Below are 142,030 nucleotides of genomic sequence, written 5' to 3'. Positions count from 1 at the left end.
CTGGGAATTAAGTTCATCCACTTGAAATTGTTTTACAATAATCAAAACATTCAAAACCTCAAGGCTCAGGATCCCATAGATCAGAGCCTACCTTTTTGATAAACTCTAAGTAAAGTCTTAGAGATTAGAAGCAAGATAGTTTGTGACATGTGTGCTTCCCAAAAACTAGAATAGATTTTTACCGAATAGTGGTATATCTGATGGTATATGTTTCTTAAAGGTCCAAATGTAATAAAAAAATGAAAGAAAAGGTCTCAGTGTTTTTAATGCAGTAAGTATCTGTATGCAAGACAAGCATACAATTTTGTTTCCGTAATGCAATGACAATATGGAATGGCCACTCAGCCATTATAAATTTGTATACTCAGGGCCCTTGTCTCACCCAGCTATGTGTCTATAAACTGCTATAAATCATAAGTTAATTTGTAGGAGACACTTGTGAAAATCAGTTTTCTTACATTATAGTCATGTCACATGGAGGTTGGTCTTTGACTCCAAAAGTAAAGGGAACATGTTTCTGCATTAACATATGAGGAATATGAAGAAATCTATGACATGGTATGGCCAAGAACTTCAGCTATCTCATCCCAGACAAATTGGACAGCCTCTTTGATACATTCCCTAGCAGTCAAAATGGGACAGAGACATTGTTTAATATGGGTGGAAAACAGCACAGACCAAGAAACCAGGTTATTTACTGTTGTATCAAAGGCGCTAAGAGCATAGAAGTGGTTCCTGGAGATGGCACTGGGAAAACAAGTCTGTCCAGACCAAGCCTGCCTTGACAACACTGGCAATTGGCTGAGGAGTGTCATAAGTTGGATGAGATTTGACGGCTCTTAACCTCAAGGGGGGGGAAATTAAAGTCAAATCCCCCTTTGTCAGAGTGATGTAAGTAGACTCCAATGTTTGAGATGTTTCTTAGCTTAGAGAATGTAGGATATGGTAGAAGTCTTTGATTTTTTTTTCCCCTGTATCCCCCAGGCATTGGGCAAGTAGCGTAAACTCTTAAGCCTGTTTCAACTATAAAATAGATCAAACTACTTTCTATCTCAGCACCCTTACTGCTCCAAATAGCCTTGATTTTTAGTGCTTTTATTTTGAGTATGAGTGCATAAAGTTTGAGAGCTTAAATTTTATAAATTTGTAACTACAAATGGGAGAGGGGAATTCTCCATAGTTCCCCATTTTTTTTCCATGGGAATTTTTAATTCTGTAACTTTTCCCATCTGTCAACAAGCCTGTCTTTGTAAATGGCTCTCCTCCAGTACATGATAATTGTGTATTCTTATAAAGCAGAGATTTTCAGAGAAGTAAATAGGACAGATTTCACTTTAACGTGGTAAGGTAAATGCCCCGTGAAAACGACATAATACTTTGGCTATATTTGAAAAGGGAATCTGAGGTCATGTGTATCTATTGTAATTTAACTAGGTCCCTCCACATTTTTGGTTTTGATCCTATACATTTGGATACTAGTTTTGGATTTTAGACAGTTGGTACTGACAGTGTGAAACTTCTATTGCCTGTAGTTAAATTGAAGCTTTGGTTTCTCATGTGAACAGGCAATGAAGCTGGGATTATACTTTGTTAAGTCCTCATTTCAGTAATAGGTGCCCTCCACCCCCAAGCACTACCACACACAGTCTCCCCACCTGGTTTCAGCTAGTGTATGAGTTTTATCTTGTTGTTTTTCACCTCTGGGCAAACCTTGCTGGAACAACAACAATTGACTTTTTAATGATTTGCACATTAGAGGGCTTAACATCTTTGCCAATGAAAAATCCACTGTGCAATAACAAGCTAAAAGGAACTCAGAGCCTTTTTAGAGGAAATCATGCTGAATTATAATTTCACTTAACTGTGACAATGTTTCTTTGATCAGTATGGTAAGGAAAATACTGAGTTTAGTAGAAAACAATGTCTAAATATATTACCGTGTTTCCCCGAAAATAAGACAGGGCCTTATATTTATTTTTCCTCAAGAAGACACCCTAGGGCTTATTTTCAGGGGATGTGTTATTTTCCCCTCAAAGCCTCAGCTTGCAGCATGCACAGGATGGCCAGGACCTGACAGGGGAAGCCGACCTTGTTGGTGGGGCTGCCCGTACCTTTCCAGTCACCTCTGGGATAGCAGCTGTCACAATGGGGCAGATAAGAAGGGCTGCTCAACTTCTTTACCTCTTCTCAATGAAATGCATGGGTTGTGCAGATACGCTGCGTAGCCACGCCCAGCACTAGGTCTTATTTTCGGGGTAGGCTTATGTTGCGTAAATGCTTAGAAATCCTGCTAGGGTTTATTTTATGGGTAGGTCTTATTTTTGGGGAAACACAGTAGTAATCATAAAATTGTTTACAAATGTCTTACTATTAGGTTGAACCACACGCAATTACCAATATAGGCTTTTAGCTACAAAATGATGATTTCACCTGGTTCAACCTAACAATTCTGCATTTTATACTCCAAGAATAAGCTCTTAATGGCAGCTTTCTGAGTGTGAAATAGTGGAAATTTCAATTTACCAGACTAACCTATATTTCTCTCGTAGTTTTACTACATATTGTTAAAACCTTGATTGACCCTGGGAGGCCGAGGCGGGCAGATTGCTTGAGGTCAGGAGTTCAAAACCAGCCTGAGCAAGTACAAGACCCCGTCTCTACTATAAATAGAAAGAAATTAATTGGCCAACTAATATATATAGAAAAAATCAGCCAGGCATGGTGGTGCATGCCTGTAGTCCCAGCTATTTGGGAGGCTGAGCCAGTAGGATCGCTTGAGCCCAGGAGTTTGAGGTTGCTGTGAGCTAGGCTGACGCCACAGCACTCACTCTAGCCTAGGTAACAAAGCGAGACTCTGTCTTAAAAAAAAAAAACCTTGATTAAAAGGCAAATCTCACACTATCAAGTATTTAACAGCCTGATTTTTAAAATATCTTGTAGTAAGCATGTAGTTAAACAAACTGACTTAATGTTTATGTGTTTTCTCATTGAGCAAGTTTCTTATAATTCTTTTGCATATATTCAGGAATAAAAAGTGTTATTTGGGGAAATTCCTGAATAACTGCTTTTCACATAAAACTGAGACAGTAACTGCAGATAACGGTTCCCCTTGGGGAGCTGTTTGAAAGTCTGGAAAGGCTGCCTTAGACCCCTTGACAGGGGAAAGCAAGGACCTTAGGTCGGCCATCTCCGATACCCGTCCAGCACTTGTCCCCAGGTACCCTAGGGTCATCTTGGCTCTGCTTAAATAAATACCTCTAGTCTTGGGGAGCCCATCATCTCTTAAGATAGCTCATTCCTTCTTTAATTAACAAAACATATTTCCTCTCATTGAGCTAAAATCCATCTTCCTAAAATTTCAGCCCCCTACTTACACACCTTGAAGTCAAGGAGAACACATGTAATCCTCTTCTAAGCAAAAGATGTTCAAATATTTCAAGTCATATGTCCCTTGAGATCCTTTCCTGAGACAATTTCTATTCTCATCAACACTGTCTCTCTTCCAATGTCTCTCTCCTGGTGAAATGGGGATAAAGGACTATCCCTTTTAGGTCTCACTCTGTCACCCAAGCTGAAGTGCCAGTGGCATCATCATAGCTCACTGTAGCCTCCAACTCCTGGGCTCAAGCGAGCCTCCTGCCTCAGCCTCCCTAGTAGCTGGACTACAGGCTCATACCACCATGCCTGGCTGATTTTATTTTAATTTTTTTTGTAGAGACGGGGTCTCACTATGTTGCTTGGTCTGGCCTCAAACTCCTGGCTTCAAGCAGTCCTCCTGCCTCAGCCTCCCAAAGCATTAGGATTACAGGCGTGAGCCACTACCCCTAACCAACTATCCCTTTTCTACTTCTGAGGTCTAGACCACTAAAAAGCACTGTTTTCTCTGATACGGTAAAATCATGGTTCCCCCCAGTGTATTATACTTAATCAAGGCACAACATCTCTAGACCTTGGAAACCATCTGCCTACAATAAGGGACGTATTCTACAATGATCTCAAGGTCCTGTATAGCATGAACTTTGTAATTATACTATAGATTCAAACTCTATGAAATGAGTGTTGATGACTCTCAAATGCAGGAAAATGGGGAGCAAGCAGGTTCAATTTACTCATAAGTACTTCTCAAAGTCAGTCATTTGCATACCACCATCACAATTTTTACCAATTCTGGGTAAAAATACCACTTGTGCTATTATTACTTAGCAGCTTTCTTTGAATCAATTTCTTCCACTTGAATAATGTATTTTAAAAGGAAACTTTGTATCAGCAAAAAAAGTAAAACCATTATCATTTGTCATAAAAAACAACCTTAAATACAAATATTTTAGTAGTTATATCTAGACTTAAATACAGACTATTTTAAAGAATATTATTTGAAAGGTCTGCATACCACTCAAAATCATCCCAAGCATCTCACATAGTGGGCTGGCTAACACTCTTTGGAGGAGATAACATTAATGGGAAGGTATATTTCCCGCTTCTTGCAATTGCAGGAATCTTGTCTTCATAGAAACTACCCATGGGTCAACAGCAGCTTATAACTCAAAGGAAAAGGAGTGAATGTTAATTCCATGGTCATATAATAATAAAAGCCAACATTTGCTGAGAATTCACTATATGCCCAAGTACTTTATGTGCTTTTTATTTTCTGATTCTTGGAGTTAAAATCAGAGTATATCCCTTTACCAATGAAATTTATTATTTATGATCTTGTGCCTGAGTTGGTCAATCAATTCTTAGAAACAATTTTTCCTGGAGAAAGAAAAAATAGCCTCAGCCTTTAGCACAAGGTACTAAATGACATGGAGATTGAACAACTGTCGTAGGGATTTCATCACTGTGGATCAGTAATCTAAAAGATTCAAGACAAAAGAATCCACTTGGACATCAATGTTCTTACAATAGGAAATGTACATGTCAAAAAGATTCCTTTTTTGTATCCTCACCTCCTTCCCTACAGAGCTCTGCATAGCACCAAAATGAAAAAATACATACCCACACCCACAGACTTAAATGACTGGTGAATTTTGCACTAATACAAGATATTATGTTACATAGAAAAAACTACCCCCACATCTGATATATGGGGTATTACACGTGTTTTAGCCCTGTTGTGACTTCCTGTCAATCTGTGAGCAGTAGAGAACTTTTTTAAAGATATCCCTGGTTGAGGGATATCAGAAATTTCCAAAAGTACCAACATCAGGTGGATGTTAGCCAGATTTACTCTCTGACCTTGACCAACCTCTTCCTGTGTGTGTACTTTGGACAGCTCTTCTTCCTCTTCCTCCTCGAAAAACACACATATCCTGGGACATTAGTTAAAATACCTCCTTGAAGCCATCAAATGTCAGTTGCAGTCTAGACAGGTGGTTCTCAAATTGAACACCGGCAGTTCTCCAGGGAAGCTGTCCGGGCCCTGCCCAGGCCTGCTGTATTAGAGGCAACCAAGATGGAGCCTAGCAATCTAGCACCCCAAAGTTTTGAGAACCACCAATTTGGTTTAATCCCCTCATATTACAAAAGGGTTAACTGGGGCCCAGAGAAAAGAAGGGAATGACTCGCCCAAGACTTGACTGTCTCAGAGCCAGGACTAAAATTGTTCTTTACAGCTGCTGCTGGGGAGAGCAGATGCTCAGGATATTAAAAGGACATGTTCAAGCCTGCTTGGGCTGAACTTTGCCTAGAATTTGACATCCTTCAGCATGTGGCACCTTTCAACATTATACTTTTCGACAACATATTATGAATAACATCCCTGTTTTAAAGATGGAGAAACCAAGGTTCAGAAAGTTTAAAAACTTGTCCAAGTTCATATGATTAATTTATGGGGGAGACAAAATTCCCTCCCAGGTCTCTCTGACTCCAGTCCTACGGGTGATAGATACCCCACCTATGAGATAAAAACTCAAACTGACAGCCAAGTGGCCTCTCCCTCTTCTGCAACTCATTAAAAGCACTAACACTTTTCTCATAACCATTCCAGTTCTTATGATGATTTTTTTAAGAGTGAAGAGCTTAGAAGCAAGTGACTTATCTTTCTAGAACAGTAATAAAGGCTGATATCCTAACAATCATTTTCCAGATATTTGTGCATAGGGAAACATTCACACTGATGACATTCCAAGTTGTAAATAGCAGCTCTTTGTGTTTAAATCATTTTGTGGGTGTTTTCAGCCAGGCACTCCTTACAAAACAGTCCTCACAGCATACCTAATGAACTGCAATTATTGCTGGAAGTATGTGGTTTAACAACAAAAGGTGAGCAAGTGGAAGAATTGGTGACAGATCCAACTGTGATGCTATCTGTTCTAAACACTTTGCAACAGAATAGAACACATGAGTAGCAATACACGTTATGCACCAAAGCAGGGGGCTGATGCCTGGGAAGCCCCAGGAAACCTGTGCTTATCAGAAGAGATGCTGACTTGCTGTTGGCTTCAGCCAGGCTGATGCCCAAAGTAGAACCTGTGTGGGTCTCCTTTCTTTTTAGAATTGTAGCATGAGTATTTTTTCAGTAACAGCACCCACTTTGAAAGTAATTTTATGTTTTCCCACTCAATTTCTCAAATGAAGTAGATAGATCTATGAATTAGGGTAAAGTGGGTAGCTGATAGATACTTGAAAAAAATGGATGGGCTTAAGGACACGCTACCCCCAAATATGACACCTTGCAATATTGAATACTTTAAGCTGCAGGAATTTGAGAAATGGCAAGTACAGAAAGGACTTTCTAATCTTCCCTTGAAGCAGGTCATGAGAACCTCATGTGACAGGTGCCCTGCCTATACTCACAGGGAAAAATAGCATCCTTATCCGAGGAAGAGGAACACTGAACAGACAGGCCTTGCTGAATAGTACTCATAACTTGTGCCCCTTTTGTCCTATCATATTTTTCCATGACTTTCCACTCTTCACCAAATCTAGCATCAAATGCTCAGGTTTCTAGACCTTCAATTTCTTATGAAGAAATTGTGTGTCATGTAAAACTTATACTAAACAAATTTATATGCCTTTCCCTTGCTAATCTTTCTTTTCTTACAGAGATTCCACCAAGAATCTAGAAGGGTAAAATAAAAAGATTTCCTCCCCTACAAAAGCAAACCAATTTTTTCTGCTCCAGCCTAAGTCATTCTAGGTCAGTGCAACTGGCGTGTCCTGCTGTCAGGGTAGTTAGAGCCAGAACCCATTTGGACGCTTGATAGCCTGAAACAAACCACAACTTATTTATACACCATTTGCTTTCTGCGGACCAAGAAACAAAAAGGCGTGTCTGACACGGTCACTCCCTCTTCCCCAACAAGCATCAGCTCTTTGACACGAACATTCCCTGTAGGAAGATGAAGGAGGTTGGCTGTTTTCCAGCCATCTCTGGCTGGGAGCAAAATCCCAAGTCCCATGGTGTCTGTGTGATGTGATGTGAGCTCCCACCTGGGAGAGCAGACAAATGCGGATCCGTGTGGGCACCTGCCTCCTAGCTTGGCCTCCATCGCCCTCTACAGGAGCTTGTTAAGAACTGGATGCAGAAAACCAGGACAAAACCTTTGTCCCCCGTTTACCTGGGACTGAGGGGGACATTCGGTGTGAAAACTGGGAAAGTCCCGGGCAAACTGGGACAAGTTGGTTACCCTAATAAATAAAGGTGGGCCTAAAGCTAAGGGGTCTGATGGGGACCCTGTGCTATTAAGCTCTCATCAATTTATAGCTGAAGTGGGTGTTGGAAAGGCGACCTGAATCAAAGCCCCCAAGGCCACTGGAGCAGCACAATGCTCGGATTCTGCGGCCCAGGCTGGGGACAGAGCCTGGTGACTTACACGTTTCCTCGTGAGCTGTGATTCATTCTTTTGATTTTCATTCACTCAACAAGCAACTACTGAGCACCATTTAGAACGCTCCTTGGCACCAGTGATACAAGATCCAGTATGACATGGTCCCTGCCTTCCATCTGTACAAATGGCCACAGCCCAGTGGATAAGTGACCCAAACATGCCCAGGAAAGGCCCTTACCCTACTGAAAGGTGGGGAGCTTCTTCTGGTGGGCTCCTGAGCACAGCAGAACCATTGGGTGGGGGAGGTCAGGCCCAGGGCCAGGGCGAGGGGCAGGATGTGAAGACAGTCTGGGTTCATTCTAACACTGCTCCGAGGCTAGACTACCTCTCTGCCTGGCACCCAGGGACTGACAGAGCCCAGAAGAGACAGGAGAATGCCTTGGTTTGAAGCAAGAAGGGAGAAGCAATCATATTTCCAGCCACAGAGAGTTGGCTAAGTAAATGAGGATACTAAAGGTTTGTTGTGCTTCAATGATGATGAGAACGCTTACATGGCAACATGGGGCCACACGTTCGCTACCAGACTAAGTTTTCTCCAAAAGCAAATGTGTATTGGGATCAAGCACTTAAATATGTATCCACATGAAGACTGGACAGGAACATAGAAACTGGATCCAGTGCATTCAGTGGTAAGATTACAGGTGATCTTTCATTCTTCTCTTTTTTGACCTGGGTTTAATACAATTAAATTGTTTTATAATAAACAAGGATAAACATCTTTCATGTTATAAAGTTCACATGGACAAAATTCTAATGAAAAATACAGTTAAAAAAACTACTGCCAAAAATTAGACCTCTTACAAAAGGAAAAAAGAATAGTCCTGGATTAACATGTTTGAAGTTATTCAGGAAGAGAAGGGGGGAAAAAGCATGCACAGGGAAATTAATTCTCCTTTCGACTCATGGGGCTTAATTATTTTGTCCATCTTCCCATCCGACTGGTGCCAGAAGTGGCGTCGGAACACCCAAGCCAGAAGTGAATCCGCCACCCAAAAAAATGCCGGATTAGCCAAGTCGCTTCCAGGCAGGCTGGGAAAGGTAATCAGAGGCTGGTGTCCTTCCAAGAGATAATCTTAGAAGAATTACAAATGCAGGCTGCCATTAAAATGCAGAGATAGAGACTGATTCTGCACCTGGCTGGGCCAAGCAGCAGCTTCTCACAGGATGACTAAGGAGGGAGAGAGGCTGCCGGGACAGGTTCTCAGCTGCAGAGGAACCAGCTCTTGGGATCAGAGGCGGGTCTGGGGCCACCTCACAGCCCCTCAAATCACAGGCTCCACTGACCCCCGCCCCATGGTACTTCAGAAAAGGCTTGAGAGTGGGTAAGTGTTAAAAACAACAAGGTGCTTCCTGTTCATCCAGTTTCCAAACTCTAGGGATGTCAGCGAAATCACAACACAACACATTAAGATCCCCACCCAGGTCCTATCCCAACACCCAGGGCCTCTCCCCAGGGAAGGCTGGGCCTAGATCTAGGAGAAGGAAGTAGGTATTAACTTGTAGGAAATTTGAATAGTTGTTGCGTCAACTCTACACATGAGCTCTATCCATTTGGAAACATGGTCCTGGGGTCTAGGGTGGCCGCCCTTGGAAGTTGCCCTATCCCTTTGCTCTTTGTCATGCACCCCACTTTATAGAAAGACAGAAGGAGCTGGAATATACCTGTGTAGAACCTTTCTGGCCTCACCCTGAGAAACGACCCCTCCCAAGTCTATAGGCTGGGTAGATTTCTATAATGCCAAAGCCCCCTTTACAAAGATTTCTGCCCCCTTCCTCCTGCCCAGACCAGAAAACTTGTCTGTCATCCCCAGGTGCCCTGGCTAGGTGCCCCCTGAGCCCACAACCTTTACCCTGATGAGATTTCTGCTCTCCCAGGCCCCCAGGGCAAATCTGCTATGGTTGCTCCTTCCCTGCTCTCTCCACCCTCTTCCTGGAAGACACACAGCCTCTTCTCCAGAAAAGAAGACGGTAAACAGAGGCCATTCTCAGTGATCCATTGGTGGATCTTTTTCTCGTGTTGATTCAGGGCTTACTGATGGTGTAATAGGGAGCCAGCTATGGGGCAAGCTCACAGAGGAGGGAGACCTGCGTCCAGTCCCAAAGAGTTGGAATCTTGGAGACAGAAGAAAGAAATGCACTAAAAACCTCCAGCAGTTGTCATATGCATGGTCCTGTGAGCCAGGGGACCTCAGAGGAGGGCGACTCATGCTCCTAAGAGAGTAGACCAGGGACAGCTTTGTGGAAGTGCAAGGGCAGTGGCACTGGAGAGAGGGCATGGAGAGGAGGCTCTGGGTGGAAAATCCAGAGCAGAGACAGGAAGGAGAGGACAGAAACCAGAAAGGTGGGAGGGCTGGCAGGGAGGCCTCATCAGGCTCTGGTTCCCGGCCCAGACTGAATCTCAGGCCCGGCTCGCTCCTCCTGTCTGGGAGGCATGAGAACAAGTCTAGGGGTCTTGGCGTGTGTGAGGGGAAGGGTGCCCTCCCTGCCAGGATGCCAAATCACCATCCAATCTCTGTCAAACAAAGTGCAGAACACCCTTTCCCTCCTCTCAACCCTGGTCCCCAGTTGCTCCTCCAGCCCCAAGTCCCAAGACCCCTACCAAAGCCCACAGGAGGCAGGAGAGGGCCACCACAATGTCCCCTCCCCAGCAAGTCCCCTATCTGCCTTCCACATTCTCAGATCAACTAAGCCACACTACAGTCTTTCCCAAAGGGCGATGGAAACGGTGACGCGAATTCCTGGGACCATCCCAGTCAAACATGCTGGCCCCTGGCCTCTCGGACCTGCACTTGCCTAGCTGTGCCCTGCTGCTTTCCACGCAGACTGTGTGGGCTTCGGAACAGGGAGCGCTGGGCTGGGAGCCTCCACCCAGTCCCTACTGGGACTGGGCACCAGGGCTCCGACCTGCACCCGTGAGGCTGCCTTGGTCTGTCTGGTACTCCTTCCCCTCCCCTGACCCCTCCATTCAGCCCCCGTATTGAGTTTGTGTCCCTGTCTGCACCAGGGACGGCCCCAAGGCTCCCTCTCATTGGCCTCTGGATTCTCCCCACCTTCCCTCCCAACTGTCACATATCCTGAGTTGTCAATAGAGTCATCAAAGCCACAAGAAAAGTTGGAGCCATGCCTCCTGGACTCTAGGGAAGACATCCCTGCCTTGGCAGAAGGGATCACAATTGGGAGCTCTCAAAAGCCTTGGGCTTTGGGGTGCCAGGATCTCCAGCAGCCAGGACGGTCTTAGGAGATCAGCAGATGGTGACTCAGCACTGGGGAGTCCAGCTCCCCGCCGTCCATGGCTGAAGGGCTCCACCCAGAGGATGGTCAGCTCCATCCCTGGTCACACAGCCCTCTCCACCAGGGACGGATGAGCCTCTGCCCGGCCTTCCTAAAGAAACTCCGAGAACCCCAATGTCTCTCCAGAATGACTCTAGAAAATTCCTCCTCCTCCCAGAATAGCCAGTCCCCAGCCCAGGAATGCCCCCTGTCTGCAAGTGAGAGTGAAATCGTGGCAGCTCAGAATTCTGCCTCCCACCTGGGGGAGCTCTGAGAACCAAATGAGGCAACCGTGGTTGGGAATGAGCTACCAAAAAGTACACAGTGCTATTCAAACCCTAGGGGGTTTTTGGTTGTTGTCTACAAGGCTGAGAGGTGCTAAAAGAAAATTCTCCCCTCTTGTTTTCACTTCCTCTTCTCTCTCTTAACCCTGGGAAGGGGAAAATCCTCCAAAGATTAGCAGCTGATGTACAAAAGGACCAAAACAACATTCTTCTAGTTGCATTTTAACAGTGTCTTCTGGCAGCCACCACGTGACTAGGTTCTGATGTTCCCGGCTCAAGGCCAGAAAGAATCACTGAAGCAGAAGGAATTATATGGTTGGTTAGAAGAGACCTCAGAGGGCATCTAGGCCAATGGGCAGCCATATTGCGCTGTCCAAGGGCTGCCAGCCTGGGTGTGGCTGCCTCCAAGGCCAGGTGAGCGCTACCTGCTCAGGCAGCCCTGCTGAAGGTATCGCCCCCTGTGTTCTGCTAAACCAGGCGGGCTCCCATCAGCTGGTCCACAGTGGGGACTGTGGTGGTACTTCAGTGCGACAGAGAGCCCAGGAATGTCCCAGTCTTACGCAGCCTTGTCATGCTCCCCCTCCCACACCAGGCTCCCCAGGAGCCACAGCAGGGAACTAGAGGGAGCAGGTGGGTCAGCAAGTCCCTCTGCCGCCCCCTGCCGCACCAACACCAAGGATGTCGCCAAGCTCATAGGCTTCCTGGTATTGATGATAAATGTTTGTGCTGCACATTTACTACAGTGCCAGGCCTTGGGGCGAGTGATGCTGAAAGTGACTATTAATATAGGATGCATTCAGAGGGGCCTGGGAAGTGGGGGAATGATAAGTGATGAGGTGTGGCTGAGAGTTGGCCCCAGCCCGCATTAAATGACACCAGGCCATGACACACGCTGACGCTCTGCCTGGATGCCCTCCACCCCACCCCCGCCTGAGGAATGCCTACCCTGCCATCAAGATGCAACCTTCTGTGAAGCCTTTCCCAGCAACTACCTGTCTAGACAGAGAGAGATCTCTCCCTGTCTGTGGTTTAAATAGTCTGTGTCTTCTACCAAAGGATGTGGTCCCAACCTGAGTCACCGTGAAATCTATCCCCGGAGCCTGGCCCACTGTGGGTATTGAAGAAATATTCATTGACTTACATCTTCGTGCCCCCAGTGACTAATATTACAGTTCATTGAAGAATAGGGGCTGGACAAATGTTCCACGAATGAATGAATGAACGGATAGCAAGTCGTCACAGGGCCAGCATATGGCTAGACCTAAGGACTGGCACCCCATTGCCCACCACTTAAGTTCCCCACACGGCTTCACAAGCACTGCATTGGAAGGACTAGCTCAACTCAACACTTGAGAATCACTCAGTCAACAAACATAGTTACTGGGCTCCTGTGATGTGCCTGACACATCAGCGAACAAAATGCAAAGCCCTCTGCTCTCAGGGAGTTTACATCCAGTGGAGAAAGAGGCAGACTGCATCTTTCATGTCGCTTACAAATGCATTCTCTCCCTTTACATCTTTTCCCTTCCCACGCCAGGCCCCAGCTCTAGCATTTTGGGTGCTAGTGATGCCCCGCTTCCTTCCAAGAGAACCTGCGTTCTTCAGCAGGGATAAGATAAGAGTCACAAAAGGTAACTGGAAGAGGGAAATGGGGTCACTGCACTCATAAGTGACAGATTCAGAAAAGATGGGACTTTTGCTTCCTGGTCCTCAAATCTCATTCTGCATCAACTGACAGCATCTTCCGCCTTTGGGTGGAATTGGCCCTCCTAATTTAATTAAAGTGAATTAAATAGAATCAGCTTTCATAATTGGATGACACAGAAATGTCCTGACATTCACCCTCGCCCAGAGCACTTGCCAGCACTGGGCTTTTGGCCTGTCATTATCCCCGGTTTCTTCCTCTGGTGCGTCACTTGCTTCTCCGGCTACCTGGTTTCTGAAAGAAGCGTGTTAGCCCTCGCATCTGTTTCTTGCAAGCATTTGGAGAGGGGGCTGCCAGCCTCCAGGATGACTGTCTGCTGGGACGTGGGCGCTGTTCTTAGGCAGCATTTCCCACTTTCCTGGGTGGCGTGACTATCTCACTAGGCACCGGAGGCGGGTGCTGAAAGGCTGTAAAAAACTCACTCGCACAGAGTGAGGGGGCGTGCAGCAGCCTCAGAGACTTGGCCTGTGTGGTTCGCCTACAGAACGAGGCGCACGGAGCAGTCTCAATAAAGACTCATTAATTTGAAAAAAAGCTACAAAATCCATGAGGACTGTCCAAGTAATCATGTAGTGAATTGTTGCAAAGTGATAGATCCTTTTTTATAGCGAATGATCTTAATCGGGTTTTCATGATGTGGGTTTGTTAAAGGTTTGAAGTGAATGGCATCCTTCCTGGATTAACTTTTCCTGCATCCTCGCTAAAGTGGAGGGGCCGAGGGCTCCTGAAAGTAGCAATCACTCACATCACCCTTTTCATACCCACAGCACAAGGCATGAGTGTCAGTATAATCCCTCATCGGAAGAAAGCCTTCTAATTCTGCAATCACGGGGAATTCAAAAGATGGTGTTGTCAAACAGAAAAGGGCTATACAGTCTGCATTTCACAGTTAATAAGTAATATCCTCTTCATTCCTTTTCTGTTCCTGCCAATGAAGTGAGCTTGGGAGGCCTGCTATTTTCCTTATAATGCCGGCTGATGAAATCGCCTCCCAAATGCAAGCCATCGTCATTAACACGAGTCTCATGTCTCGGAAGAAGTGGGGAGGACGGCCTCTCCCCTCTGCAGCTGGGAAGGGAGGAGGTGCCATCGACATCCAAAAGCCGGTTCCAAGAATCAGACTGGATAAAGTGTTAGGTTGAAAACGTTCACAAAAAATGTAAATCTTGCTCTTCTGGGCAATGTGTGGACTAGTGTGAATATTCATCCCGGTTTCCAGGCAGTCCTGGTTAGAATAAATCTGTCCCTCCATTCACTTGTTCAACAGAAGGGTCTGGTAAGACTCCTGAGACTTTAGAAATAGTTGCCATGTCCTAAAATAAGACCCCGCTAGGATGGCTGTAATTCTGACCGGTCTTCTCACTTGAGAATGGGTTGTCTTGGAAATAGAATGGTAGCTGACATCTCTGCACTCCTAAACTATTTTGTGAGCTTCCTCTATTAGATCACAAGACAGTCTTTGGCACATTCCTCTTCTTCCACTTGCACAACGGAGCAAATCAAACCCAAGACTCCACTGGCTTCATAAACACAATTTGAAAGGCTCAGTTAGTGAAATTAACAGAGCTAACATTTTCTTTTTCCTATTGAATCACCTGTTGGATCATTCAAAACCCACGGTGGGCATTCTGGATTTGGGCTCTATCCCTACCCTGTCTGCCTCTTCCCTCCCCTGAAAACCCTCCTGGTCCAATTTGAACTTCCCCTTTTGGATCCTGCAAAGTCTTCAGTGTGAAACAAGATGAATCATTACCACGAAGTCCCTGTCTCTTTGTTTTGTTTTACCAACAATTTCTCCTCATCTGGGATGAAGGGTGGGGAAGGAAAGAGGGGACTGAAGGGGTGGGAAAAGCAACAGTCACTCTTCACTACAAGTCACTAATAAAGAAGCAACATCTTAATGAAAACGATGAAGTGTTCATCAAGTTCAGTCTTACGCTATAGAGTCAAATTTCGAATTTCAGTTGCCCTGTGAGATTCTAATTAGTCAGACATAAATGAGGGAGTTGGCTCATTCTGGGGACCCCTCAGGACTTCTCAGAAGCAGCAGCACTCTCACGTCCAGTCTGTCTTCCTACCCTACCCCCAAATTACACACGCATACAAGTGTAATCTACCTGGTTCTGAGAACTGTTTTGATTCGTTCCAGTTTGCTGAAGTGTAAACAACTACTGTGTCCTTGGAGTTCATATCGTTCCCTCCTCTAAGGTCACTATTTCTCCACCTCAGTCTTGGCTAAGCAAAACCCCACCAGCCGTTGGTTAGATAATTCAACACACCCTTACAATGGACCACTGTGCAGCCATTAAAAGTGATATTATGGAAGAATGTTTAATAGGTCATGATATATTTGTTACATGAAAATAGCAGGTTATAAAACAGATGCTATAAAGTATAAACCCATTTTTTTTTTTTTTTATTTATTTTTTTTTGAGACAGAGTCTCGCTTTGTTGTCCAGGCTAGAGTGAGTGCCGTGGCGTCAGCCTAGCTCACAGCAACCTCAAACTCCTGGGCTCGAGCGATCCTTCTGCCTCAGCCTCCCGAGTAGCTGGGACTACAGGCATGAGCCACCATGCCCGGCTAATTTTTTTATATATATATCAGTTGGCCAATTAATTTCTTTCTATTTATAGTAGAGACGGGGTCTCGCTCTTGCTCAGGCTGGTTTTGAACTCCTGACCTTGAGCAATCCACCCGCCTCGGCCTCCCAAGAGCTAGGATTACAGGCGTGAGCCACCGCGCCCGGCCTAAACCCATTTTTAAGGTATGTATTTTTTTAAAAGTTGCACAGATATGGTCATCTCTAAGTGGTTTTTATTTTCCTTTTTATGCTTTTTGACATTTCACCACATTTTACAATGAGTCCTTTCATAATTGAACAAATGTAAAAAGAGAACATCCTACCTGCAACCAGCTAAATTATGTCCCCTAAACACCCACAAATTCATATGCTGAAGTCCTAACCCCCAGAACCTCAAAATTTGACTGTATTTGAAGATAGGGCCTTTAAGGTGGAAAGGAAACCAGTCAGAGCCCACAGGTATGACATATTTTCACCTTAATACAGTCACTTAGGTGGGCCCTAATCCAATATGATGGTGTCCCTATAAGAAGAAGAGACTGGGACCCAGACAACACAGACTGCAAGAGGGACAGCGAGAAGGCAGCTGTCTGCACATCAAGAAGAGAGGCCTCAGAAGACACAGAGACACTGCCAGCACCTTGACCTTGGACTTCTAGCCTCCAGAGCTGTGAGAAAATAAATTTCTGTTGTGTAAGCCACTCAGTCTGTGGTATTTTGTCCTGGCAGCTCTAGGGAACTAAGACACTACGCATCTTTCAAACACCAGCTCCGATGCCAGTGCTGCTGTGAAATTTCCTCTCATTCTCAAACTTCCCCTCCTTCCAGCCTTGGGTTTCTGCCACTTCTGTTATTTGGCCTTGTTTAGAATACTTTTGCTCACCCTCTGCCCCCTGCTAAGCTTCTTAAGGACGAGGCCCGTGTCTCATTTCTCTCATTCTATTCCACCACCGCTTGCCCAGACCTCCAGGAGGACATAAAAAGGCCCCATTGATAGCGCCACTTCCCCAGGTTGCCAGTAGGGGTCAGACGACCTAGGTCTTTCCTCGCGCTGGAGCAGGGGTGTGTGTGTGTGTGTGTGTGTGTGTGTGTGTTTGTGTACTGGGGGCAAGTGTGGTTGTCCCAGGAGGGCACCACCTCTTACCAGCTGTTTGACTTTAGCGGCAGTCACACTTCACACCCAAACCTTAAGAGTTTACAAAGCATTTTTATAGATATTCTCTCCTTTGGTTGTCATAACAATCTGCCAGGGTTACATATTATTTCCTTCAGCTCACAGGTGAGGTACCCACCCTCAGAGAAGGTGGGAAAGAAAACATTTAGTCATAAAAACACATAATGATAATAGCTAGAAGGTGCCGAGTGCCTGGCACCACGGTAAACACTTTGTGTGCCTTGTCCCCATTAATCCTCACCATGACCCTGTGAAGGATGAATTATTACTACGCCCATTTTACAGATGAAGAAATTGAGGCTCCAAGGCGTTGCCTGAGATCACAAGGCTAGAAAAGGGTGGAGCTGGGACTTAAACTCAGGTTTGTATATCCACAGCCCACACTCAGAACCAACATGCCACGCTGTCCCCTCCCAACCTTGATAAGTGTATAAAAGCAGCTAAGCCAGGGGAGCAGACGGGTAATGCTTCCAAATTCAGAGGCTGAGTTGGCCTGGAAAAGCTTCTCACATAAGGCGAGATTTGAGCTGAGCCTTTTGGACACGGTTGAGTGGCGAGGATGAAGTGGGGCTGGCCTGCCTCACATATTGCCGTTTACAGTGAAAAGTCTCACAAGTTTAACCACCCAGTTCAACACCCCACCCCTCTCAGGAGCCCCCACTATGTGCCAGCCACTGGTCTGAAGGATGCAGGGATAAAGAGAGGATTAAGAGGAGATCCCTGCCCCTCAGGGGCTGTCTCCTAGGGAAGGCAGACTGGTGCATGATAATAATGACCTATGAAGACATGTATCAGTTGCATTGCCGTCAATCGAAGGTTCTGTCCAGGGCTTGGAGGGGAAAGCCCTGGTCCCAGTTCTGCCACTAATCGTCTATGAGACTTTAGGCAAATCACAGCCCATTAGTGGCCTCAACATACACACCTGGAAATGGAGTCACTGAATATGTACTGCAGAATGACATCTGTGGGCCAACTTTAATAATTTGCACCCAAATTCCATTCTCCAAAAAACTCTAACCCTAACAATTAAAATAAAGAAAAGTGGCCAGATGCAGTGGCTCCCATCTGTAATCCTAGCACTTTGGGAAGCTGAGGTGGGAGGCCAGGCTTCAGGCCAGGAGTTCAAGACCAGCCTGGGGAACATAGTGAAACTATCTCTACAAAAAAAAAAAAAAAAAATTAAAAATTATCCAGGCATTGGTGGCATGCATGCACCTGTAGTCCCAGCTACTCGGGAGGCTGAGGCAGGAATTGCTTAAGGCCAGGAGTTCAAGGCTGCAGTGAGCTATGATTGGGTCACTGCACTCCAGCCTGGGTGATAGAAAGAGCCTCTGTCTCTAAAAACAAACAAACAAACAAAAGCAGCCTATGTATTGAAGAAGAGGACAGAAATAACACCAATTGCCAACTTACAACCTAAACCATCCGTGGCCCCAGGGGAGAAGACCCAGCTAGGCCATGGGATGCCCCCCTGGGCTGGATGATGTGCTCAGAGGAGATGGTATAAACAGATTAGCCACACACCCCCCTGAGAGAGGCGGAGAAGGAGGGCTGGGTCAAAAGCAATGGTGTAGCTGTGACACAAACAGTAGCACGCCTCCAAATCCAGAACCAGAACCATGTGGGCCTCTCCTAGCTTGGCTCCTCCTCCTAAACCCTCTCCCACTGAAACAGACCCCTCTGAAGTGGGAGCTAACCTCTCATTGGCTCATTTCTTGTAGGACGCAAAAGGCAAGAGGGAATCTTAAGGAATTAGCTCAACAATGTTTTCTTAAGTACACAAGTTGAACAAATGGGAATGTTTCCCTGACTGGGTCCAATTGACTAACACAGAGTCACTTTGTATTGAAGTGACTTATTGTATTGTATTGAACACATTTAGCATCTTGGCACATATTTGGTTTCATTTCTTTGGGTTTTTTTGTTTGTTTCTGAGACAGGATATTGTTCTGTTGCCCAGACTAGAGTGCCGTGGTATCATCACACATAGCTCACTGCAACCTCAAACTCCCAGGCTCAAGCGATCCTCCTGCCTCAGTCTCCCAAGTAGCTAGGACTACAGGTGTGCACTACCCTCAGCTAATTTTTTAATTTTTTTGTAGGGAAGGGGTCTCACTATGTTGCTTAGGCTGGTCTAAATTCCTGGCCTCATGTGATCCTCCCATCTTGGCCTCCCAAAGAGCAAGGACTACAGTCATGAGCCACTGCACCTGGCCTCTTTGTATTTTTTTTTTTTTAATGATGGAAGAAAAACTAAAGAGGAAAATTCTCCCATGTGGATTGAACCCTTCACTTTTTTCATCCCTGCCTCCAAGATATTCAAATACAAATATTTAGACATTCAAACACAATTTTAAGAAATTTCTGCTACAATAAGTTGGTCCTTTCTCTGGAAAGCAAGGAAGAGAGGGGTCTCCTCCTTCCATGGGTCCCCCATTCTACAATTCTGGGGCTGCCTAACCTTTACGGGGCCTTTCCTGATTGCTCTCAAAGTTGGCATTCTACAACTCACCCAGCATATCAAGGGGCTGGGGCTCTGTAAGAAAACCTCACCTTCCTGAGCTGCTACAAAACCCAAGAAGATGTGGTGAAAGAGACAGATTTCCCAGTAACTGCACCCACAGGGTTCCGGGGCCTCTGCAAGCCTGTGCCAGGCGAATCTCTTGGTCAGTGCAATAAGAAAACACACCCAAGTCACTGTCATTCACTCATCTGACATTAGGATGCATCTATCTACCCAGCACTGTTTAGTGCTGCACTGGAATACAAAAATGAAAGGACAAAGTCCCTATGTCCAGGAACTCAAGTTCTAGAGGGGGCACAAGGAGGTCTTCATTCCTTCTTTCTCACCTTTCATCCCAATCCCAACCCTGTAACCATAATATCAGGAGGTGAGACAAGCTGGGTTGAGTCACCTTGGGAAAACCCACTGGATTGGGCTGCTGGCTATCATTTTAACTCAGAACCCAGTGGAGTCTGAGAAGTTCAGAATTTGCAGCAATCTTGGGAGCCTGAGACAACCTTCTGTGCAGCACTATCTGGGGTTTTCCTCCTAGTAAGGTACAAACCTACAAAAAGCTTGACATTCCACCTGCTCCCCTGCAGAATAGAAAATGATACAAGTAGAGAAGGATACAGGCAGCACAGACTTGTGCTGGGGCAGGCAGCCAAGTGAGAAAAAGTGGGAACCCAGGCCCCAAGTTCTGTGCAAGGGCCCTGGGCCTGGGGCCTGGGCCTGAGGAAACTGGGAGTGAGGAAACTGTTAGCACCTGTCCCTTCCTGGTTGGGGAGGTATGGAAGGTAAGTGGAGGGGGTGCTTAAGTAGACTAAACTCATGCAAACCCATCCCACCCCCAACAACAAATTAGTGCTAAAAGGCCAGGTTCAACATGTCTGGTCAGACTTGTAGCCCAAATACCAACCATGCCCAAAGCGGACTTCTAGTCAGCACAGAGACCTGAGTTCAAGTCCCACCCGGCACTGTGCCTTGCTTGCTGTGCTCCTTTGGAAAAATCTCTGATTCTCTTTAAGCTTCCTCATGTGTGAACTGGGTGACATTACTGATATTTACCCATAGGGTTGTTGCTGCGAGGATAAAGTGAGATATCAGATGTAAAGCACTTAAACAGTGGTTAACTGCTACCATCGATTCCATAGAGTCCTTCCAAGCCTCTCAGTGAAAAATGGCTTCTGCCTCACCTTGAACCCATGTCACAGCTTCAGCTTTATCTTTCATTTTCCATCCTCAAAGGGAAGGTCCCTGTTTGATTCATATCCACAACCCCTAGTCAGAATTCAAATGATGGGAGAGAATTTAAACAATTCTTGTGAGAAAGGGAGGAAAAAGAAAGACCTAAGAAACAACCATGTTATTGGCAGAAATACACGACAACGGCCAGCTACCAAAACAAAAACAAAAACAGATCGAGTTGGTGGAGCTTGGATCCAACTTGCTAGTTGGGAGTGAAGGGGACATTAACACAGACTTGCACTGCTCATGGTGCGGTCCATCATCCGGGAGCTTGTCAGAAATGTAGTCTCCAGACCTACTGAATTAGAATCTGAATTTTACAAGATCGCAGGTGATTCCTGTGCACGCGCACTTTGAGAAGCTCTCGATAGACTACCAGTTCTCAAGCATGGCTGCACATTGGCATCATCTAAAGGACTTTCTAAAATCCTGATGTCCAGGCTCTATCCCAGGACAACTAGTGTTGTGTTCATTTGTGTAGTTCACCAGGTGAGTCCATGTGCAGCCAGGGCTGAGGGCCATCCATCTAGACCAGGCGTCTTTAAACTACAGCCTGTGGGCCACATTCGGGTGTTTTTGCCCATTTGTTTTCTTACTTCAAAATAAGATATGCAGTGCAGTGTGCATAGGAATTTGTTCATAGTATTTTTTAAACTATAGTCCCGCCCTCCAATGGTCTGAGAGACAGTGAACTGGCCCCCTGTTTAAAAAGTTTGAGTACTCATAATCTAGACCAACCCTACGATTTGCAGGTCGAGAAACTAAGGTCGAAAGGTCATATAGCAAGTGAGTGATAGAGCTCAGCACGTGAGCCCAAGTCCTCCAACTCCAGGGCTCTCTTCACTGTGCTTCATCGCCGGACAGCAGTTTGGAAAATGGAGTGAGGTGAGGGGAGCACCAGCCATCCCCGTCTGGCTTGGCTTCCTCATGGTTGGGGACTCAGCTCAGGTCCTGAAGGAGCCGGTGCGGGTGACTGTGCACCTTGGAATTCCCAGATGGACTATGTCTACGGGACCCCCTCACCCCAAGCGGTAGGTGCCAGAAGCTGGGGCCAGGTGGGACTCTGCCTCCTGACCAGTGGCCAGTCTCTGGGCTGGAAGAGCCCCACACTGTCACCCAGCGAGCCTGGCCCTGCCATTCCCACACCCCCCTGTCCTCCCAGAGACACCGAGCACTCAGGGACTGTCCCACCACAATTCTCCGAACTCAGGTGAGGTTTCTGAGCCCCCGCGGGCTCAGCTCCCCGCTCCTCCCAGAACTGCCGGGACAGGCTCACTCTCAAGTCAGCAACCGCGACCAAGGTCTCGAAACCCTGAGGGCTAGAGGCTCCCTCATGACTTGTTTTTGCTCTCTTGTCAGGGTTTTGAGGGGGGGGGTGTTTCAAAACTCTGATTGTCTGTGCTTTGTGACATTTTCTGGTGTGTTTTTGAAGTGGCTTTTTGTTATTCTGTCTCCACTCATCTCTCTCAGTAGCCGTGGAAAACAGCCTGTTCTGCTCTTCTCCGAGCGCCCAGATTCCATGTAAACAGTTCACCTGGCAGCCTGACCAGGCTGAACGGTTTGGCTCTCTCGAGCCCCTGACAATAAACATGCCACTTAAAGCTTCTCCATGCTCCATAAGGAGGATGGGGTAGATGCAAGAAAGCAGAAGGAACTTTCTAGTCACACAATTATTCTATTGATTGCCCAGTGAGGTCTGTTCTGCAGCCCTAGAGCAGGCAAAAGTAGGAGGCTTCTCCTTCCCTGAGCCTCAGGCCTGCTAGAAGGATGGTACCCACCTGCCAAGAGCCTTTCTGGTCTCCTCTCCTGAAAATTGAGGGCTAGACTTCCACCTGCAGTGTCCAATACAGCAGCCACTGACCACATGTGACTAATGAGTGCTTAAAAGGTGGCACTCATTTTACTTATTTTTCATTTTATTTAATTTTACTTAATTTAACTAGCCACAGGTGGCTAGTAGCTTCTCTGTTAGTGCAGCTCCAAAGCAGTGGTTCTTAGATGTGGCTGCACATCGGAATCACCTATGGACCTTTCAATGACCTTGACCCCTGGAGCCACCCCTGGTGATTTCTGATTCATCACCATTGAGTGTGGACTGAGCAGCAGTTCCCACAGCTCTGGCCCAAAGAACTTCCAACAGCTCTTCCCACTCTGACAGCATACATTTTCATTTGGTTTCGACAGTTTTCAGAATTTAAAGACCAAGGAGTTTACTTAGAGAATCAATTCAAGACACTTAAAAATGTTTTTCCATTTCTAAATGGAACATATATTCATTGTAGAAAATTGAGGAAATTCAGATTAAAAAGAAGAAAATTAAAATCTTCCCACCCAGAAGTAAAGGGTTAAAACATTCAGGTGTGTATCCTTCCCAGCATTTTCCCATCTTCAAATGGAGATCACACTATGCTTCTATTTTGTAATTGGTTTTTGTCACTTTGCTTATTTGACTAACAAATATAGCATCAATCGTAATGGCTTATATGGTATTCTGTCATATATATAAACCACAATTTATCCAAATCCACATTAATACTGGCCTTATTTTTGCTATACTTTAAAAAAAACTTTACTACGCATATAATAATTACAATATCTTTATGAAAAGCCATTCATTAACCCCTTAGAAAAAGAGAAGAGAAAAGAATTAGATCAAAAGGTATACAAAATTCTAAGACTTGTCCTAAATGTTTACCAAATTACTCTCCAGAAAAATCAGTTCACATTTCTTTCAACAAAACATGAGAGTACCTGCTGGCAGTGGGGATTGACAAGTTTCAATTTAACAAGATTTGAGAAAAAAAATTTTTTAACCACCAACAGGCACCTCGTTTTTCCAAAGGTCAGCACACCTTTTTTATTTTTTTCTAGGTCTTACTATTGTTTCCCAGGCTGGTCTTGAACTCCTGACCTCAAGCGATCCTCCCACTTCAGCCTCCTAAAATGCTGTGATTATAAGCATGAGCCAGAGCACCAGCCAATATGCTTTTTTTAAAATGAGCTATTTCATATTTTCTCTTCTATCCTTAGACTTTCAACACCTCCTCCCACATCGACATTCTCACCTTCTTCTTTCACTGAGGAAAGAAAATCAATCAAAAAAGAACATCTCAAGCTCCACCATCACTTCTACTCACCTTCCTGTATACACTCTCTGCCTTTCGTTCCCTCCTCTTACTGTGAACTATTTATCCTTAAGGCCAATCCCTGGACTTGTGCCCTAGATCCCATCCCCTCTGGCTTACGCAAAAACATCATCCAGCAACATCCCTTCTTTCTTCTGCATTATCAATGTTTCCCTCTTTATTAGATCATTCCAGCAGCATTTACCAAGCTGATACTTCTCTCATAATTAAAAATACCTCTTTTGACCCAATTCCTCTCTTTGGTGTTGCCCCATATCTCCTGTCAAAAAAAAAAAAAATAATGAGGACTTGGCTTTAAGTCAGGGAGAACAACATAGATGCTACTAAATAGAGGTATAGAAGTACCAGAGCCACCCTGGGAACAGAGAAGTAGAGCCCATGATTCTTAATGGCACTGCTGGGAAGTCTGAGGGGTGGCATTTGAGCTGTTTCTAGCAGGGTAGTACAGACATGGTTGAGAGGCAGGAGGTGGTGGTATTTGGCAAACACCAAAAAGTGTTGGAGGCGCAGGGGATGGGAAGGGTTTCGCATCCACCCTCCAGTGGCTCCTGCATTTATCACCCCCCTACAGGTGAGAAGCTTCTCCTTGTTGGTCCACCCAACAGCCTCATTTTACAGCTTGAAGCTCTTCCTCTGGTTATTTGTATTAGGAACAGGAGGCAACTCAGTTACATTCTCCATAGTCGCTTCCAGAGACTCTAGACAAAGGTAAATACAAGCATGGGATGGTATGTTGTTATTGATGAGTTCAATCCCTTTGGGATTCTTTGTTCCTTTTATAAAAACAACATTGACTCATAATGTCATTATGTCCATTAAAAAGCAAAAAAAGAGGCCAGGTGGCTCACACCTGTATTTCCCAGCACTTTGGGAGGATCACTTGAGCTCAGGAGTTCCTGACCAATCTAGGTAACATAGCAACACCCTGCCTCTACAAAAAATTAAAAACTCAGCTAGGCACGGTGGTGCGCACCTATAGTTCCAGCTACTTGGGAGGCTGAGGCAAAAGGATCCCCTGAGCCCAGGAGTTCAGGGCTGCAATGAGCTATGAGGATGCCACTGTACTCTAGCCCAGGCGACAAGGCAAGATTCTGTCTCCAAAAACAAAAAGAAGTTGCAGAACTCAAGACCACAGGGCAAAGGTCAGGGTGACCTGGATTCCCCAGGGCTCCGGTCAGAGCCCAACTCTCTCCATAATTAGGATGGCCAGTGCCAGCCCCACGCAAAGAAGGCAGCCAGTCCGAGTCCCAGCTCTCCTTCTTATGTAGGACTCTGGGGAAACTCGCTTCATCTCGCTAAGCCTAGAATAGTGAAAAATTAGCTTTGGGGAGGAGAGAGACGCTTTGCTAAAAATAATATAATAATAACGACCTGCGACTGCCATCAATGTGGGCCCACCTCAAGTGGGCCAGCCACCTGCCTTCTCTTTTCGTCAGTTTCTGTGACCCACAAACACACGCCACACCCCCTTTACACGTGTAGTTTTTCAAGAATAACGCAAGTCCCCGAAGACAGCCTTTCTTGGGAAACTCACTGAAAAATGAATTAAGGGACTTGCCCAACTGTGTTTTGGGTAGGAGGTAGGAAGGGCATGACAACCACAGGACCTTTTCTACCCATCCCCAGTTCTGCCCTATGATGTCAGAGACAGGATCAAATCTCCCTCTCTGCCTGCCTTCACCGCCCCCTTCTCCCTGCTCCGTGACACACGATGTCCCTGGAGAGTCCCCCCACATCATCGCAGAACAAAAACAAAAACAGCAGAGAAAAAAACACCAAACCTTCCCCGTGCCGCCGCCGCCCCCTCCACCCCCACCGCGGCCGCCCACGCAACGGGGTTCTTCGTTTCAAATACTAGAAATGAAATGGCCTTTTTTTTCCCTTTTCACTTCTGCTATTTACACAGAAGTGCCTGCCAGAGACCTCACAGCACTAACCCCACCATAATTCAAGTTTATTTTTGGATTTCTCAGCTGTAGCGACCTACAACATGCCAGCGCGGGCTGTGGCGACTGGCGGACGGAGAGGCAGGAAGGGACTGACTCCCGTCCGCGGCCCCCGCGGGCGAGATTTCATTTCCTCCTCGCAGAGACTCTTAGAAGAAACCCTATGATCGATGATATTTCTGAAGATAGTGAAACCGAGCTTCTGTGTAGTCGGGCGGTTTAGTCAAACAATTAGTAAGTAGGCGCACCTGGATTGAAAGCCAGGCCTGACTAAAAAGCCGCAGCTCTCCGCGCCGCGCCGCGCCCCCTCGCGCGCCCACCGCAATTTCACGTGTGCCTGTGTGTTTGCGTCCTCTCGGCCGGCCGCCTCCTGTACTTTTGCTCTTCTCTGCTTTGGAACAAAAATAGCACCACCCAGAGAAGGTTCTGGAAATTTAAGGTTTGGGGTTGTTTCGTTTTTCCCCCTAACAGGGGTACACGCCTCATTCCAATGCATTTAAAGCAATTGACCCCTGGCCCTCCAGCCCCGGAATCCTGTTGGGGAGAAGAGCCAGGGTGGACAGGACTCTCTCGAGGCGACGTGGAAGACTGCAGGACTCGGAGCGACAGGGATCTGGGCTGGAATCCCAGCTTGGACACTTAAGGCACCCAAGTGTTGCTGAGCCTCTGTTTCCCCATCTGTAAATTGGCAATGATGTGTCCGCCTGGCAGGGTAGTTGAGAGACCCCAGTGAGATAATGTGAGCAAAAGAGCCCAGGTCAGATTCAGCCACATAGCAGACTTCCCACAGATGTCCCCTTCTTCTCTTTGTCTCTCACCTCCTCAGGAAAGGGGTACAGGGATGCCCCCAGGGAGACTGGCTGCAGAGAGTTTTGGTGACTCTTTGTGGAAGCTCAGTTAGATTCACTTCGGCCTGCCTCAGACATGCACAGGGCCCAGGCGAGAGTGCAGTGGAGGCCTGCACACCACATGCCCAGGCAGTCACATTATAAATCAAGATAGTAGACTGCTAAATAAAACAGGTTCCACTCCTTCTTGAAAATATGTTTTTGTAATGAAAAATATATTTTCATAATGACCTAAAAGGCCATGTTTAAGTTTAGAAATCTCAGATTCCCACTCTGGGAGGCTGAGGAGGGTGGATCGTTTGAGCCCAGGAGTTCAAGACCAGCCTGAGCAAGAACAAGACCCTGTCTCTACTAAAACAAATAGAAAGAGAAATTAGCTGGACAACTAAAAAATAGGGAAAAAAATTAGCCAGGCATGGTGGCACATGCCTGTAGTCCCAGCTACTTGGGAGGCTGAGGCAGGAGGATTGGTTGAACCCAGAAGATTGAGGTTGCTGTGACCTATCCTGACACCACAGCACCCTAGCCAGGGAAACAGAGTGAGAATTTATCTCAAAAAAAAAAAAAAAAAAAGAAAGAAATCTCAGATTCTTTGGAGAGCTTCTCCCCTCAGCACCCTTTGTCTCCTCCCCAGCCTGCACACCTAAGCTCCATCTGCAGTCCCCATAGACAGCCAGCCCGTGGCCATCACTTGAGTCTAGGGGTGTACACGCTGGCTGTGCCATCTGTCCTGGGGAGGATTTTCCCAGGGAAGAGGCTCACGCAGCCATGAAAGTGGCTAAGGGCTCTTTGGGCAGAGAATTCTGGCTCATGGAACCTGGAGCATGACACAGAAGGGAGTAAGGGGGACACAGACCTGCCATGGGCCCATCCGTCACCTGACAGAGAGAGTACAGTCTGAAGGAGGCCAGAGAAGGATTTATAAGGTGTGGGGCTTCTCCACCTGGATCTGAGGGCAGCTTGTGTTTGTTCCAGGTGCTGCTCACCTGTCACTCCAAACAAGAACTCATGCAGTGAGCTGGAGCCACAGAGTGATCTCATCCTTCTTCCTGACATCTGAAAGGAAATTATACTTTTGATCATTTCAACCTGTCTGCAATAATCTTTATCTTTCTCCTCCCCTGGGACAGAAGCCAAGGAGAGGGAGAGTCCAGCATGCATGCATTGGTATTTACACATTGAGTCTCTTCTGCTCTATTTTTGTTTTTCGCTTCAAAAGTAGTTGCTCCAAAAACCATGAACAGAAACTAGTTCAGCTTCTGAGTAAAGCTCATGGGGTCCTTGCTCTGGGGAACCTCCCGAGCTGGGGCGGGGGGGGGGGGGGGGGCACAGCCCAGCCTTCAGGGAACTCCCAGACCAATAGGCAGGTCACCAATGTCAAGGCTCTGACATAATGTTTGAGGAAGAACTGGAGCGAATACTTACTCAGCACCTACTGTATGCCACACGCTGAATCCCCTCATTCAATGTCACAACAACCCTGTGAGGAAAGGAATTGAGATGCCCGTTCTACAGATGAGAAAATAGAGACTCGGACAAGTTAAGAACCTTTCCAAATTCAGAGCCAGTAGCAGCAAGCCAGGAAGGGAACTCCCCCATCCATCCTCTGTCCCCTGTACCACACTGGTTGATAACCAGGAACTCAACTTCACAACCACTGAAAGCCCCACTGTACTTGTCTCTGCCAAGTGAAGGATGTGTCCCCTCACCCCTTCTACGTCATGCTCCAGGTCCCAGAAGCCAGAATTCTCTGCCCAAAGAGCCCTTAGCCACTTTTGGGCCTGCATGGGCCTCTTCCCTGGGAAAATCCTCCCCCAAACAGACGGCACAGCTGGCGTGTGCACCCCTAGACTCCATTCAGAGGTGGTGAGGAGCTGAGGGTGGAAGAAGGGATTGACTACAAAGGGGCATGAGAGGGGCAATGATGAAACTGTTATATGCTGCATCTTGCTTGTGGTAAAGGGCACATAACTACATGCATTTGTAAAAATCCCCTAGAACTGCACACTAGAGTAGGTAAATTTTACTGCATGTAAATTATACCTCAAAACAGCATGTAATAAAAACTCTTCACTCCAAACCACATTTGAAGAAAGGAGCAAGCTTTTAAAATGGGGGATGTGGGCCAGGCACGGTGACTCACACCTGTAATCCTAGCACTCTGGGGGGGCCAAGGTGGGAGAAGTCAGGAGTTCGAGACCAGCCTGAGACCTTGTCTCTACTAAAAACAGAAAAATTAGCTGGGCGTGGTGGTGCACACCTGTAGTCCCAGCTGCTGGGGAGGCTTAGGCAGGAGGATCACTTGAGCTCAAGAGTTTGTGGTTGCAGTGAGCTATGATGACACCACTGCACTCTAGCCAGGTGACAGAGAAAGACCCTGTCTCACAAAAAAAGGTGGGTGGTGAGGATGTGTTCAGGCATCTAAATTAACTTCCATTACTGCAACATTGAGGGTGAGTCAGTGTGGTGGACACTTGTCACATCCACAAGTGACAAGCCTTGGCTCATCATCTTGTGAGTAGCTTTTCTCTCTGGAGGAAATTCCTTTGCAGTTGTCCTGCCTCCCCAGGTGGAAGTCAGAAACTCAAACTCCCAGCCTCCCCTGCAGCCTGGACACAGGCCTATAGCCTAGTCTCCATCAGTCATGACTGCTCATGTAGCCACTGCTTCAGAAGTGAGTCCTGTATGGGCACCAGCGCTGCCTGAGCCTTCCATTTTTGCTGGCGTGGGGATAGCAGAGGCATTTGATTTTGGGACTTTCATTGGTTGTGAAGTTGAGTTCCTGGTTATCAACCAATGCAGCAGTCCCCAACCTTTTTGGCACGAGGGACCACTTCCATGGAAGACAATTTTTCCACGGACCATGGTGGGGGGACAGTTTCGGAATGAGTCAAGCACATTACATTTATTGTCCACTTTATTTCTATTATTATTACATTTTAATATATAATGAAATAGGCCGGGCGCCGTGGCTCACGCCTGTAATCCTAGCACTCTGGGAGGCCAAGGCGGGTGGATTGCTTGAGGTCAGGAGTTCGAAACCAGCCTGAGCAAGAGCAAGACCCCGTCTCTACTATAAATAGAAAGAAATTAATTGGCCAACTAATATATATATATAAAATTAGCCGGGCATGGTGGCGCATGCCTGTAGTCCCAGCTACTTGGGAGGCTGAGGCAGAAGGATTGCTTGAGCCCAGGAGTTTGAGGTTGCTGTGAGCTAGGCTGATGCCAAGGCACTCATTCTAGCCTGGGCAACAAGCGAGACTCTGTCTCAAAAAAAAAAAAAATATATATATATATATATAAAATGAAATAATTATACAACTCACCACAGGTAGGGAACCCCTGATATAAGGGAAAGAAGATGGATGGAGGAGTCCCCTTCCTGGCTTGCTGTTACTGGCTCTGAATGCCCTTTGGGATAGTTCTTAACTTCTCTGAGTCTCTATTTTCTCATCTGTAGAATGGGCATCTCAATTGCTTACCTCACAGGGTTGTTGTGACATTGAATGAGGGGACTCAGGGTGTGGCATACAGTAGGTGCTGAGTAAGTATTCACTCCAGTTCTTTATCAAACACTGTCAGAGCCTTGAAATTGGTGACCTGCCTACCAGTCCGGGAGTTCTCTGAAAGCTGGGCTGTGCCTGCCCCCATCCAGCTCAGAAGCTTCTGCAGAGCAAGGACCTCAAGAGCTCCAATCAGAAGGCAATGCCAATACTGACCTTTGAGGAGCATGGGCAGGTGACTACACAGGTGGCTGGAGAGATGCCCCTTAAGCTCCCTTCTCTGCCCAGCTCTTCCCCAGCAGTACCACGGAGTGGCCACCACTGCATGAGCTCTAAGTGTAGCCCATTTGGGGCCAAATCAACAAAAATATGCTCCATTTTTACTGAACACCCTTTGGTTGAGCACCAACAATATGCCAGGTGCTATGTTAAGTATCTAAGAAATAAATGAGGTGCCACTTAGGTGTAACCTGATAGGAAGAGAAAGGTCCAGCCATGCCTAGGACACAAATTTGACTGAGAGATGCTGTCATAGCGGTGTGAACAGTGTTCTGTGGGCTCAGGAGCTCCAAGAGCTGGGTCTTAAAGGGTGAGTTGGCATCTCACAGAAGGAGAAGGAGCCAAAGCTATCCTAGCCTGAGAGAAGAACATATAGAAAATCCCAGAAGAGTAAAAATTCACAGAACTTTTGGGGAACCCAAAGTTGGCCCAGAATGGTAGGAACCCAGAGTGGGCACAGGAGGGGGTTGGGGGGATCGAGGCCAGAGACATCGAATGGGCCAGGCTGAGAAGGGCTTTGAATGCCATGAGGGGCACTGGAGGAGGACGACGACGAAGGGGACACTGTCTCCTTAAACAGTTGTGTGGGAAGGACCAGGATGGTTTCAGGGCTCCCCCATCTTTTTGTTCTGACCAAAGCTCTACCAGGATTTCCTAAATGGGCACAACCTAAGCTTCTCTTCCCCTCCAAGAGATGCTCAATGGAAACCCCAGGTGTGAGACCAGAGAGGACAGCCAGCATCATCTGGTTCCACCCCCAGGTGAGGAAACAGGAGAAAGGGGCCTCGTGGAAACTGGGCTGGCTGAGCTGAGACTGGAACCCCACGCTCCACTGCCACAGACGGCCTCAGGCCCAGCAAGTGTCAAGACACCTGGCTGGGCCTCCTAGTAACCAGTGCGTACAGTTTCAGCTGTGAACGCGCAGGACTGGCCAGCGGGGGACACACGGGGGTAGGGAGTGGGTATCTGGATTTCTAATTCCCCACTTGCCAGCCGAGACCAGCCTCATCATTTCTCACCCCTGCTTTCGCCACGGAGGTTATTTCAGTCCAAGCTTCCAGTTGCCCCCGCCACCTTGCCAAGAGAGGTCACCACGGAAGTCAACACTGGGTCTCCCTGGGGGACAGAGAGAAGGATTCTGAGCTTGGAGATGTTGGGGACGGTAGGACGGCATGGCCACCCCTCTGCCCCTCTGGTTGGCTGAAACTAGAATGGCGTGAGGTTTTGCTGAGCAATTCTGGAAGAATAAACTGCTCCCCTGCTTTCCCTTTCACCTTCCCTCTGACCCCCATCCTCATCTGCCCCCACCCTTCCTCGGAGAGCGTGGCAACATGAAAAACAGACGCAGAAAGCCCTCCCTCTCAATGCCCGACAGTGAACCCACGCAGCAAAACAGGAAGCATCTTCCTGTCAAGGCAAACCCATTGTTCTCTCTGTGCACAAGTCCTGACAAGAGCAGGAAACCGCCACCAGGCCGTGGCAACAGGTGTCAGGTTGACCCGAGGCTTCCCGCTGGCCCGTGCCCAGCCCTCCTTCCCTTTTCTTCCTCCTGGAGAGCCGTCCCCTCCCTGCCTGCAGCCTGACAGCTTCCTCACCTCACACCTGTTGCTCCTTTCCCTTGATTCCCTTAATCAGAACTTGGATCAAGTTCTGATTAAAACCCTACAAAGATTATAATCTCCCTCCAAATATAATTCTCAATACTGACTGGACAACACAAAATGTACACGTGCTGAAATTAAAAGAGCTTCTTTTCAGATTTCCTGATTATAAAACTCTAGCTAAGTTCAAAGCCAAACCTTTCTCAAATGTAAGGTGTCCCTATCTGGCTGGACCCCTAAATCCACACCAGATCTGGCTGTTAGGTTACCCGGCACTGGTCAACTTCCCTTGGCTTCACATGGGAATAGATTATTCCCAAGTGAGATAAAACAGGGGTTGGAGGTGCCCAAGAGATATGATCTTGGACTTTGCACGTTGAGTGACAAGTCCAGAGGGACTGAAAGCCTTTGGACACTCCGGGTAGAGCCAAGAAATCGGTACTTTGACCAGGAATCCATATGTGAGGACAGCAGACCTGAGTTTGTGCAGAGCTGGCTCTCTCCCAGGGACTCTGGGTCTGGCTCCTCTGTTGGGTCTCTTCAGGTCAGGGACCTTCTCGGGGGGTCTCAAAACTCGCCCTGCTCTTTCTTGTGATAACAGGGGCCCGAGGTTATGGTACAATACACTTTTCTTTATCCTCCAGGCGATCAAGTCATCCATGGGGTGGTTGGACTGAACAACTGTTGAGGGTTACTGCCGGGTCCTGCTCTCTGGGCATTCTGAGAAACCTGTGCTGAGCAGGATGGTGTGCAGTAAACCTCGTCTGAGAGTGGCTTTTCCAGGCAAGGAGGGGGCAGCCCAGGCCTGAGCCCTGCGGGTCATGCCGAGCGTCAGCAAAGACAGCCTGGCATAGTGGGAAAAGCCCCTTAGCTCAGAGTCAAAGGTCAAGTCACTTCTTCTCTTTCTATTTCCTCAATCATGGAATGGAAACTTACCACACAGGGCAGCCCTGAGAGTTAAATGAGATGAGATAGAAGAATGTGCTTGGAAATACAGGAGCCCCATACAAACGTGGAGAAATTGTGTTCCACTGCCGGGCAGGGTCCATCAGGCCCGGGACCATGGCGTACAGGCCTTCAAGCCCTAGCACCTGGCCTAGCACCTGGCAGAGTAAGTGCTCAGTAATGGATGCTGGATGATGCGTGGATGGACAAATGGACAGGCATGGGCAGAGAACTGGGGAACAGGCAACTCTGGGAAGCACGTTGAACACCATCTATTTCACGTGCCACAGCAGGAGAGAGAGATTCACTTCAAAGACTTGGCAAATGTCAAAGATATCTCATGTGCCAAACACAGCCAACCCACTGAGCAGGTAACAAAGGCCAGAAATATGGCCCACGGGCCACGTCACCCCTGAAAGGAAGCCAAGCCAAACAGTGTGGCTCTCCTTGTCTCCTTAACTCCAGAGTTGAGTGAGGGAGTCACTTGGCTGGTCACGACCTCCGGCCTTGGCACTTCTACTGACCACTCACCATAGCCTTCCTCCCTGCACCTGGGTCACTCCTATTGCCCCTAACATGCCATTTTTTATAGACTTCCTGATTCCCCTCCTATGTGCTCCTGTGGCATGTTGGGCTTGCCCCAAAGTTATTACAGCACACTGTACTACAATATTGTCTTTCTTTTTTTGTTGTTGTTGAGACAAGGTCTCTCTCTGTCACCAGGCTAGAGTGCATTGGCACGATCATATCTTGCTGTAGCCTCAAACTCCTGGGCTCAAGGGATCCTCCTCCTTCAGCCTCCCAAAGTGTAAGGATTACAAGCATAAGCCAACTTGCCTGGCCTATTTTTAAAATATTATGAAATATTTAATATATAAAGTCATAAAGAATAATATAATGAGGACCTTTGTCCACCACAAACAAAGCATTATCAATAGATACAATTCAAGCCCCTCGGTAACCCTCCGACCCCAACCTGAATTTAGCATATGCCTTCTCAGGCATGTTCTTGTACTTTTACAGCTTTTGGGTAATTGCTTCCTCAACTGTCTAGCTGTTATGAACTGACAGTTGTGTCCCCCCCTAAAATTCATATGTTGAAGCCGTAACCCCCAATATGGCTGCATTTGGACATAGAATCTCTAAGGAAGTAATTAAGGTTAAACGAGGTCATAGAGTGGGGTTCTGATCCAATAGAAGAGACACCAAAGAGCTCCTTCTCTCTCTCCTCAAACACACAGCAAGGAAAGGCCATGGCAAGAAGGCAGCCACCTGCAAGCCAGGAAGAGAGCTCTCGCCAGAAACCAATCCTGCCGGACCTTGATCTGGGACTTCCAGCCTCCAAAACTGTGAGGGAATAAATTTCTGTTGTTTGAGCCGCCTAGCCTGTGGTATTTTGGTATGGCAGCCTGAGCCGGCTAACACACCCACTATGCTCCATGTAAGCTTGGCCAGGCCAGGAACAGTGTGTGTTTATCTTTATATCTGTAGAGTCTAGCACCATGCCTGGCACGTAAGTATTCATCAAATATTTGTTGAATGCAGGAATGAAGTCACTGAAGAAGTAAAACAGGTGCCCTGGGGTCGTTCCTTAGGAGCAGGCATTCTCTTCTCTGCCATGAAAAAGGTCCTACTCAAGCTGCTTCTGAGACCAGGATCTGAAGTCAGTGTCCAACAAAGGAAAATGTTAAAAGTCAGGAAGAACAGCATTCCTAAGAAAGGGGGAGAGAGAGTGGTGGCATCTTAGGAGAAGTTTGAAGTCACTTCATCAATCAAACAAATGTTTATTAAGTATCTGCTGATTAGGTATTCTGGTCGAACAGCCTCCACTTCCATAAGGTGATCAGTCTTTGGAAGACCAAAGGCCAAGTGGCCCAAAGGTGTCCCAGACATAAACAAGCACAATGCTTTCTGGCTTCTCTTATGGACATGTCCTTTGCTCAGACACACTGGAGTGTCCACAGCACTCCGATTAGAGAACATGAACTCAGAGAGTTCACCTTCACTTACAACACAAACCACACCCTCAGCACAGCTTGTATGCATGGTGACCACTCTTGTGACACCCAGGGCATCCATAAGAGGCTTCACTTCTAGAGTTCTTGCTTTGGCTTTCAAGAGTCTCTGGGTGAAAGAGGCAGCCATCTCAAGGAGCTGGCTTCAGGTCTCTTGCTAGCATGAAGAACACATGTTCTTAACAAGCAGGATGAGAAAGAATCTTCTAGGATAAACAATATAGCCCATGAAACCCAAGAAAATTATTTAACTATACCAAATTATATTTTTAAAATCAGCACTATTCAAGATAATTCAAAGACTACTAAGAAAACTATATAGTACAGGCTGGGCACAGTGGCTCACTCCTGTAACCCTAACACTCTGGGAGGCCAAGGTGGGAGGATTGCTTGAACTCAGGAGTTCAAGACCAGCCTGAGCAACACCGAGACCCTAGCTCTACAAAAAATAGAAAAATTAGCTGGGTGTGGTGGTGTGCACCTGTAGAACCAGCTACTTGGGAGGCTGAGGCAGGAGGATCGCTTGAGCCCAGGAGTTGGAGGCTGCAGTGAGCTATGATGATGCCACTGCACTCTAGCCCAGACAACAGGAAAGACTCGGTTAAAAAAAAAAAAAAAAAAAAAAAAAAACTACACAGTGCAATCTTTTTCAACAAACACAAAGTCTATTCTAGAATAGAAAATAGTTCACATGTCATTGCTGTGTATGCCAATTTGGATGTCCCTGAAGTTAAGTGCTGTAAGTGTTCAGAGGAGAAAGGTCCATGTAGGTGGGGGCTGCCTGGGCCTCAAAGAATCGGTAGCATTTGGAGAGGGACACTGGGTTCCTCCTATTTGGTCTCTCTCACAGAAGGCATACCTGCAGTGCATAATCACAAACTGCATACTGCCGTGCAAAGAGGACGCTCACAATCAGTTCTGAGAACACCAGGGAATTCCCACCATCTCATAAGAGACCAGCTAAGAAACCGAACCTGAAGGCTCCCAGGACAAAGTATGCCATGTCCACGCACCTACAGCAGCTGGAGGGGTGGGAAAGGGCAGTGAAAGGAGGAACAGCACCAGGCAGGAGCTGCTGAGGAAATCAGAACCAGGAGCAGTCCCATCCCCCTGATGACATGGCACATCTGCCACAAAGCTCTCCAGCCCTGCCCTGTTCATGGACTCTCTTGGTCTGGCACCTTCTATGGGCACCTACACTATAACAAATCTTAATCCAAGAAAGGAGTCTGGGGCTTACATGGGCCAATCCTGCTCCTTTTCAGATGGGCATCCAAGAACCAGAAGTGACTTGCCCAAAGTCACCTTAGTGAGTTACAGAAAAGGCAAGACTGGAACACAAGTCTTCTGGATTTAAGCTCATTTTTTAGAAACATCTGGCACATGGCAAAGGGCTCCAGGAGGAAGCTTCCTGAATAGTTCCAAACTGAAGTTGTCCTGAACTTTCTTACCAACACACCTGCCAATATATAACCTCCTAGAGTTCCTTCCACCTCTTTCAAGAGATTGCTGATATCCCTAAAAGTGAGAGGGCTCCAAATGCCAGTAACAAGAATAACCAAAACCTTTGGGCAGAAGGAAAGTTTTGGCAAGGGCTTCCCATGCCTCCATGTGGGGAATCTGGAATAATGGGAAATGGCTAAGCAGGGGGCAGGTGCCATGGAACATCTCAGACTTCAGAGTTTCAGGATGCTAACGCTTAGGTACTTTCTAGGCAGTCTAATTACCTCACTTTACACTTGAGAAAACTGAAGCCCAGAGAGGTCAAGCAATTTACCCTAGATCACACAGGGATCTAGTAAAGAGATAGGCTCACTGAACTACACCCCAACTGGATGCTCTTCATAAGTCTAGGGAGAAGAAAAGCCATTCTATCTGCTTGTCCATCTCTCTTCCAGCCCTGTGCAATCTTGGATTTCCTTCCTTTGAGGTGCAATATCCTGTCATGCTTGCCCTTGGCCATAACCATAGATGACAGGGGAGCAATCTAACCTTAAATTCTTCTATACTTAAACTCCTTGGGGACAGCAATCTCCTTGTATCAGTCAGTGTCAAAGCAAACAAGAGCCACTCTCCATATCCCAAACAGAAAGAATTTAATATAGAAAACCAGTTATACAAATGATGGAAGAGCTGAGGCCAAAGAAGCAATGACAAGGCCACCCAGAGATTACTAACAGCAGGAAGTTCCCACCATCCCTTGAGCTGGAGAGACACGGGGACAAAGTGATGCTACCATAGCCCAGAAACTGGGGCAGGAGCTGGAACCATGATGAGGGTTACTTACCCGGTGCTGTTGCCACCGAGGTAGGAACCAGCTGATGGAGTCTGGGATCAAAGACATGTAGCCACCACTGGGATGTGACTGGGGGCAGACAGAGGGAAGAAACCTACTGATGGAAAAAGATATACTATTCAAAAAGTCCCCAGGAGGAAGCTGGAATAGTTAAACTAATGTCAAACAAAAATAGACTTTAAGACAAACATTGTTTATAATGACAAAGAAAGACATTTGATAATGATAAAAGAGTCAATCCATCAGGAACACATAACAACTAGAAATAAGAAGCAAACATTGACAGGATTGAAGGAAGAAATTAGGAGAAAAACAGAACTCAACAACAGAGACCTCATGACCCTACTTTCAATAATAAATACAACAACTCACCAGTATAGCAACAAGGAAATAGAAGATTTGAACAAAACTATGAACCAACTGCACCTAACAGATATCTATAGCACACTTCACCCTACAACAGCTGAATACACATTCTTCTCAGGTACACATGGAACATTTTCCAGGATATAAAACAAGTCTCAAAAAATGTAAAAGAATTGAGATCAGAAAAAGTATGTTCTCTGACCATGATCAACAACAGAAGAAAACTTGAGAAATCCATAAATATGTGGAAATTAAACAACACAGTCCTAAATAATCAATGAGTCAAAGAATAACCCACTGGGGAAATTAGAAAATAAGATGAATTAAAATGAAAACAAAACATGCCAAAACTTAAGAAATACAGCTAAAATCGTGTTTATACAGAAATTAATAGCCATCAATGCCTATATTTTTAAAAGGAAGAAATCAAATAACTTAACCTTTCACCTTAAGAAAAAGAATAGCAGGCTGGGTACAGTGGCTTATGCCTTTAATCTTAGCACTCTTGGAGGCTGAGGTAGTAGGATCACTTGAGTCCAGGAGTTCAGGACCAGCCTAAACAAGAGATCCCAACTCTACTAAAAATAGAAAAATTAGCCAGGCGTGGTGCCCTGTAGTCCCAGCTACTGGGGAGGCCAATGAAGGAGGTTTGCTTGAGCCCAGGAGTTTGAGGTTGCAGTGAGTTACAATGACACCATCACACTTTAGACTCTGTCTCCAAGAAAAATAGCAAACTAAGCCCAAATCAAGCAGAAGGAAGGAAATAATAAATACTAGAATGGAAATAAGTGAAATATAGAAAAAATAGAGATGATCAACAAAACCAAAAAGTAGGCACATCAAAATAAAATTGACAAACATTTAACTATACTTACTCTGATATCAAAACTACACAAAGATACCACAAGAAAACTACAGGCCAATGTCCCTTGTAAATATAGATGCAAAATCCCTCAACAAAACATTAACACACCAAGTCCAGCATCATATTTAAATAGATTATATACCATGATTTATCTCAGGAATTCGAGGTAGGTTCAACACACAAAAATCCATCCATGTAATACAGCATGTTTAATAGAATAAAGGACAAAAAACATTCAATCTTCTCAACTATAAAAGTCTTAGAAGAAAATAGAAGAGTAAATCTTCATGAACTTGATTTAGGCAATGGTTTCTTGGATATGACACTAAAAGCACAAGCGGCAAAAGAAAACATAAATAACTTGAACCTCACAATTAAAAACTTTATTGCTTCAAAGGACACCATCAAGAAAGGAAAAAATGCTCCACATAATGGGAGGAAATATTTACAACTATATATCTGATAAAGAATTGTATCAAGAATATATAAAGAAGTCATACAACTCAACAATAAAAGACAAATAATTCAATTTTTTAAATGGGCAAAAGATTTGAATAGACATTTCTCCAAAAAAATACACAAATGGTCAATAAACACAAGAAAAGATCCTCAATGTCAGGAGTCATTAGAGAAATGCAAATCAAAACCACTTTGAGGTACCACTTCATACCCACTAGAATGGTTAGAATCAAAGGGTTGATAACAACACGTTTTGTTGATGATGTGGAACCCCCATTCACTGTTGATGGGAATGTAAAATGGTGCAGCCACTTTGAAAAATAGTTTGATAGTTCCTCAAAATGTTAAACATATCACTACCATTATGATTCAACAATTCCACTTCTAGGCATATACCCAAGAGAAATGAAAGCATATGTCCACACAAAAAGCTCATACATAAATATTCATAGCAACATTATTCATAATAGCTAAACAGTGGAAACAACCCAAATGTCCAACTAATGATGGATAAACAAAATGTGGTATATCCATTCATACAATGGGATATTATTCAGCCATATAAAGGAATGAAGAGTTGATCCATGCTACAATGTGAGTGAACCTTGAAAACATGCTAACTAATTGGAAGAAACTGATGTGAAGGCCACATATTGCATACTTCTATGTATGTGAAAAGTCCAGAATAGGCAAATCCATAAAGATGGAAAGTAGATCTGTGGTTGCCAAGGGCTGTCGAGAGCAGTGTAGGGAAGATAGGAGCCATTTGCTAATGATTACGGGGTTGCTGGGGAGGGTGAGAAAAAAATGTTCTAAAATTCATTGTGGTGACAATTGCACAACTCTGTGAATACACAAAAACCATTGCATTGTACACTTTAAGATGGTGGATTTTATAATATGTGAATCACATGTCGATGAAGCTATCAAGAAAAAACACACATGCTGGCATATCCCTTTCCTTCTACCTTCCATCATGTGTCAATGCCTCCCATGGGCCAAATCTATCCAGAAGCCAGAGAAAAAGTAGTTTGGGAACCGTAGCCTCCTGTGATACTGAGCAGGGCAAGATGGGGACGCATCTCTCACTCATCTCTGACTCCCCCAGCATCTACCCTGTGGCTTGGCATGTGATATTCACACCATAAACATTTGTTGAATCAATAAATTGCCCCCAGGTGGCATAGGGGGCCTTTTGAATGTAAATGACCTGATGACTCAGGATCCTGTGACCAGCGACTGGGGGCTGTCACTCTGTCACCTTTCTCATACCGCTTTGCTCTAGAAGGCACTGGAGGGGCCCTGCGTGGGGCAGGGAGGGCTGGAGGGAGGAGCAGAGTGGGAGGGGCAGGGAGGCTGTGGCTCCTCTCACAACTTAAAAGGGGCTGGTACCACTTCCTCCCTAGACAGGGGTAGCGCGAGGCCCGGCACTGCCTTCCTGTGTGGTTTCACTGCCCAGAGCGCCATGGACCTGGGTGAGTGAACCTCTTTGTCAGAGAACGGGGGTCTCGGACACCCAGACTGACCCTGTGAATTGGGAGTAGAGGATGGGGGTGAAAAGCCTGGTGGGTCTCCAGGAGAAATCAGGTCTGATTTGGTGGGAATTGGTAGCTGCTTCCAGAGAATGCCACCCCGTTGTCCCTGGAGGGGTGCACCTGTCCTTTCAGACCCAGAGGAGGGGGCAGCCTTTCGTGCCAGGAAGGACAAGGAGGCTGAGGTCATGTGTTTCTAAAACAGCAGGGACATAAGAAAGTTGCCCACCCACTCCTTCACTTGCAAGAGACTGGTCTGGGCTTGGTGATCTGGCCAGAACCTGTCCTCAGTTTGGGGGTGATGGGTGAGACCCTCTGGAACTGTTGGGGACCAGTTTCAACAGGGGGGCTCAGGACCCTCCACCCCCTCTCTGATTCCCACTTTTCTCCTCTGCTTCATAGAGATTAGAATCTTGTCCTCTTGGGGTTATTGGGAGGAGCAAAAGGAAGGTACCAGCATTGTGTGAATGGTACAATGCAATGCAAATGCAAGCCATGGTTGTTTTCTCTCTGCTGCTCATCCTACCAGCCTTGTACCAGCTTCGTGCTGGCTTTGCTGCTGCCTCCTGCAAGTTAAGATGAGCGCAGGAAATTTGAAATGGGATGGCAGGGGGCATTCAACCTGGAGAAGTCCTAGCCAGACCTCCAGCACAGCCCCCGCTGCTGAGCAAACCTCACTCGCTCTGCCCAGGCAGACAGCTCTGCTCTTTAAAAAGCCATTCCTCTAATCTAACCTGTCTCGACTAGAGGGGTACAAGGGAAGGCTTGAGGGGGTTCTGAGTGGTTCATCCAGCTCCAGACACTCCCTTTACAAATCTCGGCTGTGGAATCAGACCCAGCTGAGGCTAAGAGGGCCGGTTCCTAGATGGCTCATCTCACCAGCAAGCAGAGCACCACGGCGGCCTCAAAGCCGCAAGGGGTTGGCTTTAAAAAGTGAAGGTTCCCTGGTGCTGGCCTCACACCCTCCCCGCCACACCACAGCCTCCTTGACTTCATCTCTTCCTTCCCCACCTGCCCTGAACCCTGGAGCCGGACCCAGACAACAGCTGTGAAAGGGTCAAGCGGTCACCCTACCCACTGACTGTGAACTCCTGAAAGGCGGGGTCTCGTTCTTTCATTTCTGCCTCCCGGGGTGCTGTGGGGATGTGAGCAGAAAAACGTCTGTGGAATGAATGAATACATGGTATGAAGAACTCAGGAGATTTTAGTTTTTGAAAATCCCTTCCAACTTCCTCTCTTCCCAGCCAGTCTGCTCTTTAATCCCACTCCCCAGACATCCACCCCCGCTGACCACAACCCCAGAGTGCAGGCGTCAAACACAGGAGACCCTGCCCCAGGCTTTCCTAGTGGCCTCTGGGAAGGAAGCCAAGCAATGCCCCAGTGGCGGTGCTGCTTGATGTTTGAAAAGCAGCTCCCCAGGGTGGAGGAATAGGCCCTGAATCTTTAGCGCTTGCCAATTTCCATTGTGTAAATTCTCCCGCCCTTGCTGATTTCAAGCCTGAGCACAGAGTTGGGCAGATGCACACAACTGACTCACTGTTGAGCCTGAGCACTGCCTCCAGCACACCACTGAGTGTCTGCCTCTTGGTCTGGGTTTGGGGGTGCTAGACTCCTAGGCTTTGATGCGGGAGGGGGTGCAATCTCTGGTCCAGGAGGAAGGGATGTTCTTGCTTCTTCACTCAATCCGAGAGAGCCCCAACGGTTGAACCCAAACTACCGGTAGAGGGGGAAGCCACTGAGAAGCTTTGCTCAAAACGGGCTCTGGACCGTTGGTAGGGCGGGTGGGCCACGAACGATCTGTTTTTCTGCTCTTCATCTGCCTAGCAGGGAGCAAGAGGTGGGTGAGGAGGCAGGGTTTCTGTTACACAAAGTGAAAACTCCACGGCAGGGCTGAGCTGGCCTTTTTCACTATTTGAATGAGCAGCTCCGAGGCGCCCTCCCCACCTTCGAGCAATGAGGACAAAGATCTCAGGCAAAGCAAAGAAAAATGAGCCTGAGAGAGACTTGTGTCTCACAGCCCAGCCACAAATGGTGGCAGAGGTGGATGCTGACGGAATTGGAAGCCAATCTCTTCTGGAAACTTGGCGGCGGGGGGTTGGGAGGCCAGGGTGAGAAGAACCCTGCAGCCTGAACCGGCTGTTGGAAAAATCTCTCCTCTGTGCTTGGGACTTTCTTGAGGAATTTGGGGATGACCAGTCTGGTGGGGAGAGAGACACATATGTCACTAAGCTGCTGCCACAGAGTGAGATACAGTGTTGGTGCAAGTAAGGGCAAGACGAGAAGGGAACATGGGTCAGAGATGTATCTAAGGTGAGTTTTGAAGGGCATGTAGGAGTTTTCAAGCCAAACAAGAAGGAGCAAGGGGCCTGGGACGTAGCACGGATGACAGACTCTATTGACATCAGAGGCCAACAAGCTGACAGAGAGAAGGAGCATAAGACACGGGAAGTGGAGGGGGCAGAGAGAACCAGAAGGCGCACGCTCCACCTGAGAGCATCTAGATCCAATACTGTAAGAAAAAAAAAAAACCCACTCAGCCAAGCAGGGCATCCTGGGGACTCAGCCTGGGGCTCGATGAGGGTCGGCTCCGATGAAAGTAGTAGAAACAAGAAAGAGGCACGCCGAGGAGGGTGAAAAGAAGCTGCCACACCAAGGAGGGAGGGAGGGCAGACACAAGCACAGGAAGGCCAATCCTTAAAATTTGGTGTGGCATTGCCAAGGGGTTTGGACTATCTTGAAAGCAATGGGGAGTCAGTGAAGATATTTTTCAATAGGTGAATTAAAGGAAGAGATTTGTGTTGTGGAAGGAGCTTTGTGGCAGCAAAGCCTTATGTCAGGACAGAAGTAGGTCCAGCTCCAAGAGATGTCAGGAGACAGGAGCAACAGAACTGGGTGGCCAATGGAACAGGAGAGAGTGAGGGTCCCTTCCATGCTTGTGGAAGACCCTGCCCACAGGAGGCTCATCAGAAACAAAATGATGCGGTAGTGAGAACCCAAGTCTTGCTGTGTTGGTCAAATCTCAGGTCCATCTCTTAGCAGCTGTGTGATCCCAGGCATTTGGCTTAACCTCTGTGGGCCTCTAATTTCCGGAATATAGAATGAGAATCACCAAGCATAGCTGGCAAGATGTTATGACTAAGTGGCAGCACAAAAGAATGGTTAGGAGTGTGGTTTCCAGAGTCAAAGGAAGGGTTCAAAGCCCAGCTCTACTCCCAGCCAGTCGTGTGACCCTGGGAAAGCTGCTAATCATGCTGTGCTTCAGTAAGTGAAGATAATAGTAGTACCTACTTCACAGGGCTCGTGCAAGGATGAAATGAGATCCCACATGCAGACAGTCTGATGCACAGTGAGAGCTCAGTAGATATGAATTCTATTACTGGACACTGCAGCTGATATCATAGTGACAGCAAAACACAACCAGCTGTCACCCATCCCTGCCTGTTGTCTAAAAGGGGGTCCCCCAGGCTTCTCATCTCCTGTCCAGATCTCTTATGGCTTCCCTGATTCTCTCAAAAAAAAGGGGGAGGGGGGAGAAAAGTTGTATTGGCAGGTGAGGAAGTCCAGAGAGGAAAAAACGTTGGGGGCAGCTCTTGGAGCCAGCTGATGGGCAGCCATGATTTTGCAGGCAGCCTCCTGTCTGGAAGGCCTGAAGCAAGGTAGGGGGCTGGAAGTTCAGAGTTTGGGGGGCAGCCAGCCAGGAATCCCCTCCTCCCAGATGGGAAGTTTCTCATGCTGGGGACTTGAGTTGGAGTTCTAGGGAATTTTCTTTCCATGATGATCATTACTGAAAACTCAAGAACTCAGAAAACACCCAACGCCTCGGTCAACCGTTGCTCCTTAAACCCTGAGATTCCCAACCTCGTTGATCTCACCCAAGCTGCTGCCAAGACCGGTTGCTCTATGACTTTGTAACAGACAGGAATGATCTGACTCATGGCCACTGACCAGACTCCCCCAGCAGCACACCAGAGTTCCCCTGAGTTCCCCTGCTACCTCTCTTGAAAACTGCCTGTTCTAGACCTACAAGACTCCGGCCCCTTCGCCATCTCCAACACACACACTCACACCAGCACCCCCCCAATTCCTACCCGCCCCCCACGGTAACAAAAGGAATGGGAGAGGCCTCAGGAGAAGGGATCATCAGAGTAAAACAGAAACACCGTTCCTGTCCCCATATTTCACCCTCTGTGACTTATCAAAACTTTGAGGTTTCTCATTTCTCACTGACAGTCAGAGTGGGCTTTCTCTAGAGTAACCGAAAGACATTTACGTGTTGAAAGAAACCTCGAGCGCTTCACATCAAGATGAGTCAGTGGAGGATGGGCGGTGCGCTGGGCCCTGAAGAGACTGTGGTTGCGTGTAGAGTAGACGTGTGGACTCCAGCCCAGGGGTAATGCGGCGAGAAAGGGGAAGGAGAGGGCCACCATGCTGCTGCGCAAGGACCCATTCCCAGCAGGACTGCAAATGCTCGCGTGGGGGCTGGGGACACGGGCCAGTGGCTGCCTGTCCCCAGACACAGAAGATGCAGCTAGGAAGGCAGCTTCAGGTAGACAGTGGAGAGCTGGACTGCCGGGCCAAGCACTGGGGGCTCCATCCTTAGGGCTGGGTAGAGCCCCTAACGATTTAGGAGGAAGGCACTGCAGGGGGGTGGGGGGTGGGGGTGGGAGGGATTGGCATCGGAGCTCTGCTTCTGGAAGACGTGTCTAGCAGCAGTGTGCAAGATAACTTGCTTGCGGTGGGAGAAAGAACTATTTATTTATTTGACCCGATGCCCTTCCTCCCTCCCCTACGAGCTCTCAAGCCCAGAGTCCCCGCCTGACCCGCTCACCCCCAGGAGCACGCTAAGAACGGCAAGCTGGGTGCCATGCAGCTAGGTTTCCAGCAGGTGGCGCTGTGGCCAAGGACACGGGACGGCTGGGCTCGCGCGGCTTCCCGGCCTCCAGAGGATGCCTGTGGCAGGGTCCTTTGGGTTTCCTGTCCCTATTGAGGCTGGAGCTGCGACGACAGGCCTGCAGATCCTGCCTTAGCGTTCACATGTGGCATCACAGTGACTCTGACTCTCCTGTGGGGCAGGCCCTGGCTGGGAGCTGAGGGTCGGTGTCGGGGAGGGGGCTGCAAAGGGAATGAAGGTGCAGCTCCTGCCCCGAGGGTGCTCCCAGACTGGCTGGGGACATTAGACTTCTACACAGATTGCTCTGTCAACTGCCCTCCCTGCTCAGCCCTCGGGAGGAAGCAAGCTCCGCTGGCCCAAGGCTCAGCTGCAAAGCCGAACTGAGTACATCCAGGCCTTGTGCTCACCTGGGTCTCTGCTGCTTGGCGCCAAGGGGAGGCTTCTGGCTTCCAGAACATGTCCCTTCCCAAAGCTGGCCCTGCTCCACTTCCACCATTCCCCTAAGGCCTCAGACTAGAAAACAAGTTAAAGGAGAGAAAATGTATGCACACATTTTAGTTAAGAAAAAAAAAAGTAGATGAACACTATGGGGAATAGCATCCATTCCACCACACTGCCCCAGGGTAATGTCCTCTCGGGCCGACTTGAGGATCCCTCCTCAAGGAGAAGGGAGAAGGACAAGCACTCATTTATTCGTTCACTTAGTCGGTTATCCTTCATTTATTCATCAGCACACAATTCCTGGGCCTGCACTGGGTAAGAGGGAAGAGGTCCCTGGCCCAGAGGCAGGCCCAGGGTGTGGGCACGGTGAACCAGCTGTCAGTGCTGTCGGTTCAGTGGGGGGTGTTGTGAAATCACCCCATTTCCTCAGCCTGCCTCCTTCGGGAGACACTCAGGGCTTCACGTGTGGCTGCCCACTCGCCTGGACACTGCTCCCTAGGCCGGTGGCTGCTGGCACCAAAGCAGTGCAGGACACATGAGCACACACACCTACCACTACCTTCCTCTTCCTCCACCACGGGTGGTGGGAGGGGCACTCCGACCCTGGAGTCAGCGTCAGCTGAAGCCCAGGCCTGGGGGGCTCTGAGCTCGGGAGGACCCTCCAACTCCAGAAGAAGCCCATATGGGGCAAGACGGGGGTAGGGCGCGGGAAGGGCTGCCCCACATTCTGCGGCTGCTTCTTTTGGGAACCTGAGAGTGGAGGAGGAAGAGAGGGAGGTGAGGACAGTGATGCCGGGCAGCGGGCCAGGTGTTCAAAGGCACAATCTGGTTCTGATGTTCTTTTTCAGCAAACGCAGTGCCTGGAGCTTGGGATGAAAGTTCCCGACGGCGTCTCCCCTCCACTGCTTTCTTTAATCACAACGAGTTGTCCCTGCCAAGCAATAACTTTCTCGCCTTGTCTCCTACAGGGAAACCAATGAAAACCGTGCTGGCAGTGGCTCTCCTTGTCGTTTTCCAGGTAAAGTCCCCTGCCTAGGACAGCTCTGATCCCTCCTCCACACCCCCTGCCCAAGCCAGAGGTCCTGCTGGAGGAGCTGAGCATTTGCTAGAAGAGAGAAGGCCCCGACACAAACCCACCTGCCATTCATTAAGCGGATGGCTGCCCCCTCTCTGTGTGTGGAGTGACCCTGGGGAGCCACAGATGTTCTCTGGACTTCCTTTACTCCATCTAAGTTCAAACGTGGGGGAAAATAACTCACCGTCACCTTCCCCACCCCACCTCCAATCTCCCCACCCAGGAGACAGAAACATGGACTCTGAGTTCTTTCAGAGAGAACAGCTGCAAAATGCAAAGGCCGTGAGGTTACCCGCTTTTGCTTGTGCGTGCACACCCCCATGTGTAAAACCCCACGTGTGGGCTGATAAAAGAGCCTTGAATACTATCCTATCATCCCAAAGTTTTCTTCCCCCAAACTCCAGCCAAAGGTTCCCCTCACAGCCACAATTTTCTTTTGTGAAATAGGGACCCATCTGCCTCCCTGGGGGTGGGGGGTGGAGGGGAGGGAGGATGGGGCTCTGGGGACACGGAGAGGGTGGTATATGGCACAAATCTTTATAGCGGGCCTGAGCGCTGCAGGAACACAGACCCCCGTCTTACAAGGTCCCATGTCTCAACCCCAGAAATGGAGAAAGTTTGCCCCACCAAGTGCCAGGGTTAGAAGAAACTGCAGCTGATTTGTTAGAGGTGGGGGCTTCTGAGTGCGGGTAGGGGCCCAGCTGAGGCCAGAGCTGGAGGGACAGCGCTGCAGAGTTTGGCTCATCCCCAGGTCTGCAGGCCAGAGGGGCAGCCTTCCAGGAGCTCAGGCCAGAGGCAGGCCCCAAGCTGGGCACTGTTCCCAAAACCCCATCCCAGAGGCCCCCGGATCATGGGCTGCTGCCCACAGCCTGGCCCCTTCCCCATCACCACTCTCCCCTCCCTCTAGGACTCTGAGTGGCTACATTGCTGGCAGCAGAAGCTGGAGAGCTGGGGAGAAGAGGGGACGGCTTTGGCTTGTTCTCCCTCACTTGGGGAGGGGGCTCAGGCAGGGCAGGATGTGGTGGGGCTGTGGGCTGCAGAGGAGGCAAGGCTGGAGGGGGGGAGCAGGAGCAAAGTAGAGAGGACTGAGTGGTGGGGAGCACACTTCCTAGAGGCTGGGAGCACCACCCTCCAGGAAGCCCAGGCCCCCTCATGTCCACAGACCTTGGACTAAGGCCTGGGCCTCACCATGGGTGCACTGAGGGCAGCCAGCTTTTTCAAGGGCTTCCAGGCTGCAGCCAGGCCCGGATGAGGACAGAGGGGCTGCCACTGACTTTTCTTCTCAGACTAGCAATGCCCAGAGAAAAGGCTCCTGGACATCATTTTGTCCTCACCCTGTCCCCAGGCAGGGCAATGATGAATCCAGAACTTAGAAGTGAGAAAGACTGAGACAAGATGCGAGGAGTCCCTCTAGCCCTAATTTATGGAAACCCATTATCTTCGAGCTGCTAAGAGTCCAGTTCCTGGAGGAAGGCCCATGAGCGTCAGAGGCGGGCTGCCAGCCCAGCTACCTGCCCCGCAGGAGCCCACGCAAGGCTGTGCCCCCTCCTTCATTGATAAAATCACAGCAAGCTGCTGAACCTTCACCCGGCCCTGCAAACAGGCTAAAAAAAGCCCCGGCAGCTGAGCCCTGCTGATTGGGATCTGCCGGAAGAGGCTGCGGGGAAGAGAGAGGCAGTGACGTGGGGGAGCGGAGGGGGAGCGTGGAAGACAGAGCCGCCTTTCTTCCAGGGACACAGCTGCTGAGGGGCCGCTCGAGCACTTGGGCTCGCGTTGCCCGAGCTCCTGCCGGGGGCCAGGAGAGCACCAGGGACCTGTAATGTCTCCAGGTCACTTGCCACCCACGACCTCAGCAGCTCTGCCCAAGCCCAGGGAATCGCAGCCTCCTAACGGGAGCGTTTGCCATCCTCTCTTCCCACTCTGGGCCCCCTCAGCCTTGCCCCCAGGTGATTTTCTGTCAGAAGCTGAGGTATTCTGTAAGCACCCTGGAAAACTTCCCATGAGCTTCTAAAGGAGGCTCAAGATGGAAGACACGCGTCCTCACGGAGCTTCCAGAGGGCAAAGTAAAAGCTCAGGACAGGCATTTAACAAGATTAGCCAGGTAACTCACATGGAAGTTAAGATTTGAGAGTCACTGATTTTAATGCAAAGAATCACCTGGAGAATTTAGGAGAATACAGATTCCTGAGCCCTGCCCTCCCCCGTCCCCCCCCCCCACTCGGTTTCGGCGGGTCTCTGGCAAGTTCTCAGGGGATGACAGAGTCTCAAGCACACTTCGAAACCGCCACTCTAGGCTCAGTCCCGGCCAGATTTGGACCCACCTGGCTAAGCTAGGTTGTTTTCCCTTGTTTCCTTCCCCGCAGGTGTGCCTGTGCCAAGATGAGGTCACGGATGATTACATCGGAGACAACACCACAGTGGACTACACCTTGTACGAGTCTTTGTGCTTCAAGAAGGATGTACGGAACTTTAAGGCCTGGTTCCTCCCAGTCATGTATTCAGTCATTTGCTTCGTGGGCTTGCTGGGCAATGGGCTGGTCGTGTTGACCTACATCTATTTCAAGAGGCTAAAGACCATGACTGACACCTACCTGCTCAACCTGGCCGTGGCAGACATCCTCTTCCTCTTGACCCTTCCCTTCTGGGCCTACAGTGCGGCCAAGTCCTGGGTCTTTGGTGTCTACTTTTGCAAACTCATCTTTGGCATCTACAAGATGAGCTTCTTCAGCGGCATGCTGCTGCTCCTGTGCATCAGCATCGACCGCTACGTGGCCATCGTCCAGGCGGTCTCGGCTCACCGCCACCGCGCCCGCGTCCTCCTCATCAGCAAGCTGTCCTGCGTGGGCATCTGGATGCTGGCCATGCTGCTGTCCACCCCTGAGCTGCTGTACAGCGGCATCCAGAGGAGCAACAGCGAGCAGACGTTGCGATGCTCTCTCATCAGCGAGCACGTGGAGGCCTTTATCACCATCCAGGTGGCCCAGATGGTCATAGGCTTTCTGGTCCCCCTGCTGGCCATGAGCTTCTGCTACCTTGTCATCATCCTCACCCTGCTCCAGGCACGCAACTTTGAGCGCAACAAGGCCATCAAGGTGATCATCGCCGTGGTCGTGGTCTTCATAGTCTTCCAGCTGCCCTACAATGGCGTGGTCCTGGCCCAGACGGTGGCCAGCTTCAACATCACCAGCAGCAACTGTGAGGTCAGCAAGCAGCTGGACATCGCCTACGACGTCACCTACAGCTTGGCCTGTGTCCGCTGCTGCGTCAACCCTTTCCTCTACGCCTTCATCGGCGTCAAGTTCCGCAACGACCTCTTCAAGCTGTTCAAGGACTTGGGCTGCCTCAGCCAGGAGCAGCTCCGGCAGTGGTCTTCCTGCCGGCACAGCCGGCGTTCCTCCATGAGTGGGGAGGCCGAGACCACCACCACCTTCTCCCCATAGGCAGCGCTCCTGTCTGGACTAGAGGGACCTCTCCCAGAGCCCCTGGGGTGGGAACAGAGAGCAGATGCAATGACTCGGGACCCCCTCCAAGAAAAAGCTACTGGGGGAAAAGCAGCTCTGACCTCAGAGTGGAAACCTGTGCCCCAGAAGACAGCTGAACCCCAACCCTAGCTACCTCAACTAAGGGCGAAAAGAAACATGGCTGATAAGCTAACACCAGAACCTGCAACACCCCAAAACCGAGGCTGTGGTCCCCGAAACCAAAAACCAAAAGTGAAAGTCAAGAAACCATTCACACCTGCTGGAGTGAAGGGGACGAGACGGGTGAGTGCTCGGTTAGGAAGAGGCCTGGCGAGTCCTCCGAATGGAGTTTCTTCCGACCTAGAAAGAAGTGACCCCAGAGACTCACGAGCTCAGGCCGGGTCTTCAGAAAACCAGGCTTGGTCTCCCAGACCAGAGATGGTGGGGAGACGTCTTGGCTTGGTGAGGAAAGGGGGACATCTGCCCGTCAGACTGACTCTATCTCACCCCCTCCCTCTGTCTCTGTCCGCTGTCCCACCTCAGGCCTCCCTGGGAGCACACTGGGCCCTCGCAGGCCGGTCGCCCTCCCAGGCTCTTGACAGGGCAGGGTGTGGTGTTTCCTGCGGGCCGGGCGGCTGCCTCAGCCTGACCAAAGCCACGTTCCCAGCCAGGCCTCTGGAGTGGAGATGACATGCAGTCGGCTCTCAGCTCCGCTAGGATGGGAGGAGGGGAGAGGGAGAAAGGTTGGGGACAGGGAGGGTGAAAATGCTGGCTGCCCACGGCCAACGAGCTTCTTCTTCCTTCTTTGTCACAGGGACAGAAAAATTCTCCTTGTGTTATGCTTTCAACTCATTAAGAGACCAACATTTTACTCACACACAAATAAAAATTTTCCCTTGAGGAAAAAACAGCTTTGAAAGAAAGGGAAAAAAAATCTTTGGTAAATGGCCAATGATCGTGTTCTTATTTTGTAATCCCCTACGCCCCACCTGACCGCGCCCCCTCCCCTGCTCCCTGCCCTCCCCCAGGCTTTGTTTCTCAGAGATGTTCAGAACCATGAGGCCACTTAGCTGTGCTCTGAGCCCGTCCACTGGCCCAAGAGGCTGAAGGAGGGCAAGGACAAGGAAGTCCATTTTGCAAATACCCTTCCAGATGTGGTGGGATGGGCCTCAAACCTGTGTGGTCACCGGTGAACTGGAGACGCTGATCTGAGCGCAGCTTAGGGAAGGCCACGTTGTCCTGGTATCCTCTATGCCTGGGAACTCTCTCAACCCTTAGCAGCATTTGCACACTGACCTGCTCACCTGTCCCCAAACTGGTGTTTGGAGGGAGGGCCTTTCCCTGGGCTCGGAGACCACAGCATGCTGGATTAGGGGGTCTAGCATGGAAGCCATGAGATGGGCTGGATGGGGCCCTTTGCTGGCTGCCCAAAAGCTGGGACCATCCATGACACTCTCCACTGGGCACTGTAGCAGCAATGCCCCTCCGTGGTGTATAGCATAGTCCATTCCTGCTGTTAAAACAAAATACTGGGTAATTAGTACACAATAGAAATTTATTTCTCATAGTCCTGGAGGCTGAGAAGTCCAAAATCAAGGCACTGGCAGACTCAGTGTCTGGGGAGGGCGGACTCTCTACTTCCAAGAGAGGGCCTTATTGCTGTGTCCTTCGGAGGGGACAAACGCTGTGTCCTTACATGGTGGCAGGGAGGAAGGGCAAGAGAGCCCAGCTAGTTCCTCCCAGCCCTTTTATAAAGGCACTATTCCCATTCACAGGGGTGAAGCCCTCATGACCTAATCCCCTTCCAAAGGCCCCACCTTCTAATACCATTATCTTAGGGTTTACCTTCCGATCTGTGGATCTGGGAAAGACACCTGCATTCAAACCACAGCAGTGTGGATACCTGCTGTGGAGGAGCAAGAAGAGAGGAACAGACACTGCCCCACACACTGGCCAGCCCTCCCTGGCGCTGCGTGCCCTGGTGCCCACCCAGAGCCCTGACTTCTCTGAGCCAGAGAGACGGCCGGCCCAGCCGGCGATGCGTGAGGCAGCGTCTGAAGCTGCAAGAGCGCTGGCCGGGGGCGATGGGGGGTGGCGTGCATACGAGGGGGGCTGGGGCACTCACGCAGAAGGTGACTCCATCCATTTCCCCCAGTGAAATGAGCCCCTTTGAAAATGGAGGTGCCTGGTGATGATGCCAATTCTGTAATCTCATAAGCACATGCCATTACCCTCTGCGGGACGCACTGGGCTGGAAGGTTTTTAACAAGATGTGTCAGCTGGCCTCCAAGCTGGGAATCGGTGCCCTGAGAGGAATGAGCCTGGCACGGACGCAGTCAGCGTGCAGCGGCATTCCCGGTGGTGGCATTAAACATTAAAAGGTGCAGCTGTGACTGTGTGTGCTGGAGCGTGTGGCCAGGGGCGATGCCAGTGTGCTCGGTGTCCCCGAGGGGAACCTGCCCAGCACGTGTGCGTGTGGAGCCCGCTGGTGTGTGCACCCTAATGAGGTTACAGATGGGAAAACAACCCCCAGTTCCTCAAGGGGAAGAATGCAGCAGAGCAGTCATGGAAAAGGAAGCCAGGCGGCCGCACAAACACGCTACCCCGGCTTCAAATACATTTTTCTAGAATAACTGGACGTCTCCAAATATTTACAGAGAAAACAAAACCCCCAGCAATGTTAATTCCCCAAACTGCTGTGTCTCAGAAGTTCTGGCCTCGGCTCAGCGCTGGCCTGACCCCTGCTCCCTTGCCCAACGCTCTCCCGCGCCTGCCCTGAGCTTGGGGTGACCCCTGGAAAGAAGGGAAGGGCCCTCTGGGAGGCCCGCCCAGGGCTGCTCTCTCCCCCTTTCTCATCTGCTTCATACACGTGCCCCATCCTCCCGGGATCACGGCCCCCACGGCCCTCCCCCAGTCTCCCCAGTGTCCCCTTCATTCCATCACCAGCACCTTGTCCCCCTCACCCTGGCTGCAGTCCCAGGCCAGGCCCCAGGCATTCCCCGGCCACAGATCTGCCCTTTCGGCCAGCAGCACCACACCTCTCGCATCACAGACCCGCAGAGCTCCCAGGGGCCTCAAAGATCAGCTGGGCCAACCCCTGATCATTCTCTAGGTGGTGAAGCTGAGCTCCCGAGGGAGGAGCTGACTTGCCCAAAGAGACATCGAAATGCAAGGATATTGGTTGGACCTGTTTGGGAGCCTGAGGGTCTGGCAGGGCTGGGGGAGGGGCTGGGGGAGAGCAGAGGGGAGCCCTGCCAACTTTGAATCTCATCTCTACTGCTTCCCGGCTGTGCGACCTTCAGCTGTTGCTCAACTGCTCTGGTCTCAGATGTCTCAACTGCCATATGGAGAGGATTTGGGTAAACACTTAGCACAGTGCCTGGAATGCTAAGTGTGGTGGCGAGTAGCAGGGACTTTGCAGCCAGAATGCCCGGTTTGAATCCCAGCCCCACTACTTGGGCTGGTTACTTAGCCTCCCGTGGCCTCGGTTTCCTAATCTGTATAAGGAGGATATTAATAGTACCTATCTCCTAGGGCTGTTGCGAGGAGGAAATTCATCCATATATGCAAAATGCTTAGAAATGCTTACATAAGTGTTGTTGGTAATTATTTAGGAGATGTTTAAGAAATGGTAGCTAAAAACAAGTTGCTCACTACAAGAAAACCAAATTCAATTCCTTAGCCCCATTTCCATCCCCACAGAATTTACAAATCAAGACGAAGGACAGTTTAGAGATCTGTTAGCCCAGCCTTCCCACCAATCATACTCATGAGTCAACTGAGGCTCAGAGAGGGAAATAACCCACCCAGGTCTCTCAGGAGCTCCTGGCAATGCTGGAACTTGAACCTGGGCAGTTCCCGGGCTCTTCCCACCGCACCTTGCTGCCTCCACGTGAACGCCCCTGCAAGTCCACCCTGGCGTCTGCCACCCTCACCCGACTGTCTGGCTCTTCCCTGGCAGGCACTGTCTTTCTTGCCCCATGACCAAGTCCTTAAGGAGAGCGTCCCTTCTCCCCTTTACATAGTTCCTGTCCTCCCCACGGAGCCTGAAAGAATGAATGAAATACAAAAAAATACAGCATCGGCCCAAAGGAAATCAGGCAACTAATCTTTTTAAGAAAGGAAGACAGGCCATCTTCTCTGGGAGTTAGGTTCTCAGTTGCATTTCCGTGTTGAGGGTGAACAGTCGAAGGAGAAGAAACAGACCTGTGGGGTGGGGGACATGGGGGAATTAAGGCAAAGGAGATGGGAGGGAAGGGGAACAACTCTGAGTGGGGAGGAGGCAAGCGGAAGGTGGGACACATGCAGATGGCCACACTTGGAGCATCTTCTGTGGGTAGATAAATGTCCCCTCTTTCTCATGCATGAGCACACACACACACACACACACACACACACACACACACGCATGTGCACAGCTTTCCCAGGCCTCCCGATCCCAGGAGAGGAGAAAGGGGCTATATTATTCTTAGAGACAGGTGGGCCCATGGCCTTCTTTGCAGAAAGGAGGGTTAGAAATGCCACATTTCCCTGGTCTGAGCCCGAGAAAAAAACCCATGGCAACAAAACGGGGGCCTGTCCCTCAACTCCAGAGAGCAAACCTGCCAGGCTTCAGCAAAACCAGCCCTCCCACCCGCCCCGGCCTCGCGGGAGCAGATGTCTGACCAGCCCCAGCTCCTCCGGCAGCTAATGCCACCGTCCCGGCACTCATCCTGGGCCCGGGCAGAGACACAGGCAGGGTTCCATCTGCAGAGAAGCCTCCCTCCCAGCCAGAGCTGCTCCAGACCGAGTGGATCTTCCCTGGCCCCATGTAAAATCAGAAACTGGACGGCTCGAGTTCCCCACGGGCTCCTCCCTTTGTGTTTGTGCGTGACCCAATTCAGACCCCTCGCTGTTGTCAGATTCTCCCCCTCCTGCCTTCAATTTGAGGATGGATGCAACCTTATTCTCGTCTATTGTTCACTAACCCCAGGGAGTTCACTGGCTGGGCTGTTCTATGTGTCACACTAACCACCACACGGTTTGGCCTCCAGGTCCTCGAGTCCGAGGAAATAAACAGGATGGGGTCAGGAGTGGCTGGTTTCTGCCTGGCTCGGTTCCCCCACGGTGCAATAACTCCTGAGGTCGGACATGCGTGCCCACTAGCAAAAGGGCAGTTCTCGACCCCGAAGTCCTCTTGCGCCTGTGTCAGAGATTGTTTAGGACAGAACAGTTTATATTTGTTCTAAATAAATATCTGACATTGTGAAGCACAACAGATGCTGTAGATGAAACCCTTTCCCGATGTTTCAAAAGGCCTGGAAAGGCAAGCACATTTATCTTGTATGATTTATGTAGCTGCCCTCAAGTGAATGAAGCAAGAACATGATCACATGCAAACACTGAGTGGTGCACTCTCCTTCCCAGGCCAAGAGGATGGCCTGGCCCAGGGCTGTGGTCAGGCCGGATGCTACAGTGTCACCTATGTGGGAACCAGGTCTGCCTCCTGCCCGGAGGCTCAGGCAACCTCTCCCAAAGCGGACACTCTGGACACACCAACCTGCTTGCACTAGTTCCTCTTATCTGCCACCTGCCCTTTTCCACTCACCCCCATTTCAGGGAAGCTCAGCTGCTGGGGTGCTGTTGGCTGCCTCTGGACTTGGAAATCGGGAGAAGGGAGTGGAGAGAACGATGGCAGCTTTGTGTCCAGGCTGTTCAGGGAGACACTCCTCTGCCTTTGTCCCCCAGGGCAAGACGTAGGTCTACATCCACCAGAATCCTTAAATCCTTTGTCAAAAGCAGACCTGGGATTTTTGTCCAAGAATCACACCTGCTGTGCCCCCAGCCTCCTTCTCAGGCACCCCACTGCCACCCATACCCCTTGTCCCCCAGAGCCAAACTCTGAGAAGTCTGTGGCCTGAAAGAGCCTGTGAGCGTTTGTCACTGGGAATGTCAGACAGAGGCTGGGAGACTGGAGGTGCAGGCGGTGCGGTGTCATGGACTGCAGGAATCGCAGAGGCTCAGCGAGTAGAGACCCTGAGGAGGTGGAGGGGGGTGAACCTAGGAGGGGAGATGGACTAACATCCACCAAGCACCTGGGATGTGCCAAGGCCTGTGCTAGGTACACCACCTTCCAGTGAATTCTATGACAATAGGTAAGGAAACTGAGGTTTAGAGAGCTCGTGCAGCTTACCTGTGGTAACACAGCTAGCAATGTCATTAAGATTTTATCGCATACCATATACTGTACTCTTAGTATCTTAGTATCAGTATCTTGTCACAGTTAATCCTCACAACAACCCTACTAGAGTCCCATTTTACAAATGAGGAAATTAAGGCTCAGAGAGGTTAAATAACTTTGCCAAAGTCACACAGCTACTAAGTGATTCCAACCTGTTCTACCTGGCCTCCAAAGTTCTTGCTTTTGCCACCCTGCCACACTCTTCAACGAAATAATAGTTTATTCATTACCAAATATGTATGGAGCCCTACTCAGCACCAGGCACTATGCTAGGCACAGCCTACAGCTCTCAAACCTGCTGCATGCAGAGCTCTGACCCGGGAGGAAGGAGAATCAAATAACAGAGACACAGCCCCCACCTGCCAGGGGGAGGTGACCCCACAGCTGGGCAACAGCCAGGTGCCCAGAGTTTGGTCTCCCCTTCTCTGCCCTGGCCCCTGCCCCCATCCCAGGCCTCCTCCACATGCCGGCCCTGCAGGGCTGGACGCCGCCTGGCAGGCAGGTGTCTGGGCTTTGCTGCCTCCCCTCGCTGGGCCTCCATCTCCTCAGCTGCGTAAGATGAGGTTTCTGGGCCCAATAGTTTCCACCTGTCCTCTCCAGTTCTGATGTGTGACAGGCGCCTTATCTGGGTGGGGTCTGGGAGCCCAGCGCTCAGCCGGGCAGGGCCCTGGGCAGGCTGATGCCTGGCAGGGGTGCAAAGCAGGTGGGGGAGGGGCTGAGGAAGCTGCTCCACCCCCAGCTGTGGTTTCTGGTGGGGCCACCGTGGCAGCAGGTGGAGGGAAGTGTTTGTCACCCTTCCAACAAAGGCAGTCAAACAAAAGCCTCCCAGGGTACTATGGGAACAGGCATCAACGGCGCCAAAAATAAAACACACCTACCCTTTGATAGGCATCCGCAGCTGCTGAGGAAAGGGTTCCGAGTCCATGCCCACGCACACCCACACTCGCACCCGCGTGAGCAATCCAGCCTCACAAACAGCGCCCACGAGATGCTCAACAGTCACACGAGAAACATCACCGTGCGCACACGCACACATTCTAGTTACACAACCGGTACACACATACACATTTACAAGTAGAACCCTTGCCCACACACAGGACCGGCTTTGTGTGCTGTAGCCTATGCAGCCGCCCTGGGGCCCATGCTAAGAAGGATCTGTGCTTGGTTTAATGCTTTGCTGTCTGCCTTTTGAAATCCTTTATTTTTTTTTGGTGTGGGGGGCCTCCCCTCCTGGGCCACAGGTTGGGGTAACATCACCTGGCTGGTCATACCCACCTGCAGGCAGGGGAGGGGTCTGAAAGTCTTAATTCTTTTTCATCAAGGGGCCCACCCTTTTCATTTTGCACTGGGCCCTGCAAGTATATAACTAGTCCTGCTGGTATACCATTCGTAAGTACATTGAGATATGCCTAAGAAGCAGACAAACATTTATAGACAGGAGTGCATGCACTGTGTACGCACTACATGCATACACACAAGCACAAACACATACACCCCCCCCCACGCAGCACCCACACATACAGCCACAGTCCCCTCATGTGCATGCACTGTAGCACATGCGTCACTACCCAGAAAGGGCATGGACACTCCCAAGTAACACCCGGAGGGCAGTGCACCTGCAGCTGATGCAATTAAGTTGCCTCTACACTGGGGGCAGCAGAACGACACACTGGGAAGGGGCTTGGAGAGAAAACAGATTCATTTCCTCCCCCTGAACATCCCCAGCAGCCACAGCTGGCTTCTCTCAGCAGCCTTGGGCGCCCCCAACCACTCGGCAGCTGGGACGGGAAGAAAGTGGAGCTTGGGAAGTGAGGAAGGGATGGGAAGGGGACAGGGCATGGGGTGCAGAGATAGAGACAGTAAGAAGAGAACCGGCAGGATCTGAGGCTCAGGCGAGCTAGCCTGAGCAGTGGTCCCATAAGAGCTCAGAAGGTCTTGGACCTAGAGAAGTAAGAACAATGTCCCTGTCCTTCCCCTTGCCCTCAGAGAGGCGGTCAAAAGAGTCAGGAGATCCCCACCTCTGCTTCTTGCTAGTCACATGGCCTTGGGCACGCCCTGAACTTTCCTAGCCTCAGCTTCCTCCTCTGTTTAATGGGATAACAATATATAATTCAGAGTTGTGAGATTTGCACAGTCACTGTGCCTCCTGGATTCTTCCAGTGTTCACCAGCTGTGTCCTTGGCAGGCCCAGCAATCTGGTTCTTATTTCAGATGCTCCAGAGCCCCTCCGTAACCTCAGGCGTTCAGGACGTGTTTGCTTCTCATCTTCTCCTCCCCTCACTGTGGTGGATGTAGCTCACGGCCACCATCCCTTCAGGGGCCTTCCATGTCCCACAGCCCCTTTTGATCCCCCCACCCCACACCCAAACCAAGCAGGACCTCAAGGCCTGGAAGTTTCCTTCCTTTTCTATTCTCCATCCCCAGCCCTGACCTTCCCTATTTAAAATTGTTCCAGGTTCCATCTAGTGATACCAGATGCTTGAGGAGTGATTCATAAAAACCAATCGGCCCCCAAGATGGGTGCCATCATGCTCCATTCTAATTACAATCACCCACGGAGAAGAGAAGAAAGGCCCCCTGAGTGGCCACCGACAAGAAACTCAATTTCATTAGAATTCTAGGCCTGGCCCAGTGACTCATACCTGTAATCTCAGCACCTTGGGAGGCCAAGGCAGGAGGATCCCTTGAGGCCAGGAATTTCAAGATCAGCTCTAGGCAACAAAGCGAGACCCCATCTCTACAACAAAATTTAAAAATTAGCCAGGCATTATGGTGCATACCTGCAGTCCTCAGGAGGCTGAGGCAGGAGGATCACTTGAGCCCAGGAGTTCAAGGTTGTAGTGAACTGTGATGACACCACTGTAGTCTAGCACAGGTGACAGATTGAGACCCTGTTTCTAAATAAAAAAGAATTTTAACAAGGTTATAGGCCACTCAGACCCCTGTACATGTTCCCTTTAATCTTACTGAGAGAGAAACTGAGGCATGGAACAGTGAAATGACTTATGCAAGCAGCAGAGTTGGGGCCTATGGTCTTTCTGATATGCAGCCCCTGTGAGACCAGCTGCAGAGCAATCCACACCCAGCCGGCCCCATCAGCCCCAGCTCACCAGCACACAGCTGGTTCCCATTCCCCAGTCGTGGGAAGCAGCCAGGCTGGTTGGAGGTCTGCCAGGATGGATCTTCTGGTCACCAGGTGGCCCTTGCAAGGGGTCTGGCATCTGATTCCCATCTTGGCTTCACCATTTATCAACTGTGTGGCCTTGACAAGTGCTTCTTCTTCTCAGCCTCAGTTTCCCTATTTGTTTTCAAATAGGTGTGATGTAACAATTTTCCTAGAGAGTTATATCAAATGAGATAGTGGATGTGGAGCTTTGGAGAGTATACAGTGACAGGAAGGGTAATGGTAGACATCCTCCCATAACAATGACTGGAGTAATGCCCTCTCCTGTGGGCACCTCGAGGGACAGGTTAGAGGTCATCATCTTTCCCCGAGAGATGAGGAATTAGCCTCCTGAGACACATGAGGACAGAAGTCACCTGTTTTGGTTGCAGAGTGAGTGGACCAGTGTGTCCCTGTCTGACCACAGCTCCTTCTAGGAAGAGAGGCGTTAGGCACCGAACTTAGCAGAACAACTCCTGATCAGCTGACCTAGCCCAGTGCCTGACACATCACAGGCCAAAAAACGTTTGTGGACTAAATGCATGAATGGTGAATGTGGGGTCTTCCCACACCCTTGACTCATAAGTTAAAATCTGCCCAAAAGCCCCTGCACTGCAGAGACATGCCCAGCAGACGGGCCCCTCCGTGGGAAGAGCTGTTTGTCATGGCTAAAGGTAAGGGCCCCCTTTCAGACACTGTCCTGGAAGAGTCCCAGTCAACAGACCCTGCCCTCTAGTGCCCACCCCATCCCCCAGGCACAGGGTCCCAGGCTCTGACGCAAGCATCTCTGCAAATAGATGCCGTTTCCATGGGAACTGAAACCCCAGTTTGTTTTTCCCTCCAAGGCACTCTGTAATTTCCAGCACAGCCTGTGCAACGTCAGCCTCGTAACCTCCAGGCCAGCTGCTCCCCCAGGTCAGCATCCAGCACGGGGCCCTGGGCTGACCTGGAGAGGTCATACCGAGCCTGTCCTCCCAGAAAGGCCTCCCGGGGGCTATGGGTACCAGCCCCCCACTCCCGTGTGCAGAGGGGTGCCCAGCAGGCAGGCAGAGACAGAGATGAGTCCCTGAACCTCCCTAAGGGAGGCCTGGGGTGGGAGGGCCATGGGGGGACGGGGGCTCACTTCCAGTAAGAAGTGGGAGGGAAGGAAAAGGTCTCAGTCTGGCAGCCTGGGCTCCAGGGAGGGCGGCGGTGGGTAACAGATGATTTCTGGCTGAAGGGGCAGGCTGTGCTCTCAGCAGTTGGATCGTTAGCCGCTATTGTCTGAGCCTCTGTGAGGAAACCACCATGGATTGGAAAGCAGAGCCAAGGACTTGGGGAGATGGGGGTGGAGGGTGGCAAGATTGGTCAAGGCACTGGTGAGCTTTAAGGACAGGGTGGGAAGGGGATGGAGGGGCTGCCTGAGCCAGGGGCTTGCTGCTCCCTGTCCCCCACACAAGGCAAGCTTAGGGTCTGGGGTGGCAGGGCCTTTCCTGGTCCAGCCTGGAGGTGACCAAGGCCCTGGCTGGTGCCCTGACTGCAGTCTGTGAGAGACCAAGAGCCAGAGGACCCAGTGAAGCTACTCGGACGCCTGGCCCGGATGACAGGCAGAGTGTCCTCTCCAGCCCCTCAGGGAGTGTGGCCCAGGTACCCTCAGGGACCCCAGGAGGGGAATGTGGATGCCTTGGAACTAGCTCCTTGACCACTCTCTCTCTGAGCACCCTGCCAGAAAGCAGGGCAGTGACGATAACACCTGCTCTCCCCTGAAGGGCGTGTGGGCGAGGTGAGGACTCCAGTGTGACAGTGCTTGGCAGCCAGAGCCCTTGTTATTATTACCACATGCAGGGATAGTTCCCCCAAAGCACCACACTCCCTCCGCAGCGGCCTGAGCCACAAGCAGGCTGACTGCCCTTCTTCAGCCGCAGTCTGGGATTACACAACAGCAGCCACCAGGGGAGGCTTCACGCCCAGGCAGGCGCCAAGGCCCCAAGGAAAGGGAGAGGAACGTTTTGGGGGCATAGCACATCCTCTGGCTGGGCAGCATCCTCTCCCCAGATTGGTGGCCATCTCCCCAGCTTTCGGGGGGACACCACTGTGGCCTGGTGGCCCCAGACCCCAGCCCCCGTACTTCAACCCAGTACTTGTTCAAAGCCTTGACAACTCAGCCCACCTCCCCGCTGCACCTTGCGGTTTACAACAACAGTCAAACCACTGACCTGATTTTCTGCAGAGAGGAAAAGATAGTAGGACGCCTTGGTGCACACGCGCGTGCGCACACACACAGACACACACGTGCACACACGCACGATGGAAACTTTCTCTGTTTCCTTGACGGAACCCAGCCCTGAGAGGGAGCTTCCTTGGGTGCAAAGCTCAGTGTTTACCTGCGCGCGGTCAGAGGCCTGCGTTCCCCGAGCCCTCGCTGCGTGGACACCGCCGACTTCAGACGCCTCCTCTGCCAGGGACAGTGCCTCGAGCGTGTCCAAGTCTCTGGAGGTGTCTGCTTTCCCCCTGGGCTCCTGGCACTGCACTGCACTGAGAAAGGGATTAATTAATAAGACCCTCGACCCCCAAAAGGGCCCGAGAGGTCCTGGGTGGGAACGTTCCCCTAATGAGTCAATGACTCCCATCCCCACACTTTCTCCTAACCCAGGCTCCCACGGGTCTCAAAAGCTTCTCAGGGCCAGATTCTGCCACTTACAAGTGGTGAGGTCTCAGCACAGTAAGTTCTTGGTGGTTCTTATTTTCAATCACCATCAAAATGTAACTGCCTTCCTCTGCCAGCCTGGGACAGCACCCCATGGAGCAACCCAGTGGGTGAGCTCAGCGCCCCTGGCCACCCATCCAACACGTGGTCCTAGAAATGCACAGCATCAGAGCTGGAAGGGACACCAGAGGTCACAGCAAGGAAAGTGTTTCGTTCAGAGCCCTCAGCCTCCCACTCCCAGCTATCCACACTGGCCGCTCACAGTGTGGTCCTGAATTAGCAGCTTCAGCATCACCTGAGGGCTTGTAAAAAAGGCAGAGCCTCAGGCCCCAGACCTGCAGAGTCAGAATCTGCATCTTAACAAGATGCTCCATTGATTCCTAGCCCTGGCAGGTTGACGGTCCCTGCTCCCTCGCACTGGGCTCAGCCTGGGCCCAGGCCTCCTAAGAGCTGTGTTCTGCTCAGGGAGCCAGGAGAGGCTGCAGGCAGCCCACCATGGCCACCACTGCCTTTCCCTCCAGCCAAGAGTCAGATGAAGTTGGTACAGTCCTAACCTTAGGTCCTAGCTGCCTGCAATGAAGACGCAGGGTGCAACAGCCCCCTCCTGTGCGTGGGAGCTCCAGGCTCTCCCCTGCCACCTCCTCTCCACCTTCCAGACTTTGCCTTTCTTGAACCAAGGGGCAGTGTTGCCCAGTGGGCCAAATGCAAGATCTCATCTTGTCTTCCCTAAACTTGTAAGGCCACCTGCTCTCCAGGAGCTGATAGTGGTCACCAAGATGATCCTGTACTCAAGTGATGCCTGCCCCTGCCACTCAGCCAGTGTCCCCAGGTCAGCCCTGTTCCTGACCCCTGGGTCGGCTCCCCAGCCCCAAACTAAAGCCAAAACTTGGGCCTCCACTCCCTGCCTGCAGTCAGCACTCCAGCTGAGCCGCAGTGGCTTCAGGGAGGTCAGTTGTGCAGCTAAGAAGGCAGTTTGTGGAAACTGAAAGTCCTTAACAGCTATCAACACCCCAAGGGTATGAATATCATTGATTCATTTATTGCAATTAATATTTGAGTGTGAATTAACCACTTGCTCTTTCTCAATGGGCTGCAGAGAGTGGGCTGGAATATGAGACTTTAGGTTTTGATAGGAGACTCTGGTCCTCAGGGAGTTTCCACCTCTCCCTCCCTGCTCCAGAAAGCCACCCCTGCTTGTCTCAGCTCCATGTGGGCCCCAGGCAAAGACATGGGGAGAGGGGGTTAGATCACCAATTTCCTTTTAGAAATAATCAGGCCTCAAATAAATCTCACTGGCCATTGGGTACTGCCATTGCATAAAGCTTGAGATCACCGATTTCTTGTTGTTTCCCAGCCTCTTGGCCTGTGATTCTGAGGGGTTCTATGAGGAAGGGGGCCACCTCCACCTACCCATGGCTCTCCCATCTCAGAGCTCTGCCCTCAACATAGCCATCATATTCCCCAGCATGGATGGAATGAAAGAGGCAAGAGGGAAGGAAAGAGGAAGGAAACTGATATTTCAGGGTCTCCTAATATGTGTTGGTCACTATATTAACTCTGTAACCACTAACTCATTCAGTTCTCACAACAACACTGTGAGTTGGTACTGTTTTTATTCCCATTTTACAGTCAAGGAAACTGCGTCTGGAAGAGGTTATTAATATGTGGAAGGTCACCGAATTAATAAGAGGCAGACCCAGGATTAGAACCAAGATCTGTCCAATTCTCCCACTAGCTGCCATGTCTGGAGAAGTGAGGCCATGAGTCATATTCCCCTATTCTAAGAGTCGCCAAAGGAGGTGGGCAGCTCAGACACATCCCTCCTCATGGACTTTGGGGAAAAAACAGGCAAAATTAGCTCTGTCCTGCAGACTCTTCCTCTCTTTCTCCTCCTCCTACTAGTGACCTAGATTCCTGCCCCTCCTCTGGACCCAGTGGGCATGCCAGCATAGGCACGGGACCCAAGGACCCCAGCTGCCCATGAATTCACATTCCAGGACCATCTCTCCCAGGAGCCCATGGCCTCTGGTGCTGCAGAACTCCTGCCAGCCTCATGGGAGCAGCTTGGAATATGACAGTGGCTGGAATGGCATAAATCCCTAGACCCCTGACCATCCCTCCAGGTGGGCAGGAGGGCAGGTAACGGAGCCAGCTAGGCCTAAGAAGGGCGTGGGGTTTCCAGCCACCACCAAGCTTCTTCCTCCAAACATTTCAGGCAAGATGAAATGGCAGCCCCTCCAGTCTGAGCCGTCAGTCAGTAGCACTGAATCACTGACCCTCTCCCCTCACCATGCCAACCGAGAAACTAATATTTATTAAACACAACAGTAAGCCAGGGCAGTTGTCTCAGTTTACCATGAGGAGACGGTGCTGTTATTCCATGTCGCATTGAGGAAACCAAGGCCCAGAGAGGTTCACCAGTGTGCCCCAAGATTCACAGCCAGTGGGTGATGAAACTGAGAGGCCAGCCCATCTCTCTGTTCTCCCTCCACTCTGGCCTGATGCTTCCCCAGCACCGCGGTCCTTAAAATGTGAACCTGATGATTCTTGAGACCATTAGCACAGCCTCCCTGCACCCAAGTCCTCTGGTCCCTGGAATATGGTCAGTGCCACCTGGGCCCAACTCCTCACTGCCCTGAAGGTTGTAGGATCTCACCGCAGGGCGAGGGCAGCTAGGAGGGTGTGTCCCAGATAAAGAGTAGGTCCCTCCCCTGCTAAAAAGCCTTGCAGGGCTCCCCACTGCCTGCTCAGTGAACCACAAACCTCCATACGATCCTCCATCTGACCCCAACAACCCCAGCTTCACACCCCCATGGCTTCCCTTCACCCCTTTGTTCCAGCTAAACGAGGCTGGTCCATGTCCCCACCTTCCTTCCTCTCCACCTTTGCTTGTGCGCTTCCTTCCCCTGCGATAACCTCCCCGCCATCTGCACTGTCAGAATCCCACGTCTCCTTCAGCAGCCTCCAAGTAACGTTTTAATGTGAATCTCTCCTTCCTTCCTTCGGTTTCGTGCCTCTGTGGGGGTATGTCCCAGGGCTCACAGTTCTCTAAGGAATATCTCCTCCCCCCAGTCTACTGTCAGCTCCCGAGGGCAGGAGCCCCTTGTTCCTCAGCGTGTCTCCCGGTGCTCGTCATGGTGCCGGGCACACGGTGAGTTCCCAGCTGGCCTGGGTGGACTCGCTTTGCCAAAGCATCTCTCTGGATGTGGGTCTTGCACTCAGAGGGCTGGGGTGGCTCAAAGAGAGACTCTGGGGTGCAGGGTGTTCTCTGGCTTCCTGGTGTGCAGGGTGTTCTCGAGAAAGCCTCTGCCCCTCTCCAAGGCTGATTAGAGATGCCAGCCCTGTCACCAGGAATCATGAGAAATCTGGGAACAGCAAACAGAGCCAAGGAATGTCCCACCCACGGCATCTGGAGCCACTTCCTTCCTGGAAGGAGAACAAAGCAGAAAGAGGAGATAAAGCCTCTCCCTGCATGGAGGTTATGGAGGGCTGGGCCCCAAGTGGGCAGACCTCCAGAAAGGAGGCTGCCAGGTGACAGTAGGGCCCCCAAGGAGCTGGGGAGTCCCAGGGAGAAGAGTGTGAGCATGGGGTGTCAAAGCCCCCCTCCTCCTCTTCCTCTCTGCTCCTTCCAGGCTCTCCTCTGTGAACCCCAGACTTTCCTCTGGTAGCCCCTTTTCCTTCTCCCTCCCTCCTTCTTCCCACCCTGTACCTCTCTGTCCCATGACTGACTACCCACTCCCCTGGACTCCGCTACAGAAAGACCGTGCATGACTCTGAATTCCCACACCCTTATCTTGACATTCCAGGCCTTCCTAGTGGGCTGCCAGCACACCTCTCCACCCTTCCCGGCCCCGACTCTCCCCGCCTGGGCTTTCCTGACTCTATTCTGTTCGTGTGATCCCCTCGGCTCAAGATGACCTTCCCTCCCTGCTCTCTCCATCTCACCCTGTGGCAGCCCCGCCTCCCTCCAAGGCCCCCCACACTCCACCGTCCCCAGGCAGCACTGCCTGAGCCCTGGTCAGAACGCGCCACCCCCTCTCCAGGCTCCACCAGGCTTTCACCTGCCCCGAGGCTCATCACTTTGTCCTGGGTGGAAATAGCAACAGCAATCACAGCAAAGGCCATCTCTGTCTACCAATGACTCCTGCTGCCCCTCGCCTGGTATATGCAGGGACTAGATTTCCCAGCCCCCATGGCATTAAGAGGGGGCCATGTGACTAATTCTCACCCATGGAATGTGAGCAGAAGTGGCACTTCTGGGCCAAGGCAGTTATTAATAAAAAGCTAGCGTGCCTTCTCCACTCTCTCTTCCCCGTCCACTAGCTAGATGCTGATGGCCACAGTGGTCTCGGGGTCATGTGCTGAAGATGGCAGGGCTATAAGCAACCTAGTCTCTGAACGATCCCTTCTGCCAATTTGGTATTTCCTTAGAGCAGTACAGGGGCGAAAAAGAAACTTCTATTATCTCTGAGCCATTATACATTCTTGGGCCTATTGTTACACTGGTTAGCCTATCCTAACCGACTCAAGCAGCTACCAATTTATGGAACGCTTACTATACGCCAGGAACTGCATGAATCCCTTTTACATTCATTATCTTAGTTAATCCTCATGCATTTCTACAAGGGACCTATTGTTAAGTCTCCATTTTATAGATGAGAAAACTGAGGCTTAGAAAAGTTGGGTAATTTGGCCAAAGCTATTCGGGTAATAAGCTGCATTCTAACTGGAACCAGAGTGCACAGCCACCTGCGGTGAGTTTAGTACATGTTTGATCTCCTCCCCTAGATTATTGGCACCAGGAAAGTCGGAGTGGTGCTTTAGCCACACCTCCTCCCCCTGCAGAGACAAGGGTCTGACCCCCACTAGGCATTTTTTAACATAATTGCTATTTAGCTCCCATTTTCTGAGAGCCTGCAGGGTCCTACAAAGAGTGGGGGACTCTTCACATATATCAACTCCAACCACCGCAGAAGTCCTGCCGGGGGGTCTGTACTTTGCTGAACTGGGAGTCGGCTCTGGGAAGTGCAGTGACCTGCCTAAGGTGACCTGCCCAAGGGACCAAGCACGACAGACCTTGGGTCTGTTGAGCTCTTGTATCCACTCTGCCCCCTCACCTCCTCCCCTCCAATCCTTGTCAGGCCACTCTGACCCAGGAGGCAGCTGGAGGTTTCTGGAGGCTTCTGGAGGTTTCTGGCAGGGCAGGGGTGGGAATGGAGGAGCGCACATGTGTGTGTGTGTGTGTGTGTGTGTGTGTGCACGTGCGCACACATATGTGCGTGTCCTACGTGAGTGTGTCAATGTTTCACTGCTTTACATCACTCAGTCTGGTTTTCATTTCTTCAGGGAAGGGATAGAGCATGACAGATGAATGGAAGAAAGGAGAATTCCTCAGGCTGAGGGAGTGAAAGATGAGAAAACATTAAAGTCTCAATAGAAACTGTGGATATCGTGGCCAAACGCAGAGCTGAAGCTTAAGGGACCAAAGAAAGGGACTTGTTCACCGAGTTGAGGTTAGAACTTGCGATTCTAAAACCCCACCAGTGCTGTTTGTACCAAACCCTCTGCCCCAAAGCTGGGGAAAGTCTAGAGCATGGTTTCATGGCTTAGCTCAGATGTCACCTCCTCCAAGCAGCCTGCGTTCCTTCCCCACGGTGTCTCTGCCCCTTCCCTGTGCTGCGGAGGTTTCCTCACCTGTCTGTCTCGCCTACTGGACTGTGCAAGGAGAAAAATGGATTCTGTCTGGGTCACTGCTGCCTCCCCAGACCTCAGGAGACCAGGCGCATAGTAGGTATTCAATAAATATCTGTGGGGCTGAATGTCCAGATGAGTGAACAGTGACCATACGTGCTGTTCTACATAACAGTGGCCTCACGTTTGCACAAGGCTTTCATGTTCCACATCACATACCTCAGTGGAACCCCGTGAGACCCCTGTGACGAGAAGAACAGCATCAAGTGTATGCCCGCATGCGCACACATGCACATGTACACACGTGTACGTGTACACACATGCAAACCAGCACAGGCAGCTCCCATCTGTAAGTGTATAGAGACCTATAGGCTCATTCCTTCCCAGCCAGTGAGGAAGAAGCCATGACGTGTTATTTCCTGTTTTATGTGCAAAACCCAAGCCCTCCCCCACACTCTTCCCCACCCTAAGACTCTCTCTCTCTCTCTCTCTCTCTCTCTCTCTCTCTCTCTCTCTCTCTCTCTCTCTCTGACACACACACATACTCTGCAGGCCTATTTTTCCCTTTAGATGAGGAGAGCAAAGAGAGCCTGCCGTCCACAAGGGGGCATTCAAACACCATCACACTCAATATCTCAAAGCCAAGGTGACTACTTATTTGACCTCAGAGAGACAAGGAGATCTCCAGGAAAAACTGGAGAACCAGGGTGGGGTCTTGTGTGGAAACCCACTGGAGAAGGTGGCCAGACACTGGAGAAACAGAGCTGAGAGAGGGAAACCGAGGCTCCATCTAAATAATAGAAATGGTAATTGCGGTTCATATTTACTGACTGTTACCATGGTGCCAGTTCTAATCATTTAACATGTAATAACTCCTTTAATCCTCCTCTCGCCTCTACAAGGCTCAGTATGACTATAATTCCTGATTTAGAGATGAAAAAAAAACTAGTCAGAAAGATTAAGTAACTTGCCCAGGGTCACTCAGCAATAAAGTCAGGATTCAAACTCAGAACCAGTTGCTTATAGTTCGTGCTGTCAACTAATGACTTTGCTGCCTTGGGGTTGGACTTTAAGATGTTCTACTTCTCAGCCTAAGAGGCTTCATGCTCCTTACCCCACTTCCTACATCTCCAGACTCTTTGGGGTAGTTTTTGAAGGACATGGAAGCTGATTTCCTATGAGTGAACAACTTGTTGCCCTGGAGCTGACCCCTCATACACTATAAACCGTCATTGTTGGGTTGGTATAGTGCCTTTGGAAAGCAATAAAGCAATTACTAGCAACAGGCACACAACTCTTCCTCTCCCTTTGGCCCAGTAATCTCATTCCTGGGAACTTATTCCAAGGAAATCATCCCAATGGAAGCCAAGTGCTATCTGCATGCATGGGTGCGCTGAAGTCTTTCTTTAAAGGTCAAAAACTGGGAACCACAATAGGGAAGCAGTTTAGTAAACTGGGACCTCAAGACAATGGGCAATCAGGTCTGGAAAATCACAGCTGTGTGACTGTGCCGGGGACGTGGAGAAAGCTTTTACACCACAGTGAATCACCACCATGCTCCCACCTAACTAGCTAGTTCAACAAACCCCGCTTCTCAAAGAGAAAGAGAGAGAAAATCTCTCTGATCATGTTCAAAATAGACTCAGCCTCCAATGCCCCAAAGCAATGGAAGAGAAGCTGAAATGCAGTAACAAGAACCTAAATAATCCTTGGCTTCTGAGTTGCCAAGGCCACGGGTCCTGATGTTGTACAATATATTCTGGGAGTGATTTTGATTATTGGTTATTGGTGATTTTTCATCTTTCACACCATTTTGGTTAGTAAGCCATATAATTCATCATATTGAATTCTATGAAGATAACTGATGTGGTTTCTGTGTTTTCCGACTGGACCCAAAGAGATGCACACACAGACCATGGACCCTGATGAATGCTATCTCCCCCATAATATAAGTAATTTTTTTTTAAAAAGCCTTAAAAATTAGTGCACCCACTATGATTTCAATTTATGTAATTTGGGTGATGAGCACACTAACAGCTTTGACTTAAGCATCATGAAATCTATCCATGTAACAAAAACATTTGTACCTCCTTAATATTTTGAAATTAAAAAAAAAAAACTTGTGTAGATATGTATGTCAGGATGGTACAGGCATGGTTGGCCTTTCCCAAATCATACTCTTTACATGAGTTACCTGTTGCTGCATGATAAAGTCCCCTAAAGCCTGGTGTCTTAAGCCACAGCTTGGATTATCTCCCAGTTTCTGTAGGTCCTGGATCCAGGTGCAGCCTGGCTGAGTCCTCCACCTCCGCGTCTCTGCAGGCTGCAGGCTGCAGTCAAGGTGTCAGCCAAGCTGAAGTCGTCTCAAGGCTCAGCTGGGGACGGCCCCACTGCCAAGCTCACTCACGTGGCTGTTGGCAGGATTCAGTTTCTCATGGGTTGTTGGGGACTGAGGGCCCCATTTTCCTCACTGTCTGTTCCCTCAGTTCCTTGGCATGTCAGCCTCTCCATGGGCAGCCCCCCACATGGCAGCTGGCTTCATCAGAACAAATAAGGAAGGAGAGTCTTGGACAGCAAGCGTGAGCAAGAGGGGAGTCCCAGTTTTTTATTGTCAAATCTCAAGCGACATCCCCTCACTTTTGCCATACTTCATTCACTGAAAGCAAATCACTAGGTCCAGCCTACACTAGGGAGGATATGCCTAGTACATACTTGGACATTTATAGCATCTTCTCAATAACAAAAACGTTATTTTCTCAAGTCACTTATCTAATATGGAAATTTTCTAACTCTGTCGGTGAAGGCCCATACTCATTTCTCACAAGCGACAGCACCCCCTGTCCCCCACCCCCATGGAGCTCATGTGTTCCAACCAGACTTAGCAGGAAGCCCCTGCTGGGTGAGTGAGTGGCTCTTGGCCAGATTGGGGGTCGGGATGGGGGGGTAGAATGGGAGCCACATGGAAACTTCTAGAAGCCAAATGTCAGAGGAGGGAGGCAACTCAGGGCTCACCTTTGAAAAAGGCTCAGTTGGCCCCTGCCCCTAGAGCATTCTCATTGCCTGGAGGCTGAATCCTTAGCCAGCCCAACAAGGCCTGGCCAGATGTGGCTTCACCTACTTCCTCTAAGCTCAACTCACCCTTCTTCTCTTAGCTCTGCACACTCCAAACACAGCAGCCTCTTCTCTGGCCCTAGACTGGCCAGGCTTTTCCTCCCCTGCCAAGGCACTTGCTTGTGCTCTCTCCTCTCCTGGATCTCCCGCCCCAGCCCCCAAAGCCTCAGCTGCCTGACTCTTGTTGAGCCTTCAGACCTCAGCGTGGACAGCACTTCCTTGCAGGGACTTCCACTCCCCCCTACCAAGCCTCCAGACTAGGCCAGGTCCCCAAGCTACAGTGATCCCCTCCCTGGAGATCTCGGATTCCTACCAGGAATAGCATTTTCAATAAGCCCCTAGGCAATTTCTAAAATAGGGCAAGTTTGGGAGGCTCTGCCCACTGTTGTCACAGGCTCTCACGACACCCTGCCCTGTCCTGTGCCACTCAGAACACCTGGCACTGATGAGTTAGTTCTGTCCTATGGACCCCTGCAGGTCAGGCCCACATGTGTCTTCTAGGTCTGGAAGGGGAGAGTGGGGGAGAGGGCAGTCCAGAGGGAGATGGACAGGAACTTCCAGGGCAAAGCTTTGGGGGAGCAAATGAGCACATTGCTGCGGAGGAGGACAGGAGAGGCTCAGTTGGGCTCCGGGGGAAGCAGTGCTGTAGGACTTCCAGGTCCCACTGAGAACACTGCTAGGGGAGAGCCAGAAATCTAGGACAAGGAGAGATCTTCTAGAACTCCCACAGTCACCAGGTGGAAAACCATGATCCTTGGGCTCCTTCCAGTAATGTGGGTGGCCCTCAGCCCCACTGCTCAGGATTATACCTGGGAAGCCTGAGGTTTAGGGTTGCCAGATCTAGCAAATTAAATTATAAAAGCTTGGTTAAACTTGAATTTCAAATAAGCAACAAATAATTTTTTAGTATAGGTATGTCCCAAATATGACATGAGTGTCCTGTATTTTAGCTGACAACTCTGCCAAGGTTATGAGTTGAGACTCAGGCCCCAAGGCTATGGTCTATGATTGCCCCTGCTCCAAACAGGCCACAGGGCTCAGAAAATGGTAGCAGTTTTCATCATTACTGTAGCTCAACGTTGGAAGCAAGCTAAATACACTTTAAGAGGGGTGTATTCATTTCCCAAGGCTGCTATAACAAAGTACCACAAACTTAGTGGCTTAAAACAACAGAAATGTACTGTCTCCCAGTTCTGGAGGTGAGAAGTCCAAAATCAAGGTGTGAGCAGGGCCGTGTTTGCTCTGAGGCTCTGAGAAGAAACCGTCCTTGCCTCTTCTAGCTTCTGATTGGCGGCTGTCAGTCCTGGACAGTCCTTGGCTTGCAACTGCATCACCCTAATCTTTGCCTCTGTCATCACATGGCCTCTCCCTGTATCTCTGTTTCTTCTCATCTTCTTATAAGGCAACAGTTATGTTGCATTAGGACCCACCCTAGTCGGGTATGACCTCATTTAACTTGATTACATCTGCAAATACCCTATTTCTAAATAAGGTCAGATTCCCAGGTACCTGGGATTAGGACTTCAACATAGCTTTTGGCAAGACGCAATTCAACTCATAACATGGATAAATTAGGAATCGATACATAGAAGGATTCCATTATGGATTTTTGAGTGAAAAAAAAAAAACAGCATAGTACAAGAAAAAAACATATGTAGGATGATATGTAGCAAGATTTTTTAATCTTAAAAAAAAAAAAAAAAAAAGGCCGGGCGTGGTGGCTCACGCCTGTAATCCTAGCACTTTGGGAGGCCGAGGCGGGCGGATTGCTCAAGGTCAGGAGTTCGAAACCAGCCTGAGCGAGACCCCGTCTCTACCAAAAATAGAAATAAATTAATTGACCAACTAAAAATATATATACAAAAAATGAGCCGGGCATGGTGGCGCATGCCTATAGTCCCAGCTACTCGGGAGGCTGAGGCAGTAGGATCGCTGAGCCCCGGAGATTGAGGTTGCTGTGAGCCAGGCTGACGCCACGGCACTCACTCTAGCCTGGGCAACAAAGTGAGACTCTGTCTCAAAAAAAAAAAAAAAAAAAAAAAAAAAAAAAAAAAAAAAAAAGCACAACTATATATGAGCTTTTATGTGTAATTATTACTTATTCATCAATTTGGTTAGCAAATATCTACTGGGCACCCACCAGGGACCCAGCAGTGGATAAGGCAGATCCCACCTCTGCCCTCCTAGAGCCTGCAGTTAAGCATGCAGCGTGCCAGAATGACACACATCCATCTATTGTTTCTATTTCCAAGTGAGCTTGGAGGGGAAAAGGGAAAGATTTTTTCTTTTTAATTTTTTTTTCTGTATTGCTTAAATTTTTAGAACAAGCATGTTATTAATTTGTAACTTTAAAAAGATGCTTAACCTTTTTTTCAATCCAAAAGGCCAGCCCTTTGGAAGCTCCTTTGTTGTCTCTCTGAGCACAATGGCTGGGACACAGCTGCGTAAGTAGTGGCACCGCTGTGTGGTGCAGGTCTTCCCTGGGTGTGGATAAGTGACAACTAGTAGGAATCTTGTACATGATCCAATTGCTCGTTTATTAAAATTTTATTGACTGGGAGTGAGAAATGCTTGTAGTTACTCATTTATTTGTGTGTGTTTGATGTCTGTCTCTCTTGCTAGACTCTAAACTCCAAGATGGCAGGGGCCCTGTTTGTGTTTTACAACATCCTATAGCCAACTCCCCGCACAGTGCTCAACGCATACTCAATACAAAGGTGTTGGATGAAGGAAAGAATATCAAAGCTTGGAATGGCCCTTTTTGATCACCTAGTCTAAACTTTTCATTTTATAACTGGTGACACTAAAGCCCAGAAGAGTCAACCCATAGAGCAAGTTAGTGGCAGCCAAGACTAGAAGAGCCTTCTCTCTCCTAATCCAGGCACTTACCTTCCAAAAAAAAGTGATACATATTTCATAATAAGATCAAAAGACATATAAACAATTAAGCATAGAGAAGTACTGTCTGATAATTATAAGAATTTTGAACCACTATTTTCATCCAGGCTTTGCTTTTCCCACTGGGACTAAATATCCAACAGATGTTGGGTTTTGCGGGTGCTAATAAATCAGACCCCTCTCTTCTCCAAGTTCTGATCCAGTTGAGAAATAGTCACAGGAGACAAGTAGGGATTAAAATGTCAGCTTTATTGCTGGTCCAGATGGACTAGAGGATGTGGCTGAGACCCAAGGTCCAAATAGGCTTCCTATGTCTTCTCCCCTGACTTGAACTCACCCACCCACTCACAGCAGAGCAGCTGGACTATTGAAGTCCTCCTGGGCAGGGGCTGGGCTGGCCCTGGTGCTCATGGCCTGGAGGAGGCAGGAGCACAGAGAGAGCATGCTGCTTGCAGTCAGGTCAGTCCCAGAGAGAGTGCCAGGAACAGGCTGAGCAATGTATGCTCAGTAGATACCCCTTTCTGAACCTCACCAACCCAAGGGATCCCTCCTTCTCTCATGGTGAGGAACCAGTGAAGGGGGTACCCAGGAAGTCAAAAAGTTTCTTTCCAGTACTTTCAAGACAATGTCAGTTCTTCTTTTCTCTCCTGATAGGAGAATGGGGAGTGGAGGTTTTCCCCCTTGATGACAGCCTTCAATTCACTCAATACCTTTCCACAGAATCTGAAAACTTCTGTGTTCCAGGAAGCACAAAACAGAAAACTGAACAATCAGTAACTTAACCTAAAAAGGGACATATATTTCTAATGTAACAGCCAGTGCAGAGGTGGGAAGTTCTGGGTTGGGCAACGCTCCACAATGGCACTGGGGACCAGGGCTCCTTCTATCTCTCTGCTCCACTGTTCTCAGAAAGTGGCTTTTGTCCTCTTGCTCACAAGATTGATCCTCCACATCTAGGCATCCTGTCTGCGTTCCAGACAGGAGGAAGGGAGGACAAAGGGACAGTTTTATCAGGAGAACAACAGCTTTTCTGGAAACTCCACTCACTGTGTGCTTTCATCTCATGGGCCCCCCTCTCCAAAAGGGAGTCTATGAAATTTAATTTTTAACTTGGCAAAATTGGATTCTTTACAATAAAGGAAGAAGAATGAATATTGGATGGCAGAATGCCCTGCCGCAAAGGGCACAAAAGAGTGAAAGAAAACATAGCAAATGTTGTCAAAGAAGTGCTTTCAAAAAAAGATACAGTTTTTCTTTCTTTTTTTTTTTCTTGCAAACATTCAAAAAAAGATGATTCCCTGTACAAACACTTTCAGAACGTAGAAAGATCGAAAACCTAGTTCATCTTACAGAGCTAACCTAACCCCGATACCTAAACCTAATAAAGAGCAAACACACCAAATAAACAAATCAATTGAACTATATGCAAAGCTAACTTACAAACTGACAAAAATCCCAGGTTTTTCCCCTCTCTGGGCTCCTCCCTTATTCCACTGCAGCATATCCTTTATTGCTGTTTTATTGCAGTATCATTCTCACAAGGAGTTTGTGGGAAGCAAACTTTCTTAGTCCTCATGTGTCTTAAAATGTCTTTGATCTGCCCACTTAACCAACAGATAGTTTAGCTGGGTATTGAATTCTGAATCAAAAGTCATTTTCTCTCAGAACTTTGAAGACAATGTTCCATCACCTTTTGTCATCCAGTGCTGCTAGTGAGAAGTCTGGCATCTTTCTGACTTTCATTTCTTTCTAGGTGGCTTTTTCTTTCTCTGGAAACTTTTAGCATCTTCTCATTTTCCTAAGTATTCTGAAATTTCAAAATCTTGTATGTTTTTTATGCTGAGGGCTTGTTGAGCCCTGTTACTCTAAAGACTTGAATCTTTTGGGTCTGAAAAATTCTGTTCAATCATTTATTTGAATATTCCCTCCCCTGCTTTCTCTCTTTCCTGAAATATGTATTAATCAAATGTGGACCTCATGCATTGATTTTTTTTAATGTCTCTTATATTTTCTCTCATAAAATTCTGTTTTGTTCCCTTTTTGCTTTATTTTCTGAGATATAACCTTGATCCTAACTTTCAACATTTCCACTGAATTTTAATTATATATATATTTTTTAATATCCAGGGACTTTTTTATTCTCTAATTGTTCCTTTTTCATAGCACTACTCATGTTTTATAGATACAGTGTCTCCTTGAATTATTTTTGCAAATTCTGTTCTACGTATGAATTCTCTTTGTTTCCTCAGAGGTCTTATTTTCCCTTTGTTTATCTTAGTCTTTCTATTTCATATTGCAGGCTTCCTCAAATAGCTTCTGGCTTATGGTTGTCCATTCATATTTAAGAATGAAGCAGTAGAAAAGTTTCCTGGAAGCTCTGTGTGCATGGATAAGAGGAGATGAATGGCAGGCTTTGTTTGAGAGTGAACTGGTCTTTATGCCTTGAGATTTCTAAATGTCAGCCCACAATATGCTTTGCTCTAAGATGCCACCTTAAAACCCAGCTGTCCTAGTCTTCCCCAGACAGTTTAATTTCTTTAAAGAAGACCCTACATTTGAGGGAAAGGGGTAAAATGAGGGGCAGAGCAAACATCTGGCTGGCTGGGCAGTCTACATACAAGGGGAGTTCATTGTTCCATTTATAGACTTTCAATTAAACCCCCCCTTTTCAGTCACATGTCCCCTCCCTGCCCTCCATTGCACCCAGCATATCCAAGTCCTGAGCTTCTCCAGGCTTCTGTGGACAGGTCAGCTCTCTCTTCCACTGCAAACCCAGCCACGTGCATTCCGGACTGCAGCTCCTTTGTCCTGCTTACGCAGACATCCTCCATCGAACCACACCTCCAGAAATCTGTTGCCATTCCTCTTGTCCACAGGGGCACCCCTCCCAATTCTCCTCTTTGGAAGTATTTATATGTTTTTATTTATTACCAAGATATTTCTGGAGGGGGGAGGAGATAAGCCTATGTGCATAAGCCCATGTCAACTTTCTTGGATTGGAAGTCCTACCTGCCTTGCAATGGAGGCTGGTGGGTATGGGAGTACGCTTTCCTTTACAATTTTACATGGCTAGACCTGAGCAGACTGTGCAGTCCTTCCAAATCAATGACACATTTACAAGAAACTCAAAAATATGCACAGAGATGGAAGGAAGGCTTTTTTTGTTATATAATACATTTCAGTATCTGTTGATTATAATGTATTTTAAATATGAGACTAAAATTAGACATGTCCCTAAAGCACCTCCTCAGAGCCCTAAAAATTTTGTAGAATATACTCAAGAAACCACTGGCATGGTAAAAAGAGCATGAAATTTGGAGTCAAACAAACCCGATTCAAATCCTGGTTCAACCATCTGTTCTCTCCAAATGTTAGTTCCTTCATCCACTACCTACCTCCTTAGATTGATAAGAGGATTAAATGAGATAATATACATGCAAAGCACCTAGCACAGAACTTGGTAATTAGTAGGCACTCAATAAACACTCCATATTAGACTACTCACCATGCCCCACTTTGTTCATGCTATTTCCACCTATTCCCTTCTCCGCCTCTTGGGTCCCTACTTGTTCTTCAAGGTTCAGATCAAACAGCCCCACATTTACAAAGCCTTCTCCAATCTTCCAAAAGATTAATTGTTCTGTCTTCTGAGCCCCCGACACCTGTTCACAACCCTATTATAGCTCCAATCTCTATGGCACAGAGAGAGCTGTGCACACCTGTCTCTCTGGTAGAGAGGGGTTCCTCCAAGGCGGCATCAGGAGCTTATTCCTCACATTCCCCCAGCACCAAGTCCTGTAGCTGGCACATAGTGGGTACTGAGTCAGTGCTGGAATCTAATTGAATTGCAACAAACTAGACCAGATTATGGAGAGCCTTAACCTACTGCCAGGCTGAGATATGAAAACCAAGCTATGACCCAGACAGACAGATTCTAACTTGTCCACAACGCAAACACTTTGTTCCTTTCTTGCAGGAGCTTCTGAGCTGCTTCTGCGCTGTTGTCATAATGACTTCCACCCCCAACCCTGCCACTTTGCCAAACACAGGTAAACACGTTCCACTCCACAGAACCGTGGTTTGGCCCTTGCCCCACCCCATGGGGCAGAGTCAGAGGAGGAAAGACAGTTGGAGCAGACAGAGCTCACCTGGAATTCTGAGAACCCATTGGGTGGGGATGGAATTCTTCATTCTCTAGAATGACATGTTTAGCCCTGGGGCAGGGCTGGGGCAGGAAGCTTTCTCTGCTATTCTTCTCTTTACCTCCTTGGGCAGCCCATGGCAAAGAAAACACCTTGGGCCCTGAACTCTCTCTTCTGCCTCCCTCTACCTTCACCTCCCACTAAGGGTGAGGAGGTAAGCCCTTAGTCAGGCAAATGTACAGCGATGACACTGTCTGTGAGCAGGACCCTGCTCTGGGGCCTCAGGCAGAGCCAAAGGGAAGAATAATACCACCCACACTGGCAGTCACATTCTCATGGAGAATGCAAAGTCCTGTCCTCATGGTGCCTTCAATCTCATGGGAGACGGGGCAGGGAAACAAAGTGTGGTCCCAGCCTTCAAGTAGTTCCCAGGCCGGTGGAATCACTACCACATTCAAGAAACACCCTGTCCACAGTTGAGAGATGGGACACAGGCACAGCAGCGTCATCCAAATTGAAAAGACACAGCCCCGTTCCTGTGCCTGCTGTGTCCCTGCTGCACGCGCAGCACGTTGCACACGTATCACTTAGAAGCCACCACCCAGTGGTCCAGTCCCAACGCTGTGCTGTCATCAAGGATGCCAGCCCCAAAATAACAATTTCAAAATAGTCTGTTTACTCGAGTTCCTTAACCTCGACTACAGAGCTCCATAGATCGCAGTGAAGCTTCTCCACTCCCCTGTCTCCCACCCACCCCTCCCCTCACACCTGCTGCTCCTCCAACCTCCCTCTCTCAGTCTTTCCCTGACCCTTCTTCCCTCTTTCCTCCCAATTCTACATCGCATACACCTGAGGATATTCCAATAAATCAGCACCCTCCTTAGAAGGTGAAGGAGGCAAAAAAAAAAAAAAAAAATGAGCCAAAGCCAAGATTTTGTCCAATGAGCAGGGAGAAGAGAGCACTGGAATGACGACTTCCCTCCTGCCGCACATGTATCATGTCGTTCGATCCTCACAACCGCCATGTACAGTGGATGCCAGTATCCCTATTCTAGAAACGAAAAAACTGAGCTTAGCCAGTAACGCTTGACCAAGGGCACGCCATTAGCCGTAGGACAGGGACTGGACGCCGTGTCTGCTGGCTCCTGCGCACAGGGAGATGTTCCCGAAAGGGGAAATAGCTTTGTTCCTAGCGGGATGCCCGGAGCAAAGGAGCTGGGTGACTCAGGGTGTGGAGGGAATGCTTTGTGGAAAGCACTCTGCAGGGCGTGGTGGATTCTTCCCCAATACCTCAGGATATGTATGTGTTTGCGTCTGTGTATGTCTGGGGAGAGGGGTGACCTGATCCCAGGGAGTTCCCCGCAGTCACGCTCCACTTCCTGCAGCTCAGTGTGGGAGGACATTCCACGGGGAGCCACTCATCCCGAGGAAGCCGAAGCAGGACTGTGAGGGCAGCCCCAACACAAAGGACAATGACTAGGAACTCTCACTGAGGGGCAGAGTGGACCAGGGGACTCTCAGAGCCACAAGGTGGGGACGCCTGGGGGCCAGGCTGAGGGTACAATCAACTCACGGGTTACACAACATGAAGGCTCTGTCTCATTTGAGCCTCCCTTCAACAACACGAGGCTAGCAGGGCAGAGGGGGTGGCTCCATTTTACAAATGAGGAAGCTGAGGCCCAAAGAAGTTTCTCTGCTGTGGAAGAGTCAGTGCTCAACGCAGACCTTCTGACTTCCCACTGCACCCGCAGTCAGCCCAGGTGACTGTATCTCACCCCACTTCCCCCAGAAGAAATGGGGCCCACCAGAAATGGGGCTTTGACACTTCTCTCTTTCCCTCTGGTAATGTGACTTCAGCTCCTTGGGTGGTCTCAGGGGAACTTGTCTTGCTGGGTGTTTCCTCCGTGTCTGGCAGAAGATACTCGGTGGGTGGAGGGATGTGGGCGAGCACAGGCAGGCTGGAGCAGAGCAGGAGCACCGAGCAGGAGTCCATGGGGACCGCTTCCCGCTCTGCCATGAACCAACAGCTTGGGCAGCCCTGTTGGACGAGCCATCTCCCTTCTCCACACCACCCTCCTTCACTGCACAGGAGGGTGGGACTGTCACATTGCACAGCACCAGGGGGTGGGTGTAGGAGGATGAAGGGGGCTGAACAGCTGGAGTGCTCACCCCTTTCCCCAGTGCCCAGCTCCACCAGCCCCCCTTCAACTGGTCTGGCTTCGACTTACCTGTTCTATTAGTCTATGCCTACTAGTAAGCTTCTGTTTGAAGAAAGGGATCTGGCATCCTACCTTCTTTCTTACAAGTACCTTTGTACAGCATTTGGTAACAATCCTGCTCTGTTGCTTGCGTTTAAATAAGGATTTTCCTGTACATTTAGGATGAAGTCCTTAGGTAGGGGCTGGGAATGGGCCAGGGGAGTTTTGGGTCGCCCCCTTCCCAGACCCTTCCCCCAGCTGCACCACACCTGCTGATACTGGAAGCATTAGAAACATGGCTTGTCTTTGAGGCCACCTCCTAGAACTTCTCCCCCACCCCAATATCTGGACCTTCTACGCTTTCTCTCTCCTGATTTGGATGCAACCCCTAAGATCGTTTTTCTCAGTCCCTCTAGAAGAGAGTGGGGGGGGACACTTCCCAGGCCCTCAAAGGCACAGGCTGCCCCAGGGCCCTAACATCTTCCAGCAGCCATGGTGCAGCTCTGGGTCCCAGGCTCTTTTTGCTTGTCGGCAGGAGCTGCGGGTCAGCAGTCTCTCCTCTCTCTGAGCTCCTGCTGTCTGGAAGGCAGCGCTCCCCACCCCTTGCAGGTCCATCTGCTGGTCTGCAAAGCAGACCCCTGAGGCCAGGCAGGGGCAGAGCAGGAGCCAGATGCCAGGGAGCAGGCGCTGCTGTCAGCACCCGGGGAGTCAAGGAAGTCAGCCCAGAGACCAAGGCCTGAGGGCCACATGCCCTCCAGCCCCATAATCCTGTCCCCATTCCCAGCCACAGCAGGGAGTGGGCCCCAGGGGTCACTCAGGATGAAATGGGCAGAGTGGGCTCTGGTGGGAAGCACCCTCAGGGGCTGTCTGTGCCTCCACAACCAAGGTGGGGAGGCAGGAGCTGAAGCCCCACAAACCCACCCCATGACCCCCCCATCCCACACATCAGGAGGGTCCCTCAGAGCCCTGTCAGGGGCATGGGGGTGCCAAGAGGTTGCTGGCAACAAGCCTCTGGGAGGAAAATCATGCCCCAAGGCCTTGTGGGAGCCCCAGCCTCAAAGCAAAGAAACATCCCTGCCCTCAGGGAGCTCCCACTCCAAGGGGGAGACGCAGGCCTCACCTGGGGGTAGGGGGGTCAGGCTTGCTCACTGAGACACGTTGGGGCCCCTCCTCGACTCCCTCCCCTAGGGAAGGGTACAGACCTGCATGTGGAGGGTGGAGACTCAGTGAGTAAGCAGGTTTGCAAAGGAATAGCTTCCAAGGAAAGTGAGTCAGAGGCCGGAAGAGGGCTGGATGTGGCCCTTTTCTGGCCTTACCTGGTCTCCTTGGTGAGTCCCCTGTGCCCCCTCATAGTCTCATACTCTACTGCAGGCCCCAGTGGGGTGCAGGGAAGATCCCTGGAGCCAAGAGTCCTATAAATGACAATCGGTAGCCAGAGACCTGAATGAATCCTCTGCAGGGCTCTATCTTCCGCCTGGAGCTCTAACAGTTTTTCAGGAATGCACCCATTAAGTGCTCTCGTGCCATCTAAACCTCCTTGAGGGCTTTGCACCTTCACTCTGGCTAATCTGCCTCTAGCTTGTCCTCCAAGGAAGACAGAACTGCCTAAAGGCAGAGCCCAGCCTGGCTCACTGGCTCTCTGGTGCTCAGTCCTGGTGTTTAAAAATGTCAAATGGGCAAACTATCTACTAATACTAGTACAATATTTATCAAAGTAAGTCACATGCCTGTCTCTCTACCACCACCACCCTACAGCTGCCCCCCTGTTGTAACTGGGCTCCTGGCTTCACACCTGACTACCTCCCCTACCCTGTAACCTTACTACAGCCAAAGAGTCGGTCAAAACACAGTGCGATTGCACTTCACCAAATTTTTGTTGCTTCCCACTGCTCTCTGGATAAATCTAAAATCTCTAACCTGGCATACAAGGGCTGGCGCCTGGCTACCTCTGTAACCTCATTGTTGTAAACCCTTCTTTCTTTGTGCACCAGCTGCCCTGAGTTCCCTTCAGCTCTCTGAGTAGAGTACTATCACACCTACCTCAGGACCTTCGCACTTGCAGTTTCCACCTGTGAGTTCTCTCTCTCCTTCGCCCTCTTTGCCTGGCTAACTCCTACTGTATTCAGGTCTTCGGTTAATTGGTGAAGCCTTCCCTGATCCCCCAGAGGCAGGTCCCCTGTTATATATTCTCAAGGCAACCTTGACTTCATTGTGTCCTTCATGGTCTGTAATTATACATTTGCATGGTTATTTCATCAATGTGCTCTCTCCTGCCCCATCCCTCTCCTGCCCCAAAGACCATCAGTAGGATGTGGACCAATGCCCAGCCCCAGCCCCAGCTCCAGCCCCAGCCCCAGCCCCAGCCCCAGCCCCAGCCCCAGCCCTTCCCCTCCAGGAGGCTGGAGCTGGAAGAGCACACCTGACCCGGAAAGGCCCTGCCCCCCAGGGGGCTTAGATCTGGGAAGTACCTGACCCAAGAGGGCAGCCCCACCCTGTGCCAAAGATATAGAGAGGAAGAATTGGGGAGGGTGGTATACTCACCTGGAAAGTGAAAGCTGAGGAATATTTGGAGAGCAAGATAAGGTAGCCATAAAGCAGGAAATACGCTGCAGGCAGCTGTAGGCTAAGGCAGGGCAGTTTAGAATTAAGGCTGCAGATCAAAGCCACAGGAAGTGGGCTGGTTGGTAACGGAAGGCTCTGATCAAAGCCACACTTTCCTGTCTGGGTGGGGTAGGCAATTCATTCACTTATTCATACATATGTGTACATAGCATGTGGTCATTCAACAAATATTGATTGAGACCTTTCTGGGTCTCAGGCACTTGTGCTATGCCTGGGGAGATAGTGGTGAGTGAAAGTGGATTGGGTCCCTACTCCTGAGTTTCCAGGCATCTGGCTTAGTGTCCAGACCATTTTCCAACTGCCAGCCTGCAGTCCATTTAACAAATAACACCTAGAATTTTTTTAAATGCAATACAGAGCGGAATGGTATGGAAAATATCAGTGTATCCCACGCAGTAAGGATAAGCACTCAGTTACATACATATTAGGTGATCTGGGTCCCAGCATAAAATGTATTTCTTACTGGGGGCCACAGTCAGAAAAGTTTGAATTATACCAGTCTAAGCATTATTTAAATAATTCCACAAGCCTGTAACTAAAGTCTATAGGAGATGGAGAGCATGCAGACATATATGGTGTGCTAGGAGAGGAGAGAACAATAGAACCCCATCCGGCCTGGACAGGGTGGTCAGGGAAGTCTTCCTGGGGAGAAGATGCTGGAGCAAGAAGGAGGGGAGAAAGGGGAGGAGGAAAGAAGAGAGGAAGGGAGACAGGGAGGAGGAGGGAGAGGAGGTATGAACTAGGCCTGTGTCAGGGGCCCATGGCGTGGTGAAGGAGAGGCCTATGGCGGCATGACAAAGGAGTAGTAGAGGCAGAAAGACCCACGTGTGCCATCTGGGAGGAAGGAGCATAGAAAATATAAGGGGAGGAGAGGAGGCCTGGGGGACTGCAGTTGGGAGGGTGGAAGGTGGCATGATGTGGGGACAGAGAGGTAGGAAGGGGCCTTGCTAGGCTTGCTGGACAGTTTGGTCTTGATCCTAAAAGCAATGAGAAGCCACTGATGGCTTTATTCATCCATGTATCTGACATCAGCTTGCTGAATAATCCCTTCACCTGGCACCCTGGTGCTGGAGACACAGAGGCGAAAGCACCCTAAAGCCGCTTCCAGGCCAGGCAGGAGTCAAGACGCACACAAAATATGAAACAGCTGATGGAGCCTCTTGTCCTACTTAAGTGACTGCGTGTCTTGGGTCGGGTTCCCCAGAAGCAGACCTGCTTCAGACAAGGATGAGAGTGCAAGCAATTGACTTGGGAGGTGGAGGCACTGTAGGAAAATGGAAAAGTGACACGAGAAGGGGAGGAAGCCAACGGAGGGGGATTGACAAATACCTCTGGGCACCTGAGCTCAATTCCACTGGGGACCCCTGGGAGACTGAGGAACACACCTAAGGGAGAGAAGATGTATTACTAGTTTTCATCATCCGGTTCTTATCTGTTGCTGGCTGAAGGCTGCTCCTGGGGACATCAACTCTGCCGTACGCTGGGCCGTCTCACACACAGGCGGCCTGCCCTGCTGCGGAGAAGGCCTCTGCCAGAGTTGCAGGGCTGCGGGCAGGAGCCTTAGCACACAGGCAAACGCCAAGGGCATGTGCACAGGGCACTGACCGCCTCTGCCAAAACCATCTTGTGTAGATTCCAGAGCATTCTGTGGTCCTTTAACTCATCTGCATTTGATTTAGGGTGATGACCCCCAAATCTCCAACTCCAGCCCTAACTTTTCCTCTGGGCTCCAAATCTTTATAGCAACCAGCTGTCACCCAGATCTCTCCTTTTTTTTTCCCATGAGCACCTGAAATCATCAGGTCCCCAAACTTAACTCCTATGAATCCTCATCCCCACCACCAAACCTACACCTCCAGTTTCCCTGCTGGGATGAATGGCACCCCAATTATCCAGTCACCCAAGCCAGAAACCAACCCCCTTCTCCCTATCCCCGCAAACCAGCCCATCACCACCCTCAATCCTGTCACTTCTCTCCCCCTCTCTGCCACTGTCCAGCCCTAGGATGCCTCCCCCACCCCACTCTGTCTCGCCAGATTGCTACACCAGCTCCCTTGCTGTCCGCAGCCCGTCAGGCCCTCCCTGATGCAGCTCAGGTGAACTTTCCAAAACACAGGTTTGGTTGTGTCCATTCTCTGCTCGAAATCCTTCATGCCTCCCACTCCTCTGAAGATGAAGTCCAAGTACAGTGTATGGTACATAAAGACCTTCACATCTGACATCACCCCCAGCCAGCCCAACGTCCCCATGTCATCCTTACCACCACCCCACTTTGTACTCCCCAACTACTCCAAGTTATCCCAAATTCCCTACCCACATCCATTCCTTTGCACTTGCTGAGCCCACTTTCCAAATTCAATGACGTCTGCTTTTGTCCATCTGGCCAAGAACCCTTCTCGTCTTTGTTCAGCCCTGCCTCCTCTGGAAAGCCCACCCTGCTTTCCCCCCAGCTCCTCTGTCCTGCACACGCCCTCCTGCAGAATAAGGATATCATGACATTGTCACTGTTTAACTGCAGATCTGCCTTCCCCACTAGACGGTGAGCTCGTTAGAGACAGGGACATTATTTCATATTTGTTTCCTCAGCACCTAGCATATAGACTGCTCCCAGGAAACCTTCTCCATACAAAGTGACCAGACTGAATGGAGCCGCCCAGTACAGGCGATGCATGCCTGCTAAGAGGAGAGAGAGAGCAGCACGTCATCTCCCAGCATGGCACTCCTGAACCCTGCCAGCAGGACATTGTCAACAATATGACAACCTGGCATTGTCATAATAGTGGAGACAGCGTGCACCAAACTTCATAGTCTCTCAGGACTCACAGGACCAGACCAGCAGACGGGCTTTGCACCTGGGCAGAGCAAGGACATTCTGTCCCCCTAGGCACTAAAGACAGCCTTGGCTTCAGGGACCCTGGGCTCCACCCATGAGAGCCAAATAGCCAGAAAGCATCAGGAGATAGATTTGTTATCTTCCTGGGTGACTCTAGACAAGCCACTTCCCCTCTCTGAGGCTCAATTTCCCCATCTGTAAAATGGCAACTTGTACCCATATCAAAAATACTATTATTCCAACTGTAATCCCACCAAGAAACAAGTCTGAAGGCCAAGCGAGGGCCCAGTGGCATGGTGTAGAGAGAATGCAGCATTTGGGGACGGCTGCCCTTTGCCTAACCTCTGTCCTTGGCGCCTGTTACACTAGAGGAGTCCCTTCACCTTCCTCAGTTTCCTCAACTATAAAAGAGAATAATGCCGGCCACACCAGAGGATTACTTTAAGGAGAAATGCAATGAATTACTTAAGGTGCCTGGAGCAGTGCTTGACCAGTAATCGACGTGGTTCTGTTTCCTGGATAACGAGTGATGGATGCCTGCCCAGCTCGGCCTGCAGAGCTCAGAGACTAGAACATTCTGCCCTCACTCACCTCCTCCCGTCCTGCCCCATCAGTGGCATCTCACCCTGCCAAGCTCAGCTCCTTGGCTGTGTCTAGCCAAAGGCCAGAGTGGCCAGGTAAGCATGGTTAGCCACAGATGTGACCACCCAAGATCCCACGACCAGAGAGTGGTGGGGCCTGGATCCACACTGAGGTGTGGGGGCTCCCAGTCCAGTGCTCTTGTCACAGCAGCAGACCCCCATGTGACACAGGCCCCCGGTCTCACTGCCCGCTCACCGTCCAGCCACCTCCCTCTGTCCCCAGGTGACCCCATTGCATTCCTGTGGTTTGGGGTTTGCTGGTGTGGTGTCGGCGACTAAAAACTTGGCACCTTCCCACCAGCGTGTGGGGAGGGGGCTCCAGGGGCCAAATTCCTCTTCAAATGAGATTCCCGTGGTTTCCTCAGCTGAGTTCCTGAGCTCAATTCCTGGCACAGAACTCTGAGGCATCTGCGGAGCAGAGAAAAAACAATGTGGAATTAAGTTTCTCTGGAAAATAGTCTCCACAAGGGAAGATCTAAGCATCTCCTCGGGCTCTGGGCCGACGGCTCCACCCGGTGCCAGGCTGGACTCCCTCCGCCTCCCAGGCTCAGCAGTTGAGCAATCCCAGCTCCTGAGGCCATGTACTACTTCCCCCACCAGCCTCTCCCCTGTGTGACCTCAGAACTGTCATCAGAGATGGGCTCTGGCTTTTCCCAGACCTGGCTGGGGCACCCTGACCATAGGCTGCTGGGAGCCCCAAAACAGGGGCATCCTCCTGGGATGGGTTCACACCAGCTTTTTCTGATGTTGCCACCACTACCAGGCAGGATTCAGGATCAGGTTGCAAAGACGAGAGGATGTGGTGAGACTCACTGTCTCCCTGGGCCCCCAGGCCTCAGCAGCATATTCTAGAGGGACAGACCCCAAGAGGCACAGAGGAGACAAGGAAAAAGAGGCAAAGCCACCAGCTGACTTCCCCCAACACCCAGCCCAATACCATCTTAGATAGTGGTTGCAAAGGCCCTGGCACATGTGGCCTGTTCAGGCATGGAATGTCATTCAGCCACAAAAAGGAATGACGTACTGATACGTGCTACGACATGGAGAAACCTGAAATCATAGGCTAAGTGAAAAAGCCAGACACAAAAGACCACATAGTGCATGATTCCATTGACATCAAATACCCAGAAGAAGTAAAGCCGTAAAGACAGAGGACAGACCAGTGGTTGCCAGGGCCTGGGGGAGAGTGAGATGGGAGTGACTGCTTAACGGGCGTGGAGTTTCCTTCTGGGGTGATAAAATGTTCTGGAACTAGACAGAAGTGGTAATTGTACAACTTGTGAATGTATTAAATGTTGCTAATGGCAAATTTCATGTCATGTATTTTATTACAATAGAAAGAAAACATGAAAGGCCCCTGTCCTGTATCCCCAGCTATAGAAGAGTTCTGCTCTGGCTGCCCCCATAGAAAGAAGAACCTGCAGGTCCAAGCGGATGTATCCAGTAGAGCCATGGTCTTCCTTCTAGCCCATGCCTTACACATGGAGGAACACCATATTCCTGCCCAAACAGCTCCGAGATTCTTCTCCAGGTTCATTTCCCTGAAGGCTAACCACACCCTGGCCCCAAGGGACAGTTGTTTGCAGGAGAGTGAATGCAAATGGGCTTGTCTGGGCTGGGCTGTTCACCCCTTCTGGTGCAGGATGGAGCCAGGCATGAGAAGATAAGAAAGGTCAGATGACATGCTAGGGACTGGGATCCAGGGGCCAGCCCTCCCCAGGCAGCCACTCCCTGGATCAGAATTCCAAGTTGTCAAAGAATCGTGAATTTGATCCTGGCCTTCATGGTCATTATAAAAATATACATGTCAAGATAGATGAATAGAACATATGTTATTAATAGTTTGTAAGGTTGACTTATGACCTTTGAATATTTGGACTTGTGGTATGTGATCGTCTTCTATATCTATATAACAAATGACCACAGATTTAGTGGCTTAAAACAGCATCCATTTGTTAACTCACGGTTCCATATAGGTCAGAGTTCTGTGTAGGCTCAACTGGGTTCTCTGCTTGGGGTCTCACAAGGTCAAGATCAATGTGTCAGCTAGGCTGGGCTCTTATTTGGAGGCTCTGGGGCAGAATCCCCTTCCGGAGTCATTCGGCTTGTTGGCAGAATTCAGTTCCACGTGGTTGTAGGACTGAGGTCCCCATTTCCTTGCTGGCTGTCACCTGAGGGTTGCCCTTGAACCAAATCCTTCTTATACTCCAAATCTCTCTAACTCCTTATTCTGCTACCAGATGGGAGAAAACTGCTTATAAAGAACTCACCTGATTAGGTAAGGCCTACCTCGATCACCTCCACGTTCTAAAGTCAACTGACTTGGGACTTGCCTACCTTTGCAAAATCTCTTCATAACAGTATTTAGATTCGTACTTGATCGAGTAACCAGGGGATGGAAATCTAGGGATGTGGGAGGGGGGCACCTTTAAAATTCTGCCTCACTCATGGAAACTTTGCTTAACCAAGAGTAACCAGTGTCCTCTGCGGTCCAAATGCTGCCCTTTCTCCTTTAAGAGCCTGCTAAAATGCATGAAGCCTCCTTGAAGCCTTCTGCCTGGGTCCAAAGCAGAATTAGTCTCCCCCAATGAGTACTTTATTGGTACCTCTCCTCTAGGGTATGTCCCAGACTGCCTTGAGTTGCAGCTGAGAGCTCTGAGTCTCTCCACCTACTAGGCCAGGAACAGACTGGGGTCAGGGCCACCTGTCAGTACATACTGTGTCTGGCCCAGCGGGGATCCAGAGAGATGAATCCAATATAGTCCCAGCCTTTGAGCACTCACAGCCCAGCAGGACCAGTGAATCTAATAGTAATAACCATGTATTGAATGTTTAGTGTGTGTCGATCATTGCACATGCCTTCCAAACACTCTCACTTCCAAAGTGAGGCAACTACACTTACATCCGGCCATCTGACAGGAAAGGGTGAGCCGAGGTAAGTTTTTCAAGAACCAGACCAGAATGTGGTATCCCTTTGTCCATATTCTATTGGCCAGGACTCAATTCATAACCCCGTCTAACTACAGAGGAGGCTGGGAAATGTAGTCTCACTCTGTGCCCAGGAGGGAAAGGAATTTGAATTTGAGGAGCACACAGCATGGTTGCTGTCACAGATGCCACACCCTTTAGCCACATGTGGCTGCAGCGGTGCTGTGTGCAAAGGGTTGCCCTGTGCAGTCTGACAGCAGATCTGAGCTCCAGAAGGGAAGACAAGGGTAGACATGCCAGCAAGGGTGGGGGGCCAGGGAGGTGTGAGAGCACAGCATGTCCTGTTACTCAGCCGCCAGGCTCAGCAGGAGGCCTTACTCATCCATGAGCTCACCTTAGGCCTAAGGCCATGCAGGATTGCACACAAACTGGCCAGGGATCCCCTTCTCCCGGCCAGCCCTTGGGCAGACGGTCCAGCAACTTGGGTCATTGCTGCTCCCAGCCAGAGGTAGGGCACAGGTACCGATGCCCCTAAGAGTGGCCCTGTACCTCCCCTCTCCCAGGGAGAGTGAGAGGCCCAAGCAGAGCAGGCCCAAGGGTGGCAGTGCCATACCCCCACCCTATCTATCTTGGAGCACAGATGGCTGATTTTCTTTTCAGATCTAACTCTGAGGTAGGAGAATCAGCAAATCATGTCCCAAAAGCAAGTACAAATTCTTTGGTTTTTGAGAGGCCACATGACTTATGCCTGGTCACAGTGATCCAGACTGATGGAGATGCCTGACCATCTGTCACGAGGGAGGAAGGGGTGGGAAAAGAAAAGTGCATTCTGATCAGAAGTGTGTCCAGCCCTACTCTTGGGCCCCACCTGGTACTGCTCCCCAGAGAGTGCAGAGCAGAGGAGATGTTGACATTTGAGCTCAGGCCTCAGGAGGACAGGAATCCCTGGGACCACGGGACCCTGTGCAGTGAGGACAGAGGGCACACTGACCACCCCACATCACCTCCACACCCTGTCAGGGTGTAGAGAGGACCCTGGAAGGCAGGGACCCTAGTTCCAGTCTGGCTGTGTCACCCACTGAAAGTGGAGCCCTTAAGCAACCCCCACCCAGGGCCTTAACTGACCCATCAGTCCAATGAGCTCTGACCTCCACATTAAGGTTGCACATACCCGGAGGGTGGCACAGAATGTGCGAAGAAATTTTTAGAATTTAATGTGTATGTACTTCTATCTAAAAATAAGAAAGAAATTCAGGTCAATTAATATTTAACATGCAGATTCACCCAGGCATCCTCACTTGGTCTGTTTGTTGGCCAGTCGTGTCCCCTGAATTAGTCAGTGCCTGGAGAGAGGTGAGGATGCTCTGTCAGGCAGAGAACTTGAGAGCTGCACCCTCGCTCTGTTGCTCGCTTTTCAATGTATTGTGACATATTGACGTCTGCATATGCCCAGTTTGTACTGTCTGATTCAAATTAAATTAACCCTCCTAAAAAAAGGACAAATGGCCTAAAAAGATTGCTGCAAAGAAACAGCAAGAAAATAGCAGACATCCAAACACATGGTTTCATCTGCCATATCATAAAGGAAAAACAAGTGTTGCCTGTTGAATGCTACAATAGAGATTTCCAAAAATGAAATCTCTTTTCATCAGGATAAAGGTGAAGTTTGAACAGTTATGGAGGAAGCAAGTTTGGGGGAAGGAGAATAATATGATAGAGGATTTGGAAAGAAAGTTTGAAAGTGTTCCCATTGTTACATATTTTGTTGCTGAAAACCTTGTGTGTTCCCAAGATCTTTCATATCTGCCCTTCAAACAACAGACCAAAAAAGAAATGTTTAATTTGCTTTAAAATCTTCTAAATGAAGAGTGTGAGTGGGTTTAAAATCCATTTGCTAAAAGTATTAAAATGCAACATATTCCAATTTCTTTGCAAGTACAACTGATTGACATGAGAAAAGATGGAAATTTGCAAGCCAATTTTGAACAAAACCTTTGCATAATTGGTGGATGGATTTGAAAATTGAAAATTAATGTCATGATTTAATGAGCTGAGCCCACAATACATTCCGTCCGTCTGGATCTAGGTACCTTCATGAGGCCTTCTTTTCAACTGTGACAGCCATTAAAACTGAATATTGAAATAAACTGAATTTAGAATGAGACACACAAATCACTGTTCCACAGAGTGTTTTCAGATTTCACAAACCAGGATTTTCAAAAATAAACAAGCATATTCAATCACATTGCTCTCATTGTGAGAACAAAAAAGGGTTTTTATTAGATGAAGTGCCTTAAAAATTACTTTTAAATATCATTTTTATATTATATTTTTCTTCATTTCTATTTATAGTTTTGTAATGTACTTAATACATATAGGTTATACATGTATAATATGCATAATATTTTTATAATATGCATATATTTTTAAATCTAAATAGGAATATATATTTATGTGTATAGTTCATGTAATTTATAAAAGTACATATATATAATTTATAGATAAATAGATACCAAGGTACCTGCTCAACATTTTTTACTGATGGGATGTGTAAACAATAAAGTTTGAGTTCAAGGATGTGGACAGTGCCTAAGGGCCCCTCAAGTCTGTCTTAACCCCAAAGAAGAGAGAATCCCAGAGAAAAGTGAGGCCTGTGCCTCTGTCACCCTCTCAGGGGGCTCAGGAGCTCCCAGCGGCTCCAGAAGCAACAGGACCTTCTGGAGGCACAAACATGTTCATGTCATTCCCTCCCAGTTCTTGCCATGTGTGTAGGCTTCCCTGCATCTCCACTGCCCACAACAGAAAATCCTAACTGCTTAGGCCAATCTACACAGCCTTTATACCTGGCCCAAACCATCTGCATTGGTCACCAGCAGGAAATAGAAGCCAAACTAGCTAATTTGAGCAGAGAGGAATTTCATGCAGGTGTTCTGTCCTTACAAAATCATCAGAAGTCTAGCGAGGCAAGCTGCACTGCCAGAGTGGCTCCCAGAAAAACATGGGCCAAATGACCCACCAAGGGAACCGCCTCCACTGGGCCTGTCGGGAAAGTAAAGAATCAGGAGCCGCTTGTGGTCTGTTGACTTTGAGAACCATCATCACAATTGATCAGGGATCAGGAAGCCGTTTTGTCAACAACCTCTGGACACCCAAGAAGTTGGACGCCAGATACTAGAAGGCAGCTGCTTTAAAAAACCTCAGTGTCTACTACAGTGCTGACCTGCAGCAACAAGCCACGTGGCAGAAGGAAGATGCTCCACCTTCCAAATCCCCAGCCCCAAGTTGATTCGGTGGACAGAACCTGGTGCATAACCAGAGCTCTAGGGGCAAGAGAGTCTGAGAAATGCGGTGTCCGGCATACATCCTCTTCCGAAATTACATTTGTTTGTTTGTTTAACTGATTTTTCTATCTTCTTTAGTGAGAGAAGCATAAGATACATTAAAATATAGGCTGGGGTTTAAAAAAAAGTCTCCTTGGAATCCCTTCTCTTGGTAGGGTAGTTATAGGACTAGGTATCCCTATCAACCAGAGAAATGGTGTATTTTGAGGTTGAAAATAAATGCTATGAATAGGCCTATATCTCTTAAATAAATTGAATCAATAATTAATAACCTTTCAAAACAGAAAGCACCAGGACAAGACGGTTTCATTGGTGAAGTGTACCACATCTTTAAGGAAGAAATGGTACCAATTCTTACAGTCTCTTCCAGAAGACAGAAGCAGAGGGAACACTTCCTAATGCATCCTATGAGGCCAGCATTAACAAACCCAGACAAAGACATTACAAGAATAGAAAACTATAGAGCAATATCTCTCATGAACATAGATGCAAAAATCCTCAACAAAATATTGGCAAGTTGAATCCAGTGATGTATAAATAGAGTTATACACCCCAACCAAGTGGGATCTATCCCAGATATTGCAAGGTAGGCTCAACATTTGAACATCAATTAATGTGATCCATGACATCAATAGGCTGATCATGGGGATGGGTGGGGCAAAGGGCACGGCCTGTGAGGCAGCTGAGAATGGAATCAGTATTCTGGGATCAGCTTCAGCTAAAAGAAATAGCTGGATGTGAACCAAAAGAGCCAACCTGCCAAGAGGGACTATAAGCCTCAGGCACAGTGTGGTAAGGCTGGGAGCCCCCTGGCCCTGAAGAACTGCTGCAAGGCTGTCCTCGGTGCCAGTCCCAGGGGAGATGGCCCGGGTTAGCGCCAGAACTGCCACAATCCAGCCCAACATTTGGCCTCCCTGTAACCTGCCCCTTACACTCAAGAAACTCCACAGTTGCCCATCCCTCCCTCCCACCCACCCTGACCTGCAGCCTCGTGGGTGAGGCCACCACACGCGGCTCACGCTGGCTTGCGGCTGCGTCCACCCAGGAGCAGGGGCATGTGTTCTTCCTTCAAAGACATGACTGCTCACCAATCTATGTGCCAGCAGGGCTGCATGGACACCCAGGGATGCCTTTTATGTCACCTTCAAGAGGGGGCACCTTGTACAACTTGGTGTAGCTTTGCTCGCCAGCCTCCCCCGGCCCTGGCTCCTCATGCCTCAGCAAAACCACAGGGCATCACAAACCGTAAGGCCAGAAGCCCTTCCACTGAGCATGACGGGGACGGGGGCAACCCACCCCTGAGAGGAGTCCCTGGCCTGAGACTCTGCCAGCTCCATCACTTCAGACCAGCACCCCCAGGCCCAGCTCTGCCACCAGTGCCCCTCCTCCCACCATGGCTGGATGCCTCCTCTGGGACCCCTGGCCCAGACCAGGAGGGACCTGGAGCCATGAAGAGGGAATGACTGGACTCCTGGACTTCCTGCCATCACCCTCCACCCTGTGGAGCTTCCTCCCTGGGGCACAGGCCAGACCCCCATGAGGGATAGCCTGTGCATGAACGAATGAGTGCAGAGCTACAAGCCCCTTCTTAAAGCCCTCCAGAGACACTCCCACCTCCTCCCCTCGAGTTAGAAGCCCCATTCCCAGGCTTGAAACATTATTGTAAAAGGAGGAAAAGAAATAAAGACAAGATCTGTACCCAGCCTCACTTCCAGTGGGCCCCTACCCTGTGCCTGTTCCAGTATGACTCCACCCAGACACATAGGAGGGGCCCTGGAGGGTCTCCTGCCCATTGGCATCCTGTTTTGCCAGGCCAAGCCCCTCACTTTCTGATGATTCTGCCAACACACGACCTCTCCTCCAGCTGGCACCTAGGTGAGAGGGACGCCAGCAACACACCTTGGTCCCAGCAAGGGCTCCCCTGCCCCCACATGGTGCAGCAGGAAGGCCACGCTGGGAGCCTGGGAGCCCCTCACATACACCCAGCCCCAGCGCCAGCCTGGCCAGGCCGCCAGCCAATGTTTCCCTGCCCCCTGCCAGAGCCGGCCCACCTGAGCTCATCCGGACACAGCAGGGGCGGAGCCTGCTGCTGTCAGGGCCACGTGCAGGGATGGAGGGCGGAGGGTGGAGAGAGGGCGGGCAGGCAGGCTGCCCTTAAAGCAGGTCTGGAGGTGAGCTGGCGCCTGGCCGTACTCCTCACCTGGTGGTAGTGAATGCAACAGCCTGCCCGCACGAGTGGACACCAGGTAGGTGCCTTTACTCTTTAAGGAGAAGAGAGGGACACTCAGCACTTTCTATGACCCTGACTCATTTAACCTGCTGTCCCCAGCTTCTCCACTTCTCCTTGGGGCTCAGAGTGAAGGCGGAGAGCAAAGGGGGACAGATCATGGATATAAGAGAGATGGTCTCAGGATCATAGATGCAGGAGTTCAGCACTTTAAGGGAACCAAATCTGTAGCCTTGGTGTACAGATGAGAGAACTGAGGTCCAGGGAGGGGAAGGGGCTTGCCTGAGGTCATAGAGACTCAGGAAGGGACTGGACATAGAACTCAGGCCTCCTGCCTCCCAGCCCAGAGCTCTGGGCCCTTCCAAGACCCTCAGGAATAGGGTGGGGGCCTTCGCTTGTCCTGCGGATCCTTGCCTGCCAGCCACGTCCTGCCTGACTGGGTCTGGTGGATGGGACAGGAAGATCAGGAGCTGGTCTTCAAGGCAAAGTGCTTTGGGGGAGACTCAGGCTTCGCTCTGGCCCCTACTTTCTCCTTTCACCGACCCGGGCTGGTAGGAGGGAGAGAGTAAGTCAGGAGAAGTTGGCAATGAAACGGAAAAGGCCATTTGCCAAGTACCAGGATTTCCCTGCCTCTGGAGTCCTCAGGGACAAAGAAAGAGATTCGAGTCAGAGCAGGAAGCGGGAGGGCGTGGGAGGGACCCACAAATGGGACAGAGCTGACCGGAGCCCTCCCCACCCCTGTCCACCCCAACACACCCACATGGACTCCCTACTGCCTCCAGCAGGAAAGAGTGAGGGAGAGGAGTGTGCTGGTGGGGGCCAAGGAGGGGGCAGCATCCAGAAATGAAGGGCACAGCCCTGCCCTGGGACTGTGACTCCCGGGCATGGTAAATGCGAGAAGAGTTTGAAGAGCCTACCTAGGGCTGCCTGCCTTTGCTCAGCACCAGGTCTGTCGCATGTGGTTCCAGAATCCCAGAAGGGTCTTAAATCTGTGATGTAGCAGCGTAGGGTAAGAGTGTGGGACTATGCAGACACGACCACCTGGGTTCAAACCCCAGTTCCACCACATGTAGGTTGTAGGACCTTGGACAAATCCCTCCAGCCCCACGGTAATGGTACTGCCCTCAGAGAACTGTCAAGAAAGTGTAATGAATTCAGTTGTGTCTGTTATTATCATATCCCCATTATACAGATGGGACAACTGAGGTCTGCCCAGAGAGAAAAGGGCACTTGCCTGGGGTGGAACCAAAGGTGTCAAAATCTGTAGGCAGGCGTCCTGGGTCCTGGTCATGGGGGGACACCTAGCCCCTCAGTGAGCTCTGCAAAGCAAGTAACCCCAGCCTCCTCTGTGGGGCCCAGCCAGAAAACCCTGCAGGGGGCTCTCAGATCTTGTCCCAACAAACCCAGGCCACTTGGAGCCTGTGTGGAAAAAGCCACAGCTCTGGCCCTGTGTCCTCGGCTGCCCCGGGAAGGAGCTCAGAGGCCGGCTCCCTTCCACTGCCATTTATAGACATGCTTCCCGTGGCCAGAATGCGCTGCCCCTCCAGGACCAGCCGAGGAGAGGCCTGGCATTGGGCCTGCAGAAGCCATGGTGAGGGGAGAGGGGTGAGGGGCAGAAAGGGGGCCTGGCTTTTCTCATTAAACTTACTGAGCGACCTTGCACAAACCATGCTCCCTCTCTGGCCCTCAGCTGTCCCCCTGCATTAGACCTCCGTGTGGCATAAGGAGTTAAGATTCCAGAGTCCCACAGGCTGGGTTTGATTCCAGCTCCACCGTTATTCTGGATGTGTGGCCTTCACAGCTTTCTTAACCTCTCTCTAGTCTCAGTATCTTCATCTGTAAAGTGGACTGATAACAGGACACAGTACTTCCTGGGGCTGTGAGAAGAGTGACTGAGTCACCAAATGTAACTCACATGTAACCGCGGGGATCAGCGCCTGGCACATGGTCAGTGCTCAGTAAGCGGGTGCCACTATCATGCAGGTGTCATACTCGGTGAGCCCTTATTTCTAAGTACTATTTAGAATTGTCTAACTAGCTGCCTTCGCAAACAGCACCTCATTGGTTCCATAGCACTCTCTGGGAGGGTCCAGGCCAGGAAATCTTATTCTCATCTCACAGATGAAGAAACTGAGGGTCAGAGTCACACAGAGGAGCTGTGTGAGCTGGGGTTCAAATATTCAGATTCCAGAGTCCACTTGCCCCAGGCTGGTCTCAAATGATTTTTCCAGCACTAAGGTTTGACTCCACAGCAGACTATAGAAGAGGCATCTTGGAAAAGGGGAAAAACAGAGTTGGGGAGTGTCATGGGAAGTAGGCAGCAAAGGTCAGAGCAAGCCAAGGGAGTACGATCAGCACGTCCCAGCTCCACACGGTTTTCTTGGCAGCCTCAGTCCCAGAACCTCTTACCCCCTACCAAGCCCCACCTATAAGAAACTAGCACGTTGGGGGCAGACATGGTGGTTCACACCTGCAATCCCAGCACTTTGGGAGGCCGAGGCAGAAAGATTGCTTGAGCCCAGGAGTTCAAGACCAACCTGGGCAACATAATGAGACCCCATCTCTACCAAAATAAAAATTTAAAAAAATTAGCCCGTCATGATGGCATGCACCTGTAGCCCCAGCTACTCAGGAAGCTAAGGCAAGAGGATCACCTGAGCACAGGAGTGCAAGGCTGCAATGAGCTACGACCATGCCACTGCACTCCATCCTGGGCAACAAAGTGAGACCCTGTCTTTAAAAAGAAAAAAAAAAAGAAAGAAAGAAACTAGCATGTGGCATTAGGGTTAGACAACAGGAAGAACTCTTCACAGTAAGGAAAATGAGAAAGTTGGGACATCCCTTTCCCAAATCAGCCTCCAGGAAATGAATATCATCTGATGATGCCACTTCTAAGCTTAATACTTTTCTGGGTCAGCCACAGTGGCTCACCCTTATAATCCCAGCACTTTGGGAGGCCAAGGCAGGAAGATCACTTGAACCAGGAGTTTGAGACCAGCCTGGGCAACATAGCAAGACCTCATCTCTACAAAAATTAAAATTAATAAATATAGCTGGGTGTGGTTGCACATACCTATAGTCCCAGCTACTCAGGAGGCTGAGGCAGGAGGATTGCCTGAACACCAGGCATTCAAGGTCACAGTGAGCTATGATCATGCCACTGAATTCCAGCCTGGATGATAGAGTGAGACCCTATCTCTAGGGGGAAAAACCATTTCTGTGGCCCCACCACCCTCAGGGTTGAGTCAGCAGCCCGGAGCCAAGCCTGCCTCCCCTGCCCCATCTCTTCCTCCATCTACCCCAGATGCTGCTCTGTTTCCTGGGTGCTCTGTAACGCCTTCCCTGTCTTCCAGCCCTTTGCGTAACAGTCCCCTCTACCCTCCCTCCTCACCCCGACTTTAGTTATCCAGCTACCTCTTGTTCTTCCTTCTGCCTCCCTCTGCACGTCCCTTCCTCTGGAAGTCCTGTCTGACCTCCCCGCCAGCACCTACAGAGCCCCCTCCACTTCCCCTCCTCCCTAGTGACACTGTTAAGGTTGTTCACCTGCTAACTTGTCTGCTTCAACAACTAGTGTAAGGGCAGGGGCCCAGTCCTGCTCTGACACTTGGTGGCAGTGTGACCTTGGTCAAGTTACTTACCTCTCTGTGTCTCGATTCTCTTGTTGTAAAATGGGATAGTAATAGTACCTACCTCATAAGGTTGTCATGAGGATTTTAAAAGACTTTATGTATAAATACCAGGACCTATGTGCATAGTAATTACTCAATAGATATTAGGTAGTATTTATTTAATAAATATTCCTCGGACGTAGTAAATATCCAAATATCTACTGAAGTTATTTTATTTAATGATCACTTGCAAAATGCTTATTCTGTGCCAGGCACTGTTCTAAGCATGTTATAAATATTAACTCATTTTATAAGTAAGGAAACTGAGGCACAGAGAAGTTAACTAACTTGCCCAAGGTTTCACACAAGCTAGTAAGTGGTGGAGCCAGACTGTAAACCCAGGCAGACTGGCGCCAGCATCCACACCTTTAAGGAATAAATAAAAAATATGGCCAGGCGCAGTGGCTCACACCTGTAATCCTAGCACTTTGGGAGTCCAAGGTGAGCGGATCATTTGAGCTCAGGAGTTCGAGACCAGCCTGAGCAAGAGCGAGACCCCATCTCTACTAAAAATAGAAAGAAATTAATTGGCCAACTAAAAATATATATAAAAAAATTAGCCGTGCATGATGGTGCATGTCGGTAGTCCCAGCTACTTGGGAGGCTGAGGCAGGAGGATTGTTTGAGCCCAAGAGTTTGAGGTTGCTGTGAGCTAGGCTGACACCACAGCACTCTAACCTGGGCAACAGAATGAGACTCTGTCTCAAAAAAAAATATGCCCTTGCATGGGGGAAGAGCAGGCAGGGGCTTCACCTACAGAAGGTGCTCAGTTCCCACTCCCCGCCTCTTTCAGGTCCCAGAAGCTCCTGGTTGGCAAGTGACATCTCTGGGATATCAATGGGGCTAGTTGGAAGCCAGAGGTAAACCAACCGCTGAGGTCACCATCCCTACCATGTCCCAGGTGATGTCCAGCCCCCTGCTGGCAAGCGGCCACACGGTCACCTTGGCTCCCTGTGAAGAACCCAGGAGGGCACTGCACCCAGTACCCAGCCCCAACCTGCTGCCACAGTGTTCTTACTACACCATGGAAGGCTGGGGAGCCCAGGCCCTCATGGCCCCCATATCCTGCAAGGGGCCCCCCAACAGGCTCCAGCAGGCCACACAGTCTGAGGCCAAAGCCAGCTGCCTCCTGCAGTCCCCTGGGGAGCAGGCCTCAGGGACCCTGGAGGACCTTGACTCCTACATTGACTTCTCGCTGGAGAGCCTCAACCAGATGATCCTGGAACTGGACCCTACCTTCCAGCTGCTTCCCCCAGAGACTGGTGGCCCCCAGGCCAAATCTGCCCAGAGCACCACTTCAAGGAGAAAGAAGGAAGAACCTGAAGCCTTAGGTAAGGACCTGGGGCAGTGCTAGAGGGGAACTTGGGACCAGACCTCATGAGAAAGAAGGAACTTCCTGTGGAATCAGAGAAGGGGACACCGTCCTATTGAGAGATGCTATGCAACCCTAAATAGGTTACTAACCTCTCTGTTTTCTCTGCTACACCAAAGGGATAAATATAAGTTTCCCTCACTCTTAAATTTTATTTTGTTTCTGAGTTTGGAAAGTGATAGATACCTGTTTTATATAATTTTTATGAGAACTTAAATAAGCTAACATATATATAAATATTTTGTACAATACCATGCATATAAGTAAGAGCTCAATAAATGTGAAATCCCAGAACCCCACAGTCCTAGATCCTAATCTAATTTCAGGGCCCCCTGAAAGTTTTGTAGGGTTGCTCTATGGGCCCCTGTCCCTATTTAGGGGAGTGTCTCTCAGGCAAGGCCCAAGCTAGGAATAGTGGGATTGGAGAGACATGGAATCCAATCTGTTTGGGATGGGAAACCTGTTGCGTTCAAGCAGTGGTACACTGGTAGGTCTTTAACAACTGGCTCCCTGGTTGTAGGCAGGGGTAGAGGAAGCCTGATTTGAAGCGTCTGCCCATTTCCACAGTGTAAATTCTCCCACCATGGCCAATTTCCAGCTCCCAGCATGACGGAGTCGCTGAACGTGGACTTGGAAACGTGTGCAGTAGCAGGCTGTTACACAGCCTCTCCCCCACACCGGCACAGTACACGTAAATAACCTCGAGAACACAGATAATAGCAAAATGAAGTAAAATAATTGGGATGTGATGGATTTTGAGTATTTACTACCTTTGTTTTTGATACAAGTTACTTCATTATAAATTTACATACTATAATTTTTAATAATGGCTGAGTTTAGCAACTCGCTGCACAAAACCCTAAAAAGTTTAACAATCAGCTCTTAACAAGCTGGTACAAGTCACTCCAGTGCACCACCAAATCCAAGGGAATCCAGAAATTCCTACATGTGGCTTCAGTTTCCCAAATAAAGAGTTTCAAGTATACTCTGAGGATGAGGGTCAAGGAACAGAAGCCCCATTGGACAGGTTGGAAGACTGAGGCTTCTAGGGGTGAGGGGGTGCGGTTAGGATTAGAGACAGGACCCATGAGAACCTGCATTATTGAACACTTATTATATGCAAGGCACTGTGCTGAGCACTTTATACAGAATCTTCAATCCTTCCAATCCAGCCCCAGGAGGTACGAATTTTGTCCCCATTTTACAGATAAAAAAACTGGGGTTGATGGGATTGAGTAAGAAGCCAGTCTAGCCTAATAGCTGGCGTCAGGCAGGCCTTACACAAGCTGTTTACTTCACTTCTTTTTGTCTCAGATTCCTCATGTATAAAATGGAGATAATAAGAGTACTTACCTCCAGGGGTGTTGTGGGGATTAAAAGAAATAACACTTGCTGGCTGTTTATTACCAACCCTGGCACACCGTAAGTCATTATAAATGGTAGCTGTTTTATTAAGCAGTAGGGTTGCACGTAGGGCCAGCCCCAGGGTAGGTTTGGGCTTTGGGGTGGAGGCCAGCCCAGCGCCCAGGTCCTCTGGTGCCCCGGGCTCCTGGTCTCCTGCCTGCTCCCCTCCTCCCACCAAGAACTGCCTGCCAGGCCCATAAAGGAGCCGCCTCCGTCCCTCTAGAGTCTTCCTGCTTCTCAAGGCCAGTCATGGGCACGTCACTGCAGAACAGGCGTCTTGGGCCTAATTACTGTTGGCAGGAGCAAGCCCAGGGTTTTAATGTTCGTGCCCCACGGCAGGAGTTCCATTCAAGGCCAGCTGGGGTGAAACCAGTCTCTGAGGAACGTCCACAAATGTGAGGTGAGGGTTGGTGACAACTGGGCCCTTCCTCCATGGAAAGAGCTGAGGACCAGCATGGGGATGATGGGCAGCGGGCTGCATCCTTGATGCCCTGGGCACAGCTGGCCATGTGAGCATGTGTCCCCCCAACTATGGGGACCAGGGAGCGCAAAGGGGCTGGCAGTGGCCAGAGGCTCCTAAAGAAGCTGCCTAGCTCTGCCCTAGCCCCTGCTGGTGGAGAAAAAAATCCCCTCTCCTCTGTCCTCTGCCCGGGCACCTCCAATGCCAGGGGGCTCACTACCTCCTCAGACAGCACCGCTGGGTCAGTCCCCCATTAGGAAGCTCTCCACCATCACTAAGAGCAGAGGGTACCTGCATGTCGCTGTGGTCAGCTACCATCTTTCTCATGCATCTTGGCCTCCTGAAACCCCCCTGCAGACCACTGCTACTGGTAACAAAGCTGTCACAGCCCATGGCAGTGTAACTAACTCTGGGCATTGTGGTGAGTTCTCTTACATCTAAATGTATTCAACGTGAAGGAACCCCACCATTTTGCAATCTCACCCTTCCTACTTTTGGGGTGTTGAAGGAAAGACATTCTAACATTATGGTGCTAGCCGATGTTCACTGTCCTGTTTGTCCTAACTTGGCAAAATTAAAAAATTAAACATTGGCAATCCTATTTTGACTCCTCTCCTAAAAATTTATAGATTTTTAAAAAAAAACTGGCCTGTGTAATACATGATCCCAGTGTCTAACCTGTGAAGGAAATAGTGGAAACCTCATTTGACAGATGAAGAAGCTGGGGCTCAGGGAGGAGAAGTGATGGCCTACAGTCACACAGCCAGTGGGTGGTAGGTCAGGCCTCAAACCCAGGGCTTCCGGGCTCCAAAGTCCATGTTCTCGTGTTTCTCCCCTTCTGGGGTCTAGTCTCCGTCCTCTGGGGCATCACAGGGTGCATCTCTTGGGAGGCAGCCTGCAGGCTCCTTCTGAGACTCCAGCCCCCAGCACCTGTCAAACCGTCCTCAGGCTTCCTGCCCCTGCCTCTTGTTCACCTTCCTTTAGGCTTGTCCTAAGGGGGTCCCCATCCCATAGGGGAAGCAAACACCATTTCCCTGCCTTTGTCCTTTCTGCCACCCCCTCATCCCATCTTTGGAACAGGCCTCCACATTTCATTTTCCAGCAATTTCTGCCAGGCAAGGCAGTCTGCCAGTCCCAAGTGAAGGGTGTTTAATAACTGTCTCTCCACCCCCCACCCACAGGCCCTCCTTCCGCCTGCCTGGTGCTGGCACTGGCACCGGCACCCTCCCAGCACTGCTCAGACTTGCCCCAAAGGCCGGTAAACAGCAATGTCACCCCAGTGATAGAGGTGCTCCAGCTCCCCGCCCCTGTCACATCCACTTCAGGACAGCAGGGGAGTGACGACTGGCACCAGGACTGCCCCCTCCCCTCCTCCCCCCACTGGCTCAGTCCCACCAATGTCATTGGTGGGTGTTTGGATGACCCAGTGAGTAGGGGGTCCAGAGCTTCACCAGACCAAGAGACCCTCCCCAAAGCAGCCAAGTATCTTCTCCCGGGGCAAGGCCTTGGAACAGGGGCCCCTAAACAGAGCTCAGGAGCAGCAGTCAGGTTCCTTCACTCCCTGGCTGTGCAGCATCAGATAATTCACTTAATCTTTCTGAGTCTTCATTTCTCATCTGTCACATGGCAGTTAGCCTATTCCCTACTCCAGTAGATGTGTGGGGAGGGTTAAATGAGCTAAGACAGATAACACATTCGTGGTGGTGCTGGCACATGGTGCTCGATAAATACCAGTCTTTATTAAAAATTGTCTTACAGTAGTGTTAGCTCCATCCACACTTTTCTCCAAGCCTCAGTTTCCTCCTCTATAAAAATAATGCCTGCCCAGCCTAAGGGCTGTTAGGAGGCTCACAGGAGATTGTGGGTATAAACATTATTAAGTCCTACAAAAATAGAAGCTGTGCTTGCCAGCCTTCCAGAAGAATCCACCCCATTCCAAGATCTATTTCAGAGCCCACAAGACAGCGCCCCAAATATTCTCCTCTTGCCTTCATCTTTCTAAGAAAGGGGATCCCCACCTTAGCTAGAGAGAGGGCTCCATTTAGCCAATACTGTCCCCCCAAGCAGGCAGGTAGGAAATGCTCCTTCCTCGAGACCCATCACAGGTTAGGCTCCAGGCTCCATTCGTCATTGTATTTAATCCTCATCACAACCTTGGGAGGTTGGTTTTAGACCCTCACTTTGCAGAGTAGGAAACTGAGGCTCAGAGAGATTAGAAAGGTTACCCAATGCCTCTCTTGGCTGGAAAGAGCCAAAGCCAGGACTCACCCCGGGTTTGTCTGCCTACAAAGCCAGGCTCTTCCTCCACCGCCTGAGCAGCAAGCCCAGGTCAGCGCGCCAGCTCATCTGACGCAATGCCCCAGCCCCACCGCAGCCCAAGCAGGCTCAGACAGAGGCAGTAGCCTCCAGCAGGACCCTACCCAGAAGCCGGTTGGTGCAGGCTGGCCCTCGCAGCCTTGACGTGGGGATGGTATATGTGTCAGAGCCCAGGGAGGGTGGGAGGCCAGCAGACAGGAGCTGAGGGTGCAGATTCTCCCTGCCTGCCTCAGCTCCCATCCTGGGAGGCTTTCTCCAGAAGGGAGCAGCTGGTTAACCCCCACCTGCCACCACGCTTGCTGGAACAGCACCAAGGACAATTCCTACCCCCACAAGCGAGGAGGCAGGTGTCCATCTTCACCAAGGGGAGCACCCCAGGACACCCCACTTAGGGATGACCTATGGAGCAGGAACAAAGTCTCAGAATCCAGGAGTGCCCTGTCTGGGCAAAGGAAAGAGCCTGCAGCCTGGGCAGTGTTGGCTGACCAGTGCTCATGCTCCAGCTAAGAGCTGCTGATGGGTCCACAGCCCAATGATGTGCAAGCCCTGCCCTCAGGGAGCGCCCGCTCTAAAACGGTGTTCTCAGACTGTACAACACACCCAGATCCCTGGGGCATCTACCCAAATTGTCAACTCTTGATTCCATAGGCCTGGGGTGGAGCCCAGGGAACGTGGTGCTGCTGGGCCCCAATCACAGTGGGGAGGCTCCACTCACACCCGAATCACCTGGGGAACCGAAAACAAGCAAACAAACCTGGGGCTGGCCTCACCCCTGCAGATTCCAATCTAATTGACCTGGGATGCAGCCTGAGCATTGAGCTTTTAAATGCTGCCCTCGTGTATCACCAACCTGGAGAACCCCTGCCTTCATTATGGGTACAGAGAAACAGCTTCCACACACCCTGAGTAGCAGAGGTGTCAGGTGTCCCTGGTGCATGCCATCGACCTGGGAAGTGGGGCAAAAATAAAGGAGAGGATTTCCCAGTTTTTGAGTACCTACTATGTGCCAGGCCCAGTGCTACACTGCCTATATTAATCTCATTTCGTCCGTACTGGAACGCCAAGAGGCTGGGAAGAGTCACCCCCTTTTACAGGTGTGGGAACTGAGGCTGCAAATGGTGAAGTTACTTGGCCAAGCTCTCTCAGCTAGTAGGTGACAGAGCCAGATCTCAAAGCCAGATCTGTCTGATTCCATGGCCAGTGTTCATTCCATGGCATCTCCCTACCAAAGGGAAGACCTCACAGAAAGGGGGACCTTGGAACTGGGCCCTGAAGTTAGAGTTGCGTTCTAATCCTGAAGAGCTTCTCCTCTCTGGGCCTCAGTTTCCTCATCTGTGTAAAAGAGGGGGGACGAGCTAGTCTTGAAGATCCTTCCAGAGTTTCTGTTTTGAGTCTAGGCTCCCTGGTCTCACCAATGCTCTGCTTCTCTCTCCAAAGATATAAAGTATATCGAGGTGACCTCCACCAGATCAAGGTGCCACGATGGCCCCCAGCGCTGCTCCAACCCATCTGTCACCCCGCCCTTCGGCTCTCCACACAGTGGCGGCCTCCTCCTTTCCAGAGACGTCCCCCGAGAGACCCGAAGCAGCAGCGAGAGCCTCATCTTCTCTGGGAGCCAGGGCAGGGGACACCAGCGTCCCCCTCCCCCTTCAGGGAGCTCTTCTCCTCACCCTCCACTCTCCCCCAACATCTCTATCCCTTGCGTGGGGGGCAAGGCCTCAGGCCGCCATGGCTTGAACTCCCCACTGGTGTCTTCTCCAGGCCTGGAGAAGGGGCTGCGGGGCAGCAGGGTCTCTGTGCTGTCGGCCAGCCCAGCGTCTGACGTCAGCTACATGTTTGGAAGGTAGGTTCTATACCTTCTGGCATTGCCTCCACACACATACACACAGATCCTAAAATCACAAGAGGGGCTTCCTGCTCCGTCTGAGCAAAATCTGGGCTTGCACCAAAACTGAAAGAGTGAATGTTCTCTTTTATGCCATCACAGCCATTCAGCTCTCAAGCTATCCTCAAGCTTAGAATATAATTCAACATACAAAAATCTTGACATATATCTATCTACCTTTTGGGAAAAGATCTATTGCATTAATGAGACTCACCTACATCCTTTCTAGCCTCTTACAAGCCATCTCAAGGAAGGGTTTTATAAAACCCTAAAACACAAGGATATAAATAGAATTTGGGTGCCTGAGATATACCTTTTAGGAATGAAAAGGCTCCTTCCTCTTTGTGGTGGGCAAAACGTAGCAAAGGAGGGAGGCAAACCTGCCTGGGCATTTATTTACAATCGTCACTGCTCAGTTCTCTGTAGGTCTCACAGTAGAACTGTGCACACATGTGTACACATACACACACACACACACACATCTTGCCTCAAGAAGACCAAACCACAGGACCTCTGTCTCCTACACCACCTCCAAAGCCACTGGCCCAGGCAGTCCCTGGCAAAGAGACTGGGAATTCTACAGCCTTGCCCATTGGCATGGGCCTCTGCACTCAGGAGGAAGTCTGGCCGGATGCAGAGCTGGCCTCCTGCTCCTCCTCCCGCTGGGGAATTCCCTCTGCACCAGCCTCGGGCACAGTCTAGCCCAGGTCCAGCACATCTGCAGGGCTCTTAGAAGCGGTGTGGAGGTGGCAGGAGAGGGGGAGCCTGGTGCAACAGCTCCGTCAAACCTGCCTGGCTGGGAAAGCAGAGGGCATCTGGGCCTGCCTATGCCCACAAGCCTACAGGGGTCAGCCCATTGGCTACTTTACTTGACGGAAGACCCTACCATCCAGGGACATTTCTGTATCCCTTAGGGATCAGGTGGGCATGCCCTTTACTATGGGCTGTGGAGGAATAGTATATGCAGTGCCCTATTTGGCCAAAGCCATAGGCACCCAGATTATTAGATCCACAGCCTGGCTATGGTCCCTGAGTGTTCACCCCCACATTCTAACACCCTATATGGTGCTCTCTCCCCCTGCAGCAGCCAGTCCCTCCTACACTCCAGCATCTCTAACCATCAGTCGTCTTCTAGATCCTTGGAAAGTCCAGCTGGCTCTTCCTCCAGCCTCCACAGCCTTGGCTCCGCGTCCCTGTGTACAAGACCTGGTGACTTCCAGATTCCCAGCAACCCCACCCAGAGCATGGGCCATCCCAGAGCACCCCACTCCTCACCACTGCCCAAAGAACATGCCAGCAGCTGCCCCCCATCCATCACCAACTCCATGGTGGACATACCCATCGTGCTGATCAACGGCTGCCCAGAACCAGGGTCTCCCCTACCACAGAGGACCCTAGGACACCAGGGCTCTGTCCAGCTTGGAGCTACACCTCCCAGCAACCCCTGTCCAGCCATGAGGAGCCACAACCAGACCCTGCCAGATGCCCCCTCAACCACCTGCCCGGAGGGTATGTTGTAAACCAATATCTCAAGCATTGTAAGGTTTGGCTGGGGGAAGAGACAAAACACCAGTGGGTTCCTGCAACAGCCAGTCAACACATTTACTGTGTGCCCAGCACTGGGCCAGGCAGTGAAGACACCGGGGAACAGTCTAGAAAGAGACAAAAGCTAAGCACCACTGTAGAGTAATATAAACACAGAGGTAGAGGGATGTTCTAAGTCTTTCGGGACCACAGAGGAAAGAGTGATTCTTTCGGTCTGGAGAACAGAGGAAGCAACATCTGAGCTGGATCTGGAAAGAGGATCAGGAGTTCATGGTTAGAGGAGAGAATAGGCATTCCCAGCAGAGAGAACAGGGAATCCACGGTCACAGAGGCCCGGAAGCACATGGTATGTTTAGGAAATGCCTAGAATGTTGGGCGCAGGGTGAGATCTTTGAGAGTAATTTAGAGTCAGATTGTAAAAGGCCTTGAATGCCAAGTTAAAAAAGTAGATGTAGGCCAGGCACAGTGATAGTGGCTCATGCCTGTAATCCTAGCATTCTGGGAGGCCAACACCAGAGTTCCTGGCTTAAGGCCAGGAGTTCGAGTCGAGCTTGAGCAAGAGTGACACCACGTCTCCACAAAAAATAGAAAAATTATCCAGGTGTGGTGGCACACACCTGGAGTCCCAGCTAATCAAGAGCTTGAGGCAGGAGGATCACTTGAGCCCAGGAGTTTGAGGTTGCTGTGAGCTATGATGATATCACGGCACTCCAGCCCAGGCCACAGAGTGAGACTATGTCTCAAAAAAAAAAAAAAAAAAAAAAAAAAAAAGTAGATGTTTACCCTTTAGGCACCAGGGAACCATCAGAGAGTTTCAAATGGGGGAGAGATGGGGTCAGAGGGGCACGCTCAATGGACCACTCTGGCAGCTGCAGGCAGATGGATTGCAAAGGCAGTGGGGGTGGAGGACAGAGGACACAGCCAGGCAACTTTTGGGATGTGGAAGCAGCAGGCTTAATGACTGACCCACGAAGAGGGAGAGGGCGAGTCAGTCCCAACTCTGACGTGCATGAATGACGAGAACACAGAGGGGGCGGACGGGGTAATGGAGACAATGCATTCCAATTCAGACAGCTGAAAACCACAAAATAGCAAACACCCTCCTTCCCGTAGTCTGCAACTACAGGCGTCCAAAAAGAACAAAATCAACCAGGCCCCACAGCAGTAAACACAGAAGCTAAGCCTTGGCACCCCTGGGTGTACATTTCCCACGAGCAGAACCCCCTGCCAACACTGTCCCTGCTCCCCAATCCCACGGCCAGCTCTCAGCCCTCACTTGGCCGCTCACTGTGACGCTCACAGCCTTCAAGGCGACCCTGGAGAGTGTGAAGTGCTCACTCCCACTCACAGAGCCATGCCAATGCAAGCAAGAGAAAATGGCACGTCAGGTATGCCTTCGAATCTGCTGTGATTGCTTTCCTAGGACAAATCATTTACAGATTTTAGTTTTTGGTTTTTTTAGGAGTTACTTAAGTATAACTGGTTACAACACTCCATTTCAAGATTTTGAAATTGAGAACCACTGCTCTCTGCCTTAGAGACCCAGGAAAATGGGCATTTTGGCATGTCAAAGAGCACATTTACTTAGCCTAATGATGTTCCCATCCTGCTTTGGTGATGCCGCAGGGCAGCACCAATCATACCCTGGGATCTTGTCAAATTCTTCAAAATATTCTCAAAACAAAGTTCACTCAATTTCATAGGCTATTGGAGCATTAAAGACCCTCAGATGTTGTTTAGTCCACTCGGTCCCCTCTGGGCTTCAGTTGTCCCAAATCAGAGTCAAGAACCCCCAACTTTCGAGGGCATGCTCTCCTGCCCAGACCTGCTGTTTTCCTCTCCTGCACCTTTTCTTCCATCTTATTTTCCAACCTGAACAGACCCCTAATAAACTTGTAGGATTATTAAAGGAGGGAGAATGTGAAACCAAACATGATGCATCTGAGAATTTTGTATTATCCCTTATTTCAGTCCCCACCAGGCAACAGTAGATTTGAGAAAATGTTCCTCACCAAACTGAGGTTTTATTTGTTCTTTATTCATTACCAAGGATACATGGGCACTTCTAAGTTCTAGATGTGCCAAGTCCTAGAATCCTTCTGTTTGATTTTGCCTCTTGGAGGCAGTTTGGAAATACAGTGGGGTTGGGTCCAGGCTGGTGTTTGAATGGGACCCCTGGGCAGAGAAGCAGGGAAGGGTCTCCAGCCTTCTCTGGTGGACATCTCTCAGCTCCCCTCTGTCCAGCCTACAGGGTCCCTCTTCTCTCTCCAGGTCCCACCAGGGACATGCAGCCCACCATGAAGTTTGTGATGGACACATCTAAATACTGGTTTAAGCCAAGCATCACCCGAGAGCAAGGTAAAAGGAAGAGCAGGTGACCTGGAGTCGAGTCCAGGCCCTGCACCCCACATCAGGCAGATGGGGGTGTGGGTCATGGCAAATAGAGATCCAGGGAAGGGGGGTATTCTGCTGATCATGAGTAAATGGGAACTAACTACCACAAGAATGGCAGAGATTGGACAGTAACATCTGCTCCATGAAGGCCCTGTGGTGCTGGGGACAGAGGGTGTCCAGGTGGGCCAGTATCCATGTCTGACTCAAGGATTGTTCCAGCAATCGAGCTGCTGAGGAAGGAGGAGCCAGGGACTTTTGTCATAAGGGACAGTTCTTCATACCGAGGCTCCTTTGGCCTAGCCTTGAAGGTGCAGGAGGCGCCGGCATCTGCCCAGAACCAACCAGGTACGCACCCTGTTTCTGTGCTCACTCAAGCCCTCACTGGGGCAGGACAGTGTGGTGAGTTCTAGCCCTGGCTGTGATGCTAGCACTCAGGGTGGCCTCAGGGCAGTCCCATAAGGACTCCTGGGAGGAGGGTCCACTTCAGATGCCCCCCAGCACTGAGGCACCGTGAAAAACTCTTTTCACAGCAAACCTGAGTTGCTTCTGCTTTCCCGAGTCCCCCAAATTCCTTGGTCTACCCTCATGGTGGGAAGAGAAGGGGGAAGTTCCTAGCCCTCTCTAGGCTGCTCTCTTCTGGGTCAGATGGGATTTATCTCCAAGGAACCTAATGTGTGGTCACGCATGTGTATGCTAGCTTATATGATGTGCTCTAGCTTGTCACACGTGTGTGTGATAGCTTATCACATGCTTTCCTGTGACCTCCCATGCACATTTGCTAACTCAGCACATGTTTATGGGGCGTCCACCATGCAGTAGGGGAGGCATCCAGGATACAGAGGAATCAGACCCAGACGCCACCTCACTGGACAGGTCGATGAAAACAGATAATTACAGTCCGAAGTGCCTGGTCATAGCACCTCACCTAAACCCTGGGATCATACCTCTCACTTAATGGATGAGGTAACTGAAGACCCAAGAGTTAGTTAATGACCCCAGAGCAATTAAATGATAGAGGTAGGCTGAAAAAGCCAAGCTTGTGGTCTTTGTGCCCGCCATGGAAATAAAAAAATGACTTCTGGTGGGGAGGGGCTGTTGGTCGTCAAGGAAACTTCTGGAGGGGCAATGAGCCCAAATCAAAGAGGAAGCTGTGGGCCAGGCGAGCAGAGTCAGAAGGGCTCGTCCACCCTCCCAGGGCCAGCCGGGCTCCAGCAGAGATGACCTGGATGTGGTGGGCAAAAGGAGAGAGAAACCAGCTGAAGAGTCAGGGTTTGATCTAAACAGTAATGAAGAACCACCCCTGATGACTCTTGACCAAGAGCCAGGTTTTCTGAAGTGGCATGACTGGACACAGAAGCCTTTGAGCAAATGTGTTGGCACCTCCCTTGTGGGCAGCCTGGAAAGTAGGGTTCCTCCCTGCCATTCCGCCCGGAGCCGGGGGATGGACGAGATAACATTCGGGTGGACCCCGGGAGGTGTGTCAGGGAACGAGTTGGTCAGTGTTTGGCCAGCGCCGGGCTCTGAAACTCCCATCTGCGTGCATCATTCTTTCTCTGTCCAGGCGAGGACAGCAGTGACCTTATCCGACACTTCCTCATTGAGTCTTCTGCCAAAGGGGTGCATCTCAAAGGAGCAGATGAAGAGCCCTACTTTGGTGAGCCTCCCCAGCCTCCAGGCCCTCACCCTGGGAGGGGGCAGCAGGGGTTCCCTTCTTCTGAACTGCAAGGGTGGGCTGGGGAAGCCCCACTCACGCAGGCTGCCTGTTTCCTGCAGGGAGCCTCTCTGCCTTTGTGTGCCAGCATTCCATCATGGCCCTGGCCCTGCCCTGCAAACTTGCCATCCCGCAGAAAGGTAGGTCTGGGCCCCAAGAAGGCAATGTCAGGGTGCTGGACCTATTTGTTCTCACCAGAAAGGCCCCTGGTGGTCATGTCCACCTTGTTTATGGATTATTTTGGTGTCATGGTTAAAAATGCATGCTCTGAAGTTGATCAACATCTCCACTTTCTAGCTGTGAGAATTTGAGACTGTTAACCTCTCTGCACCTCAGTTTCCTCATCTATGAAATGGGAGCAATCCTCATCATAACTACTGACAGAATTGGTGTGTGGATTAAATGAGACAGCTCAGGCAAGGCTTTTAGCACAATGCCTGGCACAGAATAGATTGATAAATAGTAGCTTTCTTCAAAAGGATAAAAGAGCCCAAATCAAACCTTTGGAGAGGTAGCTGGGTGTGGTGTCTCATGCCTATAATCCTAGCACTCTGGAAGGCCAAGGCAGGAAGATGGCTCAAGGTCAGGAGTTCGAAATCAGCCTGAGCAAGAGTGAGACCCTGTCTCTACTAAAAATAGAAAGAAATTAATCAGCCAACTAAAAATACATAGAAAAAATTAGCCGGGCATGGTGGCACATGCCTGTAGTCCTAGCTACTCAGGAGGCTGAGGCAGAAGGATCACTTGAGCCTAGGAGTTTGAGGTTGCTGTGAGCTAGCCTGATGCCACAGAACCTAGCCTGGGCGACAGAGTGAGACTCTGTCTCAAAAAAAAACCAAAAAAAACCCCACAAATGTTTGGAGAGGTGTTTTTCTTTTTTCCCAGGGCCAAAAGTTCTTGAGCACCCACTTGCTCACTCACACCTCCATACAAACTTATGGAGTAGATTTTGCTGTTATCATCCCAGTTTTGCAGATAAGAAAATGAGGGTTCTAGACATTAAGTAATTTGCCCAGAGGCGGTACCTTGCTCACAGAGGCAGACCTCGAACCCAGATCAGCAAGTCCTGCCCAGTGTGCAGCCCAGCTGTACCCCAGATGCCTCAGGGGTGTGCAGGGGAAACTCAACAAGGGGTGTTTCTGGGAGAGGAGTCAGGACGGAGGAGCCCCAGTGGGATGATGGTGAGAGCCCCCTCCTACTTTCTACCAAGAAAAGCCTGAGGCTGGGATGGGGTCCAAAAGAAGTGAAGAGGTGAGAGCTGTGAGGACGAAGTCACAGCACAGTATCGGGGTAGGGATCAAAGGCCTGCAAGCTAGGCATTTGGGGAGCCCAAAGGGGCCCCTTTTGCCTAATTACAGAAATCATACCTGGTTTCTCACCTAGTCACTTCCTGGAGGTGGGGGCGGAGGTGGGAGATGTTCAAAGGGATTCATGAGGCCTGTTCCTTTGAGAGGGATCCATTCACTCCACCCCCGCCCCCTTGGGGGCCTGTTCCTTTGCCTTGGCTCAGAACTGGGAGGTGGAGACGGGGCCTCGGACCCCTCTACAGACAGCCCGGCCTCCTGCCTGAAGAAATCTGCTGGTGAGTGGTTCAGGGGAGGTGCCAGGCTTGGCTGTGCTCCCAGGAGGGCACCGCCCAGCCCTGTGCACACGCACACACACACAGGCCCACACATGTTTCCCATCACAGCTTTGTTTCTACATTTTAACAAGGTGCCACACCTCCTCACCCCCCTGTAAACCAGGAGATGAGAGGCTGCGGGCACTGGGCCAGCAGGGAAGTGGGACAGGGTGGGGGCGCTGGCAGGGTTCACACCCCATCCTGCACATGCATGGGCAGCTGTGTACGTGCTCAGGTCTCTCTGGAACTGAGGTGCCTAGAGGTAGTGCCTGCCCTGGAGGTGGTCTCTGGGTCTGGGATCCTCTGTGGGGTGTCAGGTCTGAGTCCTGGAGGCTTCAACACAAGAAAGGTCCGTCCCCCACTCTCCCAGAGGCCAGGCAAGATCACTACTTGTCTCAGTGGCAGCTCCTGCTCTTCGCCCCTGTGTACAGTGGCTCCCCTCCCATACTCTCGCCAAACAACCGCCCCCCCAGCCTCCCACGCAACATGGAGGTGTGGGGAGGGGGACAGCCATAGATCTGGACAGAAGGAAGTTTTCCAAGACGCCCCTACACACAGGGCAACATCCCCTCCTTTGCCCCACCCTGAAGGTCCAGGGGCCCTGGCAATGCAAGGCAACAGAAGATCCCCAAATCCTCTGGGGTTGGCCTCAAATTGTGGTCACCCATGTACTCTCTTCCTGTTTGGTGGCTCAAAGAGGAGCCTCCCTGGATTCCTAAAGAAGAAAGGCCCCTTCCCCTGCCTCTGGATAGAGGGAAGACCTGTGGCAATGGGCCCCCAAGCCCGGCCCTGGCAGCAGCCCCAGAGCAGTGTCTGCATCCCACAGGCTGCCACACCCTGTACCTGAGCTCCGTGAGCGTAGAGACCCTGACCGGTGCCCTGGCTGTGCAGAAGGCCATCTCCACCACCTTCGAGAGGGATGTCCTCCCCACGCCCACCGTGGTCCACTTCAAAGTCACGGAGCAGGGCATCACCCTGACCGATGTCCAGAGGAAGTAAGGGCCTTCCCTTGCCCTGGGGCTGCAGGGTGAGCAGAGCTGGAGGGGGTGGCTGAGACGGCCGTGGACCAGTAATGAAGGGAAAGTTTAGGGTCCTGGATCCAGTGGGAGTGGTGATGTGCTGAGCAACTCCAGGCAATTTGCCTGTCTTCTCTGGGCCTCACTCCAATGACCAAAGCCCCCCTGCCTGGTGACTGATGGAGATGGAATTAACTTATATGCACTGGGTACTGATTAAGTCTGTACCCCTTGATGGAGTGCAGACTTCCATGGGCCAGACTCTGGCTGGCCAGTGGGACACAGAGTGGAAAGAGATCACACCTTCCCTGGGCCCAGGGACTCACAGTCTAGTGGAAACCTGATCCTGGGCTGGGAGAAACAAGAGGGAACCAAGATGTAATTCCTATCCTCAAAAGTTAAATGATGTGGTCGGGGGATGGTAGAAAAGCCCCATGTAGGGCACGAGGCAGATGCACTCTGGAGAGGAGGATGCACAAGCAGGCCAGCGGCGGGAAAGGTCACAGCAGGTGTACAGGGTCTACCGTGGAGGCTTCCTGGAGGCAGGACATGCCACTGAGCCAGGTCTCACCAGGTACCCTTCTCTCCCCGCCTCCTTCCAGGGTGTTTTTCCGGCGTCATTACCCCCTCACCACCCTCCGCTTCTGTGGCATGGACCCTGAACAACGGAAGTAAGTTCAAGGCTAGATCGAACTAAGAAGGCCGTCCAGGGCCTGGCTGCCCAGCGGGTGTCCTGAGACTCTGGGACGGGGATCTCAGTGAGGGCCTGTGAACCCTAAGGGGTTGGGGCAACAGAATGAGGGTCGGGACACAGCTGGCCAGTCCTCCCACACTCCTCCAGGGCCCTGTGGCATGGTACAAAGCCTCATCACTCAGCACCAGCTGTGTTCTTTTCCCACAGGTGGCAGAAGTACTGCAAGCCCTCCTGGTAAGTGCCTCTCATCCACACAGTTGCCACAAGAGCTCTCCCTGTGGCAGGGCCCCAGACCCACCAGAGGGAGGAGGGAGGCCCATCCTGACCTTAATAGCCCGTGACGTTGATGGGGACGCAGTCCTTGGTCCTCAGGAAACTCCCAGTCTGACGGGAGAGACTTTGATCCTGCCTGCAGAGAGCCTCCAGTATGATGGGGGAGACATGCCCCTGGGTACCTTCAGTCTTACGCAAAAGGCACAGGCTCTAACCTCAGGGAGCCTCAATCTGTTGCAGTGCCCCAGTCTGATGGTCAAGATACATCCTTGTCCTCAGGGAGCCTCCACTCTAAAGGGAAATGCACAGGTTCTGTCCTCGGGAGCCCCCACTCAAGTGGAAGGAAACCAAGAGCATGAATGTGGGGATGTCCCAGCCTGGCAGGGGAGGCACCTCCTTCCGCAGGGAGCCTCCATGAAAGGAGGTGCTGGAGCCTGCTGGCTGGCAGAGGGACAGGGAGGGATGTGGTGCAGGCTGAGGCCCCCACCCCACTTCCATTAGCCCAATGCTTCCCTGAGCTCCCTCTCACTCAGACTGCCCTCCACCACAGGATCTTTGGGTTTGTGGCCAAGAGCCAGACGGAGCCCCAGGAGAATGTGTGCCACCTCTTCGCGGAGTATGACACAGTCCAGCCAGCTTCACAGGTCATCAGCCTGGTGGCTGCCCTGCTGCGGGATGCAGAAAGGATGTAGGGCAGGGAGCTGCCTGTGCACCTTCCGAGACATCTCCAGGGCTTGCCTGAGAGCCCACCTCCACCCCCTCAATGAGTGTGGCTGTGGCCACATGGACAGATCAGTCTGTTGGACTGGAAGTGAACAGTATCAAGTTAAAACCCTTAAACCTGCTGTGACCTTCAGCAGTAACCTTCATCCAGAACCTCCTGGGCCTCAGTTTCCCCAACCATGAAAGGACCCCAAGAGACAAGGTCAGCTGTTCTCAGACTTTGGTGGGCATTTGAACATGCCCCTCCTTGATTCTGAAGGATACTCACATTCGACATTCAAGGACGCCTTCCTGAAAATAACCTCCGAGGACCCTCTGACCTCATCAGTGTGCCTGGATACTACTGACACAACAGTCTGACCAAGAGACCTGGGGCCCCTGGCAGACAGCAGGTGTTCTGTCAGAACCCACAGGGCTCCTGGCCTGAGGCGGGTGATGGTTAAGGATTGAGGACAGAACAGAGGATGGACGGACTCTATTTCCCTCTACATCTGTTCCTTTCCCCACTTTCCTAATGGCTTTTTGGGTGCACCTGCCCAGGATTTTGCAAGCCAACATGGCTGAAGTTGCTGGGGCAGCTCGGCAAGGGGGGATCTTTCCCCCATGGTCAGAGAAGACCCAGCTGTCCTCGCACTCGTGATGCCTAGTTGCAAATGAGTATCATCCCCATCTTTTCTTTCAATTTCTTGGTAAGAACAAGCTGATGGTTACCATAGCGGATGGTTAAAACTGCCCTAGGGTTGCACATCTGGGGCTTGGAGTCAGAGACCCCAGTTCTCTAGAGCAGATATGAGGGCCATCTCTCTGTGGTTCTGCCTCAGTTTCAGTCTTACTGAGTCCCTCAACCCCCTGCCCTCGCCACCCCAACACACAACACACGCATGCACCCACACTCACACTCACACACAGGCCCCACCACCGCTGTGTGGTGTCAAATGGCCTCACAGCCACATGGGGGCAGCAGAGAGTCAAGAATGCAAAGCTGCTGCCTCCTTCCTTCCCGGAGAGGCTAGGGAAGCTGGCGTTTTCCCGCCCCCCTCCTACCCCACCCAGCCCCCAGAAGCTGGAACCATGTGTCTAGCAAGCCTGGGTTCTTAAGGAAACCACTCCATGGGGGTGGAAGAGGAGGCTCAGGGAAAAAGCCCACTCTTGCTCTATGAAGAGCAAGTGCCTGCGCCCTCCCAGCAGCTAGCCCTGCCAAAGGAGCATTATCTTTGGCCAAGGTTGGGCCTGACGGGTTATGATTTCAACCCAGGAAACCAAACTGGACTGGAGCAGCCCTCGGCTGGTGGGAGAGGCTAAGGCCAGCCCACCCAGCCTGCGGTTGGGCACTGCCCCACCCCTTAAGTCTGCAGAACTGTTAGATGAGGTTCTCAAGGTCACAGTGCCCAATCCCAGCCTGGGAACTCCCAGGTGTGTAGCTCCCATGACAAAAAATAAAGCATCGATCTTTGCACAGTTGGTTCTGAGGCCTTCTGGGCTGTCCCCTCACAGATGGAGACCTGACTTGGCACAGAGTGTCTGTGTCTTAGAGAAGACCAGGCCTGTCATACTCCCACCCCACCCCCAGCCACGTGTCCAGCCACGCATGCTTAACACACCCATTTTTCTTTCTTCATGACCCCTTTCCTACCACTTTGCCAGGAAAACAGAAGGGCAGGGTTTCCCTGTGTCCAGGGGCTTAAAGTGAATATGTGGTACCCCTGGGGACCTGCTGGCTTCCAAGGTCCAGCTCAGCCTCCCTGAGGGCTGAGAAGAGGTGAGTGAACATGAGCAGCTCCAGAGGAGTCCACAGGAGTCCCTCAACCCACATGACCCCCAAGCTGCCAGCTCAGCCTGAAACAACTGGACAATGGTCTCTTCATGCCAGCCTGGGACCAGGGGAGTTCTACCCAGGCTCCTCCTCCCCTTCCCAGTCTTAGGGTAATGCCCCCTCCAGACCTGCAACTAGGGACCCAAGGTTGGCATGCCAGACAGTCTCACCGAATGGTGCAGGAGGGGGCTGCAGGGATATCAGCTTTCCTATAGAGCCTTAGGAATGGAGACCGTTCTTCTGTCTGGGCTAAGCCATGTGACCCTGTGGCAGAGACCTTCCAATGGGCTTGAACCCCTTTTAGGTAGCCCCTGACTCCCTTCCCACTGCCTAATTGCAGTTCCAGACTGGAATCCTCTCAGTCCCCTGCCCTGTCCCCCTCAGCCCAGCCACGGAGAGTCAGCAGAAGGTGATCATCTCTGCTGCATTTGCCTCAGCTCATCTTTCCCCTAAGATTTAGCAGAGAATTTGACTTGGGCTTTTGCTGATGGGCAGAACAGCTGGCCTAGCACGGGTGGGAGGGCTGGAGGGCAGAGGGAAGGAAGAACAGCTGCAGGAACGAGGAGGGGAGGGGTCTTCACACCCATGCAGAGCATGCAGAGCTACCCGAGGAGTTTTCTCTCCAGCAGTTTCCAGGCCTTGTAGCCCTTGGTCTCAACCCCTGCTCCAGTCCCCGCTCCAGGGTTTCCCCTGCAACTCTTTCCATCCCTCCTCGTCCCTTTCTCCATTCCTGTATACACGTACCACCCACCTCCCTCGCCTTCCCTCCTCCAACTTCCCCCACTTCTCATCATACCCACCCACACCCAAGCCCACCCTCTCCTTAGAGAGAAACCTTCCCTCCCTCTTGCTCCTTTCCGATTTAATTCCTTTGCCCCTTTGTCCCAGGTGGCTGGACACACGGCAAGGTCCAGCTGCTGCTGAGGCTGATGTGAAGTGAGGAGGGCAGCCCCGTGCACTGAACAACCATCTCTCAAAACTCAGATTCCCACACCCCTAGGCCCTGCCTCCTCTCTGGCTACTAAACCCCTCCCCAGAGGCTGAAGCACCTGGCTCCTGCCCCCTTCTGAACAGTCACCTCCAGATTTGTGCTTTAAAATATGGCTGGGGAGGCAGGAGATGGGATCTTAGGTCTGGGATGGTTAGAGAGAAGGGAGCTGGGCTGAGGACTTAGAGTTCAGACCAGGGAAGGGATAAGAGCCTCAGAAGAAGGCCTCTCACCCTGACATAAGCCTGGGCAGGAGCCCGCCTGACCTGGGCCTGGGTCCTTGGTTCTCTCTGAGCTTGGAAGGACCATGTAGGAAAGAGCAGGACCAGGGATCCCCATTCCCCGTTGTATTAATCAGTCTTCTTGGGCTACCATTGGAAAAATACCATAGACTGGGTGGCTGAAATGACAGAGATTTATTTTCTCACAGTCTGGAGGCTGGAAGTCCAAGATCAGGGGCCATGATGGCTGGGTTCTGGTGGGGGCTCTCTCCCCGGCTTGCAGACGGCTGCCTTCTCACTGTGTGTCCACAAGGTCTTTCCTCAGTATGTGCACATGGTGAGACAGAGAGAGAGAGAGAGAGCTCCCTCTCTTCCTCTTCTTCTAAAGCCATCAATCCTACCTGATTAGGATCCTACCCTTATAACCTCATTTAATCTTACTTTCCTCAGAAAAGCCCTATCTCCAAATATAGTCACATTAGGGGTGAATACTTCAACATGTGAATTTGGGGGGACACCATTCAATCCATCGTACCCCTCCAAGCAAGGCCCTGCCCCAGTCATGTTCCCCTTCCCCCTAGCCCCCGACTCCTGGCCAGGCTGGAGCCCTCAGCCCCAGGAAAGCAGACCCTCCTCTTCCCGACTCTGCACTCTCCTGGCCAGCCAGGGGCTTGTTTTGTAACTCTCTGGTTCCTGGAAGGCATCTCAGCTGTTCACCTCTCCCCAGCTGGATCCAGCCAAGGGAGGCAAGTAGAGCTTGGCTTGGAGCAGACCTGGGGGGCGGGGAGACAAGCCAGGAGAAGGGAACCAGAGAGAGAGAACAGGAGCGGGAGGAGGAAGAGGGGGAATGACACATACTCACTCATTCACGCATTCAACAAATACGTGCTGAGCTCCATGTGAACCGTGCAGAATGAGGCAGACAGAGGTTGGGCGGGAGGAGGGAGTCTACATGTGCCCCCGGAAGCAATGTTCTCTCCTCCATGTCAGACTTGATGCCCCGTGAACACTGAAATAGGACATATCCTTAGTTCACCCCACTCCTACACACACACACACACACACACACACACACTTCCCTCTTCTGCATCAAGAATTAGAAACCTGGGTGGCTAGGCAGATCTGGGTGGCAGGTCCCCTCAGCCATTGGCTAGCTGCACAGTTCAGGGCAAGTCCCTTCTCTGGGCATTGAGCCTCAATTTCCTCAATTATAACACCCACCTCACAAAATGAAGATTGTGGGAACTCTAAAAAGTATACCAGACATGAATGCACTTCATAGCCTGTGGAGCACTGTACAGATGCTCCTTATGAGAAGGATAGCAGTCCTACCAGCCTGTCACTGAGCACTCAATATGTGCCAAGCACTGTGTCACTGGAATGGGAGAAAGGGATGTGTCTTGTTCATGTCTTCTGCATGTCTTCCATGCAGAAAGGGATGTGTCTTGTTCACCTCTGAATCCTATAACGGTGTCTGGTACACATTAGGCTTGCAGTATCTGTTTGGAGCTTTATCACACAATACCTTATTTTTTTTAAGAGACAAGGCCTTGCTCTGTCATTCAGGGTGGAGTGGAGTGGCATCATCAGAGCTCACTGCGGGCTTGAATTCCTGGGTTCAAGTGATCCTCCTGCCTCAGCCTCCTGAGTAGCTGGGACTACAGGCGCATGCACCACTATGCCTGGCTAATTTTTCTATTTTTTGTAGAGACGGGTCTCACTATGTTGCCCACACTGGTCTGGAACTCCTGGCCTCAAATGATCCTCCCTCTTCAGCCTCCCAAAGTGCTGAGGTTACAGGTGTGAGCCACTGCAGCCGGCCCATATGTTACCTTATTTAATCTTGACTACAACACTCCATAAATACTATTATTTAACCTCATTTGATGGAAATGGAACTGTAGATTAGAAAATTAGATAAATTTCTCAAGGTTTGACCATAGTGACAGAGTAGGAGTCAAACCCAGACAATCTGGACCCAGACCCATGATGATGATGATGATGATGATGATGATGATGATGATGATGATGATGGAGGTGATAGCAGACATTTGGAACCTATTGATCCAGAGGTCATCACATCAAATCCCCTGCCTCCAGGCACACCAGGACAGGGTTGTCTGTCACTCCTTCTGGTGTCTCTGCCAAACCCATCTTTTCCCATCAGGGACTTGGTCCCTCCACCCAATCTGGATCCCTAGCCCAGGATGCTCAAGATATTGAGAAAGTCACCCTTCTATCTTTCTACCTGAATGCTGGCATAACTCCCCTGTAATCTCCTACTCAGAATCATCTATCAGGACCAAGGATCAAAACCAAATGCTCCAAGCAAATTTACCTTCTCCTGCAGTGCCTGTAGCCTACCCTGTTAGGGCAAGCCTCATTTGTAGACCTGAGAAGCCTTCTTGGAAAGGACAGGGAACCCCAGGAAACCCCCCAGCTCCTTGTGGGTGGATGGGATGGGGAGAAGGAAAGGCAAAGAAACAGAGAGAGAAGGGAGAGAAAACAAAATACAGACAAAAAGAGACTGACAGAGCGTGGAGAAATAGACCAGAGGAGAAGCATTTGAGAAGAGAGAAACCCACAGAAAGGACAGGGCCAGAGGATGGGAGACCCAAACCAAGGCAAATCTACAGACACATTCCCTCTTCCAAAGAGAAGAAATGGGGCTACTAGGTGCCACAGGTACAGAGCACAGGAAGAAAGCATCTTTGGGCAGTCAGCACAAAGAGAGGGGCAGAAAGCCTCTTTCTGCATTTATTCAGTAATCATTTAATATCTGCTGATGGCCTACTATATGTCTGGCACTGTGCTAGGCCTTAAAGATATGATTGGTACTCACCTATGCTAACAAATTATTTGTCATTTACCCAAAATTCACATGTAAGTAGATGTCCTGTGTTTTTATTTGCAACCCTGCCTGGAGTTACTGATGAATAAAACAGACATAGTTCCTGACTTCCTGAGCTTACTAAAATGAAGGACAAAGATACTGAATAGTTGTACTGTGAATGCCTAACTAAATGCTCTTCCGCTGAGAAGAGGCACATAGCTCTCTGAAATGAGACTTAGGAAAATTGACTTACTCAGGGAAGTCAGGGAGGGCTTCCCTGAGTAGATGATGATGGCTAAGATGAAAGCTGAAGGAAAGTCCATTGTCAGGGGGATTGTGGGTAGAGGAGGGCACTGGGCACATTAAAGGCAGAGTCGAGTGGAATGATACTGAGAAGTAAAATCCACAGGACTTACTGACAGAATGGGAGTGAGGAGTGAGGGAGAGGGGGATCTAGAAGGACTCCAAGTTTCTGGCCTGCAGGGATGAAAAAGTAGAAGCCTTTCCTGAAGTACACACAGCCAGGAGGGCCCAGCTTGGGATGGGGATGAGAATCTGAGTTCTGAGTCCAGATCCTGCCTCTCCACCCCACCCCTCCCACCAGCCGAGCAGAACTCTGAGATACCCCCATGAGGACCATCCTCCCAGACAGAGGCAACCAGATATGCTCTCCACATTGCCAATCTGGTGACCAAACATGGTGGAGAAGAGGAAGTTGAACAGAAAACCACCCAGTGCCCTACTATGGGGGGAGAGGGTGCCCCTGAGCCCTCAGAAAATCTGCTTGGGACAGGGGTGTGGGGGGATCCCTGGTACCTCACCTCACTTCCTCCACTCCTTCTCTTCCCCAAAGACAGACAGCCTTGGATTTATGACAGAGCCCTTCCCGCACTGCATAGGGTGCATGGCAATGGCAGTGGAGGGCGAGCCTCAGGGTTCTGAGCAGAGGGTGGAGTGAAGTGGGGATAGGGGGTTGTGGGAAGACTCTGTCATTGGGGGGAAGGGAGATGAAGAGGAAAAAGAAAAGAGAGGGGAACACAAGCCTGTGAGACACAGGAAACTGAAAGATAAGAACCTCATAAAGAACTGGGACCAGAGCCATAGGAACCCACAGAAAGAGCAGAGAGAGAAGGATGTCTGAGTGTTGGCTTTCCTGCCTCACTGAGATCTCCTATCTCAGGGAGCCTTCCCTGCCACCAAGGCTGTCCTTAGGACCCCACAGGGCTAGCACAGGAAGAGTGAGGAGAAAGGCAGAACTGAGCAGATGATCCCCAAGTCCCCTTATCAGAGGCCTTCAGCAACCACCCAGCACTGCCTCTACCCAGCTGCTTCCTGTTTCCTTTTTTAGTCATTTATTCATTCAACAAACACTCATTGAGCACCTACTATGTGCCAGGCTCTGGAGATTCAAGTTTCATTAAATGAAATGTATGTCTTTTAGAAAAACAGGGAAAAATATTTATGAAAAACATAATCCAGGAAATAAACAAATGTGATAGAAAAGTAAGGTGAGGGAGATATTTTACCTGGGATGGGCAGGGAAGGGTTGTCTTAGGAAGTAACTCTGCCTGAATGCTGACAGTGGAGGAGCCAGCCTTGTGAACAGCGGAGGCAGGTTGGATTCGGCTGAGGGAACGGCAAATGCAAAGTCCCTATGGCTGGAATGAGTCCTAACAAAAGGCTGGAGAAGAGAAAGCCCTTCAGGCCAATGTGAGGCATTCTATGGGAGGCCTCTGGAGGACATGAAGCAGGGTCAGGGGGACACCCATTCCCACCGCCTCTCTATTGAATCCCTGAGCTCATGCGAGTACGGCCAGCCCACCCTAGCTGCCTAGGTCTGTGGCCCCCAGCGACCCCTCAATGCTCACACACATCCATCCCCCTGACATGGGATCATGGCTCTTCTGTCCAGAAATAGCACCCCTTCCTTCCTCCCAAACAATAGTCCTGGCTAAGCTGCACCATTCTGGTGCCTGAAATGTCCCCTCCTAGTTGGATACCCAAAGACCCTCTCTAACCATGCCAGGAAATGTTGGGGGAAAAAACTGCCCTGACTTCCAATCTGCTTCTGCCACCAGCTCATTTATGCCTTCAGACCAGCAAGTCGCATAGCCAAGGAGTCGCATGGCCTCCTTTCACCTCCTGGCTTCGGTGTCTTTTCTTCATAATGGGTCTGCTAGAGAAGAATTTGCTGTTCCCAGCCCTGGTCTTCTCAGGAGTAGCCTTTCTTCTGCCACCAGGCTAGAGCCCTCCCCTCCCTCCCACCTCCCACATGTATTCACATGCACGAGCACAAACACACACACACACACACACACACACGCACGCACGCACGCACGCACACTCCCCTCTCCAGTCCTGACGCTGCCCTGCTCACCCCAAAGCCTCCTGTGTGGTCTTCCTCCCTCTCCCACCTCCCACCCCAGTACCTCCAAGATTTCTCTCCCTCTTCCTCCCTCTCCCACCTCCCACCCCAGTTACCTCCAAGATCTGTCTCCTGGAAGCCTCTGCTCTCCCTCACCCACCCCCACCAGCAACCACCCCCCTTGCACTTTGGATCATGCTGACCTCCCTCCCTCTGCCAGTGCCTACAGTCCCCCACAAGGCCATCATCTGCAGAGAGGATGACTGAAGGCTGGCTTCAGTTAGCCCTCCCCTCCTTAGAGCCCCAAGATTGTCCCCATCCAGGGGTTTATAAGGCACATTTGCATTCTAAAGGCAACCTCCCCTCCCCACCCCCAGAAAAAAATTAAAAAAATTTTCAAAGCTTTTAAGGCCCCAGTTTATATTTGAATATAAACCCCTCTGGGCCTGCTGCTTGGTATTTAGGAATCACCAACCCTGCGTTCCTACTCTCTTTTGAAGGCAAGTTTCTACCACAGCCCCTCCTTGTTGTGAAGGACTGGCAAGGGCTGCCCAGAGAGGGTCCTGCAGGCCTTGCTTGTCTCCAGAACAGATCCTGGAGGGATTTTGGGAGTGGGGGTGGTCCCAGGCTCTGGGACCAGCACGGGTTCTGTGCTGGCCTGGCCTGACCCCTCACAGGCCGGCCAACCAGGCCAGGGTCACCCAGCAGTCACATGTCACTTATGAGAAGCCTGAAACTGTGGCTGAGAAATGAAGTTGGGAAACAGCTCAGCCAAAGGCAATTGGATTTTTTTTTTTTTAGGTTTTTTTTTGGGGGGGGAAATCCTCTATTGTCTGACTAACCTTCCATGATGCTGGAAAATTTAATTTATTTCCTGAGCAGTCTGGTCTAATTTCCCCCGGGTGAGGACGAGGCTGAACTCCCCTCCCTGCTGCCTCAACTTAGAAGTTTCTGGCTGTGCTCAGAAACCATAACCAGGAAGGGAGGCAGAGACCCTGAGCCTTACCCTGCCAAGCAGCCCCCTGCCCCCAGCCATCCTCCTCAGAAAGCCCCCACCCCATCCTCTGCAAGTTGGGTAGGCTTGTTGCAGAGCTCAAGCCTCCTTGTCATTCTCACTCTCAGCACCCTGGGTTTGGTGGGCAGCTGCCTTGGCCTGTCCTCCACCCACCCTGGCTCTCCCTGTGTGCCCCGCTGTGTCTCTGGGACTCCCCACCTCTGTCTCAAGGCTCTCCAGGTGCAGCTATAGAAATTTCTGCAAGATGCCAGCCAGCCAGGGAGCCATTTGCAGCCAGGTAGCTGTCGGGCCTGAAACAACAGGAACCCTGGACCCTCCCACTCCAGGGCCCAGTGCAGGAACCTCTCTGATGCTAAGGCCAGGGGTGAGGGGAATGACCTTGAGATTACTCCAGAAGACCAGGGGACAGATGTGGTCAGTCCCCACTTGGCAACCTACAGCTGAGCTGAGCTTCGAGGATAGGGAAGCGGGGTAGGGAGGTGGAGGGTCTTGCTCATAGAGGATGTCATCCTAAGGTAGAGGACTGCACACCCAAGCCTCAGTGAGAGACTTGTCCTCAGCTGACCACCCCTCATGGGCTAATAGAAGAGTCTCCAGGCCAGAAGCCTGGAAAGTAGGGAGAAGAGAAGAAGGGCTCTTGCACCCAGCCCCAGTAAAGAGGGCCCCCTAACATGTACCTCCACTTATCCTGTTTTCCCCCATCTCCGCTCCTGGGGGAGGACACTGAGCAAGTGGACTGCTTAGGCCTCTGACCACAGCAGACCCATCTGGTTCTAATCAGGAAAACAGGTTCCCAGATCATAGAGGATACAGGCGAGGGAGGCCACAGACAACATGCAGCCGAACCTCACTGTGGCCCTACCAGTGCCCCCTCCCCCAGCGCCCCGTCCCCATTTGGCCTCCTTTCACCTCAGGCACAGCCCCAGAAGACCAAGTGTGGCAGGGATACCTTAGGGAGAGTGGGCCTCCCTTTCCTGCCCAGTAGTCTGACCACAGACCCCAGACCTCTGTCCATAGTTAGACATTCAAACCACAGAGGAAAGAAGAAAAGGGAAACTGAAGGAAAGGAGGGGGCTGGAGGGAAGAAAAAAGGCTGCAAACATAAAGAGAGCAAGAGAAGATTCTAGAAACCATCAGGATCCTGCTGGATCTTATTACAAATGGGGAAACTGACGTCCAGAGAAAGAAGTCTAGCAGAAATTACTGAGCTCAGCCCCAAGCCTGTCTGTGCATCATGCCCACTGGTCTTCATAACACCATGGACAGGAATTACTAACCCCATTGGACAGAGGGAAAACCGAGGCTCCCAGGAGTAACACCTGCCCAACCTCGCCCAGGTGGTAAGCAGCCAGGTCTGTCTGATTCCAGACTCTAGGTGCCAGGCTGCCCTCCAGGAAGTGAAGGCTGCCTCAGCAGCCCAAACCCAGGGCTGTGTTGCCTGGCCTGCTGTCTGAAGACTCACACCAGGTGGAGAAGTCTGCCCTCCCCATGCAGGATCTGCCTTGGTTCCCAACCCCCATCTGCCCAGCCCCAACCTCTGTCTTCAGGCCCAGAATCAAAAAATACAAGCCTGAAAAAAAACAGCCCCTCTGTTCACAGCTTGGTGCCAGAGTTCTAATCCTGGCTCTGAATGATCTTGGTGTCTGGGCCTCAACTTCCCCATCAACAAAATGGAATGGGCTGTCTAAAACTGGGTTGGATAGTGATTCTGTGCTTCCCCAACCCTCCATACCTGTCATCCTGAACAAACCCAGAGGCTTCCCCTTGGCTTGGGTGGTCTTCAAGAAGAGGGCCCTGACTCAAATTTCAGAATTTAGAGCTGGCAAGGGGGCCAAGAGGACTGAGGGACCCAGCTGGCCAGGGAAGCTGCTAATCTCCCTCTTTCCCCTGGGGGACTGTGCTGCCGCCTCCACTGAAAGCAATTTGTCATGCCCTGAATTAAGTGATTCCAACAAGGGTTTAATTTCAGTTTAATGGCTCTGTTTTTATGTGTAATTAAATACCATTGCATGGCGAAAATATGTTGTTTGCACTTTAGAGACTGAGTAAGGGCCTGGGAAGCCACTGCTGCTCCTGGGCTGTGCCAGGCCTCCCCAGCATGGCGGGGATTGTCCAGGTGGAGGGGAAGGGGGTTGGGAACCTGAGGAAAAGAGGGGGGAGTACAGAGGAGGGGCGGTCCTGGTGGCGCCTGCTCACTCAACAGAGCATGTTTCTAATTATCCACAGCCACCCCTCCCACGTCTACTCCCTAACCCCGGCCCTCCCCAGCCCCTGGGGCCTCAGACAAAGAGGGGACAGGTCACTCCAAGAGAGGCTCTAATTAGACCCTTGGTTGGCTGGAGCCATGTCTGCTCCCCCATGGGTGTGCCCAGAGGTCTGCTCCAATCCCACCCTCCCCCTTCCCTCAAATATGCTTCCTCCACATTGTCCTCCTCCCCTGAGTCTCATAAACTGTCCCTTTCCCACCTTCCCTAGAGACCCAACATCCCAGCCCCACCTCTCATCACCTTGACCTTCTCTTTCCAGGTCAGAGGGTGCCAGGGGGGGCCTGGAATGTAGCGGAATGTTGCAGGTCATTTACCACACAGCCATATAGCCCCCAACCCAAAGGAGGTCTGAGCAGGCACTCAAGTCCTGCATGCCTGGTAACATTCCTGGAGCAGCCTGGTGGCAGAATCAGGCCCAGAGGTGGAGGGGTTGGACAAGTAGCCTTTTCCTGGAAGGAGTTGAAGGGATGGCAGCAGCTGGATCAAACCAGCTCTCCAGAGACTCCCCACCTGAAGGCTGGAGTCGTCCAAGTCTCAGTCTGTAGTCCCTGCCCCCACCCTGCCTTCTTGTCAGCTGAAAACCCAGCTCCCAACCCTCAGCCGACATCAGGGCTTGATCTCCACTAATGAGCTGGGAAATGGAAACCAAATGCTTGATGTACATCAGCACCACTGGGCTAGGGGATCTGGGCAGGCAGGGTGCCCCCATCCCATCCCCCTGCTCTCAGCCCTGGGAGGGAATGACATTTCTTGGGAAGGCAGGACACTCAAGGACTTCAATTCTCAAGTTCGCCCAGGTCTGGGGGCTCCACCAGTACATAAGGTCCTCGCCACCTCCCTGCCACTTCTCCCAGAGGTGCTGACAATCCCTGTGGCAACTAAAGGGACTGTTCAAGGGTATTCCCACCAATCCAAGGTGGGGGGCCTGGGTGCAAACACGAGGTTGTTCTTATTTCCTTCTTTTTAACACGTAGGACCCGACTCCAGGATTGTGTGGGCAAGTGGCCAGGGTGGGTACAATGTTCCTATAGGATGTGGACTTCCCTTCCCAAAAGTACACGTCCTCTATTCGCTGGTGCTCAGCAGCTCCCCACAAACCCTGCTATGGGGACACCTAATGAGAGGGTTCCACGCATTCACAGCTGGGAGGGAAGTACATACTCTGCGAATGTCTCATTCCCTCTCCTCACATTGGCACATTCACACTCGGTCACACACACTCAGATTCACATAGCCCACATGTACACACCACACAAACATACACCTCGCCTACACACACCCAGACCCACAACATACAGGAAACTCACACACCCTGTAAAAGCCTACACTCTCACTCCTTCTCAGGTGTCACTATGCTACATTCACACACCTGCACACACACATACACACACACCCCAGAAATACATGTATATCATACAGGCACCCCCCCAGCCATATATGCAGCTACTTCTAGGCAGACCCTGGCTTTTTGGAGTCCCATGAAAGAAAAAGAACCTCCTATCCCTCATTGCCAAGGGTGTGAGGTTGGAGCATCGAGAAGGGGCCCCCATCTGAGAGATCAGCTCTTCATCCCTGCCGCCACCCACCCACCCCTACCACCACCCACTCACACACACACACACACACACACACACACACACACACACACACACACACGGAGGAGTGGGAGAAGGGGAGGAGCATTTGGGGCATGGCCAAGAATCCAGGCATATCATGTGAGCACAAATTCTGAAGCTGGGGCTGGCACTGAGTCTACGGCAAAGTCAAGAGTACCCCACTCCCAGCCCCTCAGAATCAAATCTCAGCACAACCCCCTGGTCAGAAGTCTAGGCACTCAGAGCTGTGGAATGTGTTGGAGAGCTTACCCTCTTTCCCCAACTGCAAAGCAGTGTTTCTGCCTCCCCCAAAATTAATAAATCAAATCCAGATGCAAACCAAATTTGCCTGATGCCCTAGGAAATGCCCCAGCTCCACATACCAGCTGATCCCAGAAACAGCTCTGGCCCACCAAGGCTGTTCTATGTCACTCCCTCCCTTCAAAACCCATTGTTTACCCCCTAGGAGTCTGAGAACAAACAGCCCAGACATTGAAGACAGGGTGTCCCCTAGGAAGAGGCTTTGGGGAAGAAAGGGTAGACTGGCCATCCTTTTGCTGTCATCTACCATGCAAGCAGGTCTGGGGACCACACAGTGCCCACTTCCCAAAATCTGTCCCCCTCTCTCCACCCCTGGTGCATCCCTGTGTCTAATTGTAAATAAATCAACCAAACACAATTATCAGGATATTTTTTGGCTTTGTTCTATTTTGTTTAAAAAAAAAAAAAGAAATGACATCATGGCCAACCAGTAGGTCCTTAAGTCTCCTTCCATCCAGTCAAGCCAGAAAATGCCCAGGAGAGTAGGAAGGTGTGGGGAGGGGGGTGTAGGGGAAGGACATATGGGAAGGGAGGCAGAGCCACCGGCTGTGAGCCACTGGGAGGATGGGGTCATCCTGGTGACTTCATAGCTGTGACCATAAATGGAGTAGGGGACAGGAGCCCAGGCAAACCCCCTCATCCCCCTGCATGTGGGTCCTCTTCTCCATGGGGCACACTCAAGCCAATCCTTTATTCTTTCTTCCCACCCTGACTGCTCAAAGAAATAGGCCCCACTTCCCCTACCTTCCTCTGACCCCTCTTCCCTCCCTCACAGCAGGGTCTGGGCTGCCAAGCAACCAAGCAGATGGCATGACACCGGACCCAAAGGTGGACTTGTCTCTGAAGGTCCATTTCCATGGGACCCAGAGAAGAAAAGGAGGGGTGCCTGGCAAGCCTCAGCTTTGGGAGTCGCCTGGGTCTCACGACCATCGAGCCTTCTGCCACCCCACCCCTCCCTAGGTTCCCACCACACTCTGGCTAGATTGAGGGGAAGGCAGTGCCCAAGGTATAAGTTCTCTCATCTCCTCTGACTCTGGGAATGAAGCTTTTCTTCCCCCACAGGCTTGAGCTCACCTTATAGGAGTGTCCCCACATGCCAAAATCAGAGGAGGTCAGAACAAGAGCTCCCGAGGCTGAAAAGTAGAGTTGGCACATACTATGTGGTCGGTAAATGTTTTTAGATGGCTGGATGAATGAATGAATGAATCTGGGATCAATGTGGAAACACACCAGAGCTCTGCAGTGCCCCTCTCAGACCTCTTGGGCTGTCTAAGCCCAAAGAGGACACCCCAGGTTCACCACAAGGTCACACCCATGCCCATAAACACACACACACATGTACATACACACACACCCCAAGGGAAACTTCTGGGCCAGAGGCAGAGCCAGGACTCAGACCCAAACTTCACTCCAGGTCAGCTCTGCAGCCTCCAGAGTATGGAGGTGGCAGGGGACACTGAGCCCCCTGCTTGCTGGCAGGGCTCACTCTCGGAAGCTGTCAGCCAGTTGGTGGCAGTCCAGCTCCCCCTTCGGCTCCAGGCCCCCTGGAAGCTTCACCCCTGTCTTCCGGTCCACGCACCAGCACTTGCCTCGTTGCCCATCCAGGGCCGGGTGGCACTGCCAAGACAAGGGCATGAGGGGTCAGTTCCCAGGCAGGAAGATTCCCAGCAGCCCTCCCCAGTCCCAGCCCAGCCCTAACATCAGACAGCTGCTCCAAGGTGGCCTCTAAGGGTGGGTACTCTTTTCTGAGTACAGGTCCTCTGAGCTCACTAGAGTAGGGAGAACTTGGCCAAGAAGGAAAGGTCCAGAGAGTTTCAGGAGGCAGGACCCCAGAAGACCCTGGGGTTTAGAGGCATAGCTAGATTTGAAAGGCTGGGTCCAGGTTAGAGAGGTCTTAGGGGTGTATTCCAACTAGGTCAGGACTTTAAGAATGGGATTAGAGTTAAGAGCAGGATCCAACTTGGGCTTAAGGTAGGATCAAGATAAAAGTTGCAACTGAATTAGAAATTATGACTAAAACTTCAGTTGGGTGAGAGTTAGAGCCCAGGTCAGAAACAGAATTGGAATAAAGGGTGGGCGAGGTAGCTCATGCCTGCATTCCTAGCACTCTAGGAAGACGAGGCAAGAGGATCACTTGTCAGGAGTTTGAGATCAGCCTGACCAAGAGCAGGACCCTGTCTCTACAAAAAAATCAAAAAATTAGCTGGTCTGGTGGCACATTCCTGTAGTCCCAGCTACTGGGGAGCCTGAGGCAGGAGGATCACTTGAGCCCAGGAGTTGGAGGCTTCTGTGAGCTATGGTGATGCCACTGCACTCTACCCAGGACAACAGAGTGAGACTCACCTCAAAAAAAAAAGTCTATTCACCTTTTAAAAAAATTAGTAGAAAAAGTTTTAAAAATTGGGACAAGGGTAAAATCGGTGTTGGGATAAAGGTTGGAGATAGGTGAGGAATTGGTTTTGGAGAGCCCTCTGTGGTCCTCCACTCATACCCTCTTCATGGCATCCTGGGACATGCAGATGCAGAGGCAGCCTTTGTCCTCCTACCAAGGCCTCTCTGGGCCAAACAGCAGCTCACAATGTGGATCTCTCCACAGTATACAGAGTGGGAGAGTTGGGGGTTCTATACTCACAAAGAGCTAGAGAAGGAGATCCAGGCCAGGGATCTCCGGGCCACACCCAGCAAGAAGCACCCCAGCATTCTACCCAGACAGGCCACCCTTCTGATGGGCCAGAGATGGGCTGGAGCAGGCCACCCCTGTCGAACATCCCAGCCTCCTGGGAACTTGTCAGGGAACTCCAGGTTCCGAGAGCAGGAGGGGATAGGGAGGTTGCTGCCTTTGTGCCTTCTCTCCTGCCTACTTCTTCCTCTGCTTTCACCCAAAGTGCCTGTCTCCAGCTGTCCCTTGTGGCTTCCTCTCTATCCTTGCTACACCCAGGTGGAAGAAGGGGTAGGCTGAGTTTCCTCCCTGACCCCTCATAACTTAGGCCCTCTGTTCCCAGATGAAACCTCAGACATTCAGGGACAGGAAGAACTACTCATAGGAATAGAGCAGGGCAAGCGAGAGCATTGGGAGCAGAAGGTTGGCAGGGGGGCTAGGTCTACACCACAGACAGTGACTCCAGCAGTGAGGGAAACAGCCCTGGGTGGGGAGGCAGAGTCTGCCATTAACCCACACTGTAACTTTGGGCCAGCCCAGGCCCTTTTACTCCTCTCTGCATCACAGTTTCCTCATCTCCAAAGTCAATGAGGTTCTGAGGCTAGGGTAGAGTTCTGAGAGGGTCCAAGGGGTTAGGTTTGAGTTGGAGAGACTTCCCTTCCTGAGATCACCATCCTGGACTGTCCTATGGAGAGGCCAGGAATGCCCCTGGAGCAGAGGCCAGGGCTGAGCCGGCAAGACTTGGAGACCCACCTGCTTGGGATGGAAGTTGCCGTTGCGGTCACAGTTGGGGATAGGGATGATGTAGAGGTCCTCATGGGTGCGGCTCTGCGAGGCGGCCAGCCGCTCCAGGGCCCGGTGCAGCTCGCTCTGGCAGGAGCCCTGCGGCTGGGTGGGTGGAGAACAAAACTGCTCAGTGGAGGGGAGAGAGGCAGGAGGGCCAGGCCTGGGGTCAGAGCTGAGTAGGGGCTAAAGACCCTGAAAAGAGGCCGAAGGCCTATGGGCTGGGCAGGACTAAGTGAGGTGAAGGGCAGGACATGGTTCAGGGGACATGGTGGGGCAAGCAGAAGGACATGAGGACACAGTCTCAAGCCAAAGAGCTTCTGGACCGAGGGGTGTGAAGTGAGGGGCTTTGTGGGAAAAGAGACTGTGGCAACCCATGTGGAAGACCAGGGAGGGGGCAATTTCTAAGCAGGAGGGATAGAGGAACTCATACAATCAACAACTACCACCACTAAAAAGGACCCTGGAGCAGAGTCCCAAGGCCCCCTGCTATGGCCAGCATTAACCCTTTAGTGACTGAAAAAAAAGGTCTGGGGTGGGGAATCCAAGTGAAGAGCCAAGAAAGCCCAGAGGGCATGAGGCACTGCTTTTTACCAGCCAGCACAGAAGTATTTCAGTATTTAACAACCACTCCAGCTGTACCAATGTATGTAAATGACAACAGGGAAGGAATTCCAAGGAAAGGAATAAGGACTCTCTCTGGGTCCCAGAGATGATGCATACTAGGTGCATCCTGCACAAAAGAGGTGTCCAAAGAATGTTTGCTGAATGAACATAGTCCAGATCTGGTGGTACCAGTGGTGTGTGTGTATGTGTGTGTGTGTCTACACACATGCACAGCTGGGGGTCTCAGGTCCTCACCACAGGCCGGACATCCTCCCGGGGTGCCCCGATGACTTTCATCTTGCCCCCACTGGTGCTCCGGTCTCGCATTTTGGCAAAGTGCTTCTGCAGACACCTACGGTCATGGGCGCTGCAGGGGCTGAAGCTGTTGTTAGGGTGGTCACCCTCATCCTTGTCTGTAGACAGGCCAAGAGGGAGAAAAGTCGGCACCAGAAAACAACAGAGCATCACACCACCCCAGCCTCCCACCTGCTTTCTCCTTGAGGATGCTCCAGCCTAGTGCTGGAAAAGAGTAGGGGGCTGGGGGGCAGGAAGAAATGAAAGTAGCCCCCCATCTCCTCTCTACTCCCCTGGACCTCCTCAGGAGAATACTCCCCTTGAAGCCCTTGACTTGTCCCTCACCCCACCCAGACCAGCCCTTAGATGAGTCACCAGCTGCAGCTGCCCAGATGGCAGGAGGATCCCCTGGGCCTTGCAGGGAGGTCTAAGGGAGGCAGGGCAGCCTCTATCAGATCCTGTCCCCACTCCATTCAGCTCCTCCCACCATCCCCCTCTGTCTGCTTGCTCTTCCTGTCCCCTTTCCTAGTCTTTGTAGCATCTGGCTGAGCCAGCCACGGGGTCCCCAGGGGTGTCAACTGTGCTGACCCTCTTCTAAATGGCCAGAATCAGAGTTTCCATGAGTGATGAGAAATCTGGCCCAAAAGGCTCTACAGATTGGCAGGGTGGGAGAGAAGAAGTAGGAGTTACTATGTATGCCTGCATGAGAAAGCATGTGTGTGTGTGTGTAGCACACCCTGCATGGCCCCAGGATCAAGAGAAAAGCTTTACACACTCCTTCAGTCCCCCACCTCGAAGTCTCCCATCCTTAGACTTCAGACCCCATCCAAAGTCTATGTGTATTGCCTACAACCAGGGCACTGGGAGACGGGAATGGTGAGGCTAGACCCTCATCCCCTCTGTGGGTCTCCTGAAGGCTCTATCTGAGCTCAAGAAAATCCCCGTCCACAAGTCCCAGAATTGTAACCACTGCTCCTCCCTCAAGGCATTCAAAACCGGAATATAGAGCTGAGCTGGAGAAAGAGGCTAGAAGACCTCTCCACAGATCAGAGCCACCTCTGAAATGCTTGGGCTTGGCAGCTCACTGCTGGCCTGAGTGCAAAGCCCCTGCCAGCATTCCAGATGTTGGCAGCCAGACAGGAGGTTACATCTGGTTTGCGTCAGGGGTTTTTTTTTCCTGAGGAGTTAGCAGGTTCCTCTATGCATGGCAGCGGTCCCAGAGCTGCCTCTGGGTCAAATGGTATTTTTCTGCCTAGCCAAAGCTGGCGGGTTGGTTCTCTTTTCATTCTCCTAGTTTGGGGACTTGCAGGGAGGGGAAGTATGCGGATAAAGAGAAACCAGGTAATGAGGAATCTAGACCCTCGGAAAGTGTTTATCAAGATTCCACACCAAAGATTATTAATAAAATTCACCAAGTATGGAAGAAGATTTTGTCCAAGGTGGAGGGCTGGCTTAGAAAGAAGAATCAAAGGGAAGGAATAAATAGAGCAGAGAGATAGGATCTATCCTTGTGCACATTTGACATCCCAAGGACAGTCTAGAGGGGACTCCAGTCCCACATCAAGTTCCTGATAGTCAACCAAAGAGAAGATACTATAACAAGACCTCCCAGCCAGTATAGGCAGCAAAAACTTCAGGAGACCAGGATTGTGCCAAGGAGACCATAAGAAAATGTTCCCTGAGCCCTCAGTTAGGAACTAGAGAAAGATCTGGGATCCTGGCCCTTCCTTACATATACACTCCCAAGGATCCTCTCTAGCCAAAGAGACCCAGCCTGGCCAATGGCCCCCTCCCTCCCTATCCCCACCTTGCACAAAGCCACATGGCTTGTGGTTGGGGTCGAAGTGTTTCAGGGGTATAAGCTGGAGCTGGGGAGTGGAGAGAAAGAGGAAATGGAAGACCTAAAAGAATTAGAACCAAACACTGGAAGGACAGAGGCTGAGCTGAGATGTGAACAAAGGCTCCACCATTTACCTGGGTAAGGCTGGAGGGGTGGCTGGGACTCATTTGCCACAGGCCAGGACACTAACTCTAGGGGATACCCTTCCAACCTAGAAAGGCTTTGTTTTCTTTTAATGGACATAACAGAAAGCACTACTTTGTACACTGACTCTTGTTCATCTAGGTAAATGGGCAGAATGTTCTCAGGTTCAAGGAGTTTGAGGAGTAGGGAAGGGTTTTCTAAAGAAGGGGGCAGCCTCAGGAGGTAGCCAGCTCCCTGCCCTGGAGGTGTGGCTCCATTACAGGGGTAAAGGACTTACGAATCTAGAGAGATGTAGAATAGAAGCTTGACTACAATTATGCTTTAGAGTGTGGCATTCTAGAGTCAAAGTTCACAAACAACTAACCCTCAGGGGATTAATAGATATTTGGGATGTTTGCCATTAAGGAGGAAAATTGGGTTTGCTCACTGAAACCCAGGCCTGCATGGGGCGTAGGGTGAGCCCAGAAGCCTGGCTTATGCTGTTCCATTGGTAAGGCCCTGTGTCACGTAGTAGGGCTTACCTGGAAAGAGCTGAACTGACAGCCTGCCTGATCTCCCCCAGGATGGCTTCCCTACTTGTCGCCTGCATATCACCAGTTCATGACTAAGCTTAGAGTAGAACCCACTAGATAGGAGAGTAGCACCTTACCTATTCTCGTGGGCATACAGGTACACAGAGTAAATATCTGCCCACTCACACACAGACCAGGACTCAAGAATCACAAATGTATACAAACAATCACATATCCAGACACACTCGTCCACGCATGCACACCCACTGCAGTCGAGCACTCTGACCCTGCTCTAGTCAGACACACAGACTGGGGCAGGGCACACTGACTTCACTAGCTTCCCTGCACCATGATCTATTTCTATTGACTTTCCAATTAATCTGTAACTTTTCCTTGCCCAGGCAACTGGCATACTGAGGACCCACCCCAGGATCTACCCCAGGCACAGGGTTTTAGTGAGTAAGGGTTGTGGCACTGGGTCTCTTGAAAATGTTAAATTTCCCATCACCAAAACTGGCTGAATACTTGCTACTTCCCAGCTCGCACAGCAGTTCAAGCCACCTGGTGGTATTCATTCTGGCAGTGCCCTCTGGAAAATCCCAATGCCCATGGGTCCCCTCTGAGCAGGAGCTAGAGTCAGACCTTTCCTCTTGAAACATCTGACCTCCAGAAAGCTGGTTTGGGAGGTGGGACTTCCAAGGTAGGCTAGAGCTCCTCCTCCAGTCCCCTGCTTGGAGCTGGACCAACTGATGTCTAGCCACAGGGGAAACTTTGGTCTCTGCTCCAGCAGCAGAGGAAAGGAAGGAGCTCACAGAGAGAAGAGGCTGCACAGCATTGGCACCACTGGCTGCAAAGTTCATGGTGAAAGCTGGAGGATTTCCTCTTTCCTGCTGCCTGATTTCACCCCCATGATTTCCCTTCAACTCCAGCCCCCACCCCCCACAAGACACCCAGGCTGTGAGCTAAGTAGGCCCAGCCATCCAGACACAGAAGTTTCGGCCAAAATATGGGGGTCACCCACCTGCCCTGTCAGAAAGGCCTGTTCCTACTTCCCCTGGACTCTGGCTAGAGAAGCCAAAACCACCGGTACCAGGTACCAGGCCCTTTCTTTGAGGTCTAGCTCATGGGGTGTCTTTCCCACCACTGTGCCAAGCAGCTGGTCTCAGATTAAAAGGTCTGATAAAGCAAGCTGGCCCGTCCCTCCCATGTTTACAATAGCAAAAAGCATCAAATTCTGCCCCATCCCTCTCATCCTCTCTGAATTTTCCTCAACTTTGCTCCCTTGCTCTCTTATCACCCAAAGTCCCAGCATCAGCTTCCTCTTCATCACCATCCTCATCATTGCTCTGATTTATTGAGCACCTACTCTGTCTGTGGCAGATACCCCAACCCTAAGCGACAGGTTCAGTTGCCCTCCCCTTTTATAGATGAGGAAATAAGTAGACTAGGGGGAGGGCAGTGGGGGAGACCTATCTGGGGAGCACTCTGTCTCTGAGTGAAAAGGCTCCTGATACCCAAGGCACCAACAATGTTGGCTTTGCCAATACTAAAGAAAAAAATGGTAAACAGCCATGCTCCTCCCTCCCCTTCCCCCAAGGCACAGAATTTCTGGGAAGGCCTTGTTCCCATGACATGACTGGATTCCCAGTACTAAAGTAGGGGGGACAATATTTGCTGCGTTGACTAAAAATTAACTTGGCCTGCCTGTTCCCTAACCCTGTCCCAGAGGGACCCAGAGCCCTATTAGGAACTCCCCGTCCAAACACTGATCTTCCCACTGTCCACTCCCCCAGATCCCGTGAGTCGAGGGTCAGTACCACGGTGCAGGATTGTGGCCTTCTGACGCATGCACTCCACCCCTGCCTCTGGTGGCCTCAGTGGTGTTAATCCACAACCTGGCTATCTGGCTCAGAAAGCTGAGACAGGGGAATGGGGTCGCCAGAGATAGAAGGGGGAGACCTGCCCCTGGGCAAATAGGAGGCAGCTAGACCACAACAGGGCAAGGGAGGTCACGTGCCAAGTGGCCAGTCTCCCCCAGCCACCTGCTGAAGCTCAGCCCCAAGAGGAAAAGGCAGAAAGAGCCTGACACCCTATACCAAGCTATTCCCAGGCTGGAAGGCCCAAGCCGTGGGACCTAGGAGGGACAGGACCTATGGATGGTATAAGGCTAAGGAGGACAGCAGGGGCTGGGGCTGAGCCCTGGTCATCTTATCTCACCACAGACCCTGCAGGGCAACTGCACAACTCTACAGGTTGCCTTTCACAGGGTGCAATGTGGCCCAGGCCACGGCAGGGGAGTACTTGTATGATGACTAGGAGGTGACTTCAGACACAGCTTGTCCAGTAGGTATATCTAGCTTCCCCAGGGTCTTACAGGCTTTCCCTTTTCCCTCTCCATATAACTATATCCACTGCATGGGTGGAGGACAAGGCAAGGGGGAAGGGGGAGAGGCATTAGAGACCTGGCCTCTGTCATCCAAAATCCCCTAAAGCTGACGCATTCTTAGATGCCTCTTAAGGCCAGTTTGCATTATGTCCACAGGACAATCGCCAACTGTTCATGCCATGCCCTCCCCAAACCCCTAAGGGATCAGATTTTCCCCCACTACAGATGGGGTGCTCCTACCCAAACAGAGGAAAAGACTCTCTGAGGGTTGCTCTGTCTTGTGTTCAAGTTGGTGAGAGAGGAAGAGACTACCAGCCATCCTCCTATGGTGCCAGCTACCTTCTGGCCAGTGGAGGATGGAGAGTCAAAGGGAAAGTGGCCCCATGTACTCATGGAGCCCAGGGGCTCAGCCCTTGCTCCCACTAAGTACATCTCCTCTCCCACTACACTGGCACTTCTGCCCCAAGATCAGCGACTGACTCCTCCAGGAGCCCCCCCTTCCCAGATGTGCTGGGTGCCAGGCTGGCATTTCTCCTAGAATGTTTTCTGCTGACCCATCTCTCCCTGCCCAGGGGCAGGAAGGGCAGTGAGGCCCGAGGCCCAGACCCCTGGGGTCCACCTCCTTCCTGTTTTCCCTGCATCCTGCTCTCCTCAACTGACAATCTGCAGAGGATTGAGGAAGTGAAGGGTCTGGGACTCAGGGCAGGAAGTTTGAGGCCCAAGTCCCAGCATCCGGACTGCAACAATGGAAGCTTCAAGCACCAGGAAAAGAGACAGACGCAGACAGAGGCACAGGGAGAGCAAAACAGAGTGAGAGAGGAATGAGAAACAGAGGCAGAGACACAAAAAGACAGAGACAGAGATTCCAAAAGTAACAGAAAGACAGAAACAAACAGTGACAGACACAGAAAAAAAGAAACAGAAAGAGTGAGAGGAAAGTGAGAGAAGGAGGGCAACAGAAACAGAAAAATAGAATAAGGTAGAGGAAAAAAAAGAAACTGATGATGGACAGAAAAGAAAACACTGAGGAAAAGACAACTCAAGAACAGTATTAGAAGCCAGGCGTGGTGGCTCACACCTGTAATCCTAGCACTCTGGGAGGCCGAAGTGAGTGGATTGCTCAAGGTCAGGAGTTCGAAACCAGCCTGAGCAAGAGCAAGACCCCATCTCTACTAAAAATAGAAAGAAATTAATTGGCCAACTAAAAAAATATATATATATATATAAATTAGTCAGGCATGGTGGCACCTGCCTGTAGTCCCAGCTACTTGGGAGGCTGAGGCAGGAGGATTGTTTGAGCCAAGGAGGCTGAGGTTGCTGTGAGCTAGGCTGAAGCCATGGCACTCTAGCCTGGGCAACAGAGTAAGACTTTGTCAAAAAAAAAAAGAACATTATTAGTGAAATTAGAAGCTGAGAGACAAAGTAGGAAAGAACAAAAGAACAAGAGAAAGAAGGAAGAAGCTGAGAAAAGTCTAAGGAGAAACTGAGAAAGGCTCCCTGAGAAATGGAAAAAGAGAAAGTGTAAGACTGAGGTTAGGGCAAAGGGCCTTCTAAGACTCTCTCTGTGTCTGTCCCCCTCATCTTCTCTATTCTCTATCCCACAACCATGAGGTTTCTGCAGCTCTAAGCTGGGAGCCAAGACTTCTCTTCTGCCCCTCAAATGGCACCTCCCAAGAGAAAGGAGCAGGGGGCCTGTATACGAGGGCAAACAGAGGTGTCCAGGCCTGGTAGAGAGGCCCCTGCCTTCCTACTACCTCTCAAACAGCAAGGTGAGCTAGCTCAGGGATTTGGGGGACAGCCTGACACCTCTCACCACCAAAGTCTCTCTAATATACATGTCCCACTCCACTACTGGTCGATGTGAAAAGTCCAGGCCCTGACCCCTCATACCCCTGGGTTTCACCTGTGGCCAAGGTGAGGGTGGACCCTGGATCACGAACAGAAAGCTGCCCTCAACACATATCCCACCCCATCTTCCAGTTTTCTGGCCCTAGAGAGCTGACTTGACTGGACCAGGTCACTGTAATTTGCCTCTCTTGCAGGAGCAGCCAGAGCCCCTTCCTAAATAGGCACCCCTGGGAGGTGTGAGGTGGAGGGATGGGACAGAGTCCCCATTGAAAGTGGCAACAGGCTGCTAAGGACTCAGTAGCAGTTTCCTTGGCTGAGCCTGTCCCATCCAGCCGGGCCCTGCCACGTACCTGCCTTCTCAACTCCCAGGGGATTTTCAAGGGCCTTCCAGGTCAACTGCAATGGGGAAGAAGCTGCTGGTGGGGAAGCGCACTCGTGAGTGCATGGGCAGCCAGGGGTACCTTACCAGAAGGCTGCAGGCTGTCCTGGATGGCCTCAATCTCCGACAGCTCCATGCACACGCCTTGCCCGTGCATCAGCGTGTGCAGGGGCTTCTCCACCCCCCGGGGCGGATAACAGCGCAGGCCCGAGCCGCAGCGGGGGGTGTACACCCCGCAGGGCATCCCCAAGCCCAGGGCGCAAGTGGCGCAACAGCCGCAGCCGGGCTCCCGCACCAGCTCCTCGCAGCCCACGGGGGGGCGGCAGCGCGCCAGCTTCTCCTCGGAGCAGGGCGGGCAGTGGATGGCTTCGTCGCCCAGGCTCGGCCCGGGCCCGGCGGCCAGCAGCAGGGCCGCCACGAGGCAGAGGGGCAGCATGACCGCACGAGGACGGGGCGCGGGCGCGGGGCGCTGGGCGCGGGCGGGGAGCGCTGGCGCGCTGGCAGGCAGCAGGGGGTACACGGCGGCAGCGCCCGGCGGACCCGACCTGGAGGGCGCGGGGAGACTGGCGGCCCCGCTGGCGGACAGGAACGGAGCTGGGGAAGTTAGCAAGCGGGCTGGAGGGGAGCTAGCTTGGCCGCCGAGGCGCTGCGCCGCATCCTCGGCCCGGCCCAGGCAGGCGGAGGGCGGTAGGGGGCGGGGGGCTGAGCGGCTGCCCGGGACCGGCTCCCCCGGACTTTATACCGGCCCCTGGCCACACCCCCAGCGCCTTCCCAGAGGTGGGGGAGCCGGGGCGGCGAGGGGGAGAGGGAGAGGCGGCCGGTAGGGGGAGGGGGCGCTGTCCTGAGTCGCTGCCGTGGCTACATCTGAAAGTCCTTTTCTGCCGAAAAAGGAAGCGGCGCAGTTTGCAAGCCGTGGCAGGGGCCCAGAGCGCCTCTGAACCGGAGCCCAGGAGGGGAGAAGGGGAGAGGGAAAGCGAAGGGGCTGCTGCTTCGCCCCTCCCCCCACCTCGGAGGATTCTTCCCCAGGCCCACCGAGGCAGCCCTCAGTCTCGCAGTGAGAAAGGGTCCTTCTAGCCAGCACTCCCGGCTCTGCGGATTCAGTCTCCCTAGC

At 50.7% G+C, this 142,030-nt stretch overlaps 4 protein-coding genes across 9 annotated transcripts in view; 3 read left to right on the top strand and 1 right to left on the bottom strand.

Annotated features, from left to right (window-relative positions):
* Positions 1 to 250, top strand: part of SMARCE1 (SWI/SNF related BAF chromatin remodeling complex subunit E1) — a 22,218-nt gene extending 21,968 nt beyond the window's left edge. For all 6 annotated transcript variants that reach the window (XM_075994553.1, XM_012765824.3, XM_075994554.1 and 3 more), the window contains one exon: positions 1 to 250. This exon is cut by the window's left edge and continues 1,027 nt beyond it. The gene's annotated coding sequence lies outside the window, so the exon portion shown is untranslated.
* A 40,006-nt stretch (positions 251 to 40,256) lies between these two features.
* Positions 40,257 to 51,212, top strand: CCR7 (C-C motif chemokine receptor 7). The gene is made up of 3 exons (XM_012765829.3): positions 40,257 to 40,342; positions 46,700 to 46,749; positions 49,170 to 51,212. Exons 1-3 carry the CDS (start codon positions 40,333 to 40,335, stop codon positions 50,244 to 50,246), a joined length of 1,137 nt encoding a protein of 378 aa, XP_012621283.2. The 5' UTR covers positions 40,257 to 40,332; the 3' UTR covers positions 50,247 to 51,212.
* Positions 51,213 to 94,903: 43,691 nt separating this feature from the next.
* TNS4 (tensin 4) lies at positions 94,904 to 116,091 on the top strand. Its single transcript, XM_012765835.2, has 13 exons — positions 94,904 to 94,987; positions 99,430 to 99,967; positions 105,626 to 106,031; positions 107,158 to 107,582; positions 109,890 to 109,976; positions 110,232 to 110,357; positions 111,574 to 111,666; positions 111,786 to 111,863; positions 113,234 to 113,305; positions 114,171 to 114,339; positions 114,963 to 115,031; positions 115,262 to 115,288; positions 115,878 to 116,091. Exons 2-13 carry the CDS (start codon positions 99,529 to 99,531, stop codon positions 116,017 to 116,019), a joined length of 2,133 nt encoding a protein of 710 aa, XP_012621289.2. The 5' UTR covers positions 94,904 to 94,987; positions 99,430 to 99,528; the 3' UTR covers positions 116,020 to 116,091.
* Positions 116,092 to 129,826: 13,735 nt separating this feature from the next.
* On the bottom strand, positions 129,827 to 141,654 carry IGFBP4 (insulin like growth factor binding protein 4). Its single transcript, XM_012765836.2, has 4 exons — positions 141,007 to 141,654; positions 133,772 to 133,929; positions 132,881 to 133,015; positions 129,827 to 131,085 (listed from the first exon to the last, which is right to left on the bottom strand). The coding sequence occupies exons 1-4, from the start codon at positions 141,353 to 141,355 to the stop codon at positions 130,951 to 130,953; spliced, it is 777 nt and encodes a 258-aa protein (XP_012621290.1). The 5' UTR covers positions 141,356 to 141,654; the 3' UTR covers positions 129,827 to 130,950.
* Positions 141,655 to 142,030: the final 376 nt, after the last annotated feature.

This window comes from Microcebus murinus, chromosome 18, assembly GCF_040939455.1.
Source record: "Microcebus murinus isolate Inina chromosome 18, M.murinus_Inina_mat1.0, whole genome shotgun sequence".
Classification (NCBI taxonomy): Eukaryota; Metazoa; Chordata; class Mammalia; order Primates; family Cheirogaleidae; genus Microcebus; species Microcebus murinus.
Note: the sequence above shows the minus strand (reverse complement) of the source record. Positions and strands in the feature narration are given on the sequence as shown.

Excerpts from the sequence above, each read along its gene's own strand:
- CCR7 (XM_012765829.3), top strand. Across the intron at positions 46,750-49,169 it reads CTCTCCTTGTCGTTTTCCAG|GTGTGCCTGTGCCAAGATGA; the intron begins GTAAAGTCCCCT and ends CCTTCCCCGCAG.
- TNS4 (XM_012765835.2), top strand. The coding sequence starts at position 99,529 with ATGTCCCAGGTGATGTCCAGCCCCCTGCTGGCAAGCGGCCACACGGTC. Across the intron at positions 110,358-111,573 it reads ATCTGCCCAGAACCAACCAG|GCGAGGACAGCAGTGACCTT; the intron begins GTACGCACCCTG and ends TTCTCTGTCCAG. Across the intron at positions 115,032-115,261 it reads ATGGACCCTGAACAACGGAA|GTGGCAGAAGTACTGCAAGC; the intron begins GTAAGTTCAAGG and ends CTTTTCCCACAG.
- IGFBP4 (XM_012765836.2), bottom strand. The coding sequence starts at position 141,355 with ATGCTGCCCCTCTGCCTCGTGGCGGCCCTGCTGCTGGCCGCCGGGCCC. Across the intron at positions 133,930-141,006 it reads GGACAGCCTGCAGCCTTCTG|ACAAGGATGAGGGTGACCAC; the intron begins GTAAGGTACCCC and ends GCCTGTCTACAG. Across the intron at positions 133,016-133,771 it reads GGGAGGATGTCCGGCCTGTG|CCGCAGGGCTCCTGCCAGAG; the intron begins GTGAGGACCTGA and ends CCACCCACCCAG.